We start from the raw sequence: 144,179 nt of genomic DNA, 5'->3' as shown, positions 1-144,179 counted from the left end.
CGCCTACCCCTTGGTTCCAGTCCTCTTCGTTCCCTCTAGGTATCTACAATCTTCCTAATTTAGAAAAAATAGAGAAGCGCAGACCCACAGGACATAGTACCGTCCTGTAAGGATGGTACTTCGCAAATGACACTCCAGCTGCTGCATTTCCCATAGAAATGCATTAGCTGAATGTTCATTGGCTGATAGAGGCGAGCCTCCGCTTCTCAGCCATTGAGTGTTTCCCACCATTGACTTCAATGGCGGGAACCAAGAGTTTACTAAAGTGCATTCCCACCACTGAAGTCAAGTACCAGTATGCTGGGAGGCTTGCTGAGACCTCTAGTTCTGCTGTAAAGGACTATATTATTTTAACTATTTTTTACACTATCAACTCGACACCCACAGCTCAGGGTTGCTGGGGATAGATCCTGGCAATCAGCTCTGCCTGGGGTGCCCTGGAGCTGATAGCCAGCTTTTCTCCTTTTATTGGGAGATCCCCACCTCCCCAGGGATCCCCATCCTAGACTGACAATCATGGGTTGCTGAATGCTTTTGACCAGGGGACCCCGTGAAGTGGCTGTGGCATTACACTCCCGCTAGAAAGAGCCTCCTACTCATTTTGTCCCCCATATTTTCACAACCAGGACCCAGTACTGGTTGTGTTTCTGGGGGCGGGGAGTTGTATGTTTTCCATGGGAAAACATCTGGATGCGGTTTCACCCATTGCAAGTTGTGAAATGCGAGTAACATGCGAGTTTGCATGTTCTTACACCCTATTACATGTGCCAGTTGTAATAAAATGTGAGTTTAGCGCTAAACTTGCATTTTATTATAACTCTCACCCTATTACATTTAGCCCCATATGACAATCAATATCCCTGATCTAACATAAATGTTATATTAATCACAATGCTATGTTAGGAATATGCCCACATTTCTATTCAATTTATATAGGTCTTTACTCATGCAGCTGTGAAAATCCCTTTATCACAGTCCATAGCGCTCCTCACTGCTTTGTTTCAGTCACAAAAGGGTTTACTGTGGAGAAATCTCAGATTTCTCCAGTGGTGCCCGTTATTAGTATAAATAAGGCTTCCCCATACAATAGTATGGGGAAATCGATTCAGAGTAGAATGGAAATCTCAGCTTTCTGTTTCACTCCTCTAAAAAATGTTGCCATCTGTGGATAGCCTAAAGCTGCATACACACGTAAAGATTTTCTGTCCAACAATCCAACTAGTTGATTGGTTGAAATGAAAATCTGGTAAGGTATGAAAGCAAATGTCAATCGGCAATTTGCTCCCAAACGCCGGAAAATGGACAAAAACTGTTGTTTGAACAAATTGTTCAGATCAAACATTTAACAACCTTGTCTGACGATCATTTTCATCTGTTTTCTGGCATTTAGAAGCAAATTGCTGATTATCATTTACTCCCATACGTTACCAGATTTTCATTCCAACCAATCAACTAGTTGGATGGTTGGACAGAAAATCTTTACGTGTGTATACAGCTTTAAGGGCCTTGATGCGGGAGAAGAGCAGTAAGGAGTACTATCCTCCTGCTCTGTTAGCCAGGGCTGCTCCGCTTCATCTCTGAACTCTGCTGTAGTGGACTATAGCTGTAGCGAGGCAACTAACCATGGCATCAGTCTACACTGCGCATACGCAATATCAATTATGGATCGCAATCGCTTTCATTCACAGTGATCAGTGCATCGCTGGAACCTGGCTTGACCACTTTGGAACGCTGAAGGGTATGTCTGAATCTTCACAAAAAAGATTTTCACCAGGTAAAGTAGCAAGCTCTGTGAAAAGATTTCACATTGGTATGTGAATTCTTTATGAAAAGAAACCATAGTGTTTGTCAATAGGAGTTTTGTGGAAGCGCATTTCACAGTTTCACAGCTCTTATGGTGCTCTGAGCCGTTACACACTGGCCACGATGGATCACGCGGCCCTGTCTCTGTTGCCTGGCAGCCGGGGCGCTTTCTCCCTGCTGTTTCCCCTTACAGCCCGGCAGTTGCAGCATGTTTCACAAATTAGTGGGCTTGTCTCAACGTACATGCTGATTGGGTGCCTGCTTAGGTAAAGGCAGTGAGGACTTCATTGCCAGTTGTAGCATCCCTGCCCTGCATTGAAGCAGGGCTGCCATGCTTTTACCTTTATCTTCTGATCCTTTGGTACCTCCTAGTTTTAGCCTGTGTTGTGTCTACTAGCAAAATTCAGCTTGTCTTTGTGTACCTCACTTTTCCTCTGGAATTCCACCCTGTTGGTCTGTCAGCAGTGTTCAGCTACTTCAGTATCTGGCAGCAATCGGCACTCCTGCATTACTCCTGACTGCAGTGTACCTCAGTCTGCCAGCATTTCTCACTGCAGCACCAGTATTTCTGCATTACATCTGACTCAGATACCCTGCTGCTTGTTAACTACGCCAGCCTTATTCCCTGCGGCTACCCTTTTTCCATCAGCTCCAACTATCTAAAGTTCTGGCGGCATCCAAGTACTGTGAGAGTATCTATCTCTATGGGAAAACGGCGGCTGTTATATGTGGAGCACTCTATAGTAGATTTTCGGAGTTAAATGTTGGGTGTGCCATAACTTGGTAAATATCCCTTGTAATAGCTGAAGATTAAGGGCCTCAGCTAGGGGTTTATTTATTAAGGTTAGAAAAGCCTTTCTCTGGCATCTTCACCAGATTTGGGGCTTTTCTCCCATTTAACTGATCAAAAGGTTAACATTGGGGAAATTAGGTATTTTACTGGTGCTCATCTATTTAGAACCACTTACCGCCGCAACTAGACCTCTATTGGGAGGGAGGCATAACTCAAATGATCAAACAATGAAAGCTTTCAAACAGAATAGTCAACCAATTAGTGCAACATGGTATTAACAGCAGCGGATTTGTGCAGCAGGATAACACTGGATGGAATTGGTGTTGGGCGATTTCTCCTACGTTATAGACAATACACTGAGTCATAGTGTATAAGGTTTTAAATGTGTTGCGCAGTTGTTTGGTGCTGGTGGCGGTTAGTCCACATGTGATATAGCTTAATCAGATCTTAGGTTTACTCAATAAGTAGCATACGACACAGCAATATAGCAGGTGTATAAACAATAGTGCTGATGCAGCTTGGAGCATTATGGTACCACTGGGCATTGTAATGTGCTGGGCGTCTTGGTGGTATGTGCCCCCTTGAAAGATAGCTCTATTCCCCTCTAATATAGCTCTGGTAGTACAGTGTACTTGTGGGCTCCTATTAGGCACTGCAGGTTGCTGTCATAGGAGAGTCTCAGAGGTGTATTCATTAACGGAGAATGCCAGTGAGAAAAGGCGCACAAACAAGGCACACATGTGCAATAGCGCATGTTGAAGGTCAGTCCGCCTGCTAAGCTTCGGCAAGGCCCAAGTTACCTGTTTAGCACTATGGATGGAGGAAGCGCATTAGCACTCCTCATCCAACACATGGAACCTTTGGAAGTCAGCACTGATGATAAAAAGAGTGGTAATCCACAGGATCCACATGGTGTTGGCAATAAGTTATCAACCAGGTACCGCTGTTGTCTGTCTGATGGCGGACTCGCTTCATGACAGTGCGGTTATAAAAGTCCTGTAGAAATAATGCCTCACCTCTGGAGCCACCTCTGTCTGGGACAATTGCATTTTGAGGATCCAGAAATCCTTGAACAAGGGTTTCTTTTAGAAACAGGTGTTAAAGTGCTGCCACTGATGGGGCAAGGCCAGGTGCTGCTCGTCATTAGGCCATCAGGAGGACAATCAGGTCTTCTAGGGGTCCGGACTCTATCAAAATTTGTGAATCTCCCTCACATCCCGGGAGAGTAGGTAAGCACGGCTGGGTTTTGATGTTCCTTCAAAAAGAGCTCCTGATTGGTAAACTGTGGCTCTACTAAAAAATGTATCATTACGATAAGAAATTAAATGAATTATTACTTTGTGACAACTCTTGATAAATATTCCTCTTAGGCCCATATTCAATTTGAAATCAGCGAAAACGGGACCCGGCGAAATGCAAACAGGCGAAAAGTGCTGTCATTTTTGAGGAAATCAGCCTGACACCCCTCAAAAGATGCTCTGACATGGGGGGTTCACTATGAGTACCCCCGAATAGCCCTGCTAAAAGTATTTGGTGTCTTTAAATGTATTTAAATTTTTTTTGGGGGAAATAAGTATTCCCAGCAAATTTGGGGTACATGAAAATGGGTGTAAGCATATTTTAAAATGTCTAAAGTCAAGCATCAAAAAGCGTCAAAAACGCACCTTCAGCAAGTACCTGCAATCAAAAATACACCTCCCCCTTACTTACAGACTCCCCCAAAGGCTATTTCGCTTTGAATTTGTACCCCCACTTTGATTTTTCCGCCCACTTTTTCAAAGTGCATTTTCGTGGTGTCCTTTGTGTTTTTGTTTGCATTTTTTGATGCAGTTAGTGTCAGGGGGGGTGTCCAAAGGGTGCGGGGTGGTTCCCGCAACATTGCACCCCAAAATCCCAATTCTGCACTTTTTTCCGCCGGGTATACATAGGCAAAACTTTTTCGCCTATTACATTGCATTGTGTTATCGCGCCGGTGAAAAGATGCTACAATTGAATATGGGGATAAGTTGAAACCCGTGAAAATTACATCATCTGTATCGCTGAAACTGATTTTTTTACTTCTAATTGCATACGGCCTTAGGCCCACATTCAATTAGCAGCGAAAAGTCTGTTGCCGGACTTTTTGCTGTCAACGCTGGTTTCAGGTGCAAAAAAGTATCGCGAACGTCCCCGCGTATCCCGTATTTAATTTGAAATCAACGAAAGCGGGACCCGGCGAAACGCAAACAGGCGAAACGTGCTGTCAGTTTTGGGGAAATCAGCCTGACACCCCACAAAAGATGCTCTGACATGGGAGGTTCACTATGAGTACCCCTAAATAGCCCTGCTAAAGGTTTTTGGTGTATTTAAATGGTCTCCATAGGCGCTATTTATCGTCTTTGAGCAAGTGGTGAAGAATAGTATTTTACTATTTTTTTGGGGGAAAATAAGTATTACCATCAAATTTGGGGTACATGAAAATGGGTGCAAGCATATTTTAAAATGTCTAAAGTCAAGCATTAAAAAGCGCCAAATAAGCACCTTCAGCAAGTACCTGCAATCAAAAATACACCTCCCCCTTACTTACAGACTCCCCCAAAGGCTATTTTGCTAGTTTTTGAATTTGTACCCCCACTTTGATTTTTTTGCCCACTTTTTCAAAGTGCCTTTTTGGGGTGTCCTTTGTGGGTTGTTTTGCTTTTTTTGACGCAGTTAGCATCGGGGGGGTGTCCAAAGGGTGCAGGGTGGTTTCTGCAACATTGCACCCCAAAGCCCCAATTCTGCACTTTTTTCCGCTGGGTATTGCTACAATTGAATACGAGGATAAGTTAAAACTGGCGACAGTTACATCATCGGCAAAGAGTATCGCCAAACCTGACTTTTTGCTTCTAATTTAATACGGCCCTAAAGAGTTAGAGATAGGAGCAAAGCAAAGAAAAAGCTAATTAGAATTGGGAGGGGCATACCCTAGCTCAGTGGTCTCCAGCCTGCAGCTCGCGAGCTACCGGTAGCTCGCAGTCATAATTTTGGTAGGTCACCTAGCTGCAGTACTGCTGAGTAATGCTGAGTAAACTAGGAGGAAGTGACCTATGACGCGTGCTGCCCCATGGTGTCGACGCCATGGGTGGAGCCACAGGGAAGCACGTCAGGTTATTGCCACAGCCTCTACAGCAATCACCTGACGTGCTTCCCTGTGGTTACACCCACGGCGTCTATGCTACGGCGGAGCGAGTGACTCCCGCCCAGCCCTGCCTATACAGTATATTTTGCTCCTCTACTGCACGTACATCCTTGGAGCCGTAATTCACAGTGAAATGTTTCTGTGCTTACATTTTATTTACAAACTACAACAATATCACTGTAGTAATTAAATGTATTGTTGTTTTCTATTAAATATATTTTTTAAATGACCGTCAATTGTTCGGTTATTAGCCAGATTTTTTTTCTACATTTTTAGTAGCTCTTACTAAAGTAGCTCCCCCCCCCATTAAGGTTGGCGACCACTGCCCTAGCTCAACTCTAAGTTGCACTGTAAAAAATAAAGCTGCCCGGTATTTTGTCCTTGTGAAAATTTGTTTTGCATCTAACTTAAAATGAGGTTATAAATCTTTTTTCTTCCAGCCACAGGGGGTGATCTTGTGTTCTATGTAGGGACCTTAAACTGAACATGTTGCCACAGAATTTTCACTTTAGTTCATCAACATATTGATACAGTGATCAACTCACTCAACCTCTTTAATCTTCTCTTCTGTAGTGTAAATAAATGTACCTCATAAATTAGATTTCCCATATCCTTTATTAATTTACTTGCCCTACTTTTCGCTCCTATTCTATGACATCCTGTTTGTAAACTAGCTTAGAAAACTGAATTGCATATTCAAATACACCAGTGCTTTATAAAGGGAAAGAGCCGAGAGTAACATTGCTCCTGATTTGGATCAGAACATGGATTATTACTGTCCCACTCAATATTTCCACTGCTCCAATAGCATACCATGCTCACATAGGAAAGGACTGCCTCCTGCAACAGTCAGGACCTTGTCAAATGTAATCATCCAAAAATATTTAAATCCTCCTTACCCCCAAGCAGTGAAATTATGAGCTTCAGAAAACTGGAACAGCTCAGCTGCCTAAGGAACATCAAGCAGTGTATAATATTTACTACTAGCTCCACTTATTTGCATAATAGATGTGCAGTATTGCTAGGGGGTCAATACAACAAAACTTGGTCTGGAATCCTGTCTCTAAATCTTTAACTAACAACCTGTACAATCACTGTGGCCGCCATTTATTAATGATCGCAATTGCAATGCGATCTGGGCATGACATTACCGCCCATGATCGCATTGCAACATGAGATCCTATCGCCGGAATGTGCCATCCGACACTTGCAGGAACAGGGGCTCAGAAAGGAGCCTGTCCCTGCGATGTGCCCAGAGAGCTGTAGGGAGGGGAGGGTTACAGAGGAAAATAATAGCACTTAGCTATTCAATTGATTATACAGATGAGCTAATATGTGAAATTTTTTTTTTAAACTTAGCTCTTATTTTTTTTCTAAAATGTTAGGGGACTGGGATAATTGACAAGTGCTAAAGAAAAGAATGGATAACAGTCAAATAAACAGGTTGGGCAAGTTATGGGAGGACCAGGACAATAGCAGTAGAGCAGAGGTTAGGTTGTAGGATAGTTATTGATCTTTTTAACTCTGACCCTTTAATACCCCTTTTTGAATATGACAAAGCAGTGAAGCGCAGGGGCATCTTAAGAGAGGAGGGGGCCTGTGTGCACAGCCCGTGCGGGCCCCCTCCTCTCTCCCTGGCGGTCGGCAGCCGACTGACGTGGCATTAGTAGACTCCGCAGCAGCCATTTTCCGGTGTTCTGAGCAGTGCTGACACTCGACGCAGGACCACGGACAGGTGAGTTTAAACTAATATGGGTGCAGGGTGGGCCCCCTGGACCCCGCACACACTGCACCCATTATAGATACGCCACTGAGTGAAGGGCTCTGTTTTCTGAAGTGCTTTGTAAAGCAGGGCTCTTCGCTCCTGCATGATAGACCCTAGTATAACTTGTGTGATATATTTTGGATCTCAAGATAAGAAACAATTGGAAATAAATAAATTGAGAATGGTGCACTGCTCCATTCCACCTAACAAGTTACAACAAATCCAGCAGGGTTTCCTTACTATAACTAGGCATTTAGTGGGTGACATTAAAATAGCTGATCGTTTTTATCTTTAATCACAAAGAAGAAAACAACATGCCATAAAATTGACAGTACATCCAAATTTAAACAAGCTTCAAAGCAGTGTGTTTTCATCAACACGAAAATATTACTGATACTTTTCAGAAAATGCATGTAGCCATAGGGATCATTGTGCCTTATAACAAATTTAGACAGAATTATACTAATGATCCCATTTGAATGTATTGTGATGACACAGGGGTATTTAGCTTGGTAGAGGGGTGAATTTGTGCAGTGTCTAAGGTGCTCAATCAGGATCTTTTAGGTAAATAAACAATATTGGTGCTTTACTTTCAGCATATTCAGGTGCAACACAAATGAACAGAAAACAATAAATGCCTAGTCCCTTTTCGGGGCAACTAACTAACTTCTTTGCCTCTAACTATAATTGTGCAGCTAATCTGCAAACACAGGGCCTGATTCAGAGCCGGATGCAATCAGCCGTTCGCTCGTACGCTTTCGATTGTTTTAAACCACGCATGCATCCGGTTCTCATTGCGCATGTGCGGCCGGATCATTGCGGTAATTTTTCATTCGCTCGTATACACAGCGAACAGGAAGTGACCTATGTAATTTGATTGACAGAATGTTCCGTTTATGGGTGGTAACGGGGGTGGAGATGAGAAAACGCAGGCGTGGCAAGCCGTTTTTTGGGCGTACATGTATTATCTTGTGCGAACGTCCAATTTGGACGGTCTTTTGGATACGTCACTGTGTGATCCAGTTTCCATTATGACTGCTCGTTCAGCTTGTGGTAGGTTATTGGATCTCGCAAAGACGATGGTCTCTTCGTAGCTCCCTTAGCGAATCGATGTTTTGCTATTCTCCTTTACAAGGCACAAGACCAATCGCCAAATAATTGGATCACTTGCGAGAAGGTGATTTTCAATGGCCGTGATTTATTAGCTAAATTTGGAACGCATGTTGTGTTCTTATTTGTTTGTGTTTTGTAATCACAGCAATCACAAAATAAATGTTTAAAAATTTATTGCATATATTTTGCTCCTGTCTGTGGCTTTAGCATACCATTTTGCATTATTTTGTAACCTATATTGCGTATATTTTGCACATCTCCTGTCTGTGGCGTTAGCGTACCATTTAGCGTTATTTTGTAACCTCTATTGCATATATTTTGCTCATCTCCTGTCTGTGGCATTAGCGTACATTTTAATTTTCTTTGAAAATCCTAGAATAACAACATCATCTGTGTAGTGCATGCATTCTTTATATTTTTGCCTTAGCCTGTCTTTATTTTGTGTTAATTTTTACATTATTTTTATGGTAAATCTAATTCGTAGATTTACTTCAAGATGTCACTGCCTAACCCTGTAAGATTCTTCTTAATGTGTAAAAAAGATAAGTATATTTTCTCATTGTTAAATGTTGGAAAAATAACTACATTATCTAACATTTCAGATTGATGTTGGGCGAATTATAGTGGCGATGGTCCACGACCCCGACCAACCTGAACATCCTCCTAGGCGTAGGCATCATAGGCGTGCAAGGCCCCAGATATTTAGAACACGTGTCACAGTTTTTGGAATGCCTGATGATGTGGTTTTACGGCGTTACCGCCTACCACCCTAAATCATCCTAGACACTCTTTCATTAATAGAGAGTGATCTTGAAAGGCAAATTAACAATCCAACAGCAATACCACCACTTACGCAGTTAACGTCGGTGTTACAGTTTTGCGCCTCAGGATCCTTTCAGACCACAGTTGGGATCGTTGCTGGCATTTCCCAATCCTCCTTTTCAAGGATCCTGAGGGCAGTAATGGATGCACTCTTTAAGCACCTCCATCATTTTATTAATATGCCATTGGATATAGGGTCCCTTAATGTGGTGAAGCAGAAATTTTTTGAAATTGCAGGCTTCCCACACATCATAGGGGTTGTGGACGGCACTCACATACCACTTCAGCCTCCAGCAGCACTGGAGGCAATATTTAGGAACTGCAAACATTTCCATTCAATGAATGTAATGGTGGTATGTGATGCCTCCCTCCAGATCCTGTCCCTGAATGCCAAATTTCCAGGAAGTGCACATGATTCATTTGTCATCCGGCAATCAGGGCTTTGGCACAAATTAAACAACCTACAAGCTGGTGATGCGTGGCTTCTGGGTAAGTGGTACCCCAAATATTTAAATCAAACACTGTTGACTTAGAAATGGTACTGAATGTTCTTTTATTTTCACAGGAGACAGTGGTTACTCTTGCACGCCCTGGCTGCTCACTCCTTATTTGGTTCCTACACAAGGGCCACAAAGTCAATAAAATTCCGCACTTACTGCCACCAGGCAGGTGGTGGAGCATTGTATTGGCCTTTTAAAAGGCCGATTTCGATGCCTCCACCGCTCTGGTGGTGACCTCATGTATTTGCCGGCTATGGTTTCCAAAATTGTGGTCCTGTGTGGGATATTTCACAACATCGCCATAAAGAGTTGTGTCCCAATGCAGCCAGAGGATGCCTTGCCTGAGGATGGCTCCCCCGAGGTTGGTCGGAGGAGAGTGTCAGGGGGGCCATACGTGATGAGGTAGTTACACGCTTTTTCAGGTATTTGATTTTCCTTTTTTATTCATTTGTTGACACTGGGAATAATGAAAATTATGTGTGTTTACTATCCTATGTTTTGAATTTTAACCTTTTATTTTTGCAAAATCCAAACAACAACCTGCTTACTTCCTGAAATTGATCGCCTGTGACAATAATGACTCACAAATGACCTTTACACCTGGACAAATGTGTTTCTTACCTGATTTGGGACAACATGTTGGCATGCACCATCTTCAACCAGTTCTTGATATTTTTTTTCAACTATTTGTGTGTATTTTTTTTGTATTGTGAGATTATGTGTAATAAACAAATTTTATATTTAATCATTTTTTTTTAACATGAAAAACCAGCAAATGGACAGTACCTTTTAAATTAATTTCCAAGTGTTTTTATTTATTTATTTTTTTTAAACAAAATAACAATTAACAACATGTTTGCATAGTTTGCCCAACCTTTTTTCCTCTTTATTTTCCTACTTTGGGAGTTGCATTGATAATTTTTAATAAATTAAATAACTACATAAGGGTATTTTAGCGAAACATTATGGAGTTAATGTCAATTGTTCCAATTAGTTGAATGACAAAATATGTCTTTAAATTCTTGGAAACCACTCTTTGTTTTTTTAAGATACATTTTTAAAGAATGATTACTCCAAAAATTTAGTCTGGCACATTGTTTGCATTTTCATATGCAAATTCAAAAAACCCAAATGTAAAAAAACAAAAAACAAACACATTGATTGACCTTGTGAGCTAATGTTTGAGTCAATAAATGAGATTTGTTTAAATAAACACCTTTTATTAACAAAATCATAAAAAAACATATCAATGGCGCAAAAATACTATTAAATGGTCCCTTGACACCAGCAGCTGGACCAAATGGCCCCTCATCTCCATAATATGGGCCAAAATCTCCTTATCCCGCCTCCTTGGGTCTGTTGAAAGAAAAACATTATGATTTACAAATAAAAATAGTTAACATACCATGCTTTTTTGTGCAAAAATATAGTGGTAACATGAATTTGCCTAAATTACCAATTGGCACAAAAAAACAACTTAACAAAACATGAAAATGAGAATAGTGGGTTGAACAATCACTTTGGCATCTTAAATAATCCTTACACAATTTGTATATTGATTTTAGACAACAAATTTTAAAAAGCACAATGAAACTTGTATTTGGCTCTGGCATATGTGGTTATTGTAAAGTTTATTTTGGTATGAAACATGAATAAATTTGGCCAAAATTAGGGAAACAAACTCAAAAAAACTTAAAACAAAAAAAATAATCCCCCCCAAAAAAACATTTTAAATGTTAAATTTGGGATGAAATTTTACAAAAATTAGCACCCAAAAGAAAAAAAAAAAGATGCTTTCACCCAAAAAAAAAAAAATTGGACTGCCCTTAGATTGTAAGCAGGGATACCACAGTGTATGCATACATATAGGGCACATTTTAACAAAATAATTGCAAACATGAAACACAAAATACCTGCAGCTTCAGGGCGAGGTTGGCCCAGATCCTCTTTCTCTAAAGAGGTGGGCCAGTGGATGGCCGAACAAGGTGGGGAAATGTCCGGTGGGGATAAAGGGGAGGGAGTGGAATCAGGAGTGGGTGCATCAGGGGAGGGTGTGGGAATGTGGATGGGTAGGACAGGGGAGGGAGGAGTTATTTGGATTTGGGGAGCAGGAGAGGGAGGGGAAATAGGGATGTCCAGGTCAGGGGAGGGTGGAGAAATTTGGGAGGAGTGGGCAGGGGAGGAGATGGTGGGAGTTGGGGAGAGGGGTCGGGCAGGCCTCCGACTCCGTCTATGGATCCGCTCCTCACCTAAATGATGTATAGTTTGTAATATTAGCAAATATGTATACCAAAAAACATTTAAAATGTAAAACATTAACCCTAAAGAAAATAATAATTAAAAATCAACAACATAACAAGGTCTCATTTAGCCCGAAAAAAATGCATACTGCACACATGCACACGCATTAATGCAAATTTACATTAGCAAAGACAAAAAGTAACAACAGATTGTCATAGATATATAAACATTCAAATATCCACTTACGCCGACGGATCCTCATCCGAAGATGCGCAAGCAGGTGTGGGGACCGGCGGCGTAAATCAGACCACTGGCGCTCTAATTGGCCGATGGTCCTCCGAAAGCCCAATGCCCGCAGTTGCGCCGCACCTCCGCGTACGCCCGTCGCTTGTGTAGGTTGGTGACGGAGGGCGGCATGTCAGTTATACGCCGATCCAGTACTTTAGTGAGCACCAGCAGCTCACGCCATGTAAAAGCACTGGCTCTCATGATGGCAATGTTTTTTTTTTTACACAAATCAGTTTTATTACAGGGACCCCTAAATTTTGATTGGCTAATGTGCTTTCATAAATAACATGAAGAATTCTATTGGTTAATGTGTGAGTCATGTGAACAACCCCTAAAAATATATTGTGACTTAGGATTGGCTTGCTGCATTTGGATGCGTTAGCAACAAGCCGGAAATAAAACAATTTCTAAATTATAAACCAAAATAAAAGCTATTAAAAAACCAAACAAACAGCCTTTGGATTTAAAAAAAAGAAGTTTGCCGTTAAAAGCGGACAGATTCTACGGACCAAAATGAACACAAAACAAACAATAAAGTTTATTGACATTCAAAAAAGAAACAAGATTGAAAACATTCGACCAACAATTAAGTAAATTAAGGTAATGATTGGCACCAATCGATTCACGGATGTTTGACGAACGAGAAACAAGGCAATCGACAAATGACAGGTCTACTTCCGGTCGTACTTGTACGAGCGAACACTTCATCAAAAAATGAGTAGTCCGCTCGCTATTTCGGACGCTCATTAGCTAGAGGAGGGGTTGTGGAAATATGGGGCGGAAGACTCGCTACGAGCGACCACACGTGCGAGCGCTTGGTTTGACATTTGGACGGTCATACCTACTGCGGGTGAACGGCTGATTGCATCCGGCTCTGAATCAGGCCCTCAGTCTCTTAAAGTCCCAGTCCTGTCTCTGACAGGTATCATAGGCTCCGGCCTGGCTTTCGCTGCCACAGTTGCTTACAGATACAGCCTCACACCCTGGTCTGCTTGCAGTCTCACACTCTGCTCCCGGCAGAGTAGCATACAGAGTCTTTGGAGTTTTTTAGGGTTCTCCCTAACTCCTGTAGGTCTGAACCAGGCTTCCTAGCCACCAGTGGCTTCCCAGCCCACACTGAACTCCAACTATAGTCCCACCTGGACTGGACACACAGGCCCCAGCTTGTCCTTACTGCAGAGTCTTGCAGACTGGCCCTGGTGATACTGCTACAGTATATATCTCAGTTTTCTTGTAAATACATACAGTATAATATATATATATATATATATATATATATATATATATATATGTCAGGTCTGTAAATATTGGGACATTGACAGAATTTTCAGATTTTCGCCTCTATTCACCACCACAATGGTTTTGAAATGAAACAAACAAGATGTGCTTTAACTGCAGACTTTCAGATTTAATTTGAGGGTAATTACATCCAAATCGGGTGAACGGTGTAGGAATTACAACAGTTTCAATATGTGCCTCCCACTTTTTAAGGGGCCAAAAGTAATGGGACTATCAACTCAAAAGCTATTTCATGGACAGGTGTGGGCTATTCCCTCGTTATTTCATTATCAATTCAGCAGGTAAAAGGTCTGGAGTTGATTCTAGGTGTGACATTTGCATTTGGAATCAGTTGCTGTCGACTCTCAATATGAGATCCATCAGTGAAGCAAGCCATCATTAGGCTGAAAAATCAAAACAAACCAATCAGAGAGATAGCAAAAACATTAGGTGTGGCCAAATCAACTGTTTGGAACATTCTTAAAAAGAAAGAATGCACCGGAGAGCTCAGCAACACCAAAAGACCCGGAAGACCACGGAAAACAACTGTGGTGGATGACAAAAGAATTATTTCCCTGGTGAAGAAAAACCCCTTCACAACAGTTGGCCAAATCAAGAACACTCTCCAGGAGGTAGATGTATATGTGTCAAAGTCAACAATCAAGAGAAGACTTCACAAGAGCGAATATAGAGAGTTCACCACAAGATGTAAACCATTGGTGAGCCACAAAAACAGGAAGACCAGATTAGAGTTTGCCAAACAACATCTAAAAAAGCCATTACAGTTCTGGAACAACATCCTATGGACAGATGAGACAAAGATCAACTTGTACCAGAGTGATGGGAAGAAAAGAGTATAGAGAAGGAAAGGAACTACTCATGATCCAAAACATACCACCTCATCATTGAAGCATGCTGGTGGTAGTGTCATGGCGTGGGCTTGTATGGCTGCCAATGGAACTGGTTCCCTTGTATTTATTGATGATGTGACTGCTGACAAAAGCAGTAGAATGAATTCTGAAGCGTTTCGGGCAATATTATATGCTCATATTCAGTCAAATGCTTCAGAACTCATTGGACGGCGCTTCACAGTGCAGATGGACAATGACCCGAAGCATACTGCAAAAGCAAGAGGATTGGCAAGTATGCATTAGAAACTATTGGGACCAGAGGAGATGTAGCTCATGCTTGCCTATTTTTGAAAAAGCATATCATGAAGATTGTGAAAGCAATACTTATAAGGGTATGCAGTCAGAAAACCAGCTGCCTTAATACCAACAGCCGGCTTCCCGGCTGCTTTATCGCGGCGTGGGATAAATGACCAGCATCTATATCTAGACACCTGTCATTTACCTGACGCCGTGAGCAGACAGCCAGCACGGGGGCCGGTTAGGTTTAGGGCACCCAGGGGGGACTTAGGGTTAGGCACCCCCCCGGAAGGGTTAGGGTTAGGCTAGGGGAAGGGGAGGTCAGGGTTAGGCACCCCCCCCGGGGGACTTAGGTTTAGGCAGCGGGGAAGGGGGGTTAGGGTTAGGCACTTGGGGGGGAGGTTAGGGTTAGGCACCCTTAAGGAGGGTTAGGGTTAGGGGGTTAGGTTAGTTTATACTTTCCTTAGGGACGATCGGGATTTCCAGCACTGTCGGGCTTCCGCTGCCAGGCTCTGCTGATGTGTCGGGCTGCCGCTGCTGGGAATCGAACTGCCGGCCATGCGGCAGCCGGATTCCATACCGATTCCCCTATGAGCGCATGTTAAAGTGGATGTGTACTGCTACATCTGGGTGGCTGGACATAAAATTGTTTTACATCTAAATGTGAATGAGCCCCAAAGCAGCTAGTAAGCATTACGTGTTGATGAAAACACACTGATACTTTAAAAAAAATATAATTGTGCCTTATAACCAATGCAGGGAAATTATACTAGTATACCCATTAGTACATATCTCTGTTTTTTATTTTATATAACATCTGAATAATTGGGGTAAAGTGCACTCAGGGAGATTATTAAGGTGCGTTCACATGGTACGATCAGTCAGTGATAACGATATCACTGGCTGATCATCCTGCACCTTCCCTGTGTGCTGGATGATCGTGATCGTTCAACCAGCACACCACCAACCCACCAACGACGGTCCAGCGGCCCGCAATCAACGATCAATGATCGTGGGCAGGGCAGCCATCAGGGGGGAACTGCCGGGACTGGAGTCCCGGGCCCAGAGAGTGGCAGAATGGGAGGGGCCCCGCGCCCGCTCCTACCCCCGATGCACAGCCCTCAATATGTCCCACTCCACACCCTTCCAATGGGCCGATTCCCCTCTTCAAAGACCATTACCGCAATGGGGCAGAGCCAATGCTGTAAGCCCGCCCCCATACAACCGCGAATTGCGGCATTGCCGAGGGGGCGGGGTCTAATGATGCGAGGTGCCTGGCCCCGGCCCCATTACCGTTAGCATTCTGACCTGTTGTTGCATTAGTGAGTAATAAGTACAGTATCATATGTATGTGTTTTAGCATACCTCCCAACTGTCCCGCTTCCAGCGGGACAGTGCCATTTTTCGGCATCTGTTTTCTTCTGTACGGAAAGACTGGGGGCTGCCCAGCATCTCGGAGAGTGCTGGGCACGCCCCAGAAGTGACGAAGACAGGGGAAGCCGCAAGGCCCCGTCCCATTTTCCGTTGGCTCTGCCACTTTTTGGGTGCGCCACACCCCCTTTTCGGGTGCGCCACACCCCCTTTTCGGGTTTCCCATTTGGAATTGTTGGGAGGTATGGTTTTAGCATGTGTATGTATGTGTCTGTATGTATGTATGTGTTAGACTGTTTATATGTGTGTGTATATATGTGTTAGTGTGTATATTTTATTATTATTATAATTTATTTATATGGCGCCACAAGTGTTCCGAAGCGCCTTACGAAGTACATAGACAAATAAGTAACCATTGACTTACAATACAATACAATACAATTGTCACAAACCCGGGCTGACTCGCAGATACAACAATCTGGATCAGCTGGTTGTGATGCCGGCGCACCGCTGTCACTTACAAAAATACACAGTTCTTCTGCCACCATGCAGACTGTTCTCCGGAGGTCTGCGATCTCCCAACAGATTAATAATAAATCACATTCAACTGACACACAAATATGTAGCATGGGCCTATCCAGGCACGCAAGTTCAATAAGAATCGCGGAGAATATGCTAGATTAAATGTGTTTAATCCAAAAAATATTTTCAAGGCTTAGTTACAAAAATATTAATAAAATGACAAACAGATTATAATGCAAATATTCTCTTGCAAAATAAAAGGGAGAAATAATTCAGAGTCCCTAAGACAACTTACACTAAAGTTCTTAGCACTGCTGATGGGGTGGGGGATCTCACCCACAGGAATATCCTGATGCACTCCCAGACCTGACTGTCTGAACCCCAAGGAGTGGACATTGAATGTTGGATGGTATTCTCTTTGTATACATCCCTAATTCTTTGTTCATACTTAACAGGGTCTCCCAATCAGGTCAGCAGGGTTTGAGATTGATAGATTTCCAATACAGGGTTACCTGGCCAAACTAGCAGGGTCCCTGCTTTAAAGATAAGTGATGGTATAACTCACTCTTCAACTTCCCCCTTCTAGACTTATAGTAAATACCAGAATCCTTATCTTAGCCTCTATAATAGTCTTTTGAAGTAGGGCACTGAAGTAACAGGAGGTCTGGTTCTGGGATTATGATATAGGACACTGACTTCAGGGTTCATAAAAAGGGAGAGTTGTTCACACATGGCCTCATACTATGAGGGATATACATCATTTGGTTACCTGAAAGCCATTCACTTGCTAATTCCAGCCCTTTCTGACCTGGACAGCAAATAGCAATGGACATACCATGTTTATACAGTCTATAGAGCTAAAGGACACACAGTTATATAACACTCCTCAAATCACAGGACATAGATCATTATCACCCCTCTTCCTGGAATGCCTATCTTCAAAAGAGGTGGGGTAATACCTCAGCCCTTCTAGACACACAGTTCCATTAAAGGACTTCACAGTTCACAAAATATTATTTCTGGCGATTATTCTTGTGATTAATCGTCACACGCCCCCCTGAAGTTGGACACAGGAGAGACAGTGATCCACCTATCACATTCTCTCCTGTGACCCCCAATACCATGTTACCTCATTGCAGTACCCATGTGCCTCTTTAGCAGCAGCTGCTAAATTTACCAAGAGGTCAGGTTTCTGATCATTTTCATTTATGTGACACATGGCTATTACACAAGTTTCCATGTCATGCCAAGCTCTGAGGAAATTACTGTGGTACACAGTCTTGCTCTTCCATCCCTCCCCTGCTGCCAACACATAATTGACATCTTGGAGATGTGGCACTATTAGCTGGGGACTTTCCCAGGCAGCCTGTAGCTTGGTCAGCTGCATAGGGCTCAGCAACAGGGCCCTTGTGGCCCAACTCAAAGGTGCCCTCCCTCATGCTGCAGTCATACCAGAGCTTTTGTTTCACCTGCGCAGGGTTCAGGTCATTCTGCGCCATTCCCCCTAGGGACTGTAACTCCTCCCTGGACGTCACCATGTACGACACCACTGACATGTCAGGGGGAATCAATTTACCTTCCCACTCTTCCTTAACCAAATCTAAGGGGCTGCACACTCTGCACCCATATAGGAGTCCAGAGGGTGAGAAGCCAGAGTGTTCCTGCGGCATCTCGCGGTATGCAAAGAGGCGACATGGCAGGAACCCCTCCTGGTCTCTTCCCTGAGACTCCACGAAAGTCCTAAGTATTTGGTTTAAGGTGATAGAGTGGGATTCAGAATGGGAGTATTCAGCGGTACCTAACATAGACACCACCTTCTCATCAACCTTAGGGGTAGACCCTGAAGCTATAGCCTCCCCCATGTCTGGTTGTGGGTGACGGATACCACCTTCTACCCTGTGCCTTGAGTACGGCACCTCACTCATGCCTTCTGGGCAGTCCTGGGCCTCCAGCTCATCTGACCTGGTCTGAATCACTGATGGTTCAGGTAGGAAGTACTTCCCTTTATCACTCTGCCCTGGCTCCATCTCCTTACACAGTATCTGGGAGTGATCATTGTCAATCTCTAGCTCCCTGAGACCTACAACAGGAAAGGGAACTTTTGCAACCTCAATGTCAGTCATTGGAGACAAAGTACAATCAGACACCACGTTTTAAAAAAATTGATCACCAGCCTGCACTTCTAATTCAAGAGGTAGGATGCTTAGCAGTGCCAGCTGTGACTTTGACGCACCCTACTCCCTCACAGGATCATCTAATGCATTGCTATCCAGCATTCCTGTCAGGTCCTTATCAAACAGCCAAGTGGGGGTGTATGGATTGTGACTGGGTCAGTTTGCTGTTCAGCTTTGATAGCATCCCTCTGGAATACCTGGTCATTGTGAGGAGTTAGGGCAGCAGCTGACCTGTGTACAAGGAGGGAGGGGGGATAAGGGGGATTAACCTCTATTGAGCTGGTTTCCACACCTGCAAGGGTTAACTCACAGCCCCTCTATGCTGCTGTGGGACGGGTCATTACTGTAAATGAAGGGGTTACATTGGACTCACTGTTGCATACAGTATTAACCTCAAATACTGATAAGGGAACAGTTATCAAATCATTTGCTAACCCCCTATCACACATATTTGCAATGTAACACGTTTCTGCCTGCCTAGATTCTGCACTGGGAATCTGCAAAGGGTTAGTTTCTGGGACAGACAGATCAGCAGTAATTTTGTCATCACATACTGTTATACCCAAATTACACTGGTCATCATAATTCACCTGGGGAAAAACAGGGTTAGCTTGTATTATGATCGCAGCATTATCAACATCAGCAATGACATCATCCTCACATGTCTCTGTCACCTTCCAAAATGCAAAAGGAAAATCTGAACATTTCAGGTAGCAAATTCTGGGCGTCCTGTGGTGGTACGCTGCTAGTACCATCAGCTTTCCTCAGCAGCGTGAACTTGGCCTCCGGATGCAATAATTCAGCAGAATACTCCACGTTGACTGTAGCTGGTGATGGCATCTTTTCCTTGCGGGCCACCTCTGTAGGCTGGGTGGCTGCTTCTCTAGCTTGTGTAATAAGCTGTTGCAGGCGGTGCCTTTCAGCATCCACCCAGCAACACTGGTCTTGCCAAAATGGGGTATGGAGTTTCCTCCAATCACATGCTCCTTGAAAAGCGCATTCAAAACTCTCCTCTAGACACTGCAGCTGGTATGCAAGACTCATCTTTGGGCCCGGAGAAATAGTATTCATGCGATAATCGCTAAACGCATGGCTGGGTCTTCCTGTGCAGATATTAGCTGCTTGATTATCTCACTGCGATTATTGCTGTGGCAGGAGACACCTTGCAGCTCACATTCTTCAATTAGCTCTGCTATACTCATCGTGGGCAATGGATCATCTGGATCTGGTACAACATGCTCACTCTGATCCCGTGGTGCTGACTGGGTTCTTAGCTCAGGTTCCAACTCAAGGAAATTCTCTGGGTGAGTGACATGTAAGTCTCTAGCGGCAGGCTGATACTGTAACCCAGCCAGGTCCAGCTGGTATAAGCGCTCTGCTTGGCATTCTGCAGCTTCACATTCTGCAACCTCCCGGGCAGCTTCCTTGTCTGCCTCACGTTCCGCTGCTTCCCGTTCTGCAACCTCCCGGGCAGCTTCCCTAGCAGCAGCAGCACGTTCCTCTGCTTCCCTGGCTTGGGACTGATGCATTAGCTGCATTTGCTGCAGGAGCAAGGCAAAGTCCTTTTTCCCCAAAACTTTGCGGGCATTTTCCAAGAACTTGTAAATGGCCATATCGTCACTGGAACTAGCAAAGGTATCCGACCTTTCCCTAGTATCGGTGGTAATATCCAGTGTCAGAGGATTTCTCCAAGCAAAGTTTGCCTCAGTGTTATCCTTTCCAGCATCCTGGCCCTTATCTGCCTCTAGGAGTGCTTGGATCAGCTGATCTTTGCTCTTGTTGGTGCCGACAATCCCTCTGTCTTTACATAGGTCACAAAGCTCATCCTTCTTTAGATGCTTGTACCCAGCGGCCATCTCGGATCTCACTTCTTGCCAAATAAAAATAGAAAAGAAAAACCAAGAGAAGGGGGGGGGACAGAAAGTATTTGCAACTGTATGTCTTTTACTATATTATAAGCCTTGAGCATTCTCTCCGGTCAATTAGAATGCTGATCCTATCCAGAATCACACAACTAATTGACTTAAGTTCTTATAAAAATAAAAATGATTATCCCACCGCTTGCCACCAATTTGTCACGAACCCGGGCTGACTCGCAGATACAACAATCTGGATCAGCTGGTTGTGATGCCGGCGCACCGCGGTCACTTACCAAAATACACGGTTCTTCTGCCACCACGCAGACTGTTCTCCGGAGGTCTGCGATCTCCCAACAGATTAATAATAAATCACATTCAACTGACACACAAATATGTAGCATGGGCCTATCCAGGCATGCAAGTTCAATAAGAATCACGGAGAATATGCTAGATTAAATGTGTTTAATCCAAAAAATATTTTCAAGGCTTAGTTACAAAAATATTAATAAAATGACAAACAGATTATAATGCAAATATTCTCTTACAAAATAAAAGGGAGAAATAATTCAGAGTCCCTAAGACAATTTACACTAAAGTTCTTAGCACTGCTGATGGGGTGGGGGATCTCACCCACAGGAATATCCTGATGCACTCCCAGACCTGACTGTCTGAACCCCAAGGAGTGGACATTGAATGTTGGATGGTATTCTCTTTTTATACATCCCTAATTTTTTGTTCATACTTAACAGGGTCTCCCAATCAGGTCAGCAGGGTTTGAGATTGATAGATTTCCAATACAGGGTTACCTGGCCAAACTAGCAGGGTCCCTGCTTTAAAGATAAGTGATGGTATAACTCACTCTTCAACTTCCCCCTTCTAGACTTATAGTAAATACCAGAATCCTTATCTTAGCCTCTATAATAGTCTTTTGAAGTAGGGCACTGAAGTAACAGGAGGTCTGGTTCTGGGATTATGATATAGGACACTGACTTCAGGGTTCATAAAAAGGGAGAGTTGTTCACACATGGCCTCACACTGTGAGGGATATACATCATTTGGTTACCTGAAAGCCATTCACTTGCTAATTCTAGCCCTTTCTGACCTGCACAGCAAATAGCAATGGACATACCATGTTTATACAGTCTATAGAGCTAAAGGACACACAGTTATATAACACTCCTCAAATCACAGGACATAGATCATTATCACCCCTCTTCCTGGAATGCCTATCTTCAAAAGAGGTGGGGTAATACTTCAGCCCTTCTAGACACACACAGTTCCATTAAAGGACTTCATAGTTCACAAAATATTATTTCTGGCGATTATTCTTGTGATTAATCGTCACAACAATACAATACAGGACATGGATAAACATTGCTATATTAGCTACCTTTTTAGGCCCGCATAAGCAGCCAAGTGTTAGTTGCCCTAGTGGGGAGTAAGAGATAAATTAAATTACAGTATGGAGAAGCACAAGAGGGTAGAGGGCCCTGCTTGAAAGAGCTTACATTCTTTAAGGGAGGGGAAGACAAACAGGAGTGACACAGAATGCGGTAGGCGGGGAGAAAGGAAGATGTAGCAGCAAGTTAGGATGAGAGCTGGAAGGCTTTAATGAAGTAGTGGGTCTTAAGAGCTCATTTGAAAGATTGTAGAGAAGTGCAGAGTCTGATGGGGAGAGGGAGGGAGTTCCAAAGGTGAGGAGCAGCATGGGCAAAATCTTGGAGGTGGGAGTGGGAGGAAGTAATCAATTGGAATGAAAGGCGGTGTGTATTAAGTGAATGAAGAGGGCGGACAGAAGAGTGAAGGGAGATGAGATCAGAGATGCAAATGGGAGAGGAATGGGTGAGGGCTTTGTAAGTGAGTGTGAGAGCCTTGAATTGGGTTCTGAAAGGGAATGGGAGCCAGTGGAGAGCTTGCAAAAGAGGGGAGGCAGATGTAGAGCATTTGGAGAGGAAGATGAGCCAAGCAGCAGCATTGAGCACAGACTGGAGAGGAGAGAAATGGGATTTGGGGAGGCCAGCTAGGAGAAAGTTACAGTAGTCCAATCTGGACATGACCAGTGAATGTACAAGGGTTTTGGTAGCTTCCTGGGTGAGAAAGGGTCTGATTTTGGAAATATTCTTGAGATGGAAATGACAGGACTGCGAGAGGTTCTGAATGTGTGGTTTGAAGGAGAGGGAAGAGTCCAGGATGACTCCAAGACAATGCACTTTGGGACTAGATGAGATAGTTATGCCATGTATTAATAAAGAAATAGTGGGACATGATGTTATGTGGGAGGGTGGGAAGACTATAAGCTCAGTCTTAGACATATTAAGTTTGAGAAATTGCTGGGACATCCAGGAAGAGATAGCAGAGAGACAGAGATACGAGTCAGTAGAGAGGGGGTAAGATCAGATGAGGAAAGGTAGATCTGAGTATCATCAGCATAGAGATGATAATGGAGGTCAAAAGAGCTGATGAGTTTACCTAGAAAAGATGTATAGAGAAAGAATAGGAGATGTCCAAGAACAGAACCTTGGGGAACACCTACTGTAAGAAGCTGTGAGGGGGAGGAGTCTTCATGAGAGGAAACAGAGAAGGAATGGTCAGAGAGGTAGGAGGACAGCCAGGAGAGAGCAGTGTCATGTAGACCAAGGGAGTGAAGGATATGCAGCAGTAGAGGGTGGTCCACAGTGTCAAAAGCAGCAGAGAGGTCAAGGAGAATGAGCAGGGAGTAGTGGCCCTTGGATTTGGCAGCAAGGAGGTCATTGCTGACTTTTGAGAGGGCAGTTTCAGTGGAGTGGAGAGAACGGAAGCCAGACTGAAAAGGGTCAAGGAGGGAGTGGGAGGAAAGAAATGTGGTGAGGTGGTTGTAAACAATACGCTCAAGGAGTTTGGAGGCAAAAGGGTGGAGAGAGATTGGTCGGTAGTTAGAGAGAATGTTAGGATCAAGGTTAGGTTTTTTAAGAATGGGGGAGACAAGGGCATGCTTGAATGCAGATGGAACAGTGCCAGAAGAGAGGGAGAGATTAAGGAGGTGGGCAAGATGGGAGCAGGCAGAAGGAGAGAGGTAGCGGAGGAGGTGGGAGGGGATAGGGTCGAGGGGAGAGGTAGAAGGGAGGGAGGACTGGATAAGGGCCTTAACTTCATCTCCAGTCACAGGGGAGAAGAATGTCAGAGTCAGTAAATTGGATGGGGAGGGGTGATCCGGGAAAGGAGGAGGTGGAGAGCTGCGGGACTGGTTGGATATGATGTCCTGATGTATGGAATCAATTTTAGATGTGAAATAGGTAGCAAAGTCAGTGGCAGAGAGCAAGGAGGGGAGACGAGGAGGAGGTGGGCAGAGGAGGGAATTGAAGGTTGAAAAGAGACGCTGGGGATTTGAGGACAGGGAGGAGATGAGATTCTTGAAATATAACTGTTTAGAGAGGGAAAGGGCAGCACTGTAGGATGACAGCATGAATTTGAAATGGAGACAATCTGTCTGAGAGCGTGATCTTCTCCACTGTCGCTCGGTGGTTCGTGAACATTTTTGCAGGTATCTGGTGCATTTGGAATGCCAGGGTTGAGGTGTGGATTTGCAAGGGTGAGTAGTGATCACCGGAGCAAGAGTCAAGAGCAGAAGTAAGAAGTAAGGGAGGCATTGTATAGGGAAGCAGCTTGTTCAGCGCAGGAGAAAGAGAGGATAGGGGAGAGAAGTGAGTCAAGTAGGGAAGAAAAGACAGCAGTGTCGATAGCTTCAATGTTACGCTTAGTGATGGTGGCTTTCGGAGGTAGAGGAGGGGAAGGAGAGAGGGATAGGTTAAAAGAGAGGAGGTGATGGTCAGAGAGGGGGAATGGGGAATTGGAGTAGGCAGAAATATCACAACAGTGAGTGAATACCAGATCAAGCAAATGCCCACTCGCATGGGAGGATGAGGAGGTCCATTGGGAGAGTCCAAATGAGGAAATGAGGGTGTGTAGTTTGTAGGCAGCAGATTCTGTGGGGATATCAATAGGAATATTGAAGGATAATAGAGGGAAGGTCTGAGGAGAGAAAGTGAGTGAGCCAGGAAGCGAAGTTGTCAAGGAACTTGGAGGGAGGGCCAGGGGGACCATAGATGACAGCTACTCTGAGGTTTACTGGTTGGAAGAGGCGTATAGCATGAACTTCAAATGTGGAGAATGTAAGGGATGGTTCTGATGGTATATTTTGGTATGAGTAACCAGGGGATAAAAGGACCCCAACACCACCACCATGGCGACCCTCAGGCCTTGGGGTGTGGGAGAAGGTGAGGCCCCCATAAGAGATAGCTGCAGGAGAAGTGGTGTCAGAGGGTAAAATCCAGGTTTCAGTAATGGCAAGGAGATTCAGGGAGTTGGAGATGAAAAGGTCATGGGTGGGGGCCAGTTTGTTACAGACTGATCTGGCATTCCAGAGGGCACAGGATAGAGTTACAGAGTTAATAGGAGAGATGTGAATGAGATTATCAGGGTTGCAATAGCGTGGAGATGAGAATACTTTGATGAATAGAGTGTAGGGATCATGCGTGCTCCTGTGCTAGGAGGGGACCCTGTAGGAAGTGGGCAGGGAGGGAAGTTACGGAGACGTGGATGAAAGTGGGGCAAAGTGACAGGGAGATAAGTAAGGGCAGAACAAAAGATTAGTTAGAAACTGAGTGAAGTGAGGAGTTGAAGACAACATGGTCATGGTAAGGATGAGGTAAAGTGTTAGCACAACAAAAATATATTATAGAGTTTTGAAAAAGTGGAGATAAGATGGGAGCAGAAATTGAATATTAGAGTAGAGAGTAGTAGTAGCTAGATGTTGTAAGACTAGGCCAAAGAGCTAAGGTAAAAAGACATTATTAGAGAGTTAAGTTGACATTAACAGTATTCTGTAAGATTATCTGTTAAGCACAGAGGCAGCACAAATAGTAGCAAGTGATGGCCAAAGTTTTTGTAGCAACCAGAGGGCCTGATTCAGACCTGCTCGCAAGCGCATAGCACTCGCAAGTGGGTCGATGGTGGCCTAGTGCGCACGCGCGAGCCCTGAAGCGAGCGCAAAAAGCACTCGCTCCGTGGCTCACTCACAACAAAATGGACGGCTGTCGGTGGCTTCACAAACGAAGGCGTTCCCAAGCGAACGCCTGCCGTTTGTGGGCGGCCCCACTGACATCACCAGTGATGTCTCTGAGATAGCGGCCAGGAGGCCGCAACTAAAAAAAACAGCGCCCGCCCCGATTCAGAGCGAGCGCTCGCTTTTTGCGAGCGCCTCTGAATCAGGCCCAGAGTTCAGTGTTGAAAGTCCAGGTTATGCAGTCAGCAGGAATTTGTAGCAGTATGATTTTGAAATCACCTTTGTTGATGGTTTTTCTCTAAATATAGATTAGGTTTTTAGAAGTGCAGATTGGTTGTTTACCTTCTGTTCAACGCCGGTCTAACGCCAGTATTAATCTTAAAATGTACTTCTGAATAGTGCACTTCTGAATGGGGCAAATCCAGCCAGGGTATTCCAGCCTACTAATAACCAATGTGTAGGAGACCTGCATTTTAAATTACTGATTACCTACAAGCCCAGCACCCTCCCACTAATACAGCTAGCAATAAACTGAGTAAAACAAACACACAGCACATACCACTAGGCTAATAACAGGCTCAATGAGCTAACTAACAAAGAAACTAAAAACATCAAACTAATATACTATGCAGTGATATGTAAAATAACATTGCTTATCAGCAAAAGTCTGAGACTTGTAGTCCGTTACCTAAGTTCTCAGGCTGGCCAATATATATTCAGTATAGCAATATGTGTATGTATGTGTTAGACTGTATATATGTGTGTATATATGTGTCAGTGTGTATATGTGTATGTATGTTAGTGTGTATATATGTGTATGCACAGTATGTGTTAATGTGTATACAATATGTGTATGTATGTTAGTGTGTATATATGTGCTAGTGTGTGTATACTTTATATGTGTTAGTGTGTATATGTGTGTCATAATATATACATATTTGCTATATTTGCTATACACTGTATACTTTATATAGCTACATATATATATATATATACATATATATGTGTATGTATGTTTAATAAACACACATATATATATTAGGGGTGTGCACCGGCCACTTTTCGTGTTTTGTGTTTTGGTTTTGGATCTGGATCTTTCTTAGTGTTTTGGATCTGGATTGGTTTTGCCAAAACCACCCTTCCGTGTTTTGGGTTCTGGGTTTTGTGTTTTGGATCTGTATTTTTTTGAAAAAAAGCATAAAAACAGCTAAAATCACAGAATTTGTAGGTTTTTCTGCTCCTATGCTATTATTAACCTCAATAACCTTAATTTCCACTCATTTCCAGTCTATTCTGAATACCTCACACCTCACAATAGTGTTTTTATGTCCAAAAGGTTGCACCGAGGTAGCTGGATGACTATGCTAAGCGACACGAGTGGGCGGCACAAACACGTGACCCATCTAGGCGTGAAACTGCAGTGGCAGACAGGATGGCATTGAAAAACTAGGCCCCAAACTGTACATAATGCAAAGAAAAAAAAGAGGTGCAAGATGGAATTGTCCTTGGGCCCTCCCACCCACCCTTATGTTGTATAAACAGGACATGCACACTTTAACAAACCAATCATTTCAGCGCCAGGGTCTGCCACACAACTGTGGCTGAAATGATTGGTTCGTTTGGGCCCCCACAAAACAAGCTGGCAATTAATCTGTCCCTGCACAAACTGGCTCTACGGAGGCAAGATGTCATCCTCATCCTCCTCATCCACCGATTCCTCACCCTCTTCAGTGTGTACATCCTCATCCTCACAGAGTATTAATTCGTCCCTGCTGGAACCACAGGTCCCTCTGTACGTTCTGGAGGCTGGTCTCCCTGGAAGAGTTGATAATTCATTTTATGAACATCATCTTCTCCACATTTTGTGGAAGCAACCTCCTACGCCTTTCGCTGACAAGGTTCCCGGCTGCACTAAACACTCTTTCGGAGTACACACTGGAGGGGGGGCAACTCAGGTAAAATAGAGCCAGTTTGTACAGGGACCTCCAAATTGCTTCTTTTACCTGCCAGTACAGGTACGGACTGTCTGACATGCCTACTTGGATGCTGTCACCGATGTAATCCTTTAACAGACAGACGCACGCTTGTCGCTGCTGATTTGAGGATTCAAGTGCGGCTACAGCCCACACAATTCACAAAGACAGAAAAAAAAAAAGAATATTTTTATTGTTTGTGGAGCACACTTTGAGGGTGTCACCACCCTTTAACAGACAGACGCACGCTTGTCGCTGCTGCTTTAAGGATGCAGGTGCGGCTACAGCCCACACATTTCACAAAGACCGAAAAAAAAAGAACAATATTTTAATTGTTTGTGTAGCACACTTTGAGGGTGTCACCACCCTTTAACAGACAGACGCACGCTTGTCGCTGCTGCTTTAAGGATGCAGGTGCGGCTACAGCCCACACAATTCACAAAGACAGAAAAAAGAAGAATATTTTTATTGTTTGTGTAGCACACTTTGAGGGTGTCACCACCCTTTAACAGACAGACGCACGCTTGTCGCTGCTGCTTTGAGGATGCAAGTGCGGCTACATCGCACACAAGTCACAAACACATTAAAAAAATAGTTTTTTATTTTTTGGAGCACTTTGAGAGTTACACCACCCTTTAACAGACAGACGCACGCTTGTCGCTGCTACTTTAAGGATGCAGGTGCGGCTACAGCCCACACATTTCACAAAGACCGAAAAAAAAAGAACAATATTTTAATTGTTTGTGTAGAACACTTTGAGGGTGTCACCACCCTTTAACAGACAGACGCACGCTTGTCGCTGCTGCTTTAAGGATGCAGGTGCGGCTACAGCCCACACAATTCACAAAGAGAAAAAAGAAGAAGAATATTTTTATTGTTTGTGTAGCACACTTTGAGGGTGTCACCACCCTTTAACAGACAGACGCACGCTTGTCGCTGCTGCTTTGAGGATGCAAGTGTGGCTACATCGCACACAAGTCACAAACACATTAAAAATTTTTTTTTATTTTTTGGAGCACTTTGAGAGTTACAACACCCTTTAACAGACAGACGCACGCTTGTCGCTGCTGCTTTGAGGATGCAAGTGCGGCTACAGCCCACACAATTCACAAAGACAGAAAAAAAAAGAACAATATTTTAATTGTTTGTGTAGCACACTTTGAGGGTGTCACCACCCTTTAACAGACAGACGCACGCTTGTCGCTGCTGCTTTAAGGATGCAGGTGCGGCTACAGCCCACACATTTCACAAAGACAGAAAAAAAAGAACAATATTTTAATTGTTTGTGTAGCACACTTTGAGGGTGTCACCACCCTTTAACAGACAGATGCACGCTTGTCGCTGCTGCTTTGAGGATGCAGGTGGAATCTAGATGGGATTTGGAACCGAGGACACACTACCTCCATCAATTGTCTAAATCCCACTGCACTAATGTCGGATACCGGACGCACGTCTAACACCAACATAGCAGTCAAGGCCTCAGTTATACGTTTTGCTTCAGGATGACTGCTGTCGTACTTCATCCTCATCGCTAGGGACTGTTGGAGGGTCAATTGTTTAGTAAAAGTAGTGATGTTCCTACTTCCTCTCTGGGATGATGAACAACTGCTTGAATGCAGATGGAACAGTGCCAGAAGAGAGGGAGAGATTAAGGAGGTGGGCAAGATGGGAGCAGGCAGAAGGAGAGAGGTAGCGGAGGAGGTGGGAGGGGATAGGGTCGAGGGGAGAGGTAGAAGGGAGGGAGGACTGGATAAGGGCCTTAACTTCATCTCCAGTCACAGGGGAGAAGAATGTCAGAGTCAGTAAATTGGATGGGGAGGGGTGATCCGGGAAAGGAGGAGGTGGAGAGCTGCGGGACTGGTTGGATATGATGTCCTGATGTATGGAATCAATTTTAGATGTGAAATAGGTAGCAAAGTCAGTGGCAGAGAGCAAGGAGGGGAGACGAGGAGGAGGTGGGCAGAGGAGGGAATTGAAGGTTGAAAAGAGACGCTGGGGATTTGAGGACAGGGAGGAGATGAGATTCTTGAAATATAACTGTTTAGAGAGGGAAAGGGCAGCACTGTAGGATGACAGCATGAATTTGAAATGGAGACAATCTGTCTGAGAGCGTGATCTTCTCCACTGTCGCTCGGTGGTTCGTGAACATTTTTGCAGGTATCTGGTGCATTTGGAATGCCAGGGTTGAGGTGTGGATTTGCAAGGGTGAGTAGTGATCACCGGAGCAAGAGTCAAGAGCAGAAGTAAGAAGTAAGGGAGGCATTGTATAGGGAAGCAGCTTGTTCAGCGCAGGAGAAAGAGAGGATAGGGGAGAGAAGTGAGTCAAGTAGGGAAGAAAAGACAGCAGTGTCGATAGCTTCAATGTTACGCTTAGTGATGGTGGCTTTCGGAGGTAGAGGAGGGGAAGGAGAGAGGGATAGGTTAAAAGAGAGGAGGTGATGGTCAGAGAGGGGGAATGGGGAATTGGAGTAGGCAGAAATATCACAACAGTGAGTGAATACCAGATCAAGCAAATGCCCACTCGCATGGGAGGATGAGGAGGTCCATTGGGAGAGTCCAAATGAGGAAATGAGGGTGTGTAGTTTGTAGGCAGCAGATTCTGTGGGGATATCAATAGGAATATTGAAGGATAATAGAGGGAAGGTCTGAGGAGAGAAAGTGAGTGAGCCAGGAAGCGAAGTTGTCAAGGAACTTGGAGGGAGGGCCAGGGGGACGGTAGATGACAGCTACTCTGAGGTTTACTGGTTGGAAGAGGCGTATAGCATGAACTTCAAATGTGGAGAATGTAAGGGATGGTTCTGATGGTATATTTTGGTATGAGTAACCAGGGGATAAAAGGACCCCAACACCACCACCATGGCGACCCTCAGGCCTGGGGGTGTGGGAGAAGGTGAGGCCCCCATAAGAGATAGCTGCAGGAGAAGTGGTGTCAGAGGGTAAAATCCAGGTTTCAGTAATGGCAAGGAGATTCAGGGAGTTGGAGATGAAAAGGTCATGGGTGGGGGCCAGTTTGTTACAGACTGATCTGGCATTCCAGAGGGCACAGGATAGAGTTACAGAGTTAATAGGAGAGATGTGAATGAGATTATCAGGGTTGCAATAGCGTGGAGATGAGAATACTTTGATGAATAGAGTGTAGGGATCATGCGTGCTCCTGTGCTAGGAGGGGACCCTGTAGGAAGTGGGCAGGGAGGGAAGTTACGGAGACGTGGATGAAAGTGGGGCAAAGTGACAGGGAGATAAGTAAGGGCAGAACAAAAGATTAGTTAGAAACTGAGTGAAGTGAGGAGTTGAAGACAACATGGTCATGGTAAGGATGAGGTAAAGTGTTAGCACAACAAAAATATATTATAGAGTTTTGAAAAAGTGGAGATAAGATGGGAGCAGAAATTGAATATTAGAGTAGAGAGTAGTAGTAGCTAGATGTTGTAAGACTAGGCCAAAGAGCTAAGGTAAAAAGACATTATTAGAGAGTTAAGCTGACATTAACAGTATTCTGTAAGATTATCTGTTAAGCACAGAGGCAGCACAAATAGTAGCAAGTGATGGCCAAAGTTTTTGTAGCAACCAGAGGGCCTGATTCAGACCTGCTCGCAAACGCATAGCACTCGCAAGTGGGTCGATGGTGGCCTAGTGCGCACGCGCGAGCCCTGAAGCGAGCGCAAAAAGCACTCGCTCCGTGGCTCACTCACAACAAAATGGACGGCTGTCGGTGGCTTCACAAACGAAGGCGTTCCCAAGCGAACGCCTGCCGTTTGTGGGCGGCCCCACTGACATCACCAGTGATGTCTCTGAGATAGCGGCCAGGAGGCCGCAACTAAAAAAAACAGCGCCCGCCCCGATTCAGAGCGAGCGCTCGCTTTTTGCGAGCGCCTCTGAATCAGGCCCAGAGTTCAGTGTTGAAAGTCCAGGTTATGCAGTCAGCAGGAATTTGTAGCAGTATGATTTTGAAATCACCTTTGTTGATGGTTTTTCTCTAAATATAGATTAGGTTTTTAGAAGTGCAGATTGGTTGTTTACCTTCTGTTCAACGCCGGTCTAACGCCAGTATTAATCTTAAAATGTACTTCTGAATAGTGCACTTCTGAATGGGGCAAATCCAGCCAGGGTATTCCAGCCTACTAATAACCAATGTGTAGGAGACCTGCATTTTAAATTACTGATTACCTACAAGCCCAGCACCCTCCCACTAATACAGCTAGCAATAAACTGAGTAAAACAAACACACAGCACATACCACTAGGCTAATAACAGGCTCAATGAGCTAACTAACAAAGAAACTAAAAACATCAAACTAATATACTATGCAGTGATATGTAAAATAACATTGCTTATCAGCAAAAGTCTGAGACTTGTAGTCCGTTACCTAAGTTCTCAGGCTGGCCAATATATATTCAGTATAGCAATATGTGTATGTATGTGTTAGACTGTATATATGTGTGTATATATGTGTCAGTGTGTATATGTGTATGTATGTTAGTGTGTATATATGTGTATGCACAGTATGTGTTAATGTGTATACAATATGTGTATGTATGTTAGTGTGTATATATGTGCTAGTGTGTGTATACTTTATATGTGTTAGTGTGTATATGTGTGTCATAATATATACATATTTGCTATATTTGCTATACACTGTATACATTATATAGCTACATATATATATATATATATATATATACATATATATGTGTATGTATGTTTAATAAACACACATATATATTAGGGGTGTGCACCGGCCACTATTCGTGTTTTGTGTTTTGGTTTTGGATCTGGATCTTTCTTCGTGTTTTGGATCTGGATTGGCTTTGCCAAAACCACCCTTCCGTGTTTTGGGTTCTGGGTTTTGTGTTTTGGATCTGTATTTTTTTTTAAAAAAGCATAAAAACAGCTAAAATCACAGAATTTGTAGGTTTTTCTGCTCCTATGCTATTATTAACCTCAATAACCTTAATTTCCACTCATTTCCAGTCTATTCTGAACACCTCACACCTCACAATAGTGTTTTTATGTCCAAAAGGTTGCACCGAGGTAGCTGGATGACTATGCTAAGCGACACGAGTGGGCGGCACAAACACGTGACCCATCTAGGCGTGAAACTGCAGTGGCAGACAGGATGGCAGTTTGAAAAACTAGGCCCCAAACTGTACATAATGCAAAGAAAAAAAAGAGGTGCAAGATGGAATTGTCCTTGGGCCCTCCCACCCACCCTTATGTTGTATAAACAGGACATGCACACTTTAACAAACCAATCATTTCAGCGCCAGGGTCTGCCACGCAACTGTGGCTTAAATGATTGGTTCGTTTGGGCCCCCACAAAACAAGCTGGCAATTAATGTGTCCCTGCACAAACTGGCTCTATGGAGGCAAGATGTCATCCTCATCCTCCTCATCCACCGATTCCTCACCCTCTTCAGTGTGTACATCCTCATCCTCACAAAGTATTAACTCGTCCCCACTTGAATCCACCACCACAGGTCCCTCTGTACCTTCTGGAGGCTGGTCTCCCTGGAAGAGCTGATAATTCATTTTGATGAACATCATCTTCTCCACATTCTGTGGAAGCAACCTCCTACGCCTTTCGCTGACAAGGTTCCCGGCTGCACTAAACACTCTTTCGGAGTACACACTGGAGGGGGGGCAACTCAGGTAAAATAGAGCCAGTTTGTACAGGGGCCTCCAAATTGCCTCTTTTTCCTGCCAGTACAGGTATGGACTGTCTGCCATGCCTACTTGGATGCTGTCACCGATGTAATCCTCCACCATTCTGTCAATGGTGACAGTATCATATGCAGTGACAGTAGACATGTCAGAAATTGTTGCCAGGTCCTTCAGTCCGGACCAGATGTCCAAACTTGGTCCTGCCTGCCCTGCATCACCGCCAGCGGGTTGCTTAGGATACCTAAGTTTTTTCCTGGCAGCCCCAGTTGCAGGAGAAAATGAAGAAGGAGCCGTTGACGTGTCACGTTCCGCTTCAGCTGACAGTGTGTTCACCAGCAGGTCTTTGCACCTCTGCAGGCTTGTGTCGGCCGGAAAGAGAGACACCACATAGGCTTTAAACCTAGGATCGAGCACGGTGGCCAAAACGTAGTGGTCTGATTTCAACAGATTGACCACCCTGGAATCCTGGCAAAGCGAATGAAGGGCTTCATCCACAAGTCCCACATGCCGAGCGGAATCGCTCCGTCTTAGCTCCTCCTTCACTTTCTCCAGCTGCTTCTGCAAAAGCCTGATGAGGGGAATGACCTGACTCAAGCTGGCAGTGTCTGAACTGACTTCACGTGTGGCAAGTTCGAAGGGCTGGAGAACCTTGCACAACACGGAAATCATTCTCCACTGCGCTTGAGTCAGGTGCATACCCCCTCCTTTGCCTATGTCATAGGTGGATGTATAGGCTTGTATGGCCTTTTGCTGCTCCTCCATCCTCTGAAGCATATAGAGGGTTGAGTTCCACCGCGTCACAACCTCTTGCTTCAGGTGATGGCGGGGCAGGTTCAAGAGTGTTTGCTGGCGCTCCAGTCTTCGGCACGCAGTCGCTGAATGGCGAAAGTGGCCAGAAATTTTTCGGGCCACCCAAAGCATCTCCTGCACGCCCCTGTCGCTTTTCAGAAAATTCTGCACCACCAAGTTTATTGTGTGAGCAAAACATGGAACGTGCTGGAATTTGCCCAGATGTAATGCCCGCACAATATTGGTGGCGTTGTCAGATATCACAAATCCCCAGGAGAGTCTAAGTGGGGTAAGCCACTGGGCGATGATTTCCCTCAGTTTCTCTAAGAGGTTGTCGGTGGTGTGCCTCTTACTGAAACCGGTGATACACAGCGTAGCCTGCCTTGTAACGAGCTGGCATTTCTGAGATGCTGCTGCCGGTGACGCTGCTGCTGTTGCTGCGTAAGGTGATACATCTACCCAGTGGGCTGTCACAGTCATATAGTCCTTAGTCTGCCCTGTTCCACTTGTCCACATGTCCGTGGTTAAGTGGACATTGTGTACAACGGCATTTTTCAGGACACTGAGGACACTTTTTCTGACGTTTCTGTACAGTCTCGGTATCGCCTGCCTAGTGAAGTGGAATCTAGACGGGATTTGGAACTGGGGACACACTACCTCCATCAATTGTCTAAATCCCACTGCACTAATGGCGAATACCGGACGCACGTCTAACACCAACATAGCAGTCAAGGCCTCAGTTATACGTTTTGCTTCAGGATGACTGCTGTCGTACTTCATCCTCCTCGCTAAGGACTGTTGGAGGGTCAATTGTTTAGTAAAAGTAGTGGTGTTCCTACTTCCTCTCTGGGATGATGAACGACTCCCAGCAGCAGCAACAGCAGCAGCGGCAGCAGTAGGCGTAGCAATGCAGGATCCTCCAGAGGAATCCCGGATAGGAGAGTCAGTCATGCCAGTGACATGGCCTGCAGGACTACTTCCGATCCTGACTAAGGAGGAAATTGACGAGGAGGGAGTTGACGGTGTGGTTTGCAGGCGCTTGGATACAACAGGACAATGGGATTTAGGTGTCCCTGGACTGCTTACGGTCTTAGCCAAAGTTTCTGAACTTGACAGTAACTTTTTATGAACGCGCTGCAGGTGCCGTATAAGGGAGGATGTTCCTAGGTGGTTGACGTCCCTACCCCTACTTATTTCACCTTTACATATGGTACATATGGCAAGACAGTTGTTGTCCGGATTTGGATAGAAATATTGCCAGACCAAAGAGGTGGAATGTTTGGTCTTCTGCCCAGGCATGACCGTGATGGGCTTTTTCATCCCACGGACAACAACTGTCTCCCCCGGAGCCTGATTTAAACAAACCACATCACCATCAGAATCCTCCTCGCCAACTTCCTCCTCAGCGCCAGCTACACCAGTATCCTCATCCTGTTGTACTTCAACAGTGACATCTTCAATTTGCATATCAGCAAGTGGACTGTGGGTGCTCCTTTCAGCACTTGCAGGGGGCGTGCAAATGGTGGAAAGAGCCACCTCTTCCCGTCCAGTGCTGGGAAGGTCAGGCATCGCAACCACCACCACACTTGGACTCTCCTTGGGGATTTGTGATATCTTCTTAGAAAGCACAGTTCTTCGCTGTGCTTTTGCCAGCTTAACTCTTTTGATTTTTTTAGTGGGAGGAGGGCTTCCATCGTCATGTGAAGCTGAACCACTAGTCATGAACATACTAGGGATCGACCTTAGCCGTTCCTTGCCACTCCGTGTCGTAAATGGCATATTGGCAAGTTTACGTTTCTCTTCAGCTGATTTAAATGTCTTTTTCAAGGTCATTTTCCTGAACTTTGCCATTTGGGATTGTATGTGCCCTCTACTATGACATTGGGCATCGGCCTTGGCAGACGACGTTGATGGCATGTTATCGTCTATGTCATGACTAGTGGCAGCAGCTTCAGCACTAGGAGGAAGTGGTTCTTGATCTTTCTCTATTTTATTTTTATCGGAGAAAGTTTGGTCCTCCATTTATGTTATATCGATTTGATATATACGTGCGGCTAAACACAGAAAATAATTTTTTTTTTGGTTTGGACTGGAGTGTACTTTGGGGGTTACAGCACCCTTTAACGGTCAAGCCAGCCGGCCCTTTACTTATGACACAGGCGCACGCTTGGCACTACTTTGTTGATGCACGTGCGGCTACTGCGCACACAATTCACAAACACAGAAAATAATTTTTTTTTGGTTTGGACTGGAGTGTACTTTGGGGGTTACAGAACCCTTTAACGGTCAAGCCAGCCGGCCCTTTACTTAAGACACAGGCGCACGCTTGGCACTACTTTGTTGATGCACGTGCAGCTGCTGCGCACACAATTCACAAACACAGAAAATAATTTTTTTTTGGTTTGGACTGGAGTGTACTTTCGGGGGTTACAGCACCCTTTAACGGTCTAGCCAGCCGGCCCTTTACTTATGACACAGGCGCACGCTTGGCACTACTTTGTTGATGCACGTGCGGCTACTGCGCACACAATTCACAAACACAGAAAATAATTTTTTTTTTGGTTTGGACTGGAGTGTACTTTGGGGGTTACAGCACCCTTTAATGGTCAAGCCAGCCGGCCCTTTACTTATGACACAGGCGCACGCTTGGCACTACTTTGTTGATGCACGTGCGGCTACTGCGCACACAATTCACAAACACAGAAAATAATTTTTTTTTGGTTTGGACTGGAGTGTACTTTGGGGGTTACAGCACCCTTTAACGGTCAAGCCAGCCAGCCCTTTACTTATGACACAGGCGCACGCTTGGCACTACTTTGTTGATGCACGTGCGGCTACTGCGCACACAATTCACAAACACAGAAAATAATTTTTTTTTTGGTTTGGACTGGACTGTACTTTCGGGGGTTACAGCACCCTTTAACGGTCAAGCCAGCCGGCCCTTTACTTATGACACAGGCGCACACTTGGCACTAATTTGTTGATGCACGTGCGGCTACTGCGCACACAATTCACAAACACAGAAAATAATTTTTTTTTTGGTTTGGACTGGAGTGTACTTTGGGGGTTACAGCACCCTTTAACGGTCAAGCCAGCCGGCCCTTTACTTATGACACAGGCGCACGCTTGGCACTACTTTGTTGATGCACGTGCGGCTACTGCGCACACAATTCACAAACACAGAAAATAATTTTTTTTTTGGTTTGGACTGGAGTGTACTTTCGGGGGTTACAGCACCCTTAACGGTCAAGCCAGCCGGCCCTTTACTTATGACACAGGCGCACGCTTGGCACTACTTTGTTGATGCACGTGCGGCTACTGCGCACACAATTCACAAACACAGAAAATAATTTTTTTTTTGGTTTGGACTGGAGTGTACTTTCGGGGGTTACAGCACCCTTAACGGTCAAGCCAGCCGGCTCTTTACTTATGACACAGGCGCACGCTTGGCACTACTTTGTTGATGCACGTGCGGCTACTGCGCACACAATTCACAAACACAGAAAATAATTTTTTTTTTGGTTTGGACTGGAGTGTGCTTTGGGGGTTACAGCACCCTTTAACGGTCAAGCCAGCCGGCCCTTTTCTTATGACACAGGCGCACGCTTGGCACTACTTTGTTGATGCACGTGCGGCTACTGCGCACACAATTCACAAACACAGAAAATAATTTTTTTTTTGTTTGGACTGGAGTGTACTTTGGGGGTTACAGCACCCTTTAACGGTCAAGCCAGCCGGCCCTTTACTTATGACACAGGCGCACGCTTGGCACTACTTTGTTGATGCACGTGCGTCTACTGCGCACACAATTCACAAACACAGAAAATATATTATTTTTTTAGCACTTGGGGGGAGCACCCCTGATGGACAGAGCACCCCCTGGACAACACTACAGCACCTCTTTAGGACTGGGACACTGCACAGGACTTTGGAGTGGACACAGCCCCTATGGAGAACTGACTGCACAACACAGTCCAGCCAGCCCCTATGGACTTTGAAGTAGTGGACACAGCCCCTATTAACAACAGCAGCACAGCACAACACAGCCAGCCCCTATGGACTTTGAAGTAGTGGACAACAGCAGCACTACACTACACTACACTACACAGCCCTAACTCCCACCCTCCCTCTTCACTGTCCACAGCCGAGTGAGAAAATGGCGCCGACGTGGGTACCTTATATAGGATCCAAAACCCGCGAGACTCGGAAGGCGGGATGATGACGTTTTGCCTCGATTTCAGATCCGAGTCAGGCGGGAAAAGTCGAGCCTGACTCGGATCGGACTCGGATCGGGGGGGCTCGTGGGGGTTCGGATTTCAGAAATCCGAACCCGCTCACCCCTAATATATATATTAGGGGTGTGCACCGGCCACTTTTCGTGTTTTGTGTTTTGGTTTTGGATCTGGATCTTTCTTAGTGTTTTGGATCTGGATTGGTTTTGCCAAAACCACCCTTCCGTGTTTTGGGTTCTGGGTTTTGTGTTTTGGATCTGTATTTTTTTGAAAAAAAGCATAAAAACAGCTAAAATCACAGAATTTGTAGGTTTTTCTGCTCCTATGCTATTATTAACCTCAATAACCTTAATTTCCACTCATTTCCAGTCTATTCTGAATACCTCACACCTCACAATAGTGTTTTTATGTCCAAAAGGTTGCACCGAGGTAGCTGGATGACTATGCTAAGCGACACGAGTGGGCGGCACAAACACGTGACCCATCTAGGCGTGAAACTGCAGTGGCAGACAGGATGGCATTGAAAAACTAGGCCCCAAACTGTACATAATGCAAAGAAAAAAAAGAGGTGCAAGATGGAATTGTCCTTGGGCCCTCCCACCCACCCTTATGTTGTATAAACAGGACATGCACACTTTAACAAACCAATCATTTCAGCGCCAGGGTCTGCCACACAACTGTGGCTGAAATGATTGGTTCGTTTGGGCCCCCACAAAACAAGCTGGCAATTAATCTGTCCCTGCACAAACTGGCTCTACGGAGGCAAGATGTCATCCTCATCCTCCTCATCCACCGATTCCTCACCCTCTTCAGTGTGTACATCCTCATCCTCACAGAGTATTAATTCGTCCCTGCTGGAACCACAGGTCCCTCTGTACGTTCTGGAGGCTGGTCTCCCTGGAAGAGTTGATAATTCATTTTATGAACATCATCTTCTCCACATTTTGTGGAAGCAACCTCCTACGCCTTTCGCTGACAAGGTTCCCGGCTGCACTAAACACTCTTTTGGAGTACACACTGGAGGGGGGGCAACTCAGATAAAATAGAGCCAGTTTGTACAGGGACCTCCAAATTGCTTCTTTTTCCTGCCAGTACAGGTACGGACTGTCTGACATGCCTACTTGGATGCTGTCACCGATGTAATCCTTTAACAGACAGACGCACGCTTGTCGCTGCTGCTTTGAGGATTCAAGTGCCGCTACAGCCCACACAATTCACAAAGACAGAAAAAAAAAAGAATATTTTTATTGTTTGTGGAGCACACTTTGAGGGTTACACCACCCTTTAACAGACAGACGCACGCTTGTCGCTGCTGCTTTGAGGATGCAAGTGCGGCTACAGCCCACACAATTCACAAAGACAGAAAAAAGAAGAAGAATATTTTTATTGTTTGTGTAGCACACTTTGAGGGTGTCACCACCCTTTAACAGACAGACGCATGCTTGTCGCTGCTGCTTTAAGGATGCAGGTGCGGCTACAGCCCACACATTTCACAAAGACCGAAAAAAAAAGAACAATATTTTAATTGTTTGTGTAGCACACTTTGAGGGTGTCACCACCCTTTAACAGACAGACGCACGCTTGTCGCTGCTGCTTTAAGGATGCAGGTGCGGCTACAGCCCACACAATTCACAAAGACAGAAAAAAGAAGAATATTTTTATTGTTTGTGTAGCACACTTTGAGGGTGTCACCACCCTTTAACAGACAGACGCACGCTTGTCGCTGCTGCTTTGAGGATGCAAGTGCGACTACATCGCACACAAGTCACAAACACATTAAAAAAATAGTTTTTTATTTTTTGGAGCACTTTGAGAGTTACACCACCCTTTAACAGACAGACGCACGCTTGTCGCTGCTACTTTAAGGATGCAGGTGCGGCTACAGCCCACACATTTCACAAAGACCGAAAAAAAAAGAACAATATTTTAATTGTTTGTGTAGAACACTTTGAGGGTGTCACCACCCTTTAACAGACAGACGCACGCTTGTCGCTGCTGCTTTAAGGATGCAGGTGCGGCTACAGCCCACACAATTCACAAAGAGAAAAAAGAAGAAGAATATTTTTATTGTTTGTGTAGCACACTTTGAGGGTGTCACCACCCTTTAACAGACAGATGCACGCTTGTCGCTGCTGCTTTGAGGATGCAAGTGCGGCTACATCGCACACAAGTCACAAACACATTAAAAAAATAGTTTTTTATTTTTTGGAGCACTTTGAGAGATACACCACCCTTTAACAGACAGACGCACGCTTGTCGCTGCTGCTTTAAGGATGCAGGTGCGGCTACAGCCCACACATTTCACAAAGACCGAAAAAAAAAGAAGAATATTTTAATTGTTTGTGTAGCACACTGTGAGGGTGTCACCACCCTTTAACAGACAGACGCACGCTTGTCGCTGCTGCTTTAAGGATGCAGGTGCGGCTACAGCCCACACAATTCACAAAGACAGAAAAAAGAAGAAGAATATTTTTATTGTTTGTGTAGCACACTTTGAGGGTGTCACCACCCTTTAACAGACAGACACACGCTTGTCGCTGCTGCTTTGAGGATGCAAGTGTGGCTACATCGCACACAAGTCAAAAACACATTAAAAAATTTTTTTGATTTTTTGGATCACTTTGAGAGTTACAACACCCTTTAACAGACAGACGCACGCTTGTCGCTGCTGCTTTGAGGATGCAAGTGCGGCTACAGCCCACACAATTCACAAAGACAGAAAAAAAAAGAACAATATTTTAATTGTTTGTGTAGCACACTTTGAGGGTGTCACCACCCTTTAGCAGACAGACGCACGTTTGTCGCTGCTGCTTTAAGGATGCAGGTGTGGCTACAGCCCACACATTTCACAAAGACAGGAAAAAAAAGAACAATATTTTAATTGTTTGTGTAGCACACTTTGAGGGTGTCACCACCCTTTAACAGACAGACGCACGCTTGTCGCTGCTGCTTTGAGGATGCAGGTGGAATCTAGATGGGATTTGGAACCAAGGACACACTACCTCCATCAATTGTCTAAATCCCACTGCACTAATGTCGGATACCGGACGCACGTCTAACACCAACATAGCAGTCAAGGCCTCAGTTATACGTTTTGCTTCAGGATGACTGCTGTCGTACTTCATCCTCATCGCTAGGGACTGTTGGAGGGTCAATTGTTTAGTAAAAGTAGTGATGTTCCTACTTCCTCTCTGGGATGATGAACAACTCCCAGCAGCAGTAACAGCACTAGGAGGAAGTGGTTCTTGATCTTTCCCTATTTTATTTTTATCGGAGAAAGTTTGGTCCTCCATTTATGTTATATTGATATATAATATACGTGCGGCTAAAGCGCACACAAACACAGAAAATATTTTTTTATTTTTGCTGGAGAGTAGTGCACTTTGTGGGTTACACCACCCTTTAAGAAATGAGCCAGCCGGCTCTTTACTTATGGGACACAGGCGCACGCTTGGCGCTGCTCCTTTGTTGATGCACGTGCAGCCACAGTGCACACAAGTCACAAACACAGAAAATATATATTTTTTTGGTTTGGAGTGTACTTTGGGGGTTACAGAACCCTTTAACGGTCAAGCCAGCCGGCCCTTTACTTATGACACAGGCGCACGCTTGGCACTACTTTGTTGATGCACGTGCGGCTACTGCGCACACAATTCACAAACACAGAAAATAATTTTTTTTTTGGTTTGGACTGGAGTGTACTTTCGGGGGTTACAGCACGCTTAACGGTCAAGCCAGCCGGCCCTTTACTTATGACACAGGCGCACGCTTGGCACTACTTTGTTGATGCACGTGCGGCTACTGCGCACACAATTCACAAACACAGAAAATAATTTTTTTTTTGGTTTGGACTGGAGTGTACTTTCGGGGGTTACAGCACCCTTTAACGGTCAAGCCAGCCGGCCCTTTTCTTATGACACAGGCGCACGCTTGGCACTACTTTGTTGATGCACGTGCGGCTACTGCGCACACAATTCACAAACACAGAAAATATATTATTTTTTTAGCACTTGGGGGGAGCACCCCTGATGGACAGAGCACCCCCTGGACAACACTACAGCACCCCTTTAGGACTGGGACACTGCACAGGACTTTGGAGTGGACACAGCCCCTATGGAGAACTGACTGCACAACACAGTCCAGCCAGCCCCTATGGACTTTGAAGTAGTGGACACAGCCCCTATTAACAACAGCAGCACAGCACAACACAGCCAGCCCCTATGGACTTTGAAGTAGTGGACAACAGCAGCACTACACTACACTACACTACACAGCCCTAACTCCCACCCTCCCTCTTCACTGTCCACAGCCGAGTGAGAAAATGGCGCCGACGCGGGTACCTTATATAGGATCCAAAACCCGCGAGACTCGGAAGGCGGGATGATGACGTTTTGCCTCGATTTCAGATCCGAGTCAGGCGGGAAAAGTCGAGCCTGATTCGGATCGGACTCGGATCGGGGGGGCTCGGGGGGGTTCGGATTTCAGAAATCCGAACCCGCTCACCCCTAATATATATATATATATTAGGGGTGTGCACCGGCCACTTTTCGTGTTTTGTGTTTTGGTTTTGGATCTGGATCTTTCTTCGTGTTTTGGATCTGGATTGGTTTTGCCAAAACCACCCTTCCGTGTTTTGGGTTCTGGGTTTTGTGTTTTGGATCTGTATTTTTTTTTAAAAAAGCATAAAAACAGCTAAAATCACAGAATTTGTGTGTTTTTCTGCTCCTATGCTATTATTAACCTCAATAAACTTAATTTCCACTCATTTCCAGTCTATTCTGAACACCTCACACCTCACAATAGTGTTTTTATATCCAAAAGGTTGCACCGAGGTAGCTGGATGACTATGCTAAGAGATACGAGTGGGCGGCACAAACACGTGGTCCATCTAGGAGTTACACTGCAGTGGCATACAGGATGGCAGTTTGAAAAACTAGGCCCCAAACAGTACATAATTCAAATAAAAAAAAGAGGTGCAAGATGGAATTGTCCTTGGGCCCTCCCACCCACCCTTATGTTGTATAAACAGGACATGCACACTTTAACAAACCAATCATTTCAGCGCCAGGGTCTGCCACACAACTGTGGCTGAAATGATTGGTTCGTTTGGGCCCCCACAAAACAAGCTGGCAATTAATCTGTCCCTGCACAAACTGGCTCTACGGAGGCAAGATGTCGTCCTCATCCTCCTCATCCACCGATTCCTCACCCTCTTCAGTGTTGTGTACATCCTCATCCTCACAGAGTGTTAATTCGTCCCTGCTGGAATCCACAACCACAGGTCCCTCTGTACGTTCTGGAGGCTGGTCTTCCTGGAAGAGTTGATAATTCATTTTATGAACATCATCTTCTCCACATTTTGTGGAAGCAACCTCCTACGCCTTTCGCTGACAAGGTTCCCGGCTGCACTAAACACTCTTTCGGAGTACACACTGGAGGGGGGGCAACTCAGATAAAATAGAGCCAGTTTGTACAGGGACCTCCAAATTGCTTCTTTTTCCTGCCAGTACAGGTACGGACTGTCTGACATGCCTACTTGGATGCTGTCACCGATGTAATCCTTTAACAGACAGAAGCACGCTTGTCGCTGCTGCTTTAAGGATGCAGGTGCGGCTACAGCCCACACATTTCACAAAGACAGAAAAAAAAGAAGAATTTTTTTATTGTTTGTGGAGCGCACTTTGAGGTTTACACCACCCTTTAACAGACAGACGCACGCTTGTCGCTGCTGCTTTGAGGACAGTATCATATGCAGTGACAGTAGACTTGTCAGAAATTGTTGGCACGTCCTTCAGTCCGGACCAGATGTCCAAACCGGCCCTTGACTTATGACACAGGCGCACGCTTGGCACTACTTTGTTGATGCATGTGCGGCTACTGCGCACACAATTCACAAACACAGAAAATATTTTTTTATTTGGTTTGGACTGGAGTGTACTTTGGGGGTTACAGCACCCTTTAACGGTCAAGCCAGCCGGCCCTTTACTTATGACACAGGTGCACGCTTGGCACTACTTTGTTGATGCACGTGCGGCTACTGCGCACACAATTCACAAACACAGAAAATATTTTTTTATTTGGTTTGGACTGGAGTGTACTTTGGGGGTTACAGCACCCTTTAACGGTCAAGCCAGCCGGCCCTTTACTTATGACACAGGCGACCGCTTGGCACTAATTTGTTGATGCACGTGCGGCTACTGCGCACACAATTCACAAACACAGAACATATTTTGTTATTTGGTTTGGAGTGTACTTTGGGGGTTAGAGCACACTTTAACGGTCAAGCCAGCTGGCCCTTTACTTATGACACAGGCGCACGCTTGGCACTACTTTGTTGATGCACATGCGGCTACTGCGCACACAATTCACAAACACAGAAAATATTTAGTTATTTGGTTTGGAGTGTACTTTGGGGGTTACAGCACCCTTTAACGGTCAAGCCAGCCGGCCCTTTACTTATGACACAGGCGCACGCTTGGCACTACTTTGTTGATGCACGTGCGGCTACTGCGCACACAATTCACAAACACAGAAAATATTTTTTTATTTGGTTTGGACTGGAGTGTACTTTGGGGGTTACAGCACCCTTTAACGGTCATGCCAGCCGGCCCTTTACTTATGACACAGGCGCACGCTTGGCACTACTTTGTTGATGCACGTGCGGCTACTGCGCACACAATTCACAAACACAGAAAATATTTTTTTATTTGGTTTGGACTGGAGTGTACTTTGGGGATTACAGCACCCTTTAACGGTCAAGCCAGCCGGCCCTTTACTTATGACACAGGCGCACGCTTGGCACTACTTTGTTGATGCACGTGCGGCTACTGCGCACACAAGTCAGAAACACAGAAAATATTTTGTTATTTGGTTTGGAGTGTACTTTGGGGGTTACAACACCCTTTAACGGTCAAGCCAGCCGGCCCTTTACTTATGACACAGGCGCACGCTTGGCACTACTTTGTTGATGCACGTGCTGCTACTGCGCACACAATTCACAAACACAGAAAATATTTTGTTATTTGGTTTGGAGTGTACTTTGGGGGTTACAGCACCCTTTAACGGTCAAGCCAGCTGGCCCTTTACTTATGAAACAGGCGCACGCTTGGCACTACTTTGTTGATGCACGTGCGGCTACTGCGCACACAATTCACAAACACAGAAAATCATTTGTTATTTGGTTTGGAGTGTACTTTGGGGGTTACAGCACCCTTTAACGGTCATGCCAGCCGGCCCTTTACTTATGACACAGGCACACGCTTGGCACTACTTTGTTGATGCACGTGCGGCTACTGCGCACACAATTCCCAAACACAGAAAATATTTTTTTATTTGGTTTGGACTGGAGTGTACTTTGGGGGTTACAGCACCCTTTAATGGTCAAGCCAGCCGGCCCTTTACTTATGACACAGGCGCACGCTTGGCACTACTTTGTTGATGCACGTGCGGCTACTGCGCACACAATTCACAAACACAGAAAATATTTTGTTATTTGGTTTGGAGTGTACTTTGGGGGTTACAGCACCCTTTAACGGTCAAGCCAGCCGGCCCTTTATTTATGACACAGGCGCACGCTTGGCACTACTTTGTTGATGCACGTGCGGCTACTGCGCACACAATTCACAAACACAGAAAATATTTTGTTATTTGGTTTTGGACTGGAGTGTACTTTGGGGGTTACAGCACCCTTTAACGGTCAAGCCAGCCGGCCCTTTACTTATGACACAGGCGCACGCTTGGCACTACTTTGTTAATGCACGTGCGGCTACTGCGCACACAATTCACAAACACAGAAAATATTTTGTTATTTGGTTTGGACTGGAGTGTACTTTGGGGGTTACAGCACCCTTTAACGGTCAAGCCAGCCGGCCCTTTACTTATGACACAGGCGCCCGCTTGGCACTAATTTGTTGATGCACGTGCGGCTACTGCGCACACAATTCACAAACACAGAAAATATTTTGTTTGGTTTGGAGTGTACTTTGGGGGTTACAGCACCCTTTAATGGTCAAGCCAGCCTGCCCTTTACTTATGACACAGGCACACGCTTGGCACTACTTTGTTGATGCACGTGCGGCTACTGCGCACACAATTCACAAACACAGAAAATATTTTGTTATTTGGTTTGGAGTGTACTTTGGGGGTTACAGCACCCTTTAACGGTCAAGCCAGCCGGCCCTTTACTTATGACACAGGCACACGCTTGGCACTACTTTGTTGATGCACGTGCGGCTACTGCGCACACAATTCACAAACACAGAAAAAATATTTTTTTTTTTAGCACTTAGGGGGAGCACCCCTGATGGACAGAGCACCCCCTGGACAACACTACAGCACCCCTTTAGGACTGGGACACTGCACAGGACTTTGGAGTGGACACAGCCCCTATGGACAACTGACTGCACAACACAGTCCAGCCAGCCCCTATGGACTTTGAAGTAGTGGACACAGCCCCTATTAACAACAGCAGCACAGCACAAGACAGCCAGCCCCTATGGACTTTGAAGTAGTGGACACTGCCCCTATGGACAACAGCAGCACAGCACAGCACAGCACAACACTACTCTGCACTACACTACACTACACTACACAGCCCAGCCAGCCCTAACTCCCACCCTCCCTCTTCACTGTCCACAGCCGAGTGAGAAAATGGCGCCGACGCGGGTACCTTATATAGGATCCAAAACCCTCCAGACTCGGAAGGCGGGATGATGACGTTTTGCCTCGATTTCAGAATCCGAGTCAGGCGGGAAAAGTCGAGCCTGACTCAGATCTTTCTCGGATCGGGGGGGCTCGGGGGGGGTGCGGATTTCAGAAATCCGAACCCGCTAACCCCTAATTAAAATATATAAATACTAGAGATGAGCGCGTTCGGTTCTCAGAGAACCGAGGCCACCCAAATTTAGCATAACCGAGTCGAATCCAAGCAGGCTCGGAGGTTCCCGCCTTACTCGGTTCTCGAAACCGAGGCAAAACCATAGAGACGGAAATCTATGGTCAATGTAGTATATAAGGGACCATGTGACAGATGCCATTTCCACTCTGGCTATGTAAAGTGAACAGGGAGGGTGGGTAGTGTAGGGCTGGGAGAGGTACTGGTGCTATCTGCTGTGTCCTGGGTTAGTGACTGCTGATCCAAAACAAAAACAATACAAGTGTCACTGTCTTATATATTTTTTCTTCTGTTTGTGCGTGGGTGTTAGGCTTAACCACATTAGCGCACAAGATCCAGCGACTACAGTACAGTCGTGTTCAATAAAAAAAAAAAAATACAAGTGTCACTGTCTTATATATTTTTTCTTCTGTTTGTGCGTGGGTGTTAGGCTTAACCACATTAGCGCAAAAGATCCAGCGACTACAGTTGTGTTCAATAAAAAAAAAACAATTAAAGGGTCATATTTTTTTCTTGTTTGTGTGGGTGGGTTTTCGGCTTAACCCCATTAGTGGACAAGATCCAGCCAGCAACGCAAGTTGCAACATTGTGCTGACAGACTCCAGTCGTGATCAATCGTTACTCTGGGGCCAAGTTCTTCTGGTGCTGACAAAAAATATAAATCATTATTTGTCGTTTTTTCTAATATTTTTGTGTGTGTGCACGACTGCACGTGAGTTAATTTTGTAACCGCACCTTGGCTACACTATTGGTGATTGTGACACTGCTTCTAAACTGCAGAAAAAATATGGAGGGCTGTAACATGACAGGAGAGCAAGGCCAAGAGCCACATGTTGTAGCTGTTGGCAGCAGTGCAAGGCCGTCAACTTCCTCGACCTCTAGGAAGGCCCATGCCCCAGGGCTTAAGTCACGCCATCGAAATGGTAAAGCAGGTTTTACTGAAATTAAGAAAAAAAATTGAAAGGATATTTGACTTTAGATAAACAAAAAATTGGCTATATGCCATTGACTACACGTAGTGGCAAGGAAAGGATAAGGCCTTGGCCTTCTTACTTTATGAAGAAGACTGCTGAGCCCTTCTGCTTGTAGTAGTAGTGGTGGTGGTCCAATTAAAAATGTGAAAGTTAAGACAGCTCAGGAAAAACCAACTGTGTGCCCTGAGAAATCGAAATCACAAATCCTCGAGGAGAGTGCAAGTGTGTCCACGGTTGCCATGTGTGAGCCCGACCTAAATACTAGTGTATTGGAGGATCCTCCAAGTTCCAACATTTGTGTGCCCTCTTTAAATGTGGGGTAGGGCAGTCAACATCTTGCACATGTAGTCATTGAGAATGCTCCTGTGTAATTGCACATGGAGGAGGAAGATATTCTGGTGGATGAAAGTGCTAAGGATGATGAGGATGTTGATGATGAAGATGTTGGTGTTGGTGATGAGGATGTTGATGCCGAGGATGTCCTTTGTGTAAGTAAGGCAACAGCTGTTGCCCATGGTTTGAAAAAGCCAAAGCCCATTGTTGTCATGCCGGGACAAAAAACAAAAAAATCTACTTCTCACATGTGGAATTATTTCCATCCCAATCCGGACAGCAGTTGTCAAGCCATATGTGCCAGTTTCCATGCAAGAGTGAGTAGAGGGAGGGACCTAAACCACCTAGGAACCTCCTCCTTGTTACGTCGCTTGGAGCGCATTCATCAAATATCAAAGTGTACGGTGCCAAGTTCCAAAACTCAAAACGTAACAACAAGTCCAGTGTCACCTACCTGCTCCCTCTCTGTGAGATCCAAGTGCCTTCGATCTTCAACACCAACACCTGCATCATCAACATCCTCATTCGTCATCAGGAGTAGTCCTGCTGCATCCAATGTTGGTATTCCAAACATGATTGACTCCTCTCCTATCCGTGATACCTCAGAAGGATCCTTGATGAGTAAGCCTGTTGCTGCTGTTGCTGTCAGTGGATCTTCATCCCAGAAGGGGACCAGGAGGAAGACTACTAGTAGCGTATTCTCCAAAAAGCAATTAACTGTTAAATAATTGTTTGCAAGGGCAATCAAGTATGACAGCAATCACACAGTTGCACAGCGGATTACTGACACCATAACAGCTATGCTGGTATTAGATGTGTATCCAGTATCCGCCATTACTGCAGTTGGTTTTCAACAGTTAATTCAGGTCCTGTGTTCTCGCTACCAGATCCCTTCTAGATTCCACTTTGCTAGAAGAGCAATTCCAAATCTGTACAAGGACATTAAAAAAACCTTATTAATGTCCTCAGAAATGCCATTGTACCCATTGTCCACTTGACCACTGATATGTGGACAAGTGGGACAGGGCAATCTAAGGATTACATGACTGTGACAGCCCACTGGGTAGGTGTATTGCCTACAACAGCAGCAGCAACATCTCCCAAAAGACAGCTGATACAGAGGTAGGCTAGTCTTTGTATAACTGGTTTCACTAAGAGGCATACTGCTGAGAACCTCTTAGAAAAACTCAGGGAAATCACTGCTAAATGGTTTACCTCACTTGGACTCTCCTCGGGATTTGTGATTTCGGACAATGCCACCAATATTGTGAGAGCATTACATCTGGGTGAATTCCAACACGTCTCATGTTTTGCTCACACAGTTTGGTGGTACATTTTTTAAAAAATGACAGGGGGCGTGCAGGAGATGCTCTCCATGGCGCGCAAAATATCTGGATATTTTAGACGTTCGGTGACCGCTTGTCGAAGATTGCATGACTAGCAGGTATTGTTTAATTTGCCATTCCATCAGCTGAAGCAAGAGGTAGTAACTCAGTGGAATTCTACTCTCTATATGCTTCAGCGGATAGAGGAACAGCAAAAGGCCATCCAGGCCTATACAGCGGACTATGACATAGGCTGTGGAGGGGGAATGCACCTTACTCAAGCGCAGTGGAGAATAATTTCAGTGTTGTGCAAAGTTCTCAAACCCTTTGAACTTGCCACACATGAAGTTAGTTCAGACACTGCCAGCTTGAGTCAGATCATTCTCCTGATCAGACTTTTGCAAAAACAGCTGGAGAAACTGAAGGAGGAGCTGAAATGGAGTGATTGCGCAAAGTATGTCAGACTGGTGGATCAAGCCCTTGAATCACTTCACCAGGATCCAAGAGTTGTCAATCTGTTGAAATCTGAAAAATATATTTTGGCCACCATTCTGGATTTTAGGTTTAAGTCCTAACTTTTGATTTTTTTTTTAAAAGTCCAAAATCTAAAACTATGCAAAGAGCTGTTGGTCAAAAAATTGTCAGCTGCAGCCACATGTGAAATGCCTTCATCTCCTCCTTCAGTTTCAGCAGCTGCCAGGAAAAAACTAAATTTTCCTTACAGAATGCCTGCTGGTCATGCAGATCAGTCACCAAAAAATGACATCTGGTCGGGCCTGAGAGAACTGCCTACTAGTGACATGTCTTCTACCGTGACTATGTGTGATACGGTCTCCATTCACAGAATGGTGGAGGACTATTTCAGAGATAACATCCTAATAGACATGTCAGACAGTCCCTTTCAGTACTGGCAGGAAAAAAGGCAATTTGGAGTCCCATACAAAAACTGGCTTTGCATTACTTAAGTTGCCCACCTTCCAGTGTATATACCAAAAGAGTTTTCAGTGCAGCTGGCAACTTTGTCAGTGATCGGCATAGGAGGTTACTTCCTCAAAATGTGGAAAAGATTATGTTCATTAAAATTAATTACAAATTCCACGAGGAAGACCTCGACCAACAATTACATCATCTATGGTGGAATCCAGTGGGGATGAATTGATATTGTGTGAAGAAGAGGATGTACACACTGATGGGGAGGATGAGGATGATGATAACTTGTAATGTATAGCCAGTTTGTGTATGGGATTATTTTCTTTTCCATGTCCAAAGCTCATTGGCAATTTGTTTTATGGGGGTCCAAACAAGCCAATCATTTCAGCCACAATTGGCAGTCCTTGTTGCTGAAATGATTGGTTTGTTAAACTGTCCTGTTGCATATACAACATAAGGGTGGGTGGGAAAGCCCAAGGACTATTCCATCTTGCACCTTTTTCCATTCCATTACGTGCTGATTGGGGCATTTTAAATTAATGTTATGGTTGGTTTAGGAACCAATGATTTTTTTAAATTAATTTATGATTAATTTAACAGCCAGGAGCTGCAACAAATGAATTGTATTTTAATTAATTTATGATCAATTTAACAGCCAGGGGATGCAACCAGTGAATTGTTTTTTAATTAATTTGTTATCAATTTAACAGTCAGGGGCTGCAACCAATGAATTGTTTTTTAATTAATTTATTATCAATTTTACACCTGGCTGTCACTGTCATTGGTGTAGCTGCGCAGGGGTGCTGTGCTCCTGTGTGTCGAGGGGCTGTTGCCGAAAATAATAAATAAATTTTTTTTTTATGTGCGTGTCAGCCACACCTGTCATCGGCATAGCTGCACATGGGTGCTGTGCTGCTGTCTGGCAAGGGGCTGCATGAATATTGCAATGAAAACTTTTTTTTAAAGTTATTTGGTTACAAAAAGTTTATTTTGTTTTAATCTTAAACATAGCAGAAATGTTATCCTAACAGCTTATAAAGTTATATGCTCTAAAAAACGAAAGCCTATATTTATAATATTTGTAAAAATCTAAAGCCTAATTCTGCCAAAAGAGAGACTGACAAAGGTGGGTGTTATAGATAGCCAAGGATTATTTTACAAGCAAAGGATTCATCTGTCCGGAATCTGTCTGGGAATTCATGGATCGTATTTGGCCTGAATGCACTAAGACATCAAATGATTCTGTCACTGTGTTCTGTAGCGCACTAGTTTATTCCTACCTGAATGGCAAACTGAAATACGAAATAGTAAGCACAGACAACATGGAGGCCTTTGTTATTCCGCTGCCTGCTTGCCAACCAGTACCTCCCAGACTACACCCACTTGGGGGACCAGGTCTTGATAATGACTATCCCCATCTGTTGCTAGACCTTCTTCCAAACCATCCACGCTGGACTTACTGTCCACAAAGGGTAAGCAGGGTACAGAAAGAGGAGCTAGATGTCCCCAATGACATTTTTTTTCTTCTATCATAGATGATGTGGACAGAATAAGAGCTTCAAATGTTGGACTTGGAACAGGGGCTCCCACCTATTTGGCTTCCATCCAGAGAACAAAGCTCTGTTCCTCAGGAACTGTCTATGCCTGAGCTGATAGGTAGGTAGTCTCTGTCTGTTGGTAAACACCCTTCAGGAGATGGAAACCCAGAATAACAAAAACTATAATTAATGTGTCCACTGATATAACCAGCCTGATCCCTTAAAAGCAACATACCCCATATCGCCAACTCATAACATGACACCCAGTTTGCAGCCTCCTCTTCCTTATGACACTAATTCAGTTGCCATGGTCGCTCCAGTCCGTGAATAAGTGGACAGTGGGAACAATGGCAATTTGAAGGCCACTAACTAACTCTGGGGGTCATTCAGACCCACTCGCGAGCGGCAGTACGCTCGCAAGTGGGTCGATGTTCCCCACTGCGTATGCGCACGACGGAGGGAGCTTCGTCGTGCACATGCGCGAAACCCGGCGAGCGAAGGACTTTCCATCGCTCCGGGTCTCACACCAAAGGGGGCGTGCTGTCGATGTAGATTGACAGCACGCCCCCTTTGGTGGGCGTTCCGGGGGTGTGCCTGCCAGACGGAGGCGTTCCTATGGGAACACCTACTGTCTGAAGCCGGCCCCACTGACATCACTAGTGATGTCAGTGGGAGTGATTTTGGCTCTGATAGAGCCAAAATCACTCCTGGCCTTGCTGTTGAGAAACCCGACCACAGGGTTTCACTCGCAAGTCCGATGGTTGCGATGGTCAAGACCATTGCGACCATCTTGTTGGACGCTCGTATATGCTGTGGGTGGTGACCCACAGCTATACGAGCATCCAGGAGGATGCTCCATTTTAATGGAGGTGGGCCCTGATTCAGAGCGAGCGCTCTGGTCAGAGCGTCCGGCTCTGAATCAGGGCCACTGTTTTTTTTAATGTCCCTTTACAGGTTGGAAAAATTCTGTTACAGAACAGAAGATTTATTTTTGGAAAGCACACTTCCTGGTCCTCTTCTGGGATGAAAAAAAAAATGCCAGCAAGCAGGCATGGCGCAGCCGCACAGCGTAATACTTAAACCTTAGGTCAGAAATGTTGCATTTGCTGCTCAGTTCTGCTTGTTCACAATATATGGACAGTGGGAACAACGGCAGTTTGAACTATGTTTTTTTTAATGTCCCTCTACAGGTTTGGAAATGCCAGTTTATGGAAGTTTTGCAAAGCTTTAGTTAAGTCATTTGTTTATTTATTATTGGAAAGCACACTTCCTGGTCCCCTTGTGAGCTGTGAGGTGGTCAAAATTGACTGGAAACGAGTGGAAATAAATGTTATTGAGGTTATTAATACTGTAGGAACAAAAAAGGCCCATTTTATGTGATTTTAGCTCTTTTTTTATATTTTTTTAGAAAAAATCCAGATCCAAAACCAAAACATGAAAACAAAACACGGAGGTGAGGTTTGGCAAAACCAATCCAGATCCAAAACCAGGGGAGATCCAGATCCAAAACCAAAACAAGGGGTCGGCGCACATCTCTAATAAATACACTCTGGATGAAGAAATCCTGCAGTGAGAGTTCCAAAATACCTGGATATGTTTAAACAACAGATATCCAGTGAGGGGAGATGGAGCCTATTAAGAAATTAATTCCAGCTCACTGAATCTAGCTGAACAGACAGTAGCAGAGTAAAGCAGCAATGAGGGGGAGGAGGTACAACGCTGGAGTCAGAGGGATGCATATGACAGCAGACATGAGCGCTGACCAGGGTACCGGGCCAGAGAGTCTGGACTCCAGCATCAAACCGTTTGTCATGTTCTGGCTATGGTGGTCCTCTGTAGAAGTATTGGAAGACGTGGAACCAGGTTGAAAAGAGAATTGGTGGCGAGAGGCCTGGATATATGAAATAGATATGTGTGTGGTCTGGTGCGCTCTTAAACTGCAAGCTAATAATAGGATGGTTTCTCATAAAATATTGAGATTCCTGTGTTAATCTCGATCCTAATGCTTCCTTGAATACATGTGGCTTTAGTATGCCACTTTGACTCAAATAGTAAATATAAAATGATGAACTACCCCTACACAGCAATCGAAGACTGTCATCAATCCGGCTGCTACGCGACGGGACCCCCCGAGGACATCCAACATCTTTGACAGGACCCGGTGAGCTACTGCACGGAGGCAATACAGGTCAAAGGACCCATCTTTGTAAACACCAACACGGAGGTAGAAGGTGACTTTCTTGCACAAACATTTGGGGAATTAACCTGCTAACCTTTCCTCAGAAAGGAGCCATGAGGTGACAAGCAGACTTGGACATTATCTTAAGACACCTCATTGTTGTGAACCATTCATGGTAAAGGACTCTTTGCCCACATATTTCATTGCACAATCTACATCATTGTTGTTAAATTATATTATATCATCAATCCATGTCACTATCGTCTGCAGTGTTCATATGGTCCATGTAGAGACATTGCATTGGATATTCACTACTGCACTGTATATTATGTATATGGTTTTTATTTACCCATCATTCAGGTTTCAATTGTAATTATATAATTTATGTATATAGGGACACTGGTTTATGTCTGTCTAATATACAACCCTGTCATTTTTACATGAACATGCTATAAGCATATACAGTTCTATGTTGAACACCTTTTACTTTTACCAGTACTATTGTATGTACTACATATCCTTTAAGTAATATTTTATAAATACCCTTTTTAGATACCGTAAATAAAACCATTTATCCTACTTGGGCCTGGATATATGCCTTCCTCATCCACAAGTGGAGGATGTTGAATAGACCTAACCAAAGGCGCAGAGTATAACTTAGTGGGAGGTGTTCACCAGTGACCCTCCAAGCGGGATTTGGGTTTAAGCTGCACCCAGCAAGCAGGTCGCGGCCCTTTGGTCAGGTATCCGGCACAAGTGGGAAATGGAAGAACACTATTACAGGGAAAGCACAGGAGAATGATACTGGAAGTTTTTCACTTGGGGGATGTGCTGGGTACACACCCTGTTGATCCAGACGCAGGGCTGGCACAGGAGAATGGTACTAGGAGATTGTACTTAGATGATGAACTAAGTACACACACTGTGACTTCAGATGCAGAACTGGCACAGGAGGATGACACTAGGAGATTGAACTTGGATGACGTACTGAGTACATACACTATGGTTCCAGACACAGACTGTCACAGGAGGATGACACTTCGGAAATAGCACTCGGGTAAGGTACTGAGTACACACCCACATGGTGGGTAAACACTAGGGCGCCTAGTCATCATCACCTGCAATTGTGAAAATTAAGTTATCGTGCCATTCATCAAGACGGTAAAGCAGGAGATATCACAGATGTCTCCTACTTACCTTCCTCTCGCAAAATGGCCCACTCTCCCCATACACTAATATGCGGACAGTATTCATAAAGCTCCAAAAATATAATATTTTCGGTGCTTGACTGCTGGAGCATTCACCATCTTTAGATGGCGAATGCTCCTGCTCCGGCATCGCAACCCATTCGTTCCCTATGAGAAGAATGTCGGGGTTGTGAAGAGGGATACTTTTGGATCCCTCCTCCTCTGTCCGACTCCTTTCACCAGACGTCGGGGCTCTTGTGCGCATGTGTGACCTGTAGGTCACGCATGTGCACTCCTGTCACTGCTCCGACAGGGGACGGGGGCAGTTGATTTCGCATCAGCTGTCACCATGCCGGAGCTATGATAAATTGCTCCGGCAGCCGCGGCGAGTAAGGATCGTAATTATTGGGGTACGTTCAGACCCCGATAATTAACATGATAAATAGGCCCCTAGGATAGTATCGCTGGAAGAAAGGAGCTTGGAACTTGAAACGCTGCAACAGCTAGTATACACTGGAAGTAACAACGTTGTACAGGCAACTTCCTGCTGTCTAGAGCCCGGCTAAATACCCTAAGGTTGCAGTCCATTGGAGGATAGTGTCAGCTGACAGCAACCAATGCTGCTGTTGGGTAAAGGGCTAATCAGGTGATGTAGACTGTCCATGACGGTGACCGCAGGAACCAAATCACGGAGCGAGCACATGGATGTCCTAGCAGACCCTAGGTATAATCCTCAGCGTGTCACTCGTCACCGCAACTGGCGCCTGACTGCTCGAGAGGTCAGGGGATGCCGGCGCTGAGGTATGTAACAGCCAATCCTAGGCCACAACCTGACACCATTGCTGTCTCCTTGCTGTGTAACGTCGCCGGACTTCAGATACCGATCCAGACGGATTGTAGCATGGAGTGTCTGTGCACTGGTAAGTGAATATAAAAAGGAGGCAGGGTACAATGGCATGGTTCAAGGGTGACTGGGATTCCAGTGGAAACAGGTAGATACTGTAAAGTCCTTAACACGTTTCTCAGACACAAAGCTGACTTTTTCAAAAAGAATGATCAGTATATAATACTGGTTCTCAAACCGGGAGCCGCAGGACAGACACAACACCTCTTCATTGATATCCCTTATCTGTACTTCAACAGTATCATCACTACTCCTGCGGTCATGGATAGTGGCCTGACCATGGACACCCACATGGCTTCTAGACACATTAGAATTCCTAAGCATCTCAGTATTAATAGGCTCATTATTATGCTTAGGCAGATCAGCATTAGCAGGCACATTAGCATTTCAAGGCATATCAGCATCTATAGGCAGAGTATCATGGTTGGTTAAATCATGAATCATAGGCACATTAGCATGGGCAGGAACATCAGCATTAGTATGCACAGTATGAGCAGTAGTGTTATGTGGAACCAACTTTTGTCCTACCAAAACTGCACGAGTAAGCCAATCTGTGAGATCCCTCCTATTTTGTTTCTGGGTTTTAGAGGACTTTACCAGAGACAAAAACAAATCCTGGGCAAAGAAAAAATATCTCTCCAAGTGTCACTGTGGGTATCTGGGCAGGCACCTGTTACTTAGGCAAGACAGGAGCCCAAATGTAAGGCCAATCATGACCTACTAACACAGTGGCTGATGACCACAGACACACACTCACATGCAATTTGGAAGTCTTTTCTCTGATAATCAAAGGGACCATAGCTGTAGGACAGGCCTGAACATCCCTGTGCACACAGCAGATGCAAACGAGCACATGGGGTAACACTCTGTGGAAAGCATGTGCTTTGTACAGGGTAGTAGCAGAGTGAGAGTCCACCAATCCCTTAACAAGTCTGTCTCCCACTTGTACAAGTAAATGTATAAAAGGACAGGGCAGGTTTCAGACACACCAAGAGGGCAAAGTGGTCCAAGATGACAGCCTTCACTCAGTCGTAAACCTTTGCATCCTCTGGAGAGCGGTCTTGGGCCTCCTCCTTTAACAGCTGGATGATCCATATGGAATCGGTATGAAAGACAGACAGTCGGGATCCTGGCGGTCAGAATCCTGACGTCTGGATACCGACAGGGTTAACATACCAACACTTGTTGGTTGGTGTGCTAACCCTCCCCCTCTCCCTACCCTAACCCTCCTGCCAGGATGCCGAACGCATACCATCCATATAGGACAGTAATCTTTGGACCAGGCATGAAAGGTAGCAAACCTTTCAAAAGTGGTGTGGAAAGCCTGCACATTATCCTTGACCTGCATATTAGGAAGTATTGGACCATCACAACTGCTTCAGCGACAATTCTGCCCCGGTCAATTTCCATACGGAGAACTGATCTTTCCTAATGAAAGTCCTGCTACTTGGAACCGGACCCTCCACCTGATACTACTTCTAACACAAAACTTGTATAGGGTAGAGTCAGACGACCACCTGAGACTGAAGTGCTTCAAAACAATTAGGCTTTTATTCCAATGAAAAGGTATAGCGAGTGCAATAGCTCCTTACACAGGAGTACAAACAGCAATTCAGGAACACAGTAATACAGCATCACAGGAGAACAGCAACATGGTCGGTCAGGGTATGCTACATTCAGTACACAAAGGGGTGCCAAAGGTTCACACCCTCCTATCTCTCCCCTGGATTTCCCATACAATCACGTTTATACTGTATACTATAACTCCTCTTAATTGAAGACAGGGTGTGGTTCTTTCCGTAACCACAGAGGGTTAACACTTTCTTCAAATGTGGGACAATTCCACCCTGCCACATTACACCTTGCCTCATCTCTGGGAACCACCTCTCACTCAAAACTTCAATGTCCACTAGCAACAACCATCTGTTATACTTGGGCCTAAGTATATTGGACCTTTTAAGATTACACAGAAACACAGAGCAATGTGTTAAGGTGCACTAATCGAAAATATGTAACTTTTATTAGTCAGAACTTGCAGTGGCGGCTCCAAGGGTGGGGCTGCAGTACAGTCCAAAATTCAAATAGGGGAACCACACCAACTGCCAGTGAGTCCCAGCCATCTATGTTTGGAAGCATTTGGAATGGCAGTTGTGTGCTCCCCTATTTGAATTTTGGACTGCGCTGCAGCCCCACCTCTGGAGCGGCCACTGACAAGTGAATAAAATGTACATATAGGCAGTAAAATATAGATATTGGGGCTTTCGTAAACGGGTGCCTGATTCAGCAGTGCATGCAAGTGTGCAGATTGCAGATTCTCGATCATAGGCAATCTGCATGTGCGCATGACCCATTCTGTGCATATGCGGAATGGGTCCTGCAAGATCGCATGCAGACCCCTTTGCTTGATTGACTGACAGAGGCGTTTACGGGGCAGTGCTGGGGAGGGCATGGCCTGTGTTCCCAGAAATGGGGGCATGTTGCTCCTGTTTTTCGGGAGTTGCAAGGCCAGGATCTGCTTCCATTGACCAGATTCATCCAACATCATAATGCAGGGATCAAAGATGCAGCAGGAGGTGTCAGACACCTCCTGCTGCATTTGCATTTTAGCAAGGATGGAATTGCAAAGCTGCCTGTATGTGGCTTTGCAATTCTGTCCACTGCTGAATCAGGCCCAGGGTGCGATCTGGTGCCCCTGCGGGCACTCCTGCGAGTCATCCCGTATTTATAAAGTAGCAATCATTTTAAAGGCAAAACCAGCCTTTGAGATATTACTGTAGATAAGTATATTCATACAACATCACTATAGATAATTATAACAGGCATTCATTGTATGACATTCGCAGTGTTAGACCATTAATTTTTAATCACATATTCATATATTTTTAAACTGCCTATATATTCATTTTATTATTATTTTTAACACATTAGTTATGCATTTTTAATGTGACTAATAAAAATTATATTTTATTTATACATTGGGATTTGTTTCACCTTAACACTACCTTTCTCTGTGTTTCTGTGTATACTTTTGTAGTTGGTTGCAGACATCCACTAAAATAATTACATTTTAGCTACATTTTGCATTGAGGGTATCAATATGTGATTGACCGATTTCCTTTTTCTCTAACTTTTTAAGATTAGCAAGAAGTTAAATTTGGCCTTCTTTCAGCTGAGTTTGCCACAATCAATAAAGATTCCCTGGACCCTTCACAGTGCTTTGATCAAGATGATGTATCATTCTAGGGTGTTTTGGGCCAGGATCAGTGAGATCATCTTCAATCTTAGTAAACGTTGTCTCAAAAAGATTATGGACGTTGGAATGTGTTTGGACCTGAAGATAGGTTATGGGTTCCAGTATAGAATCTACATGTGCACCTGCTTAAGAAAGAGCCTTGGTATTTGGTTCACTTGAAACTCCCTCAAAGAATGGGGCATGTGATGATTTGCAGTGGATGCCACAATATTCAGGCCACTGCTAGGCCTAGGCAGCAGGTGCTGGAATCATTCAGCCATTTATTTTTCTGCTTTCCTGGCTCCTCTGCAATTTGCTGGCAATGACTTAATTTCTGCTGCAGGGAACAGCACAGTGGCTTAGTTCTTTGATCGTGTATTTCAGAGGCTGAACCTCAAGACTCTCTTCTATTGATTCCACAGGCTTTTTAAGGCTCCTGGGCTGGCAATAGTTTAATCTGACCCAGTTTGTTGATGGTGTGATATTTTTTTGTAATCTTACCCTCTTGTCATCTGGATTCTGCTTATTTCCTGTCCTGACCATAGTCTGTTACTGGACCTACTCTTACCCACTTCCTGTCCTTATCCTGGATTCTTTATTGGACCTTTCCTTAAATGCTGCCTGTCCCTGACCTCAGATTGTTACTGGAAGTGCTCTGCATCACTGCTGGCTCCTGTAATCTGCCTGTCTGTATGTGATTTCTGGTATAAAGATGCAAAGACTTCATCTTTTATTAAGCAAATTATGTAACATATTATGCAATGCGCAAATAATTTTAGGAAGTGACAAAAGGACATTTTAAAGGCTTGGCTGCTGATTCTGCATTGCACGCAGTGGCTGCATTTACTGGCAGCTGCAGAAGCCTAATTTGCTACCTTATGCTATTGCAAGATTCCATAGAGGTAATGCAAAAGCCCATGCATCTGTATCCTCTTTTCACTCCCGACTTTTAATCCATGCAGAAAAAAAAATAAACCTTATTAATAATAATTAGAGATGTGCGCCGACCCTGGTTTGGTTTTAATTTTGGATCTGGATCTCCCCTTGTTTTGGATCTGGATTGGTTTTGCCAAAACCTCATTGGATCTGGATTTTTTCTTCAAAAATTTAAAAACCAGCTAAAATCACATAAAATTGCCCTTTTTTTGTTCCTACAGTATTAATAACCTCAATAACATTTATTTCCACTCATTTCCAGTCAATTTTGATCACTTCACAGCTCACAAGGTGACCAGGAAGCATGCTTTCCAAAATAAATAAACAATTGACTTAAATAATGCAAATCTTCTATAAAGGCATTTCCCAACCTGTAGAGGGACATAAGTTAGTTAGTGGCCTTCAAACTGCCGTTGTTCCCACTGTCCACATAACCATATGAGATATATTGCGAACAAGCGGAATAGAGCAGCAAATGCAACATTTCAGACCTAAGGTTTAAGTATTACGTTGTGTCTTTCTTGAGCACCATGCCTGCTTGCTGGGAGTTGATTTTTTCATCCTAGAAGGGGACAAGCGTGCTTTTCAAAAATAAATAAACAATTGACTTAAATAATCCTTTGCAAACCTTCTGTTCTGTAACGGAATTTTCCAACCTGTACAGGGACATTAAAAAATACAGAGTTAGTTAGTGGCCTTCAAATTGCCATTGTTCCCACTGTCCACTTCTTAGATATGTGAATGTTAGAATGTGGAAGGCCAAAAATTGGGTGGACCACACATGGCTGATTGATCAACCATAGCGACTGAATTAGTGTCATAAGGAAGAGGAGGCTACAAACTGGGTGTCATGTTATGAGTTGGCCATATGGGGTATGTTGCTGTTAAGGTATCCAGCTGGTTATCAGTGGACACATTATTATAGTTGTTGTTATTCTGGGTTGCCATCTCCTGAAGGGTGTTTACCAACAGACAGAGACTAACTACCTATCAGCTCAGGCATAGACACTTCTTGAGGAACAGAGCTCTTTTCTCTGGAGGGAAGCCAAATAGGTGGGAGCCCCTGTACTTCCAACATCTGAAGCTCTTATCTCTCCACATCATCTATGATAGAAGAAAAAAAATGTTATTGGGGACAACTAGCTCCTCTTTCTGTACCCTGCTAACCCTTTTTGGACAGGAAGTCCAGCATGGATGGTTTGGAAGAAGAAGGCCTAGCAACAGATGGGGATGGTCTTTATCAAGACCTGGTCTCCCCAGTGGGTGTAGTCTGGGAGGTATTGGTTGGCATGCAGGCAGCGGAATAACAAAGGCCTCCATGTTGTCTGTGCTTACTATTCCATATTTCAGTTTGTGATTCAGGTACGAATAAAGTGGGCTGTAGAACACAGAATCACTGGATGTCTTAGTGCATTCAGGCCAAATATGATCCATGAATTCCCAGACAGATTAATCCTTTGCTTGTAATAATCTTTGGTAATTCCTGGCAAAGGTGGGTGTTATAGCCAGCCACTTTGAAGGCTGTAACTTTGAACTGCTTTATAGAAAACATGTGAATGAAACCTTTCCACACTGCAGAACATAATGGAGAAATCCCTTGAAGTTCAGCACCTAGAGCATCTTTTTTTCATGTTCTCTGAGGCCTCTCCTGACTGTGAAGAAAGATTCTCCACACTGTAGTCTTCCATTGTGACATTTTAATGGTGATTTCAATGTTGTCTATTGGCTGAGATTTATCTCATCTGAGGCTTGGGTTTTCCCCATGCAAATGAGACCATTCACATCCAGAAGGTGACTCTTATGTTTAGCCATGGTGTCAGTCTTTCCTTTGGCAGAATTAGGCTTTATTTTGTTACAAAAATAGGCTTTAGTTTTTTAGAGCATATAACTTTATAAGCTGTTAGGATAACATTTCTGGTATGTTTAAGATTAAAAAGAAAAACTTTTTGTAACCAAATAACTTAAAAAAAAAGTTTTCATTGCAATATTCATGCAGCCTCTTGACAGACAGCAGCACAGCACCCCTGTGCAGCTATGCTGATGACAGGTGTGGCTGACACACACACAAAAAAATTGTTTATTTATTATTTTTCACAGCAGCCTCTCAACAGACAGGAGCACAGCACCCCTGCACAGCTACACCGATGACAGTGACAGCCAGGTGTAAAATTGATCATAAATGAATTAAAAAACAATTCATTGGGTGCAGCCCCTGGCAGTTAAATTGATCATAAATTAATTAAAAAACAATTCATTGGGTGCAGCCCCTGGCTGTTAAATTGATCATAAATGAATTTAAAAACAATTCATTGGTTCCTAAACCAACCATAACATTAATTTAAAATGTCAGGCAGCAATGCCCCAACCAACACATAATGGAAGGGAAAAAGGTGCAAGATGGAATAGTCCTTGGGCCCTCCCACCCACCCCTATGTTGTATACGATACAGGACAGTTTAACAAGCCAATCATTTCAGTGACAAGGACTGCCAATTGTGGCAGAAATGATTGTTTTGTTTGGACGCCCCAGAAAACAAACTGATCCCATACACAAACTGGCTTTACATTACAAGTTGTCCTCATCCTCATCCTCACCATCTCCATCAGTGTGTACATCCTCTCCTTCACACAATATTAGTTCGTCCCCTCTGGAATCCACCATAGGCGCCTCTGTAATTTTTTGGTATAATTGTTGGTAGAGGTCTTCCTCGTGGAATTTGTAATTCATGTTAATGAACATCATCTTTTCCACATTTTGAGGAAGTAACCTCCTCCGCCGATCACTGACAAGGTTGCCAGCTGCACTGAAAACTCTTTCAGAGTACACATTGGAGGGTGGGCAACTTAAGTAATGCAAAGCCAGTTTGTGTATGGGACTCCAAATTGCCTCTTTTTCCTGCCAGTACTGAAAGGGACTGTCTGACATGTCTATTAGGATGTTATCTCTGAAACAGTCCTCCACCATTCTGTGAATGGAAACTGTATCACACATAGTCACGGTAGAAGACATGTCACTAGTAGGCAGTTCTCTCAGGCCCGACCAGATGTCATTTTTTTGGTGAACGATCTGCATGACCAGCAGGCATTTTGTAAGGAAAATTGAGTTTTTTCCTCGCAGCTGTTGAAACTGAAGGAGATGAAGGCAGTTCACATGCAGCTGCGGCTGCAGCTGGCAATTTTTTGACCAACAGCTCTTTGCATAGTTTTAGATTTTGGTCTGTTGGAAAAAAACTTACAAGGTAGGACTTAAACCTAGGATCCAGAATGGGGCCAAAATATATTTCTCAGATTTCAATAGAATAATGGCTCTTGGATCCTGGTGAAGTGAATCAAGGGCTTGATCCACCAGTCCGACAAACTTTGCACAATTGCTCCATTTCAGGTCCTCCTTCAGTTTCTCCAGCTGTTTTTGCAAAAGTCTGATGAGGGGATGTTAACTTCATGTGTGGAAAATTCAAAGGGCTTGAGAACCTTGCACAACATGGAAATTAATCTCCACTGTGCTTGAGTAAGGTGCATTCCCCCTCCATGGCCTATGTCATAGTCCATTGTATAGGCCTGGATGGCCCTTTGCTGTTCCTCCATCTGCTGAAGCATATAGAGGGTAGAATTCCACTGAGTTACTACCTCTTGCTTCAGCTGATGGAAGGGCAAATTTAACAGTACCTGCTGGTCATGCAATCTTCAACAAGCGGTCACCGAATGTCTAAAGTGTCCGGATATTTTGCGGGCCACCGAGAGCATCTCCTGTATGACCGTGTCACTTTTTAAAAAATGTTACACCAGCAAATTAATTGTGTGAGCAAAACATGGGACATGTTGGAATTCGCCCACATGTAATGCTCTAACAATATTGGTGGCATTGTCCGAAATCACAAATCCCGAGGAGAGTCCAAGTAGGGTAAGTCATTTAGCAATGATTTCCCTGAGTTTTTCTAAGAGGTTCTCAGTGGTATGCTTCTTAGTGAAACCAGTTATACAAAGAGTAGCCTGCCTCTGTATCAGCTGTCTTTTGGGAGATGTTGCTGCTGCTGCTGTTGTAGGCAATATACCTACCCAGTGGATTGTCACAGTCATGTAATCCTTAGTTTGCCCTGTCCCACTTGTCCACATAGGTTTTTTTTAATGTCCTTTACAGACTTGGAATTGCTGTTCTAGCAAAGTGGAATCTGGAAGGGATCTGGTAGCGAGGACACTGTTGAAAACAGTTGAAAACCCATTGCAGTAATGATGGATACTGGACACACATCTAATACCAGCATAGCTGTTATGGTGTCAGTAATCTGCTGTGCAAATGGGTGATTGCTGTCATACTTGTTTGCCCTTGCAAATGATTGTTTGACAGTAAATTGTTTTTTGGAGGATACACTACAAGTAGTCTTCTTCCTGGTCCCCTTCTGGGATGAAGATCCACTGACAGCAACAGCAGCAGCAACAGGCGTAGTCATCAAGGATCCTTCTGAGGAATCACGGATAGGAGAGGAGTTAATCATGCTTTGAATACCTACATTGGATGCAGCAGGACTACTTCCGATGACGAATGAAGATGTTGATGATGCAGGTGTTGGTGTTGGAGATTGAAGGCACTTGGATCTCACAGAGAGGGAGCAGTTAGGTGACACAGGACTTGTTACGTTTTGAGTTTTGGAACTTGGCGACATACACTTTGATATTTGATGAATGCGCTCCAAGTGACGTAACAAGGAGGAGGTTCCTAGGTGGTTTAGGTCCCTCTCTCTACTCACTCTTGCATGGCAACGGGCACATATGGCTTGACAACTGTTGTCCGGATCAGGATGGAAATAATTCCACACTTGAGAAGTAGATTTTTTTGTCTTTAGTCCCGGCATGACAACAATGGGATTTGGCTTTTTCAAACCATGGGCAACAGCTGTTGCCTTATTTACACAAAGGACATCCTCGGGATCAACATTCTCACCACCAACATCTTCATCATCAACATCCTCATCATTCTTAGCACCTTCAACTACCAAAAAATCCTCCTCCTCCATGTGCAATTTCACAGAAGCATCCTCTATGACTACATCTGCAAGATGTTGACTGCCCTTCCCAACATTTACATAGGGCACACAAATGTTGGAACTTGGAGGATCCTCCAGTACACTAGTATTTAGGTCGGGCTCACACATGGCAACTGCGGACACACTTGCACTCTCCTCGGGGATTTGTGATTTCGATTTCTCAGGGCACACAGTTGGTTTTCCCTGAGCTGTCTTAACAACTTTTAATTGGACCACTACTACAAGCAGAAGGGCTCATCAGTCTTCTTCATAAAGTAAAAAGGCCAAGGCCTTTTCCTTTCCTTTCCACTTCGTGTAGTGAATGGCATATTGCCAATTTTTTGTTTATCTAAAGTCAAATATCCTTTACATTTTTTTTCTTAACTTCAGTAAAACTTGCTTTACCATTTCGATGGCGTGACTTAAGCCCTGGGGCATGGGCCTTCCTAGAGGATGAGGAAGTTGACGGCATTGCACTGCTGGCGGAAGCTACAACAGGTGGTTCTTGGCCTTGCTCTCCTGTCATGTGACAGCCCTCCTTATTTTCTGAAGTCTTGACACAGTGTCACAATCACCAATGGTGTAGCCAAGTTGCAGTTAAAAAATTCACACACGTGTAGTCATGCGCGCACACAAAAATATTAGAAAAAAAGACAAATGATGATTTATATTTTTTGTCAGCTCCAGAAAAACTTGGGCCCAGAGCACCAATTGATCACGACTGGAGTCGGGCAGCACAAGGCTGTTGCAACGTGCGTTGCTGGCTGGCTCTTGTGCGTTCCTGCAGTTAAGCCTAACACCCACGAGCACACACAGAAGAAAAAAATATAAGACACTTTTATTGTTTTTTTTTTGGAGCAAGACAGTAGTCGGGCAGCACAAGATTGTTGCAATGTGCGTTGCTGGCTGGCTCTTTTCCGCTACTGCGGTTAAGCCTAACACCCACGAGCACACACAGAAGATTATACTACATACTACATTGATCATAGAGTCGAAGGCTCGCGATCTACGAGATTTCAGACTCTATCGTTTTGCCTCGGTTTCGAGATCCGAGTAAGGAGGGAAACTCCAAGCCTGCTTGGATCCGACTCAGTTATGCTAAATTCGGGTGGGTTCGGAACTCTGTAATCCGAACCTGCTCATCTCTAATAATAATAGCTTGTTCTGTATGGCCTGTTTGCTTCTAATCAATACAGTGCAGCTTTGCACTCATTGGACAGAGCTTGGGAAAGCCACTTTGTATTAGTTAGAAGTAATTACACACCATATGGGTTACTACCTGAACTAATTCTCTTGAAACAAAATGAGTGTTTTTGGAATGGTGCTTTGAAACAGGATTTTTGTGAAAATGAAAGCGATTAGAAGAAATGTTATACCAAATCACTGAGAATTCAATGTATTAGGGCAGTGGCGTCCCTCCACTACGCTGACTAGTATAGCGTTTAAAGCCTAAAAAGGGCGTGGCCTCAGCATAAGGGGGTGTGGCCACGCATCCCGAACTCCCCGTTTTAGTCTCTCCGGGGGTACCGGAGGTGCGGACTGCCCTCGGGGACCAGTGTATTTGCAGTGCCGGCTCTCTCACTGTGTCAGTAGCTGAGTGCTGCACGTAAAGCTACAGTGCAGCACCCGGCTCCTGTCACTGAGTGGGAGTCGGCACTTTGGTGTCACCTATCGGCGGGTGACACCTGGGTGCAGCACCTTTGTGACGCCACTGTATTATGGTAATTGTTTTATCTGCATATTGCACCAAAACATTTTATTTCTGAGTGTGTGCACTCTGTAAAAAAGATAAGCTACTGATGTCTGCCATTTGTATTTATTACATAATGTATACCTGAGTGACTCAGCAATTAACTACTTAGAAATTACTTTTTTTTACTGATATCAATTTATAACAAATGATGGCAAAGCATCTATTTTTAGCATTACAGTAGCAGCACGGTTTTGTTTTTAAAGATTGTCAGTAGCTAGATGAGAATGAATTCACCACCCCTGATTCTTTTGAAGTATAAGCTCCCCACTCCCTTCTAGTTGTTATGTAAGCCTCTTGCACAATTGATGATGTTCTATGTTTGGCACTTACACATTACAGTTTATCCTCTTCAGAGCGCGCTACTGTCACAGCAATAACAGCAGCGCTAGTGCACCCAGCAGCCTCCTCTGTGAAAAAGCTCAAAGAACACTGAACTCACACAATAACGGAGTCACATTTTTTATCAACAGTGGTGCTTTTATTCTAACACAAGGCCCTCTTATTGTGACAACAAAGCGCCATTTTATTATTGTTTTTCCCATGAACCAGGCCCTCATCTATTTTAGGTATCTTAAGGAATATTCCTGTAGTGATGTCAAAGTTTGCTGGAATTTATTATTGGAAAGCCTGGAATGATTTGTGCTTGGATTGCTTCACTCAGATCTTCCAATTTAGGGACATCTCCATCCAGATCTGACAAAGACAAAAACAACAACTGTAGCTGAATGACATGACAGAGAGCAAGACAGTATAAACAAAATGACACAACAGAACAGAGACACTTCCATTGCAAACCATCAGTAAAATATGTCTTACACATAAGCAATGGATTTTTTTTAGAATATATATTGTATTTTAATAGCCTTATTAAATTATATATTGCATTGGTGTCAAATACACAACTAAAAGTAATTATTTTATTTTAATATACTCTATAAATACCTTATGGAAAATGAAATAAAAAAAATGTAATTAACATTTTAATCATGTTTTAATTAAATATCTACACATAGTAATTATATTGTATTTTCCTTTAAAACCTGAAAATTATACAGTTTTGACACACAGGGAGACAAAGAAGAAGATGAAAAGAAAAAAGTATTCAGCTTAAAAACACGGAAAGAAAATGAGAAAAACCAATGAAAAAAAAATCACAGAAAATTTGACAAAAGATATTTCTTTGCATGAGTGGAAAAAAATCACCAATTTAATAGATTACTTCCCATTGATAAGTTTTGGAGGGCTAAATGTGAAAAACAAATCCTGTGGGGCTATTTTGCAAATACAACCCTCATACTGATATTGAGTTAGACGGATCTCAGGGCCTGATTCAGACCCGGACAAAAGCGCTGAGCGCTCGCAACCGGGTCGATGGTGGCCCACAGCGCATGTGCACAACGGAGCCGGCTCCGTCGTGCGCATGCGCGAGACCCGGCTAGTGACGGGCACTCCGTCGCTCGGGGTCTCGCAAAAAAAGGGGGCGAGCTGTCGATATTGAGTGACAGCTCGCCCCCTTTGGTGGGTGGGCAAGGGGGGTGGCTTCACAAACGGAGGCGTTCCCATGAGAACGCCTGTCGTTTGGGGGCAGCCCCACTGACATCACAATGTCATTGGAGAGATTCCGGCTCTGTTAGAGCCGAAATCTCTCTGGGTCTTGTGGCCACGAGACCCTACCACAAGGGTCTCGTCGCAAGGCCGATGGTCGCGATAGTCTTGACCATCGCGACCATCATCATGGCCGCTCGCTGTAGCTGTGGGTGGTCACCCACAGCTATGCGAGCGGTCAGGAGGCAGTTATAAAAAAAAAAAACCCGGCCCTGATTCACAGCGAGCGCTCTGTCAGAGCGACCGCATCTGAATCAGGCCCTCTGTGCACAAGCGCAAATGGTGAGTTTTGCATACAGTGCATGCGCAGATGTGTTTTTACGCATGTTTGTTTATGTCAGTCCTATTTTGAGATGTACGGAACTTGGCCGGATCTGTCTCTCCATGAAATTGGGCCTTTCAGGAAGGAAACTACGTGGCTACTATGCGAGAGCACGGAATCGCCCTGTCTTGAGGGAGTGTCAAGGGAGATTTGGGGACATGTATAAAAAGCTCAGTGCAACTCTGAATCATGCATACAGGGAAGGGGAGCCTGCTTCTGACAGATATCTTGCCCCTAGCATGTGGCTGGTGCAAGTGCTGATACTGATTAAGACGACTGTAGCAACTGGTGTAAAATCAATGGGCAGCACAGGTTTCTGCTTGCAGACGCACTAACCCCTGCATTAGCCCTACAGATTCTCACACTAGCATAAGGTAGAATAACTGGATTCCGTGGCTCCCCGCAGCTACAGCTACTTTGCATGCCACTTAGAATCAAGCCCATTATCTGTAATTATTTGTTAAACACACTCCCTAGTAGAGGGTATATAGAACTAACCTTTCCTACTATGTTTGGATGACCAACTGTATTGAGTCTTCTGTCTATGGCTCCCTCCCTCCTGCCAACCAGCAAAAATCAGTTCATATCCATAGAGGGTTTCCAGAAATAGGGGGGAATTCAATTACTTGCGGTAAAATACAGCAAGATAATGGACTCCTTGGGCTATTCAATTAGCCCCAAAGCCTGGCCCCCTAGCAGCTATTATCGAGGTTTTTCTCGGGACCTTTGCAGGTTCAGAACTCCCCCCCCCCAATAAATAGCATGTTTTCATGATGCCAGCATTAAAAACATATAGGTACGTGAACTTATCACAGATTCTATGTGTTTTCGCCCCGAAAAATGTATATTTTTTTGGGTGCAAAAAATGGGGGCTAATTGAATAGCACAAATGTCAGCTTGAAGTACATAAGTTTATATAAATGTAACCATAAACCTTTACTCACCAATTCCCATAACTTTAAGACTGCCACTCCTTGAGAGCCAGTGGCTACATGCAAATTACATTTACATTAATTAAGTTTCCAAACATGTAATTACATGGAGTACACAATATGCATAACTATTTTACTCTATAATGTATTAAGTTAAATAGAAAAAAAACATAAAAATATATAGTTTTCAGCCTGCGCTTCAAGACTGTAAAATGCAGAGGTTGCCATTTCAGAGTTGAAAGGATCTATCAGTGCATTGTAGCTGGGTATATATTTAGAACTGAACAAAGGAAGGGTATTAGGGGTAAATTTACTAAGATTCAAGTTTGGTTGAGTTTTTTTTTTTATCTCGATTTGCACCGCCGAATCTCGGGTGATTTTCCCGTTTTTAAACTCACAAAAGTTACTAAGAAGTGACCCCCGGTGATAGGGTCTCCTGGCATTACACCCCGATCGGTTTGGGTCCGGTGCTGGTTTTAAATATAGGGTGACCCCTATGCAAGTTTTTCTCCCCTATATTTAAAACCAGCACTGGCCCTGCAGCCAGGTGCTAGTTCCTAAATTACGGGGGAACCCTACTCGTTTTGTTCCCTGTATTTTGTGGAACCAGGACTGGCTGAGCAGTCTGGGACTGGTTATGGCTTTTGGGGGGGACCCTATGTCATTTAAAAAAAAACAAAAAAAAAACATTATACATTAACTACACATGCAGAAACATACACAAATAACAATGATCTGTGTATGTTTCTGGCAAACTTGCAGATCAGGAGGGTGAGTGTTTAAAACTTCAATTTCTCTCCGAGTTTGCTCTAATCTCACCCGAGATTGAAATCTCGAATCTTAGTAAATTTGCAAACTGCATCTTTTTCATGGTGAGAAGATTCGAGTTTGCAATCTCACCTGAGTTTTACAAATGTGAGATTAAAAAGAACTCTCTACCAAACTCCCCCGAGTTTGCCTCTAGTAAATTTGCCAGATGAAAAACATGCCTGAACTCACCTGAGATTATCATCTCGACCAAACTCGAATCTTAGTAAATTTACCCCTTCAATTGCCAGCGAAAAGCCGTTATTGGTGATACTTTTTAGCTGATTATGTAATTTTCGCCGCTTTTATTCAATTGTTCTTACTTTTCGCTGGTGCGAAAAGTCAGTCCATTCGGACCTGCGAAAAGTATCACCTATGAATAGGCGGCAAGAAAAAGTGCAGACTTGGGGTTTTGGTTACAAACTTTCAAAATCCACCATGCACCCCTTCAACAGTCCTCCAAAGGTATTGCGTGTCAAAATTTTTTTAAAAGTACCACAGGACACCCCAAAAAACTATATTTGTTTTGGGGGTGAAAAAAACAAAAGTTGGGGGACTAATCTATAAACTAGCTAAATAGACTCAGTGGGGGTCCCCAAGTATGCGCCAGGTGTTTTTAGTTTGCAGGTGGTTGCGGCAGGTGGATTTTTCAAGTTTTTTAAAAGTTCACATTAACCACTTAAAAATATGTTTGCACCCATTTTCAGGCACCCCAAATTTGATGGGACTACTTATTTTTTTTTTTTAAATTGCTAAATCCTATTCTTCACCACTTTTTCACAGACGCAAATAGCAGCTAATCAGACCATTTAAACACCCCAAATACCTGCAGCAGGGCTATTTGGGGGTTTCCATAGTGAACCCCATGTCAGAGCATCTTTTGGGGGGTGTCAGCCTGATTTCCCCAAAAATGACAGCATTTTTCGCTCATTTCCTTTTCGCCGGGTCCTGTTTTCGCCAATTTCGAATTGAATACAAGGATACGCGGGGACAAGCGCGATACATTTTCACTCTGAAAAGCGATGATGACGGCGAAAAGTCTGGCAACTGACTTTTCACTCCTAATTGATTATGGCCCTTAGACTGAAGCAAGACAGAAAGAAAACAATAGTAACAACAATACTGGGTATTAACTAGGGGTGAGCGGGTTCGGATTTCTGAAATCCGAACCCCCCCGAGCCCCCCCGATCCGAGTCCGATCCGAGTCAGGCTCGACTTTTCCCGCCTGACTCGGATCTGAAATCGAGGTAAAACGTCATCATCCCGCCTTCCGAGTCTCGCGGGTTTTGGATCCTATATAAGGTACCCGCGTCGGCGCCATTTTCTCACTCGGCTGTGGACAGTGAAGAGGGAGGGTGGGAGTTAGGGCTGGCTGGGCTGTGTAGTGTAGTGTAGTGTAGTGCAGAGTAGTGTTGTGCTGTGCTGTGCTGCGCTGTGCTGCTGTTGTCCACTACTTCAAAGTCCATAGGGGCTGGCTGTGTTGTGCTGTGCTGCTGTTGTTAATAGGGGCTGTGTCCACGACTTCAAAAGTCCATAGGGGCTGGCTGGACTGTGTTGTGCAGTCAGTTCTCCAAAGGGGCTGTGTCCACTCCAAAGTCCTGTGCAGTGTCCCAGTCCTAAAGGGGTGCTGTAGTGTTGTCCACGGGGTGCTCTGTCCATCAGGGGTGCTCCCCCCAAGTGCTAAAAAAATAATATATTTTCTTTGTTTGTGAATTGTGTGCGCAGTAGCCGCACGTGCATCAACAAAGTAGTGCCAAGCGTGCGCCTGTGTCATAAGTAAAGGGCCGGCTGGCTTGACCGTTAAAGGGTGCTGTAACCCCCAAAGTACACTCCAGTCCAAACTAAAAAAAAAATTATTTTCTGTGTTTGTGAATTGTGTGCGCAGTAGCCGCACGTGCATCAACAAAGTAGTGCCAAGCGTGCGCCTGTGTCATAAGTAAAGGGCTGGCTGGCTTGACCGTTAAGGGTGCTGTAACCCCCGAAAGTACACTCCAGTCCAAACCAAAAAAAAATTATTTTCTGTGTTTGTGAATTGTGTGCGCAGTAGCCGCACGTGCATCAACAAAGTAGTGCCAAGCGTGCGCCTGTGTCATAAGTAAAGGGCCGGCTAGCTTGACCGTTAAAGGGTGCTGTAACCCCCAAAGTACACTCCAGTCCAAACCAAAAAAAAAATATTTTCTGTGTTTGTGGATTGTGTGCGCAGTAGCCGCACGTGCATCAACAAAGTAGTGCCAAGCGTGCGCCTGTGTCATAAGTCAAGGGCCGGCTGGCTTGACCGTTAAAGGGTGCTGTAACCCCCAAAGTACACTCCAGTCCAAACTAAAAAAAAAATTATTTTCTGTGTTTGTGAATTGGGTGCGCAGTAGCCGCACGTGCATCAACAAAGTAGTGCCAAGCGTGCGCCTGTGTTATAAGTAAAGGGCCGGCTGGCTTGACCGTTAAAGGGTGCTGTAACCCCCAAAGTACACTCCAGTCCAAACTAAAAAAAAAATTATTTTCTGTGTTTGTGAATTGGGTGCGCAGTAGCCGCACGTGCATCAACAAAGTAGTGCCAAGCGTGCGCCTGTGTCATAAGTAAAGGGCCGGCTGGCTTGACCGTTAAAGGGTGCTGTAACCCCCAAAGTACACTCCAGTCCAAACTAAAAAAAAATTATTTTCTGTGTTTGTGAATTGGGTGCGCAGTAGCCGCACGTGCATCAACAAAGTAGTGCCAAGCGTGCGCCTGTGTCATAAGTAAAGGGCCGGCTGGCTTGACCGTTAAAGGGTGCTGTAACCCCCAAAGTACACTCCAGTCCAAACTAAAAAAAAAATTATTTTCTGTGTTTGTGAATTGTGTGCGCAGTAGCCGCACGTGCATCAAAAAGTAGTGCCAAGCGTGCGCCTGTGTCATAAGTAAAGGGCCGGCTGGCTTGACCGTTAAAGGGTGCTGTAACCCCCAAAGTACACTCCAGTCCAAACTAAAAAAAAAATTATTTTCTGTGTTTGTGAATTGTGTGCGCAGTAGCCGCACGTGCATCAACAAAGTAGTGCCAAGCGTGCGCCTGTGTCATAAGTAAAGGGCCGGCTGGCTTGACCGTTAAAGGGTGCTGTAACCCCCAAAGTACACTCCAGTCCAAACTAAAAAAAAAATTATTTTCTGTGTTTGTGAATTGTGTGCGCAGTAGCCGCACGTGCATCAACAAAGTAGTGCCAAGCGTGCGCCTGTGTCATAAGTAAAGGGCTGGCTGGCTTGACCGTTAAGGGTGCTGTAACCCCCGAAAGTACACTCCAGTCCAAACCAAAAAAAAAATTATTTTCTGTGTTTGTGAATTGTGTGCGCAGTAGCCGCACGTGCATCATCAAAGTAGTGCCAAGCATGCGCCTGTGTCATAAGTAAAGGGCCGGCTGGCTTGACCGTTAAGGGTGCTGTAACCCCCAAAGTACACTCCAGTCCAAACCAAAAAAAAATATATTTTCTGTGTTTGTGACTTGTGTGCACTGTGTCTGCACGTGCATCAACAAAGGAGCAGCGCGAAGCGTGCGCCTGTGTCCCATAAGTAAAGAGCCGGCTGGCTCATTTCTTAAAGGGTGGTGTAACCCACAAAGTGCACTACTCTCCAGCAAAAATAAAAAAATATTTTCTGTGTTTGTGTGTGCTTTAGCCGCACGTATATATCAATATAACATAAATGGAGGACCAAACTTTCTCCGATAAAAATAAAATAGGGAAAGATCAAGAACCACTTCCTCCTAGTGCTGTTGCTGCTGCTGGGAGTTGTTCATCATCCCAGAGAGGAAGTAGGAACATCACTACTTTTACTAAACAATTGACCCTCCAACAGTCCCTAGCGATGAGGATGAAGTACGACAGCAGTCATCCTGAAGCAAAACGTATAACTGAGGCCTTGACTGCTATGTTGGTGTTAGACGTGCGTCCGGTATCCGCCATTAGTGCAGTGGGATTTAGACAATTGATGGAGGTAGTGTGTCCCCGGTTCCAAATCCCGTCTAGATTCCACCTGCATCCTCAAAGCAGCAGCGACAAGCGTGCGTCTGTCTGTTAAAGGGTGGTGACACCCTCAAAGTGTGCTACACAAACAATAAAAATATTGTTCTTTTTTTTTCTGTCTTTGTGAAATGTGTGGGCTGTAGCCGCACCTGCATCCTCAAAGCAGCAGCGACAAGCGTGCATCTGTCTGTTAAAGGGTGGTGACACCCTCAAAGTGTGCTACACAAACAATAAAAATATTGTTCTTTTTTTTTCTGTCTTTGTGAAATGTGTGGGCTGTAGCCGCACCTGCATCCTCAAATCAGCAGCGACAAGCGTGCGTCTGTCTGTTAAAGGGTGGTGACACCCTCAAAGTGTGCTACACAAACAATAAAAATATTCTTCTTTTTTCTGTCTTTGTGAATTGTGTGTGCTGTAGCCGCACTTGCATCCTCAAAGCAGCAGCGACAAGCGTGCGTCTGTCTGTTAAAGGGTGGTGTAACCCTCAAAGTGCTCCAAAAAATAAAAAACTATTTTTTTTAAGTGTTTGTGACTTGTGTGCGATGTAGCCGCACGTGCATCAACATAGTAGCAGCGCTAAGCGTGCGCCTGTGTCATAAGTCAAGGGCTGGTTTGGACATCTGGTCTGGACTGAAGGACGTGCCAACAATTTCTGACAAGTCTACTGTCACTGCATATGATATTGTCCTCAAAGCAGCAGCGACAAGCGTGCGTCTGTCTGTTAAAGGGTGGTGACACCCTCAAAGTGTGCTACACAAACAATAAAAATATTGTTCTTTTTTTTCTGTCTTTGTGAATTGTGTGGGCTGTAGCCGCACTTGCATCCTCAAAGCAGCAGCGACAAGCGTGCGTCTGTCTGTTAAAGGGTGGTGTAACCCTCAAAGTGCTCCAAAAATAAAAAACTATTTTTTTAATGTGTTTGTGACTTGTGTGCGATGTAGCCGCACGTGCATCAACATAGTAGCAGCGCCAAGCGTGCGCCTGTGTCATAAGTCAAGGCTGGTTTGGACATCTGGTCCGGACTGAAGGACGTGCCAACAATTTCTGACAAGTCTACTGTCACTGCATATGATACTGTCCTCAAAGCAGCAGCGACAAGCGTGCGTCTGTCTGTTAAAGGGTGGTGACACCCTCAAAGTGTGCTACACAAACAATAAAAATATTGTTCTTTTTTTTTCTGTCTTTGTGAATTGTATGGGCTGTAGCCGCACTTGCATCCTCAAAGCAGCAGCGACAAGCGTGCGTCTGTCTGTTAAAGGGTGGTGTAACTCTCAAAGTGCTCCAAAAAATAAAAAACAATTTTTTTAATGTGTTTGTGACTTGTGTGCGATGTAGCCGCACTTGCATCCTCAAAGCAGCAGCGACAAGCGTGCGTCTGTCTGTTAAAGGGTGGTGACACCCTAAAAGTGTGCTACACAAACAATAAAAATATTCTTCTTCTTTTTTCTGTCTTTGTGAATTGTGTGGGCTGTAGCCGCACCTGCATCCTTAAAGCAGCAGCGACAAGCGTGCGTCTGTCTGTTAAAGGGTGGTGACACCCTCAAAGTGTGCTACACAAACAATTAAAATATTGTTCTTTTTTTTTCGGTCTTTGTGAAATGTGTGGGCTGTAGCCGCACCTGCATCCTTAAAGCAGCAGCGACAAGCGTGCGTCTGTCTGTTAAAGGGTGGTGTAACCCTCAAAGTGTGCTACACAAACAATAAAAATATTCTTCTTCTTTTTTCTGTCTTTGTGAATTGTGTGGGCTGTAGCCGCACTTGCATCCTCAAAGCAGCAGCGACAAGCGTGCGTCTGTCTGTTAAAGGGTTTTGTAACCCTCAAAGTGCGCTCCACAAACAATAAAAATATTCTTCTTTTTTTTTCTGTCTTTGTGAATTGTGTGGGCTGTAGCCGCACTTGCATCCTCAAAGCAGCAGCGACAAGCGTGCGTCTGTCTGTTAAAGGATTACATCGGTGACAGCATCCAAGTAGGCATGTCAGACAGTCCGTACCTGTACTGGCAGGAAAAAGAAGCAATTTGGAGGTCCCTGTACAAACTGGCTCTATTTTACCTGAGTTGCCCCCCCTCCAGTGTGTACTCCGAAAGAGTGTTTAGTGCAGCCGGGAACCTTGTCAGCGAAAGGTTGCTTCCACAAAATGTGGAGAAGATGATGTTCATAAAATGAATTATCAACTCTTCCAGGGAGACCAGCCTCCAGAACGTACAGAGGGACCTGTGGTTCCAGCGGGGACGAATTAATACTCTGTGAGGATGAGGATGTACACACTGAAGAGGGTGAGGAATCGGTGGATGAGGAGGATGAGGATGACATCTTGCCTCCGTAGAGTCAGTTTGTGCAGGGACAGATTAATTGCCAGCTTGTTTTGTGGGGGCCCAAACGAACCAATCATTTCAGCCACAGTTGTGTGGCAGACCCTGGCGCTGAAATGATTGGTTTGTTAGTGTGCATGTCCTGTTTATACAACATAAGGGTGGGTGGGAGGGCCCAAGGACAATTCCATCTTGCACCTCTTTTTTTTCTTTGCATTATGTACAGTTTGGGGCCTAGTTTTTCAAACTGCCATTCTGTCTGCCACTGCAGTTTCACGCCTAGATGGGTCACGTGTTTGTGCCGCCCACTCGTGTCGCTTAGCATAGTCATCCAGCTACCTCGGTGCAACCTTTTGGACATAAAAACACTATTGTGAGGTGTGAGGTGTTCAGAATAGACTGGAAATGAGTGGAAATTAAGGTTATTGAGGTTAATAATAGCATAGGAGCAGAAAAACCTACAAATTCTGTGATTTTAGCTGTTTTTATGCTTTTTTTCAAAAAAATACAGATCCAAAACACAAAACCCAGAACCCAAAACACGGAAGGGTGTTTTTGGCAAAACCAATCCAGATCCAAAACACGAAGAAAGATCCAGATCCAAAACCAAAACACAAAACACGAAAAGTGGCCGGTGCACACCCCTAGTATTAACAGACCGTCAAAGCTCAGGCCTTGTTTTATAGGAGAAAGGTAGTTTCATACATGAGATTAAGGGCCTGATTCAGAGCCGTTCGCTATTTGCGGTTGTTCGTTCAAAAACAAGGGGTGGCTATTCAAATGATCCGTTCGCAAATTGCAGTCTGTTCACACCTCTAAGTCTGAACGAGCGAGCAAAACATACGCTCGTTTATTTGATAAAAACGCCCCCTGGCCGCTCGCACCATACGTCATGTCCGCTATTTATTAGATTAATCGAGTACATCGTACAGCGTATGAACTGCTCGCTATTCTTGTGGTTGGTTTTTTCAACCGCTATTTTGCGAGCAGTTCTGAGTTAAAAAAAACCAAGTGACGTGGTCAATGATGCTGCTGTATTAATTATGCACTCCCTTAAAACGCCCGTTTTGACCTTTAAGCACGCCTGCGTTCGAATTCCACTCCCCCGTTTTCAAACACCTTCCCCTGTTACCACCCACATACGCCTCATTCTGTCACTCCAAATAGCAGGCACTCGCTATATAGCGTACAAACGATTTTCGGCCGCACTGACTGGTTTGCGCATGCGTACTAAAAACCGTACGCATGCGCAGATGTGCGAACATCGCTCGGAACGAGCGTACGGCCGCTAGCGAGCGGCTCTGAATGAGGGCCAAAGTGCCATACAGTGCACACTGGTCCAGACAGATTGTAATGGGAAAAAGTGCTTAGTGGGGTCATATGATAAAGTTGGTTTTGGGGTGAGAGGGTTGTTTGTGTGAATTGTGTAGAGGGGTGGTAATCATATAGAAAAGCCAGTGGGCGTTAAGAAGATAGTTTTGGAAATTTTCCCTAAAGATATGAGTTTTTAACAACGCTTGAAGATTTGGAGACTACTGTAGTGGGACGTTTTGTTGTACAAGTGACGAATTCCACAGGAAAAATTGTCCTGTAATCTTATTGGGCCAAGTCCTAAACGTGAATGAGAAGCACAGGGCAGAGTGGAGAGGTCAAGTTTAGTGCTGTATCTATAATGGGTGCTGAGTATGAGGTGCACACAGGCCCCTGGGTCCAAGGGGTCCAAACCCTGCACCCATATAGTATGCTCACCTCTCTGGAGTCCCTCATTGGCATTGCACAAATCACTGGGAAAAAGGCACAGCAACCATTTTGCCAGAGTCTACTCATCTGCACTGACCACGCGAGAGAAGCGTTGCCTGCACATAGACTGCGCACAAGCCACCACCTCTCTTAAGTCGCCTCTGGACAAGTTGCAAGATATTTAAAATATTTTATTTAAAATTCTGTAAAACGTGTGCAACCAAGAAGAATGTTTTCAAATGAATATTAAACTAGCAGCAACATTTACAATAGATTATCGGATCATAGGATCAAGGTTTCTAATGCATAGCAATGTTTCACATTATTAATATAAATGCAGGATTCATGTTTTTATTATTTTAACATTAATGCAAAAAAACTGGTTTAAGAAAAAAAACTGTTTAAACCAAATTTTTTTTTTAAACTTTTTTTTTTTCCAACCCTGACAATTTGTGTGTTTTACACACACAAAGTCCAGCTCAGCAAATTTCCCAGATAGTGGAAGTAGGGAACATTGAAAGGATATTGACAGTGATTGCTGGATTTCCATGCTGTCCTGAATCAGTCTGATATGTATGTGCGATATGTATGATAAGGGTGTGCCAGGAATTGGTGATATATCACCAGCTACTAGAAGCAGATGGAGAAAAAGACAGAATAGATCTTTGCAAGATTTATAAGCTCTTATTTATATTACAGTTAAAATACAGTTAAAATATGAAGATTTTAGAAATGTTCATAACTGTTAATTGAGGAATTGAGTAAAGGCCCCCATACATCAGAGATTGATTGCAGCAATCGTGCAATTTGCAATCGATTGTGTATAAAAATATTTCCCTTTTTCAATCGATTGTGGCAATTCTGCAATCTGCAATCGATTGAAAAAGGAAAAGATTTTTATACACAATCGATTGCAAATTGCACGATTGCTGCAATCAATCTCTGATGTATGGGGGCCTTAAGAAGGGGGCAAGTAAATATTATCAATTAACTTAAGAATCTCACCCAAGTGCTTGTGGAGAAAGTGCATTGATGAATTGGCCATGATCTTCAGACACTGATGTGGATCCATTGTTCCTAGTGGGCCTCCAATTTTATTTGCCAGGTACCCAGTAAGGAAGGCAAAATCTGTTTGACTCTGATGGACACAGCCCCTAATGGACAGAGAAAGCAGCCAAATAAATTGAACAACTAATCATTTAGTTACAACGATTATTCCAGCATTGCAAGCACTACATAAATATATTCCCAATTCAATCATGATTTCGTGCTCTTAAATGCTATACAAATAGTATCCCATAAATTGTCCATCTTAATATAAACCCTTATAGGGTTGCAAACCACAATAAGTCATTAATGGGTGAAAAGGAGATTTAGGGCGTCATTGTTAGCATTTCAACACCATTGCAATGGCGGCCAGCATCACTAAAGCAGGGCATACACGGCCAGATAAAATGCCTGTCAGACCGACAGACATTTTATCTGGCAGCCTGCCAGCCGCAGATGTCCGCGGCATACACTGTGAGATTTCTCACAGTGTATTAGCCCGACATCTGCGCTCCGCCCCCGGGGGAGGAGACATTTCCCTGTTCCTTTCATGGGAAGGAACACAGGAAATGTATGTCTGTCAGCCGCGGCTGGGCATACACTGCCCTCTTAAATATTGTGTTGGACGGCATGCTGGAGAAGCCAGTATGCCCGACTGAGCAATATTTAACCCTCGGTCGGCTGCACACACATCCGCGCATATCGGGCGGATCGCCCGATAATTGTAGTGGGTATGGCCAGCTTTACAATTCACCACTAATTGAAATCAACCCCATAATGTTTAAATGAGCTTTGTGTGGTAACGATCTTTCAATGTTTAATGAAGAAAGTGATCTGCAGATACAACATCTACAAGGAATGAACAGAGGGCCTGATTCAGAGGCGCTCGCAAAAAGCGAGCGCTCGCTCTGAATCAGGGCGGGCCCTGTTTTTTTTAGTTGCGGCCTCCTGGCCGTTCGCATAGCTGTGGGTGACCACCCACAGCTATTGTGAGTGGCCAGGATGATGGTTGTGATGGTCAAGACCATCGCGACCATCCGGCTTGCAACGAGACCCTTGTGGTAGGGTGTCGTAGCCGCAAGCCACCGAGAGCTTCTGGCTCTAATAGAGCCGGAAGCTCTCTCACTGACATCACTGGTGATGTCAGTGGGGCCGCCCACAAACGGCAGGCGTTCGCTTGGGAACGCCTCCGTTTGTGAAGCCACCCCCTGGCCACGCCTTCAAAACGGGACGAGCTGTCAATCAACATAGACAGCCGCCCCTTTTGTAGTGAGCCATGGAGCGAGTGCTTTTTGCGCTCGCTCCGGGGCTCACGATTGCGCACTGGGCCACCATCGACCCGCTTGCAAGCACTATGCACTTGCGAGCGGGTCTCAATCAGGCCCAGAATCTCTATTTTGGGCTTCAGTTTACAAGCCGTAATGTGGTATGGTAACCATACAAGGAACAGATAAACTCTTATATTAAATTTATGGTCATGGCAGCAATGACTTTGTAGGGATATCAGGGTATTGACTCTTATGGAAAAACCCCAATAAAAATACAAAAATCCCTTAGGTGTTGCCAGTAACCTAAACCAGATTCCATGCAACCTTACAACTTACATAAATCCACTTCCGTCCAATGGTTAAAGGCATTTCTTATAGTTACAGAACTTGGAGGTTTAAAGGTTTAACATACAAATAGGAAAATAAAGTTTTCTGTTAACCACTTAACTGACGAATTTTGTTTCCAAAAACCGCTCCAAAATTGTCGTTTTTTTTTATAACTGAATTAGGTCAAGAACATCTTTTTAAGACTTATCCAACACGATTATATTATTATTTTTTTTTTAAACATAGTATACCATAAAAATAGCAAAATGAATGGAATACTGTAGTGATGGTTATTGACAGCTGCACCATTGATTATAGCCCCAACCGATGTCAAGGAAACATTGATGAATGCGCTTTTAAAAAATCGCTGATTATCTGTCGATGGTGCTCCCATCGATAAAAATAATCGCTTAATTTGGACATTAGCCACCGATGTTTTATTAACATCGGTTCTGGCTGCCATCGATGGTACAGTATCGGTGACCAGCAGCAATGACTTGTTATCGATCATTGATAGTTTTGCAAGCCATCGATGGTCAGTGGCCATCTTTCGTATACTGTATAGTATACCAGCCCTAATCGGAGGCCCTGTATCGAGTCTTGATCGATACAGGACCGCCATAATCACAACAAAATTGCCTATAACACCAATATAAAAAAATAAAAATAAACATTGTTAAAAAAAAATTATATATATAAATGTAATTTTACAGGCTGTGTTTGAAGGATGACAGTTAGGAGCTGATTGGTTGGTACTTTATCTCTCCGCAAGCTATGATAAATTTCCTCCTATGACTGTCGAGATGAATAGTTAGTTTGTTCTACTGCAAAACATGATTCCGGTGAAATTTCACAGTGATTTTGCTCATTTTTAGGTTTCTTTTCCTTTCACCCTAACTAACTGTACATTGGTGACTACTTAGCCCTGTACTGTTAAAATGACAGTAGAATGTGGTGTCAAAGCTATTTTGAAGGTGTGGACGCTATGTGCTGCTTCCTTGTTTGGAAAATAAATCCGGTGAAGACCCTGCAGTCCAGCAAAAGGCAGTCCCAGGGTAGTGCAGAAGAGACTTGCCTACCACTATTGGATCCATGTAAGCAGGATCTCATGGAAGCAGCATTATTAGATAAAGTATACCCAGAATCTCTAGTGCTGGGACCCATCAAACAAACCAGGATATACACAAAATGAAAAAAATAAATGAATAAAAATACAAAGCTTACATTATGCACTCTATAACAGCCACAACATTTATACAAATCTAACTATAATTGGTATTGTAATACTAAGGAGATCCGACCATTTACAGTCTCAGATAAAAAAGTATTTAATTTTTTACTCTAATTTTCTCTATTTTTCCCTATAAACGAACTCAGAAAACATATTTATTTGAATATGCTACCTAAAGAAGGTCCGATCTGTTACTTTATTTATATAAATAAAAAATCCTAAATAAATGATAAACACATAAAAATGTACGTGCTTGGCTTGGTCATGGATGGGAAGGAAAGCCACTGGTCATGAAGGGAATAGGAAAACACTACTGCTAAAGATTTGATTTATAGCACTAATATTTCTACTTACAGTACTGTTAGGTATTTCAACTCTGCCCCTAAGGAATTCAGTCTCTTTATTTTCTGAACAGTTTCGTTTGTCTGGAAGTTTTCGGTGTTAATGGATAATATTGGTTTCTGTATGTTAGGATAACAAGTATCTTCCAGAGGAGATATCCAGGCATCCAAAACCACTGCACACCTGGGAGACAGGAAGAAATTAGAAGGAAAGACTTATTGTGAGGAACATGGGAAGACTGTAACGGGAGCAGAGAGGGCCGGCGTGTGACATGAGGTTATAGAATACAGTTTATTGTAAACACTTACCTGAAAATATCATCTTTTACCAGGCTAAGCAAGGCAGTTGCTCCCCCAAATGAATGGCCCATAACAGCTACCCTGCTGAAGTCTATCTTGTCCTAGGATACAAAGAAGATGACAAAAAAATAAAATGAAGATACCTGCTCAATAACAATGTCTGTACAGATTGCATAAAAACCACTAGAGTAAATATTTCTTCCATCCTACAGTACAAACTAATGTTTTTTTGAATATACAATAACAAATCAGGACAGGAAATATGACCCCCGAAAAAAATCCCCCATAAGATAGAGGTATAGTGAGGATGTTACAGCATGATTTATTTGTGTCTACTCCACACTGCTCCAGATGTGTTCAAGACAAGCATTCCAATTATATTCCAAGACTACATTTTACTTTAATACCTGCATCCAGATACATTGGGGCTGATATATAGTTCTATAGTAAGCAGGGGTGTCTTAACAGCAGTGTGGGCCCTGGGCAAAGCAATGCACCGGGGCCCCTACCCACCCATTCACTGGAAAAAAATGTAAATGTAATGTGTGAGGGTCTCTCCTCAATGCACTATAAAAGTATCCGCACAGCATCTTCACTGCACTGTGATAGCAGCTCTCATCCACTCAGTATAGTAAAAGGATATATATATATATATATATTACTGTATTTTCAGTATGATATGCACTATGCATGCGCATTACTACCTACAGTACTGTGTATATGCTGCCCAGAACACTGATATGACTCAGCCACCGTATAGTACACAAGAAAGCCTGTGGCCGGAATTGGTGCCATCTAGTCTGGTATTTATTGCACTTTTTCTTTGTTTTATTGGGAGATCATGTAACATCCCAAACCCTAATGAAGGACGCAATGCCCAGTCAGACCCTGTCGCGGAAAACAGGCTCTTACCTGCCGGGTCAGGAGTCGCGGGGACAGAGACAGTGGCTGGCCTGGCAGAGGAGTCTCCTGAGTCCTGAGGCTGAGACCGGGATGACGGATCCTCCAGTCCCGCACCAGACTACGTGGCAGGTGGTGGCAGCGGCTGAGCAGCACACATAGAAGGAGCCAGCAGCAGCTCTCAAGGCAGGCAACGCCCAAACTACCTGGCCAGAGCTGTTGCGGCTCACGAATCAACCAGTCAGCAGTCGTCTCTCACACTCAGAGAGACTCTGTTTGACTGGCGGATGTAGTGAAACGGTGTAACTGAGGTGACAGGAGAGCACTCATCAACCGCGGGCGGGGGCCGGGGGTCGCTCGTCACCGGGGGGAGGAGGATTGGAATACAAGGCTTTCAAAAATAACAAACATTTACCAACTGGCCGCGGCTGCACGGAGCTGGCGGGCCCCTTGAAGCTTCGGGCCCTTGGGCAACTGCTCAACAAGCCCAATGGAAGAGACAGCCCTGATAGTAAGACCAGCGAAGTTGTGTCTCATAGTCTCAACCATACTTACCTACTTTTGAAAAAGCATTTCGGGCAGATTGTGAAAGCAGCACCTATGAGTGTGGCGGTAACGTGGGCGTGTCCTGCTACATCTGAGAGGTGTGTCATAATATTGATTTACATCCAAATGTAAATGAGTCCCAAGGCAATTAGTAAAATCCACTTGTTGATGAAAATACCCTGATACGTTTCAGAAAATACATGTAACCATAGGGATCATTGTCCTTATACCCAATGCAGGGAAATTATACTAATGATCCCATCTGAACAGGGGCATATCTATAATGGATGCAGGGTGTGCAGTGCAAACGGGCCCCGGGTCCAGGGGTGGCCCACACCGCACACAGTACTAATGCACCCATATTATGTAAAACTTACCTCTCCGAGGTCCAGCATCGGGTCTACCAGAGCTGCTCAAATCACAGAAAATGGCCGCCGTTGCCATTTTTCTGGTGTTTTGCACATTCGCCATTTCCCCGGCGATCTGCACATGCGCAATAGACTCCGGGAACACTCTAGTGAGTGAGAGGTGGGAGCCCATGATGGGGGATGCACACGGGTCCTCTCCTCTCTAAAGACCCTCCTGCATCTGAATGTATATTTATCTTTTTCTTTTATATAACAGCTGCATAATTTGGTTAAATGCAATGAGGGAGATTGCTAGCCTCTTCAGGAAGTCAGGGGGATTGCTGCTATTTCATGGAGTCTCCCTGAAGCTTATATGTACATGAACAAAAAAACAGCGCACAGACGTAGTACAAACAATAGAAGATTTTTTTTTCCACTTTTTTAAATTTGCAGTTCAGCGACACTACTTGCAGTCACAGCAGTAATATGTAGGTGAACAATAACACACTGGGGGACAGCGCACAGACAACAATAGAAGAATTTTTTTTTCTACTTTCATTTGCAGCTCAGCTCACAATGAATGGAGAGACACAGCGCTTATATATGTAGGTGAACAAATGCAGTGGGGGACAGCGCACACAGGTTGTATAAATAAAATATATATATTTTAAACTTATTCATTTTTATTTTTCCGCAAATGACAACTGCGGAGTCTCACTGCTTATATCGCTGTAGGGTTTGGCCTGCGGAGTCACACTGCAGCACCACTTTCTGGCAGTTAGACTAGTAATAATACTATAATAATTCCTGCACTATAAAAATAATGTACAATGATTTGCTATATCTAGCTCAGACAATATTAACAGTGTTTAACACTAAGGGGACTGGAGTGAATACAGCACAGTAGCAGCCACTGGAGGTGGAGAGAATGGACACAGTATAGCAGCCACTGGCTGGAATCGATATGAAATAACGACGGAGGGGATGCCGTCAGTCAGTACACTGACAGCGGCATCCCGGTGGTTGAAATCCCGACAGGGGAACGGTAAGTAATGTTACCCTATCCTATTTACACCTGTATCCTCCTTTCCTGCACCCTAATACTAACCCTTCCTACCGCGCACCCTAACCCTCCCGGTAAGTGCCTAACCCTAACCTTCCCCTTTTAGGGCCTAACCCTAACACCCCCCCCCCCCGGTGGTGCCTGAACCTAACCTACCCTGCCCAGAGCCTAACCCTAACCTCCCCCCTGCCCTATCTTACCCCGGGGCGCCTAAACCTAGTACCCCCTCCCCCTGTGGCTGATATTCACCCTTCAGCTGTGTCCTTAGGATCAGGATGCCTTTTCCTTTTCGATCCCGACGTCGGCATCCCGAGTCATGTCAGGATTTCGGCGCCGGTGTTGTCTCGGCATTCGGGATTCCGGTGACAGGGGTTCCTGCAGCCGGCATCCCACTTCTCGGGATCCTCACCGCATCCCCACTGGACACAGGGACTGGAGTGGACACAGCACAGCTACAGCCACTGGAGGTGGAGAAGATGGACACAGCCCAGCAGCCAATGGACACGTTAGCAATGAGTCTGTGTGACATTTTGGTCCAAATGTAAAAGGGTGTCAGTTTTAGTAACAGTACAAACTCGCACCCCACATTTTTTAAAGGTGCAAGTTTGTGCTGTAACTCGCAAATTCAATAGCCTGCGAACTTTTCAGCTCGAGGCTACTGTATTTGCGAGTTTAGGCGAGTTTTTTCTTATGTAAACTAACACCTTTTAATGCGAGTAGCATTATACAGAAGCCATCACAGATCAGTGAGATCCGTGATGGCTTCTGTGTGTGTTTAATAAAAAAATGACGTGCACCCCCTCCCCAAAAGCATAACCAGCCCCGGGCATTCTAAAAACTGTCCTGGTTCTAAAAATACAGGGGCCAAAATGCGTAGGGGGCTCCTGTATATTAAGAACCAGCACAGGGCTTTGTTGAGCTGGTCCGGGTTTTTTAAAATCAGGGGACAAAACGAGTAGGAGTCCACTGAAAATTCCAAAACCAGCACCAAACTCTTTCTAGCGGGGGGATAATACCACAGCCAGGGAAAACCTTTCACCGGCTTCTCCGGCCAAAGCATTACCCCTGACCACTAGTCAGCCGAGGCCGGAAATCCCAGGGGAGTTGGGGACCCCCCAATAAAGGGGTTCCCGTCTCCAGGGCACCCCAGGCCTAGACTAATAGCCCGGGGCTATCCCCGGCACCCTAGGGCGGTGGGTGCTGGGTTGATAGTGTTAGTGTTTTGTATAAATTAAAGGGTTAAGTATTGTCTTTAGGTGTAGAACCACACATACTAGCAAGCCTCCCCCGCATGCTGGTATTTGGAGAACCACAAATACCAGCATGTAGGGCATTATGGGCCCACTGGCACTTGTAGTTACACAACTAAAGAAATACGTAAAAAAACAAAAACATACCTGCACACTCACACTCACACATACTCACCTAGTATCCAAAGTAATCCATAGGGGTACCTGAAATAAAAATCCATACTCACCTCTCCTATGCATAATTCACGTCCGCTTCATTCCCTGTAGGCATCTAAAGGGTTAAAATATCAAACCGGAAAAAAAACATACCATGCCGGACTGAGCAAAGGTATGTGTGTGTACACATACCTTTGCTCCACGTAAATGACCGGGGCACACATGTGCCCCGTCATTGAAGGGGCCGCCAGCCAATCAGCGGGCATCTCCATCGGAGCAGCTCGCTGATTGACTGAATGCGTTCAGCCTCTGTTCCCCATAGACTTCAATGGTGAGAACTCACCATTGAAGTCTATGCTGGGTATCGCAACATTGTAACCACAAGGTTAATTGAGTTTAATCTTGTGGTTACATCATTGATACAATGTTGCAATATTGTATCAATGATATAACCACAAGATTAAACTCAATTAAACTTGAGGCTACGATGTTGCCACAACATGAAAACATCTGGATGCGAGTTTGAGAATGGAGATTTTTAGTAACACTTAAAAAATGTGAGTTCTTTTGAACTGACACCCTATTACATTGGAGAGCACAAAACTTGCAATTTACCAAAACTGACACCCTATTACATAGAATCCAAAACCCGTGAGAATCCGACACTGGGATGATGACGTTTTGCCTCGATTTGGAATCTGAGCAAGGCAAGGACACTCAAACCACCGCTCGGATTCTCTGGGATCAAGGAAGTTCATGTGGGCTCAGTTTCAGAAAGCTGAGCCCATACATCTCTATTGAAAACATGCAGAGACGTCCCTGCAATGTGTAAAAGTAAAAATGTTGTAAAGTAAAGTGATTGGAAAAGAAAAGAAAGTAACAAAAGGAATGTATAGCAATAAAATAGTATCACTCATGTACATACTGCAAGAATGCAGTGCACTCCTGATAATAGCACCAATGTGCAGGATATTGAAGGAGATCTAGTCAGTATCCTGGCATGCGAGATGCCGACGGCCGAAATACTGGTGCCGAAATCCCAGACAGCGTCGGGATCCCGGCACCAGAATCCCTGAGGTAAGTATTGGAGGTTAGGGGGAGGAATATAGTGCGGGGAGGTTAGGTTTAGACACTCGCGGAGAGGTTAGGTTTAGGGTGTGGGGAGGGAGTGTTAGGTTTAGGGTGCGGGGAGGGGGAGGTTAGGTTTAGGCACTAGGGGAGAGGTTAGGGTTATGCATTGGGGAAGGAAGATTAGGGTAAGTGGTAAGGGTTAGACTTACCGTGTGCCTTACGGGGTGTCAGGATTCTGACTGTCGGGATGCCGCTGTCGGTATTCTGACCAGCGGCATCCTGACCGCCGGGATCTCATACCCAACCCTATTGAACTGGTTGAGTATTAAATCCCGGCAGTTGGGATGCCTGCTGTCAAAATGCTGACAGCGGCATCCCGATGATGGGAATCCCGACAAGGGTCGGGTAAGTATGTTAACCCTAACAGCTAAGGGCACTCCAGCTTACCTATGATTGGAATGCCGTCTGTCGGGATTCCGAAGTCGGTCTGTGGGCTGCGTCAGGATTTAGCCACCTATGTTAAATCCCGGGTCGGGATTCCGATGCCGGGATTTCAACAGATGGAATTCTGGGCCTGATTCAGAGCCGCTCGTAAGCGGCCGCTCGTTCGTTCTGACCGATGTTCGCACATCTGCGCATGCGTACGGATTGTAATACGCATGCGCGAACCAGTCAGTGCGGCCAAAAATCGTTTGTTCGCTATATAGCGAATGCCTGCTACTTTGAGTGACAGAAGGAGGCGTATGTGGGTGGTAACAGGGGAAGGTGCTTGAAAACGGGGAGAGGAGAACAGAACGCAGGCGTGCTTAAAGGTCAAAACGGACGTTTTAAGGGAGTGCATAATTAATCCAGTAGCGTCATTGACCACGTCACTTGTTTTTTTTTAACTCAGAACTGCTCGCAAAATAGCGGTTGAAAAACCAACCACAAGAATAGCGAGCAGTTCATACGCTGTACGATGTACTCGATTAATGTAATAAATAGCGGACATGACGTATGGTGCGAGCGGCAAGGGGGCATTTTTTTCAAACTTACAACCGCAAGTTTTGCTCGCTCGTTCAGACTTAGAGGCATGAACAGACCGCAAAGTGCGAACGATTCATTTGAATAGCCACCCCTTTTTATAAAACGAACGACCGCAAATAGCAAGCGGCTCTGAATCAGGCCCTCTGTCCATATGTATTTTAACTATATCCCTTTACAACAAGTCTGACCAGCCGCAAAAACTGCAAGTCTCCACGCATGCAGAGAGCTTTCATGCAGCTAATTTATGCACGCCCATAAAACGCCGTTCAAACAGACAGATGCCTGCGTTTTGCTGACTACTCCCAAACGCTGACAGCCTGTCACTCACTTTACAATGGATTCATCTGCGCGTCCATAATCGCAATGCGATCTCTGCGCACGCACAGTGCAGCTTATACTCATGCCTGATAGCAGTTGCTCGATCTGCATCTGTAATCGCCATTGTGTACGCTGCTGAATCAGGTCCCCAGTTCACTAATGCAGGCCTGATTCAGATATGTACGCTAATCCAAACACAGCTGCGATCCCACATGCATCTGCTGTGCGAAAATAAGCAAATGTCACAGATGCTGGTATACGTATTGAGACGCCTACCAGGACAATTGCAAATCCAAGCAACTGCGTACACATATGAAGCTGCCATTACAGATCATTCGATTATCTGCCATCTGAGTAGCCCTATGGTCGCCAAGAAAGGCAGCCCAAACTGAGATGTTGGAACCACTTTATCTGCGTACAGTTGCGACATGTCTGAGTTTTTACAGCCACTACCTGTAACCACGACCCAAATGGTCCCTGAATATCAACTACTTTGCAAAGAAATCCTCACTGCATGAGGCATCGCTAAGGTACCTTGGCACGTGCGCAGTGCGACTGTGACGCATATGCAGTCGACCGATAATCACTCCATAAATAACAGTAAATCAATAAGGCCCATACAGTACTTAGGATGGAATACATACGAGATGCCGACGGTCAGAAAACGGTTTAACTCTCCCCCTCTCCCTGTCCTAACCCTAACTCTCCCTCCCCGGGGCCTGAACCTAACCTCCACCCCTAGTGCCTAAACCTAACCTCCTCTTCCCCCCAGCTTAAACATAGCCCTCTGCCCTAAGTGCGTAACCTTAACCCCTAACCCTCCTTCTAACCCCAGTACTTACCTTCGGGATCCAGGCGGTCGGGAAGCCGGCACCAGTATTCTGACTTGTGTCAGAATTCAGCCGTCTGAATTCTGACCGCTGGAATCCCAGCGGTCGGGATATTGACTGCATCCTCTTAGGATTAGTATATTTTTATTGCACAGGAATTGGTATAAATTTGTACATTAAGACACATATTTTAAGAAGAGTTGCTTGGCACAGCAAAGTCTGTGGTGTGCCAAATGGGGCTATTTGACTCAATATGAGGATAGGTGTATGCGGACACATTTGTACAGGGTGGCATACTCTTGCTTCATACATGGTACTTTTTTCCTAGCTATAGAGGTATTATACCCCAAAATATCATACATTGCGCTGGATGGGTATGAAAATTGAATGACGTATTAGGTATATTTTCTGAAGTATTGCAAAAATGGACTTACGGACCTCTTATAAAGTCCCTTACATGCACATGAGCTCATGTCTCCGGGTGAGAAGGTATCATTTCTGCCCATGTGCTTTATTTTGTGTGGATACTTTACATTGTTTTATTCATGTCATATTTACACAGTCTTGGAATTTCCAAGAGACTTTAAAATTTGGGGGAGTCTCCGACTTGTCTGGTGCTTTATGGGCGAAGTGGGAGGGGGCAAGGGTCCTGATGATCCAATTTACTATGAATTAGGTCATCATGGCCTCACCTCCAGCAAAATTCTGTCAAAAACAACGTCAATACATCACCGGGAGGGGCCGTGATGATGCAATTTGCTATGTCACGCTACCAACCTGCCCACCTGGACCTCTCTCTCCCAAAGAGGAACTTGCCAATGTCGGCAAGTATGATTTATGTTATATTAAATTACGATGGAACCAATTAGCACTTTTAATTCTTTATTTATTTATTCATTTTTAGCAAGGATTTACTATTTATAGGTCCAAATAAGAAACGGGAACCATTACTACCTTCTGAGGTAAAACTGGCAATCTTGGTTGAAGAGAAGTTCAAAAACAAGTGGCAGCCTGCAGAGGCTGGAAATGGAAATGTCAGATAATATTGCTAACCATTAAAAAAAAACGTGGGAGTTATTCATATAATGTGGGAGTTGATGGCATAAGGTGTGGCTATTTAATATGGGTCTAAATTCTATTAAATGTGGATGGTATTAATATAATGTGGGAATGATCAGGTCTATTAATATTTTTTAGGAGCTAGTAATGCAATGTCAGTCTTTGTATTAAAAGTGGGATATAAAAAAATTAACTATGGACTAGTTAAAAGAAAGGAGGCCTATTTATTAAAGTGGGAGTTATTACTTAATATCGGACTAGTTTGGGGGAGGGAAGCCTTGAGTGTTGACCCTAGGACATTCTATATATTTACTACCCATCTGTTTTTCAGACAACATCCAGGATCTACCCACGCAACAACAGATCTTAAGAAGCCAGAAGCAGCATGTAGTCAAGGCTAAAAGAACAGGTAGGTGAGAGCAGTTCTGTCTGTAAACTGATTCACTTGCACTCTACACAAAGTTCCTCCCACACAGAGTAGCAGAGGTGGGAGCTGCTATGTAGACTCTGACAGACACTGCGACAGTATGGAACCTTGGATGAGGGCTTGATTGCACATGACACAAGGGGAATCTGTGTGCATTAGTAGTGCTTAGCTTTTCCAACAAACATGACCTGCAGTCTGGCTTCCTTGTTTTAATTGCAGGAGTGAAGAATGGAGAGAAAGATTTGGGACAAAAAGAGAATGGGGAGAGCATATGACATTCATGTCCTCACCAGTCTCCTCTTGTCACTTATGTTCCCTCTCCATTCTCTCCTTACCATACCTGGGTAACCTAAGCACTACTGCACACAAGTCAACTAAAATCAATAGATGTACTAAATAACGTAAATATTGAAAAATTTTTGTAAAAATTTACTGTCTCAGTGAAATACTGTGAAGCGTAATACATTCAAAATAATATTTATGCATTAGTTTATATTTCACTCGCTGTAACATTATATCAAATAAACTTTATATAAATGAGCCAGTTCAGTGGCTATGAGAGTCAATTGGAAAACTAAATAAAGTATATATCAGTTAATATATTTGAATGAGCACTTTTATTTGTTAGCATTCTGTGCTAAAATGAAGGCAGACAGTTGTCATGTAAAGATCACAGAGATGATCATGTTAGAGAGCTGAGTATCTGAAAATAGATAGTGCAGGAAAATAACATATTACGCCTTCAGAAACAGGGTGTAGTGTTTCCTGCCACAACGTTCTCACCAACGGTCTGAAATGTCCTGGCACAGCTGGAACAGTAGGTCTTAAGCAAATACTATAATGACACAGTACAGCAACAGCAATCTATAGAATCTATAGACTCTGAACTTCAGAGGACACAGTCAGGTCATCGACAGAACATTTCCCTTGTAAATGCCTCCAAGCCCAACAGGCTTGTTCTAGGCCAATAGCTACAATTACAGTAACAGTGCTACATATATGCATCCAAAAAGATGAATATACACAAAATGAAAGCTGAACCTCTATCAGATTAATGCGTTAAACCTTGGAGAGAGATAAAGAGACATAAATTGGATGGAGAAAAAGTACCAACCTATCAGCTCTGAACTGTCATTTTTCAAACACAGACTGATTGGTTGGTACTTCATCTCCATACACTTTATCTCTCTGCAAGGCTTAATACATAGATCCTTAATTGTACAATTTAATGATTACCTGCAATATGGAGGAAAGTTCATGTACTGCAAAACATTCATTTGGCAAGATGTGTACAAGTATAATTCTGTAACAAAAGCTTTTATTACTAGACCTTGAAAGACCTCCTGTGGCTTTCATATAGTATTGCAGGGTCCTCTACATAGTTTTTATTTAGTATTTTAGTTAGGCCATAAGCCTTATGGGGATGCAGTTAATATTCCCACAACCGGGATGCCGACTGCCGAAATCTCGGCCACGAGATGCTAATCACCAAGACCGGAACCGGAATCCCAACATGACTGGGGATCCCAATCGTAAGGACACTGAGGCAACGCAAGTTTCAGCTGTGGGTCTTAGAGTTAGCAGCCTGCCCTGCATGGTGGGAATGCTGGCCATGCCACAGAAAAGCAGGGGGCAGCCAAACAGAGGAGCAGCAGCAGGTAAGTGTTGGCGGGTAGGACGGACGGACGCGGACAGACACTGGGGCTGAGGGCTGGTGACTTGGGACTTATGCTGTGGGCTGGGACTGGTGGCTGGGGCTTGATTCTGAGCACTGGGGCTGGGGAGTGGGGACTGATGCTGGGGATGGTGGCTGAGGACTGGAGCTGGTGGCTTGGGACTCATGCTGTGGGCTGGGACTGGTGGCTGGGGACTTATGCTGTTGGCTGGGGCTTGATTCTGAGAACTGGGGCTGGTGGCTGGGGAGTGGAGACTGATGCTGAGGACTGGGGCTGGTGGCTTGGGACTCATGCTGTGGGCTGGGACTGGTGGCTGGGGACTTATGCTGGGGCTTGATTCTGAGAACCGGTGGCTGGGGAGTGGGGACTGATGCTGAGGGCTGGTGGCTGGGTACTGATGCTGAGGACTGGGGCTGAGAGACACGCACTAGGGCAGAGAGGGAATGAGTCTGAGAGACACACTGTGTCCTGGGGGAATGGGGCAGAGAGACACGCACTGGGGCAGTGAGATGTGCACTGGGATGGAGAGGTGCAGTGGGGGTGCACAGGGATGGAGAGGTGCAGTAGGGCTTGGAGAGAAGTAGGGGGTCCTGGGGATGGAGATACAAGAGGGCCTGGTTATGGAGAGACATGAAGGCCTGGAGATGAAGAGACACAGGGAGCCTGGAGAACCACAGGGATCCTGGAAAGCCACAGGGGTACCTGGGGATGGAGAGATGTAGGGGGTCTGGAGTAATACAGGGAGGCCTGGAGAGACACAGAAATTGTTTGATCAGGGAAATTCACATTTTGCCCTGCACAAAGCATTCTGTTACTATATATTAACTGGTTATGATGATGACATTGGTTAAGTTTCTATGTAAACAGATATCTTCTAGTCAATGTGATCTTCTACATGAATAGTGAATACCGGTTGAAGGCTCTGCCCAGTGAGGCTCAAACTCCTCAGAGGTTCCCCGTTGCAGAGAAACCACCATATAGGTTAGAAAAGACTTTCAAACTGACTGGCCTGTACCTAGTGCAGAGGGATGGGGTCCCCCAAAAAGAGTGCTTCATTGACCCTGCTCCCCTCAGTGGCTTGCAAAAGCCCCTCCAGGCCCTAAGAGGAGGGAGTATTCTGCCCTCCTCCACAGACCCCACCCTCTCAACATACCCACCTCCATTAGGGCTGCTTCCATAAATTTCCCGGGCTGGTTTTCCACCCCAATCCACCCCTGTTTGTGCCTAACTCTAAACCCTCCAGTGGTGCCTAATCCTCCCCCCTAGGGCTGCCTAACCCGCTAAGGGTGCCCTGGACTTACCTCATTAGGGCTGGCGTCCTTCGGCGTTCCAGAGTTGGGATTAAGGAGGCGTTGGTGTTTTGGTGGAGTCCTCCGTTCTTCTTTATCCATACTACTTCTCTTGGAAAACTAACAAGCTCCTTTGTATTTCAGTTTACTTCTATGTAAATGCCAAACAAATGTACCTATACTCTCCAGAACTTTGATTACCCGTGTTGGCCCTCATTACTAAATGTCTTTCTACTATTTCATCTTTTGATGTCCTCTTGCCACCTCAAAACCAATCTTTGTAAAAATGTTCCTATTATCCTTTTCACCATTAAATATACTGTACTACTAACAGCTCAATTTCTTTTGACAACACAACATAAAACCCTATGCTCAAACTCACTACTTTCATTCAATTCTTTGCTGTAGCTAAGAAACATCTCCAGAATATGCGGATATTTCACACAAGTTATCAGGGCCGTAGCTAGGGTAGTGCGGCCGGTGCCATGGCACAGGGCACCACAGGTCAGGGGGCGCTGTTTGGGCCTGTCAAATCTCTGTTTATTATCATTCTCACTTGTAGCTTCCTCTTACTTCATCCCCAGCATCATCTGGCCTCCCCTATCTCTTCCCTGGCCCTTCCCCATGAGGCCATTCCCCTTTTTTGGGTGTATTATGTCCCTTTGAAAAATGAGGGGGGCGCCAATGCTCTTTCTGGCACAGGGCACCAAAAAGTCTAGTTACGGCTCTGCAAGTTATACATATATACATATACATATATACATAGTCCCTCACATTATCTATTAGCCACATGCGCACATCAGACTGTCACTCTGCAAGCTATTTTGAATGCTCCAGCATGCCTTGCAGCCAAATGATCTAGCATACTGTGGCTTGTATCTTTACAACAGCAGGAGAGCCAGAGGCTGCCTACCTCTGCCCACTATACAACATCTTATATTAATTTGTAACCTCCCCCCCCAGAAAATAATCCTCCTACGGTCATGGAACTATTCTGTACAGTAATTAATATATACTATATATCTATACTATTTTATAGAAGTACTGTATATATAATCCAGATACTACACAATTTGTATTAGTCTGTAAAAAGAAGAATTTATTCCCAAATGTAATTTGGGGCTTAGGTAATAGAATTAGGTACCTTGAGATCATCTAGGTTGAAGTCTGAGCACATATTAGACACTGTATGTCCTATGTCTATATCCTGTAGAATCCGCACTGCTCTGACACACTCATTTGCTCTTTGATGGACCTAGAGCAGAATTGTAAATGGTTGTAGATGAATTAGCAGAGCTTTCAGAGTACATTTAGTTATGTTCTAGGCACACAAAAAATCATCAGGGCAAATGATATCACAAAAAGGTAACAAATGTTTTACCAAACACAAGTTGTTGAAATTATGTACTGATATATTTAAACAAATTTAATACATTTTATGAAAGCAGATAAGGGAAAATCATGCATATATGTTCTATGTTCTTAACAGCACAGCAAAATCACCATAAAGACAGTTTAATCAATGTACTGTAGGTAAAGAAGACATGCACAATATTCAATGAATGAAACTTAAATCTTTAGTGAATGAGTTAGGGTATTAGAAGGGCAAACAGTCTTTTATTCACAAGAATTACACAGAATATCTTCAGAAGGAAATATGGAAATGTGTGGATGACCACTTTACCCTTGTAGAAGATGGAGATAAGAGACACAAAGGTGAGCATGGTCACTTCTGAATCCCTTAGAGCAGGTGGTTACTTTCCAACAGGGCCGTAGCTAGGGTAGTGCGGCTGGTGCCATGGCACAGGGCATCACAGGTCAGGGGGCGCAGTTTGGGCCTGTCAAAGTCTGTTTATTATCATTCTTGCTAGTAGCTTCCTCTTATTTCATCCCCAGCATCTCCTGGCCTGTTCTATCTCTTCCCTGGCCCTTCCCCATGAAGCCATGGCCCTTTTTTGGATGCATTATGTCCCTTTGAAAAATGAGAGGGGTGCTAATGCTCTTTCTGGCACAGGGCACCAAAAAATCTAGTTACGGCTCTGCTTTCCAAGAATGATGAGCAAGTGCAATATGCCTTAAAGATCCAAAGGTCTATAAGGGCTTCAGGACTAAGGAGACTATGTACTAAGCCTTGGAGAGAGATAAAGGGGACGGAGATAAAGTACCAACCAATCAGCTCCTGTCACTTTACAGGTTGTATTTGAAAAATGTCAGTTAGTAGAATTAGTAGCTGATTGGTTGGTACTTTATCTCCGTCCCCTTTATCTCTCTCCAAGGCTTAATACCCTTATGGGCCTGATTCAGAGATGGATTCAGTTCCAAAATTCTTGTAGTTGAGCGATGTTTTGCTACTGCGCACATGCAAAAAGGCCTGAAAACTCTTATTGCGCACACACAAACTAATGTGAATCACTAATACTTGAGAAGGGGTTTGCGATCTCTGGGCCACAATTCAGACCCGCTCGTGAGCGCTATGTGCTCGCGAGCGGGTCGATGTTTGGCCACTGCGCATTCGCACGCCGGCTCCGACTTGCGCATGCGCGAGACCCGGCTAGCGACGGGCGCTCCGTCGCTCCGGGTCTCGCACCAAAAGGGGGTGGCTGCTGATTTTGATCGACAGCTCGCACCGTTTTGGAGGCATGGCGTGGGGGTGGCTTCACAAACGGAGGCGTTCCTATGCGAACGCCTGCCGTTTGTGGGCGGCCCAACTGACATCACCAGTGACGTCAGTGGGAGAGCTTCCGGCTATGTTAGAGCCAGAAGTGTCCGGCTCTGAATCAGGGCCACTGTGCATTCCAGGGTGGAGACTGAGAGGTGACCTAAAGTGATCGCAAATAGGGACGGTTCATGGGCGTGTTATAGGAATGTCCCAAAGGTGTCTGAGAACGCTGCTCCATTCCTAACCACAAATCCAATGCTTCAGAGGCCATGTTTATTTGGATTAGAGGAGATCCTAGGCTACCGCAAATGTCGATGGTAAGACCAGTGTTGCGACAATGATTGTGTGTTACGATCTGCATCGCAAATGCACAGACTATGCAGCCTGATACTGGGTATCTCACCGCTTATGTACTCCATCACACTGTCCTGCACAAAAGGAAAGCTGCGATTAGCATTTGCATATTCCCACAACCGCTATTACGACAGAGGCTTTGGCGCGGCTGCATTACCACTCAGGCCCCAAGTTTAGACCCCAGGGAGGAACAAGTTGGCAGAACATAGAGTTACAAAAAACCACCTCATGACCCTTGGGTCTAAGACCACGTCAAGACTATCTTGCAAATACTGTACACTAGAAGGCGAGAAAGCTTGAAGCTATTAGATTTCTACTGTTAGAGAATGCACCAATAGATATTGGTGATCCAGACTTGTGGTACAGTCTGGATGACACTGGTTTTCAGGTGTGCAAGATTTTCTGAATCATTCTAAAAAAATATTTTCTGTAGCAAAATTAAGGTCCTAATAGCCATGCTGATCCAGAGAATAGACTGGGTTTTGGTGAAGGAAAGATTCTAAGAATAGCAGATCTGTACCTCCCATGGTCCTGGGTCAGTATTGAGACAACCATCTGCAGCCATCAAAATCACAGGTAACCCATTTGCCTTGATCTTCTGCATCACTCTAACATATACAGTAATTAGTAGGAAGTGGTTTGAGACAACAGAGCAATCTATTGCCTCCAACTAGCTCATGGTCTGTTCTGCCTCTGCTAGTTTAGTGCCACCCACATGTGTTACCATGGTAATGTTGTTGGACTGACTTGATCTCCTTTAACTCTCATAAGGCAAGTCCCTGAAGGCCAAAAATATAGCTTAACTCTAAAAAGTTAATAGCCAAGTGTGCTTATTGAGGTGACCATAGTTCATGAATACATACATTTTGGATGAATCTCAATTCTCTCTGGAAAATTTACATTGGTCCCCTCTTAGGAAGGCGATGAGTTTCTAACCACCAGATGGAGAGATCACTTTCTGATAGGAGATAGCACCAGAGTCTGAGACAGTTGGTGAGAAGATACAAATATTCATATGACTCCCCTAGATGGCCTAAATGGAATAGCCTCTACAGTGCAGACAGTAATTCAAATTATCCTCATGAAAAGTTAAACAGAGACCAAGGACTACACCAGGAGGGAACTGACTAGACCCTGGAAAGCCTGAATCATGATGAGTGGAAGAAAAATAAGAGAGGACTTGGAATTTTCCAAATGTGCTGCTTCAGGTCTGGAAGGAACTATAATTAGCAGATTTGTTGAGGTAACAAAGAATAATGATCCCTAATCAAGGAAGAAGAGTTGCCAGAGCAGCCAACACCGGTATCTGAATGGTAAGTCTACACTAAAATGGTAGACAGTCAATAGGTCGACACCAGAACGTTGACAGGGTTGTCAACAGTGACTTAAGTTTACAGGGTAAAAGGTCGACATTCAAATGGATGACACATAAAAAGTCAACACACTTTTCATGATTTTTAGGGTTAGGGGTTAGGTTTAGGGTTAAGCTAGGCAGAGCCCAGCTGGGTTCTGTTAAGGATTCTAACTGGAATGGCTAGCAATCATTGACCGTCTGAGTGTTGGAGGCAGGCCAGTAGTTTACCATTACTGCTGGTACTTACACTGTAGTTCCTTTGTATCTGGCATTGCAGATGGCAGAAAGAGAAAAGTCTGCCTACAACTGACACAGGATGCAGAGGTGATCATTGAGGAAGTGATATTATGGGACTTTAGCAAATGAAAGTTCAGAGCCAGGTAACCTGTGATAATCTGTCACATGAATAATGTCATGGGGCTTGCTGGAGATGAAAGATGCACTCCCAGCAATCCATTCTTGACCACAAACAGCAGAAGACAATGCTGGTTACTGAAAAAAATGTGTGGCAAAAATTGCCATTGAGCATGAGCACTAAGCACACCTTACCCCATTGTGCACTACATAGAGCGTCAGAGAGAGAGCATAACATCTGATCAGCATAACAAAATCACTGACTGTGAAGCCCAAATAAATTATCTTCCAACAATACAGTATTCTATTCCAAGAAAGAAGTGAGATGCAGTTCCAATCGTGCTCTAGTTTAAGAAAGTGTAATCAGCTGTGTAGAAAATAAAATGATACAAAACAATACTGAGATTAGGCTTTGACTCTCCTAACAAGAGGGATTAAGGGGTCTATTTACTAAGCCTTGGATGGAGATAATATGAACAGAGATAAAGTACCAGCCAATCAGCTCCTAACTGCCTTGTCACACGCTGTGTGTAAAAAATGACAGTTAGGAGCTGGTTGGCTGGTACTTTATCTCTGTTCACTTTATCTCCATCCAAAGTTTAGTAAATAGGCCCCTAAATGGGCTAGGAGGAGCCTGAACTTTTCTAGGTATAGGACCTTAGTGGCAAATGCAGGATGTCTAGAGAGAGTTTTTCAAATGCATGATTTTAGTGAGTGTGGCCAGTCCATGAAGTGGGCGTAATTATTACTTATCCAGCTTTAATACTGCTCAGCCTTATGCATTGTCCCTGACCTTCCTTGTAACTACAAAAATGCAGCAAATCTGTTAACTAATTAAAGGGGGCTTACCATACTGCAGATTACATACAACTATCTCTCTCCAGCATCTTTATCTCAGTCACTTCAATACATAACCTCACCTGCTGAGCCACCATCTTCACTCCTCTACTCACTTAGTAGGGACTGAGGGCCTGATTCTGAGCCGGACGCTATTTGCGGACGCTCGTTCTAAAAAAGGGTCCGGAAATTTAAATTGAGTGCTCGCTCTTTGCGGTGTGTTGACACCTCTATGTCTGACAGAGTATTCGAAAAATGCACTCGCTATTTTGTAAAGACGCCCCTTTGCCGTTCGCATCACACGTCATCTCCGGTATTTATTAGATTAATCGGGAACATCGAAAGGCATCTGAACTGCGCGCAGTGGTTGTGGTAGGATTTTCTTACCGCTATCACTGCGAGCAGTTCAGGCTAAAAGACAACAAAGTGACGTGGTCGATGACGCTCCTTTACTAATTATGCACTCCCATTAAACGCCCTTTTGACCGTTAGGCACGCCTGCGTTCGGATCTCTACTCCCCCGTTTTCAAGCACCTTCCCCTGTTACCACCCACAAACGGTACATTCTGTCAATCAAATTAGCAGCCCCTCGCTGTTTTACGAGCGCACGATCTCCAACCGCAATGACTGGTTTGCGCATGCGCATTACGACCCATACGCATGCGCAGTTGTGCGAACATCACTCAGAGTGAACGAGCGGCCGCTTATGAGCGGCTCTGAATCAGGCCCTGAGCTCAATGTTTTGCACAGACACTTCATTATCCACTAATAGACAATCTGTTTTGTCTGTGGTTCTGAATCACAACATTTAACTGGGTGGACAGGGTATGTAGATGACAGATTATGGCGGTCCATGTACACTGTTTGGAAGTGGTTTAGTAGCTAATTCAATGTCTGGGGAAAGATTACTAATAATACAGAGAGTTGGCATAGCACAAGAGTCTGCTGTACCTGATAGTTTCGGAGATAAAACACTTTCATTCCTGCTTCCAATTTTTTAAATGGGATCCAGACCTCCTTCGGGGGTATGCCAGCCTCTCCTGAGGGTACTTCTGAAAAATGGTACGTAGCACAGGCTGAGCCATCCCTATGATATGATCATAATATACATGGTACAGACCCCTCTTTCAGAAATTAAATATCATATTAAAGCATATCTAAAATTCAGCCTAATCTTCATGATAGTTGAACCTTTTATGAGAGGGGTTGGGTACGGAATGCCAGCACTCAGGATCCTGGTGGTCAGCATCCCGACGTCAGCATCCCAATAGGGTTGAAATACCAACAACAGCCGGTAAGTACCCTAACTAATTACCCTAGTCCCTAACCCTCCCCCACTACTAGTGCCTAACCGTAACCCTTTCCCTATTGCCTAACCCTAAACCTCCCCCTAGCCTTATTACTTACCGTTGGGATGCCAGCGCCGGGGTTCTGATACCTGTAGGTGTCGGGATTCCGGCACCAACATTCTAAGCGCCGGCATCCTGACTGTTGGGATATTGACTGTATACTTACTACAAATAGCTATAAATTGTCTGATGTAGTATGACTGTTCTGGACAAGCAATACAATTACTGAAAACAAGACCTTCTCTAAGTAAGACTTTATTATCATTTTAAGTGAAAAGAAAGAGGAAGATGTGAAAATATGTCTGTCACTGAATTGGAAGCTACATGGAACCTTTGATGGATGTCTTATGTTAAAGTATAGGACACTTGGATGGCTGTTAGAACCCACTAAAGATGGAATTGTAAAAGCCTGCAGTGTTTATTCATCTCCATGACAATACAAATGTTATACTTAATTATTTTGCACAGGAAATAAAAGTTTAGCTACTGTTTAGCCCTCCTATCAGGCTGGTGCTCCTACTTAATACAGTCCGTATCGGTAAACTATGATCTGTGTACTCTGTTTGTCACACCACAATGCAGAATGTTATGTAGAATGCATGACAGAAATAGGAGTGTGGTTTCCAATTTTGTATATAAAAGTCCACATAGGCAGTTTGTGTGTGTGTGTAAGTTTACCAAGCAGTAATTGGACAGTTACTCATCCAGTAGAGTAACTTCAGGGAATGTAGATAGTTAGTCCTCTCAGGATCATCCACTATTAATAGGGAAGTTTAAGATGATACTATTAAATAGTACAAGGTTGTTAGGATTTGTAAGAGATTATCCTAATCTCCCTGTAAATATGTCCAGCTATTGATGATTCTTTTAGTGATCAAATCCAGCCTAAATATGTTTATAATGTGAACAGTTAAGTTGTCGAGAGACATGTTGAGTTTTTTAGCAAGTTTTTAATTGCCGATGTACCTGTCTTTTCCATAGTGCAGGGATGGGGAACCTTATTTCTGCTGAGGGCCATTTTGATATATATAACATTATTTGCGGGCCCGATGCTGGCCACGTCCCCTCTGTGTGACATAACACTGCGGCGGGGCCACAATCGCCGGTGATTACAGCAATGCCTGGAGCATCCTGAGGATGCTCCGGGGAGCTGTAAGGGCAGCTGTGTGACCACCTGAAGCTTCCTAAGGACACTCCAGGTGACACTACTGCATAGATTCTGGCTGCAGGGTGCCATTCTAGGCACATTGCTAGCCAGATGAGGCTAGCAGAAAAAAGCTCAGAGGGCCAGACCAAATTACGAGGTTCCCCATCCCTGCCATAGGGTATGTCTATCAAACTCTCCAAACAGTGCATAACAGGTAACGGGTTTCAATTACTCTGTATCAAACATTGGTCTATGGGGGTCATTCAGACCCACTCGTGAGCGGCAGTACGCTCGCAAGTGGGTCGATGTTCCCCACTGCGCATGCGCACGATGTAGGGAGCTCCGTCGTGCGCATGCGCGAGACCCGGACTGCGACAGCCAAGCTGTCGCTCCGGGTCTCGAACCAAAGGGGGCGTGCTGTCGATGTTGATTGACAGCACGCCCCCTTTGGTGGGCGTGCCGGGGGCGTGCCTGCCAGCCGTAGGCGTTCCCATGGGAACGCCTACCGTCTGAAGCCGGCCCCACTGACATCACTAGTGATGTCAGTGGGAGTGATTTTGGCTCTGATAGAGCCAAAATCACTCCAGGGCTTGTGGCTGGGAGACCCTACCGCAGGGTCTCCGTCGCAAGTCCGATGGTCACGATGGTGAAGACCATCGCGACCATCTTTTTGGACGCTCGTATATGCTGTGGGTGGTGACCCACAGCTATACGGGCATCCAGGAGGACGCTCCATTTTAATGGAGGAGGGCCCTGATTCAGAGCGAGCGCTCTGGTCAGAGCGTCCGGCTCTGAATCAGGCCCTATATCAGCAGCAGGAATGACATCCTGCTAAAAAGAATACAGAATTGTTACACCATATGTGATAATAACACTGAACTGCTATGTTGTTTATTGGATACATACTGAGAGAACTATGAGGGAAAAACAAAGACTGTGCTCAAAATCCTTTAAAACACTTTCTATTTTTTCCCTTCACATATTCTTCTTTATATGTGTTTAATAATTATTTAGCTAAAAATCAAATAAAATTCCTACATAGGATTTGAATAAAAATATTTTTATTTTATCAAAACAAATCTGATAATATTAAAATATTACAAATGTCTAATATATAAGGCTTTAATGGATAATTATCTGACATAGTGGATTAGGTCGGACTTTAGAGAACTAATTACCCCTCTCCTTTTTATGCATACCTAATACTTTTTATTTACTTCTATTTAAATAGATCTGAGTCCACCTTCATAAAAAGTTGCTTTCCTTTCTGCTTTTTCTTGTCCCTTTTAAAAGTCACGCAGGTGTTTACACTTGCCCATATTTTCTGCATTCAAGCATTTAAACTGTCTTCTATGAGTACCTAATGTCAGCTTATGTCGATGTTTCGAAACAGTTGACATCATTCAATCATATACTGTAGGTGTAGTCATAATGTCATAGCTCACCATGTATTTGATATATATACATATATATATATATATATATATATATATATATATACATATATGTGTGCGTGTCTATATTTATGCGGGTGTATGTATATATATATATATATATATATATACACATACATACACACACACACTGCAGCTCATTAATTTCAATACACCTCCAGATTCATTGATTTCTCTCTTTCTCTGTAAAGGATGAACTTAGGGCCTGATTCAGACCCGGTCGCAAGCGCTGAGCGCTCGCAACCGGGTCGATGGTGGCCCAGAGCGCATGCGCACGATGGAGCCGGCTCCGTCGTGCGCATGCGCGAGACCCGGATAGTGACGGGCAATCCGTCGCTCCGGGTCTCGAACCAAAGGGGGCGTGCTGTCGATGTTGAGTGACAGCACGCCCCCTTTGGTGGGCAGGCCGGAGGGGTGGCTGCCCAAACGGAGGCGCTCCCATGTGAACGTGTGATGTCAGTGGGAGAGATTTTGGCTCTGTTAGAGCCGAAATTTCTCTGGGGCTTGCGGCAATGAGACAAGGGTCTCATCGCAAGCCCGATTGTCGTGATGGTCAAGACCATCGCGACCATCATCATGGGCGCTCGCTATAGCTGTGGGTGGTCACCCACAGCTATGTGATCGGCCAGGAGGCCACTCTAAACAAAAAATAGCCCGGCCCTGATTCAGAGCGAGTGCTCTGTCAGAGCGTCCGGCTCTGAATCAGGGCCTTAATACGTGTGTTTTGCACAGAAAAGAGGCTACCTGCTGTGGCGGGATGCAATAGGGAAACCGACTGACGTAAGCCTGACAGCCGGTTTCCCGACTGCTTTATCCCGGCGTGGGTTAAATGACAGGCGCCTATATCATTTTCCCGATGCCGGGAGACAGGCAGGTTTAGCGCACCCGGGGGGACTTAGAGTTAGGCACGCCCCCCGGGAGGGTTAGGGTTAGGCTAGGGGGAGGGAGGTTTAGGGTTAGGCACCCCCGGGGAAGAGGTTAGGGTTAGGCACCCCTCCAGTGGACTTATATTTAGGCAGCCGGGAAGGGGGGGTTAGGGTTAGGCACTTACAGGGGGGATTAGGGTTAGGCACTTGGGGGGGAGGTTAGGGTTAGGCACCCCTAAGGCGAGTTAGGGTTAGGGGGGTTAGGTTAGGTTAGTATATACTTACCTGAGGACGATCGGGATTTCCAGGGCTGTTGGGCTGCCGCTGCCGGGATCTGTCCATCTGTCGGGCTGCCGCTGCTGGGAATCCGGCGGTATTTCATACCGATTCCGCTGTGTCACGTGGGTGTAGAATTTGTGGCAAAGCCACACCCCCTAACCAAGAGGCCACAACCTTAACTGTGAGGTTACACCCCCTAATTTCAGGCACATGGCTGTGCTGTATGTAATGATCCCTCTTCCTGAGGTAAAGACGTAGAGAGGTATGCTAACAGCTGGGTAATGTTTGATCCCTAAAAATAAATAAATTAGGCCAGGTCATGAGGTGATCATATCGATATAAAAATGCTGTTGACATATGCAGTGGAAGAATTCTGGTGTGCAACATAATGTATTCTTATACTGTGAACTCTTGTAAAAATGTGTAAAGTGTTCTCGTAAATGTCTCCCAGGAAGGAGTTATCAATCGAAAAGTGATCTGCCATGATCACTTTTAGAAATACAGGGCATAGTTTGCATGAAATTGCTTGCCTGAAGAATGTTCCTCTTGTTGGCGTGCAGTGTACCCTCAAAAGTTATGCCATAAGCAACAGTGTACGTGATCACTCATGACCTGGAAAACGCGTGACCACAAAACAGAAGGACAAATGAATCAGCATGTGCTCCAAATGTGACAGATTCCAAACAGCTTGTCAAATCCATGCAGATCTGATGGAAAGGAAGAAGAAAAGTCTATCAATTGTTACCGTCAAATGCCGTCTTGTAGCTGGTGGCTTGAAGGGATGTGTTGCAGCCTGAAAACTATTGCTTAGGCCCATAAATAAAAATCACAAGAGCTGGACCACTAGTCAGTGGAAGAGGGTTCTTTTCAAAGATGAATTGAAGTTTGAGGTGTATGTATCCAAGAGGTACAGGTTCGTTCGTCATGCGATAGGTGAACACGTGCTTCCTGCTTGCATTCAGCTGACAGTCAGGCATGGAGGAGGTTCCATTTTGGTCGGGGATGTTTTGGAGGTGGTGCAATCTGTGACTTCGTAAAAATCGAAGGATTCACAGACTCCAAATGCTACCACAGCATCCTCGTACACCATGCCATCCCTTTCAGCACCCGCCTTATTAATTGTGATTTCACACTACAGCAAGATAACGACCCAAGACATATCTCCAGTCTTTGCAAAAAGTATGTTCAGTCAAAACAATGACAACAGGCTCTGAAGATCACGGTTTGGCCACCCAAGAGTCTTGATCACAATCCTTTGGGACCATCGGCACAGGTGTGTTCGAGATGTGCAAGTAATGAGAAAAACATCACTTTTGGGATTTGAACAAGACAAGTGGGCTGCAATCAGAGCTGAAAGTTTAGACAATTTGACCAACAGAACACCCCACGTTTGCACTGCTGTGATTGCTGCTAAGGGTGGATAATTTGATGAGAGATAAATTTAAGGAAATCAAACTCAATTATTTGTAAACAATATGCATGAGTACAAAACATGTTTATTTGCCAAAATAAATAAATATTCATCACAAACTAGCTGCTTTTGTTCATTACTTTTCGAAAAATTTATAATTTGGGTGATGGTGTATTGAAATAAATGAACTGTAGTGTATATATTATATATATATATTATTATAACCAGTTATTTATATAGCGCACACATATTCCTCAGCGCTTTACAGAGAATATTTGTCCATTCACATCAGTCCCTGCCCCAGTGGAGCTTACAATCTATGGCCCTCATTCAGAGCCGTTCGCTATTTGCGGTCGTTCGTTCAAAAACAAGGGGTGGCTATTCAAATGATCCGTTCGCAAATTGCAGTCTGTTCACACCTCTAAGTCTGAACGAGCGAGCAAAACATACGCTCGTTTATTTGTTAAAAACGCCCCCTGGCCGCTCGCACCATACGTCATGTCCGCTATTTATTAGATTAATCGAGTACATCGAGCAGCGTATGAACTGCTCGCTATTCTTGTGGTTGGTGTTTGCTACCACAAATTTGCGAGCAGTTCTGGCTATAAAATAACCCAGTGACGTGGTCAATGACGCTGCTGTATTAATTATGCACACCCATAATACGCCCGTTTTGACCTTTAAGCACGCCTGCGTTCGGATCTCCACTCCCCATTTTCAAGCACCTTCCCCTGTTACCACCCACATACGCCTCATTCTGTCACTCAAAATAGCAGGCACTCGCTATATAGCGTACAAACGATTTTTGGCCGCACTGACTGGTCCGCGCATGCGTACTAAAAACCGTACGCATGCGCAGATGTGCAAACATCGCTCGGAACGAGCGTACTGCCGCTAACGAGCGGCTCTGAATGAGGGCCTATGTTCCCTATCACATGCACACACACACTTGACCATCGCGACCATCGGGCTTGAGATGAGACCCTTGTTGTAGGGTCTCGTCTGCCGCAAGCCCTGGAGTGCTTTTGGCTCTATCAGATCCAAAAGCACTCCTACTGACATCACTAGTGATGTCAGTGGGGCCGGCCCCAGACGGTAGGCGTTCCCATGGGCAGCCACCCCCCCGGCCCGCCCCTGTCCGGCTCCTTCCGCGAGACGTCGGGACCCTTGTGCACGTGTGACTTGCAGGTGACGCGTGCACACTCGTGTCACTGAAAAGATGCACTACTACGAAAGGAGCAATGAAGCCGCACGCGAAGACAGCTGATATTCCGATAAGCTGTCTCCACACCTGAGAAATTATGAATTGCTCTGGCGCTTGCAGCGAGTTAGTATGTTAATTATCATGATCCGTTCAGACCCCGATAATTAACATAATACATAGATCCCTTAGAGGACAACACAAAAAAGGGTATAAGCTATCACATGATTAATGCTTACTCACCTGTGTTCTACAGCAGCCACTACAAAGCCATAAGATGCCAGCTCCATAAAGAGGGATGAGTATATTGTTCTGTGGAAAGAACATGACAGTGGTGCATGACAACCAAACATTGGCAACAGGAAAACAGCTTTTGCATTTCTTCCAGAGGGGACATGATCAAACAGTGTGAACTTAGCACAAGTAAGGAAATATAAGTTTAGAGAATTATTTTATACTACAGCTATTCCCCCATCAAACAGGACACATGACCAGATGTCGTGACCATCTAATCAGCTGCCATTGACAAAAACATCAGACGTGCTCGATTAAAATTCTGATGCTCAGCTGTAAAGATAAAGTAAGTACATTGGCCCTCATTCAGACCCACTCGCAAGTGGGTCGATGGTCCCCACTGCGCATGCGCACGACGGAGGGAGCTCCGTCGTGCGCATGCGCGAGACCCAACGAGCGAAGGACTTTCCTTCGCTCGGAGTGTCTCATCAAAGGGGGCGTGCTGTCGATGGTGACTGACAGTACGCCCCCTTTGGTGGGCGTGCCGGGGGCGTGCCTGCCAGACGTAGGCGTTCCCAAGGGAACGCCTACCGTCTGAAGCCGGCCCCACTGACATCACTAGTGATGTCAGTGGGAGTGATTTTGGCTCTGATAGAGCCAAAATCACTCCTGGCCTTGCGGTTGAAAAACCCAACCGCAGGCTTTTGCTCGCAGTTTCGATGGTCGCGATGGTCAAGACCATCGCGACCATCATCCTGCACGCTCGTATATGCTGTGGGTGGTGACCCACAGCTATACGAGCGTCCAGGAGGACGCTCCATATTAATGGAGGTGGGCCCTGATTCAGAGCGAGCGCTCTGGTCAGAGCGTCCGGCTCTGAATCAGGGCCATAGTCTTCTGCTGAACCCTTAAGCTGAAAAGAGTACATATTATTCTGCTAAACCGTGGAGCATTTCTTTAACCTTTTTTAACTTTTGATTGAAAGTATTTGTAACCCTATGATTATTTATAGGATCTAGATTATATTGTTATCTGCAATATGTGTGCCTCCACCCAGATAATTAAAGGTTGTCTGGGAAACCTGACTCCACTATATGGGTATTACACTTGTACTTATGCGATTAGTGTGTATGCACTATCAGTGAGTAGATATGAGATAGACCCAAAGCTTACAACTGTACAATTGTTACCACCCGACTCCGTTCTTCTTTTCTTTACAGGTGTTCACTTTCCAGTAACTTCTCAGCGCATATAAGCTTGGTAAATATAACTCAACAATAACATAAACTTTTATGTAATTTTTTATACATAGCACACTAGATAACTTATACCAGTGATAAACATGCACAATACAATGTCATATGGTATCTATTAGTATGGCTATCACCACACAAACATATAGGGTCCTTTTCCTCTTTTCACACCCAATGAATAGGATGTATATAAAGTCTTCCCTTTATTGTGTCCCTCCTGTGGTGTTCTTATGGGAACAAAGAAATATATATATATTAAGTCTCGGAATTGTTCCAATTAACTGCAATACAGTCTCGAATGAATAATTATAAATTCCAAGCAAACTTGTTCCAGAACCTGTGGGTTCTATGGTAAATTCTTTTCCTGTAACCAATAATTCCCTCCTGTGGTTTGTAGTATAGAGCCAAAGTAGCTGGCTATGTGCTCTTTTATTACTTCTACAGGTACAGGCTGTTAGGGTATTCTATAGAATTCTAGCAGGAGCAGTCCCTAAGTACAAGGCTGATAGATTTGGTATTTAACCAAATTACTGCAGTCTCAGGGACAAATATCTTAACCAGCTATGCACCCTTTTATAGTTCCTTCCTTGTGTAGCTGTAAGATGGATTATCTCTGTAATAGTCAGTTTCATATATAAAGGATTTTCCTCAGTTAAATCCTAATAGGAGTTACATTAGCTTGAATGGCAGACTACTAAATGTGCCTTGCCTTATTTATCCTTAAAGCTAGAAAATCACACTGTACTGCTGTTATAATCGTTGAGTGAGTGTGTAATGATGATCTACTCACATAGCCGCTTCAGTGCTGTTCTTTTCGCCTTTGACTCTCATTGAGCAACTGTAACTCATGAATGCTGCTGCTGCTGCTGTACACTGACACATCAGAGCCCCGCCCCCGGCTCTGATTGGTTGCCGGCAAATCCCTTACCCCCGGCCTGTGGAGCGCTCCAATACTTTCTCCTGCCGCCTCTCAGAGCGGCTAGCAGTGGTGGGAGGTCCTCCTGACCCTCCCCCGTCTTCCGGCGCCGGACTTCTCCCGCCCGCGATAGCGGTGATAGCGACTGTCCTTGGCTCCTCTACAGGCGCCCCTCACTGGCCCCGCTTCCGCTGACCAGAACTCCCAGCTCCGAGCTCCTACAGGTCAGTGTGGTGCGGTCACTGGAGGGGGGAACAGCAGTCTGGCCCTGGGCGCTAGCGCAGGACTTATATAGCTAACTCGCGCCGCGCGACCTATCTCCCTTCCCGCTCACAGCGCGAGCTCCCTCTCCTCCTCGCGCTGCTTCCAGCAGCTTCTGCTCCTCGCGCTCCCTGTTTCTCTTCAGCCCTGCATGTATAAACAATCCTACACTGCCCCTGCTTTGGCTCTATCCAACCCCTCACAATCTGAGCAACACTTATTCACAGCACCAAATACAAGTCCTACAATACAATATCATCAGTACATAGTCTACCCCCATATATATATATTTATATATACACATACACAGATATATATATATATATACATACATATATATATATATATATATACACAGACATGTAATAGGCATAAATAAAAACATCAAGGTGCCAGACAGCACTCTCAATGCATCTATTGGGTATTAAATCCCAACAGGTACTTAGCCCATTATACTAGGGCTACAATATCTCCCCCTGATAATCTATGTAGATCCACTGAAAAGATTATCAACTTTTATACTATTGCTAGTAACTATTATTATCGATTATTTACCCCCTGCTGTCCCAGAATACCCAAAGTAAGGCCAATTAAGAACTATGCTGGGGTGTATTATTCTAGTTACTTTTCTAGGTTCTCCCAGACTATCATATGTCAAAATCAGGGGTGGCTTTATTTCCCTTCTGGGCCTTGTGCCACTTTCAAATATTTCCACATCCCCTTCTTCATGAACAGAGCAGCTTTCTTGTAAGCTTTCCTCATCTTTTTCCATAGGAAATTCATTACTAATTTTACACTTATTTGTACTATCCTCTACACTCCCGACTCTTTCTGGCGGAATCTCAGGTAAGTATTCTATTTGAGGGGGGTTTTCCATATAGAAGTATCCATGTCTCTCATTTTCCATCTCTTGTTCTTCAGTATCACTTAGTTCCAAGTGGCTTATTTTTTGTTTTATTGTCTTCTCTTTTGGTTTTCTTTTAGAAGCCACTACACCTGAAGGTTGAAAGTTATCCAGTCGAATTTCATCTCCAATAGGAAGCAAGTGTTGCCTATGGTAAGTATATGTTTTATTAGAGCCATCTTCCGGTATAATTTTGTACACCGGCAAATCTGAAAACTTTTCCGCCACTACATAGGGTTCCTCCTTCCACCAGTTGGCTATCTTAAATTTCCTAGGTACCCCTAATTGCCTGAGGAGTACCCTGTCTCCAGGAGCTAGTTCCTGATTGCGGACCCTTTGATCATATATGGTCTTATTCTTTTGTGCAAGCTTGTTGGCTGTTCTGTTAGCTAATTCAAAGGCTGTTCGTAATTCACTCCTAAGATTCTCTACATACTTGGTGTGGGAAATGGGTGATTTGGGATTTGTATTGATTCCCATGCACACATCAATAGGAAGTTTAGCTTCCCTCCCAAACATTAAAAAGTAGGGTGATAACCCTGTAGATTCGTTTTTTGTGCAATTATAGGCATGTACCAGTTTATTTATGTACTGTCTCCACTTACTCTTATCCAACGGATTTAATGTGCCCAACATATTTAGCAACGTACGGTTAAACCGCTCGGGTTGGGGGTCTCCCTGGGGGTGGTAAGGTGTGGTCCTAGATTTTTTTATGCCACAAATGTTGCAGAGCTCCTTGATCAACCTGCTCTCAAAGTCTCTTCCTTGATCCGAGTGTAACCTATTTGGAAGGCCATAATGTACAAAATATCTATCCCATAAAGTGTTGGCCACGGTAAGAGCCTTTTGGTTAGGGGTCACGTAGGCTTGTGCGTATCGAGTGAAATGGTCTCTTACCACCAACACATTGCACTTTTTTCCAGCATCAACTTCCAGTGTTAGATAATCAACACATACTAGATCCATTGGGCCAGCACTTTGGATATGTCCCAGTGGGGCTGCTCGATTAGGTAAAGTTTTTCGTAGGACGCAATTCCCGCATGACTTACAGTAATTTTCGACTTCCGCTCTCATGTTTGGCCAGTAGAACCTATCCGCTACTAACCCATAGGTTTTATCCATTCCTAGATGGCCATGGTCATCGTGCAGGGCATGCATCACTATCTTCCTATATTTATATGGTAGCACTATTTGAAACTTCTTGCTTTTTCCCATCTTAGAACCAATTCTGTATAGGAGTCCATTTTTTATTAATAATTTATTTCTTTGCTTACGCAACAATTGAGCTTCTCGGGATGTTTTGGAAGAATTAGTAGAAATAGCGACATGGTGGTTCAATTCTTCATACAAGGGTCCTATCTCAGAATCTTTCAATTGTTCCCTTTGTAATTTTCCATGATCCACCTTGGGTATTCCCTCTAACTCATCTACACTCAACCAACAATATGAGAGAGGCAGGACTTTATCAGATGCCCCCAAACTGCTAACCATTTCTTGGCAGTTTTCAATGTCCATTCTCATGTGGTGGCACATTCCCTTGACATCCCCAGCAGGCACTTCTATCCATTCTTCTTTTTGTTCTTCAGCCACTTGATTTGGGATTCGGGACAAAGAGTCAGCATCCGTGTTATTAACTCCAGGCCGGTATTTCAGTTTAAAGTCGTAGAGAGCCAATGCAGATAACCACCTATGTCCCGTGGCATCCAGTCGGGCAGTGGTTTGAATGTAAGTTAACGGATTATTATCCGTGTGTACTACAAAGGACGCACCATAGAGATAGTCGTGGAATTTGTCTACAATACACCATTTAAGTGCTAAAAATTCGAGTTTGTGAGCGGGGTACCTTTTCTCACTGGGTGACAATCCTCGACTTACAAATGACACTGGCCTTAACTGATCTTGTTGGGTCTGATATAATACCCCCCCTATCCCTTCTAGGGAGGCGTCCGTATGTAAAGTGTAGGGTAGCAGGGGGTCAGCATAGGCCAATACTGGTGCCTCTGTTAGACAGGTTTTAAGATTTACAAATGAATCTTCACATTCTTGGGTCCACCTGCTCCCAAATGGCTCATTAGGATGGTGATATATTTTGAGCTCTTGCGGAGATTTCTTTGGAGATTTACCTGCAGGTGGGTACCCTTTAGTCAGGTCGGTCAGGGGTTTAGCTATTTTAGAATAATTAGGCACAAACCGGCGGTAGAACCCGCAAAATCCCAAAAATGAACGCAGTTCTTTCAGTTTTGTGGGAATGGGCCATTTATTGACAGCTTCAACTTTGGAAGGGTCTGTGGCTATTCCATGCCGGCTGACGATGTGGCCCAAATATTTCACGGATTCCTGACACAGTCGACATTTGTCTAATGACAGCTTTAGTCCTCCTTCTTCCAGTCGATCAAGGACTTTCAATAACCTCTTGTTATGTTCTTCGAGTGTGTTTCCAAATATTATTATATCATCTAGATAAACTATGGCTTCCCTATAGTTCATGTCTCCCATGATCCGATCCATTGTTCTTTGAAAAGTGGCGGGAGCTCCCTTGATACCCTGGGGCATCATTAAGAATTCAAAGAAACCGAGGGGGCATATAAATGCGGTTTTCTCCCTATCTGTTGGGTACATGGGTATTTGGTAGAACCCACTTCGAAGGTCCAACACAGAGAACCAAGCACTCCCTTGTAAGCAATCTAGGGCCTCGTCAATCCTTGGCACCACATATTGGTCTGGCACCGTCCTCTGATTTAACGTCCTGTAGTCAACGCACATGCGGACATCACCATTCTTCTTCCGTGCGATCACAATCGGAGAGGCATATGGGCTTCGTGACTCTATTATTATTTGGTTCTCTAGCAACCCCTTTAAATGTAATCTGACATCATCAAAATCTGCAGGCGGAATTCGGCGGGAACGTTCTCGGAAAGGTGTTTCATCCGTCATCTTTATTTGATGTTCTGCCCCTTTGGCTACTCCCAAGTCCCATTCCCCTAGAGAGAAAACTGATTTTCGTCTTTCTAACTCAAGTATTAAATATTCCATATCTTGAAAGGAAATATCGCTATTTCGGAAACACTCAGCAAACCCCCTCTGTACATCACATCCTACACCTCCCACCCCTGTCTGCACGTTCCATGTGTTAACTGAAGGTGTGGTCTCATTTTTTTGACACCATTCAGCAAGCATGTGGTATATGTTGGTGTTAGTTCCAATTATAATGGGAAGTTCACTTCTCCCCCCTGGAATTTCTGGGCATATAAGAGCAATAAAAGGTATCTGAACTTCTTGGCCATCAGCACTTATCACTTCCAATATTGCTTGCACATACCCTAGATAAGGGTACTTTTCTGTACTTAACCCCCAAATAACAAGCCCGGTTAGAGGCTGTATGGAGACTTCACACAAATGTTCACGATACCATGATTCAAATATTATAGAAACCTGTGAGCCACTGTCTAATAATACATTACATGGGCTCCCATTCACCTTTGCAGACACAATTGGGGTGGGTCCCAATAAACCTTCTGGTAGAGCGCCATTCCACCAAGTGTTCCCCATAGCGCATATACTAATTTCTAGGGGGCCTGTGAGGGGGTCACAGACCTCCCCCGTCCGTTTCCCGGCTCCCTGAGGTCTCTACCTTGTTCAGGGTTTTCATGAAAATTGTCATCATGTACAACATTCAGGGGGCATTCATATGACAAATGTCCCCTTCTCCCGCATCTATAGCACCCCCTATTTATAGGCCTGACTCCTCGGCCTATTCCTCTACTGGAAGTGATAGGAGTATTCACTCCTTGCCGTGTGGTATTGGCACTTTGGGACGCGATGAACCTATCTATTTTGGCGTTCTGCTCCTCCATCATTTTAAGTATTTTTTCCTCAAAAGACGTAGGTTCTACGGCAGGTACTACCACTTTTACTTTTTTCACAGTGTTTTCCCGCAATTCTATCATAGTTTCCTCCAGCTTGACATCTTTCATCAGTTCATTAAATGTCGGGGGTGGTTTCCGTATCTCTGAACACCTAATTTTTTGGGCAACAGGGTCGGATGTTAAAGCACCCCTCAGTAACTGCCTCATTCTACTTTCATCAACATCTTCTTTTTTTATCCCATCCTTCTCCACTATTTTATATAGAAGTTTGTCCAATCTAAATAAATATGTACTTAATTTCTCCCTTGGCTCCTGGAATGTATGATGGAGCCTAGAGATTAAGTCTCCTACATCTTCCAGTGTCCCGTACGCATAGTCTAATGCTTCCAAATAAATATCTAATGTGGCATCAGGGTTGCTCCTTCTAGTAGCCTGGATGACCCCCATGGCAGGTCCCCTCAAGCTTTCGACTACCCTTTGTTTTTTTATGGGATCAGGGCATTTCCACTCTTCAGTCTGCTGCACTGCCGCCTCTTTCCATGCATCATATTGTTCTTCCCCAGCAGGTACTGGTTGTATACCAGAAAAAATTCTTAATCTCCTGTAGCTTCCCTCGTAATGCCATCTCTCTAATTGAGTGACTACTCGTTCCATAATGTTTTCAAACTGACTCCCACATTTTTCCTCACTATTATCCGGGTCTCCTCTACTCTCTCCCCCATTACTTTCTTTAGTAGAGCTAACTTTTTGTGTCGGCAGACCGGTATTCTCCGCTTCTCTTGTTCTTGGCCATATTATGCTCCATCTCCTCCCTGTATTGTAATCTGCAATCATCATTACAGGGATCAGGTTAGGGTCTAACTCCCTTTCCGTTTCTATAAGCATGGCGCATACCAGCCCTAATTCTCCTCTCCATTTATCCACTATTTGAGGTTGTATTATCCCACATAATGTTCTAACTTGCTTAATTACGTAGTCATCTGTGAATTCTGAGAAATTTCCTCCCACTGCAAAACACCTTTTTGGGTCTACCCCTTTACTCTCACACCATAAATACAGTTCATCCCCACTAAAACATTCCATTTTTTTCTTTTACTGCTTACTAGGTAACCCTCGAATCTCAGCAGTACGCCTCCAAATGTAACCCTATGATTATTTATAGGATCTAGATTATATTGTTATCTGCAATATGTGTGCCTCCACCCAGATAATTAAAGGTTGTCTGGGAAACCTGACTCCACTATATGGGTATTACACTTGTACTTATGCGATTAGTGTGTATGCACTATCAGTGAGTAGATATGAGATAGACCCAAAGCTTACAACTGTACAATTGTTACCACCCGACTCTGTTCTTCTTTTCTTTACAGGTGTTCACTTTCCAGTAACTTCTCAGCGCATATAAGCTTGGTAAATATAACTCAACAATAACATAAACTTTTATGTAATTTTTTATACATAGCACACTAGATAACTTATACCAGTGATAAACATGCACAATACAATGTCATATGGTATCTATTAGTATGGCTATCACCACACAAACATATAGGGTCCTTTTCCTCTTTTCACACCCAATGAATAGGATGTATATAAAGTCTTCCCTTTATTGTGTCCCTCCTGTGGTGTTCTTATGGGAACAAAGAAATCTATATATATTAAGTCTCGGAATTGTTCCAATTAACTGCAATACAGTCTCGAATGAATAATTATAAATTCCAAGCAAACTTGTTCCAGAACCTGTGGGTTCTATGGTAAATTCTTTTCCTGTAACCAATAATTCCCTCCTGTGGTTTGTAGTATAGAGCCAAAGTAGCTGGCTATGTGCTCTTTTATTACTTCTACAGGTACAGGCTGTTAGGGTATTCTATAGAATTCTAGCAGGAGCAGTCCCTAAGTACAAGGCTGATAGATTTGGTATTTAACCAAATTACTGCAGTCTCAGGGACAAATATCTTAACCAGCTATGCACCCTTTTATAGTTCCTTCCTTGTGTAGCTGTAAGATGGATTATCTCCGTAATAGTCAGTTTCATATATAAAGGATTTTCCTCAGTTAAATCCTAATAGGAGTTACATTAGCTTGAATGGCAGACTACTAAATGTGCCTTGCCTTATTTATCCTTAAAGCTAGAAAATCACACTGTACTGCTGTTATAATCGTTGAGTGAGTGTGTAATGATGATCTACTCACATAGCCGCTTCAGTGCTGTTCTTTTCGCCTTTGACTCTCATTGAGCAACTGTAACTCATGAATGCTGCTGCTGCTGCTGTACACTGACACATCAGAGCCCCGCCCCCGGCTCTGATTGGTTGCCGGCAAATCCCTTACCCCCGGCCTGTGGAGCGCTCCAATACTTTCTCCTGCCGCCTCTCAGAGCGGCTAGCAGTGGTGGGAGGTCCTCCTGACCCTCCCCCGTCTTCCGGCGCCGGACTTCTCCCGCCCGCGATAGCGGTGATAGCGACTGTCCTTGGCTCCTCTACAGGCGCCCCTCACTGGCCCCGCTTCCGCTGACCAGAACTCCCAGCTCCGAGCTCCTGCAGGTCAGTGTGGTGCGGTCACTGGAGGGGGGAACAGCAGTCTGGCCCTGGGCGCTAGCGCAGGACTTATATAGCTAACTCGCGCCGCGCGACCTATCTCCCTTCCCGCTCACAGCGCGAGCTCCCTCTCCTCCTCGCGCTGCTTCCAGCAGCTTCTGCTCCTCGCGCTCCCTGTTTCTCTTCAGCCCTGCATGTATAAACAATCCTACACTGCCCCTGCTTTGGCTCTATCCAACCCCTCACAATCTGAGCAACACTTATTCACAGCACCAAATACAAGTCCTACAATACAATATCATCAGTACATAGTCTACCCCCATATATATATATTTATATATACACATACACAGATATATATATATATATACATACATATATATATATATATATATATACACAGACATGTAATAGGCATAAATAAAAACATCAAGGTGCCAGACAGCACTCTCAATGCATCTATTGGGTATTAAATCCCAACAGGTACTTAGCCCATTATACTAGGGCTACATATTACTGATGACAGTTTGTTTGCCAAAATACTGAACACTAGTAATGCATTATTTGCTTATTCAGTGCAAAATATAAAATGCACAATAATTGAATAAGTAAATGGGTAGAGGTGAAATGCTGCTGCACTTATATCTTCAGGTAGTTATTAGTCATGGTTCTCTGCTCACCTGCAAGACCCAAGCCCATGAGAGTAGATGATAAGCGGCCTCCGTTGTTTGCCAGATATAAACTTTCCATTCCAGGTTACAGAAATTTTTGGGGAACCTAGTAACAATGATATATTCTTACTAAAGTGGTGTTTATTTAAAGTACTACAATGTTATGATAATAATCATTTCAGACTATAATGTACTGTATGTTGTCATATATTTTATGTATTTAATAATGAACCTGTCCATGTACTACAGTGATGAAACAATTCTAAGACCTAATATGAGTCTCGCTAGCACTTACATGATGGCCTATCTACCTGTCTACTACTGTGTGTGTGGACAACCCCAGGCCAATGTTGGTGGTATTAACTAATGCATTTCGCCATGGTGCGTGACTTTCTCACTGGGTTCTGTCTCCACAATGCTTTACAGTACTTATTATTGACTCATTCTATATCCCTACTGTTGTCCATATCTAGTATGTCATTTATTATATCATCCACCACATGCTATTCCATTTATTATTATTTAATCTACTAACTATTGGTACACCCATAGGGTCTGATCAGGGCCGAAACTAGGATTTTTGGCACCTGGGGCAAGACAGTAATTTGGCGCCCCCCTGGTAATTCCCCTATTGTAATGCCCTCTGCAGCAGTGCCCCTATAGTAATGCCCCCTTCAGCAGTGCACCTATAGTAATGCCCCCTGAGGTAATGCCCATGTAGTAGTGCCCATATAGTAATACCTCTGTAGTAGTGACCATATGGTAATGCACCCATAGTAATGCCACCGTAGTGCCTATAAAGTAGGGATGTGCAGGCTCAGATAGGTTCCACAAAAGTCCAGGAATGATGATGTTCGTCCATGTAAGATGACGTTTAGCCTCTTTCTGAGTTCCGTTTTTTTGGAGGGAAAAATCCGAACTCAACGTGCAAACTCGATCCGAGCCTGCACATCCCTACTATAAAGTAATGCCCTTGTAGTAGTGCCCATATGGTAATGCCCCTTTAGTATTGCCCATATAGTAATGCCCCAATAGTAATGCCCCTGCAGTGGTGCTCGTATAGTAATGGCCCTGTAGTAGTGCCCATATAGTAATACCTCTGTAGTAGTGCCCATATTGTAATGCCCATGTAGTAGTGCCCATAAGTTAATGCCCCTGTAGTAGTGCCCATATGGTAATGCCCCTGTAGTGCCGCTTACAGAAAAAAACAAAAAACATTACTTACTTTAAATCCCGCTCCGACATCCGCTGCCGTCTGGTCCGCCCGTCTGCTCCTCGGAACTATAGGAGAGACGTCATGATGTCTCTCTCATAGTGCCCGTGGGGAGAGCCGGAAGCTGGAGTTCAGGAGAGGACTCCAGCCACCGGCTACCGTGGCGCTGCAGGGAAGCAGCCGGGTGCCCACTGGTAATAAAATGTCAGTGGATATCCGGCTTGGAGCCTCCCTGCAGCACCGGGCTGGAGGACACTGGCGGTGGGTGCACCTCCAGCCCCCCACTAGTTGCGGCCCTGGCCTGATTCAGGTTGAATCGCAAGGCTGCGGATACACGCAACCTATCAATGTTTGTGTTCTGTGCATGAATATGCATCACAGTGAGCGTGTGTAAGCCAGCTACTGCGATCAGGTATGCAAATGCAGCGGACACGCAGCAGCACAAAGAAATGAATGACAGGAAGCACCGTTTGGGGGAGGAGAGGGGGGGTGGTCAAAGGAATGCAGGTGTGCCTGTGCGTTTGAATGCCGTTACAGTGGCGTGCATAATTAAGCCCCTGTGATGGCATAGGCAGCCAGAGGTCTAGATGGCGACAGGAGGTTTCGCAGTTTGTGAGTCAGGGTCAGCTCAACCACAACTGTGTGTATGGGTCTGATGTTACCGATGTTTTCGCTGACTTGCGGATGTATGTAATGGGAAGTGGGCGGCTTTATTCAGTGGTTGGGAATTTTGATATAGAGCTGCGATTGCACTGCGATCGCATTCATTTGCATATTTTCGCAGCGAGCGGGTGCGTGTGATTGCAGACTTGCGAACCAACCTGAATCAGGCCCATAGTTCGCTTTTACATCTTTTTTTTAAATTCTGTCACATCCATTTATTCTGATACAACATACCTATGTGCAGGGCCGTAGCTAGGGTAGTGCGGCCAGTGCCATCGCACAGGGCACCACAGGTCAGGGGGCGCTGTTTGGGCCTGTCAAATTCTGTTTATTATCATTCTTGCTTGTAGCTTCCTCTTATTTCATCCCCGGCATCTCCTGGCCTCCCCTATCTCTTCCCTGGAGTTCCCCATGAGGCCATGGCCCTTTTTTGGGTGCATTATGTCCCTTTGAAAAATGAGGGGGGCGCCAATGCTCTTTCTGGCACAGGGCACCAAAAAGTCTAGTTACGGCTCTACCTATGTGTCATACCACATGCACATTACCCACTGTAATACCCCTTCCCATCTACTTTACACATATTTCAACAAACCCTCTTATCTTTTTCTTCTATATGTATCTCTTGCTACAACTTATACAACATCAGAAAAAGAGATGTACGATATTAAATTCCAAAATGAAACAAATAAAAAAATATCATTAGCTGTCCCTTCACTAAACGCAATCCAGAGCACAGGCGAGCTTCCCTACACAAGACACCAGCCTAGACCTTTCTGTGGTGTTAGTTATGCTAATCATTGGAATCGTTGTCTTCAGCGCCACCTGCTGGTATGACTGTTATTCTTATCTGACAGTGACTGCTGTAATTTAATCTACTGTACATAGTTCAATGTACATTGTAACATAATAAGAACGTATTTGTATCTCACTAACCTCTGCTATGAAAATAAAACTACACTTCAGCCTTTTATTGAATTGAAATAGAGAGAAACAATTACCCAATATCAGGGAAGCTCCAAGCCGGGATACTATGCTGCTGCTATCCCAGCCTCGGGTGGCCAGCAAACCAGCGAGGTACTCAGGACGTGGAGACCAGAGAACATTCTGCTGCTGGGCAGGTGATGATGGGCTGCAGGGGTAAAACAGGCGGAAGAAACTACCCTGTGTGCAAGATGCAATGAGAAGTTCAGAATGTTACAAACAGATATATTATATTACAGCCTGTGCAGATATCAGCACAAGCTCACATGCTGCTGGTCTGATAGATCATCACCTCTTTCCCGGAGCCCACCATGACGTCTGTGCAGCCCACTCGCCATGGTCCTGATGTAGCAGCAGGTATGTTTAGTGACACTAGACCCCTCATGTGTGTGGCCGGGTTGCTGCTGCTGCTGCTGCCTAGTCCGAATACACTGGGACATGTCACAGAAACGTAGCAAAGTCCAAAAGGAAATGCTGATAACAGATTCTTTTTTTTCTTGAGTGGAGTAGAGGGATGGACTTCGTCTGTGTGCCATACACTACACTACAGTGTAGCTCTGCCAGCTAGCACCACATAATGGGGCTGCCACGGAACAGCATATCCAGGGGTGGACTCAGGGGTCAGTGCCCCTAGCCCCACGCCCCCTCCAATTTATTATTTTCGCTATTTGTTTTCAAATACCTATTTTAGTGATTGCCAGTATCACATCATGATAAAACAGGCCATAAGCTATTACTTTTATTGGATTTCTAATTATGGTCACATATTTTGTATTTTTTTTAAGATACATTTTATTAGATTTTCAGAGTGTACAGTACACAAGAACAAACTTGTTCACAGAATCACATAATGATACAATATTATTAAAGAAAATAAGTAAAAACAATACATATATAACATATACTGAGCATAAAACCAGAACTTGAAAGCGGTATATATAACAATAATTATATGAGGAGGGAACGTCAGCTGACACCTTACAAAACAGTCAAGAGGATGGAAATCATCTTCTAAATAGATAAAAAATTATATGTAATAAAAAAGGTTTCAGTATGAAATGCTCATTCAATGTGGTCTTTTCTAACCACGTGTACTCACAAACCTATTGGAGAACAGAAACGAGTTCTTGGAAAATAGAAAAATAAAAAATTAAAGGAAGAAAAATACAATACTTCAATGTGACAAGACAAGACAAGGGTTTACGAGGGAAAAAATACATGAGGTAAATCTAAGGAAGGGGAGAAGTGTGTAAATGTGTTAAATGAGAAAGGGGGGTAAAAGGTAAAGAATAGAAGAAAATTAATTAAAGGACTAGAACTATCAGTATTTATACAAAAAATAAAAGGATATTAATAAAGATATTAATAAAGCCTGGGACATTGGGGTATTCCAATATTGTAGGTAGAATAGAACCTAAGTTGAGATTTACGTTTGATCCACTGGAAAAAGGAATCCATAAGTAGGAAGGAATAGATATTCAGCAAAAAAACTGTCTAACTTATTGCTAATTTAGCAAAAAGTACCAGTTAGTCGGTTCATAGATTTTGTATATTTTGGTCTGAGTAAATTCATCTAAACTTTCAATATAAAGACCCCACCTCCGATGGAATCGTTCTATTCCGGAGTGAATATCAGGGATAGTTGATCTTTTGTCGAAATATAGCAGCTGGAGCATTTTTTGATGGACTTCAGCCAGAGAGGGTGATGAACATGATTTATGGTCACATATTTACAAAAAAGGACAGTTTAATGGGCTTCGTTATTGCTTTAAAAATTTGCTTTCAAAACATTTTGGACTGACAGTAATAAAACAAACATGATTTCCGCTCCACCACTGAGCTCCAGTAATATGTGTCTTTGTAAGAGGGGTAAGGGGTGGACTGATGTGTGCGCCTGCTGCCGTGCAGGTGTCGCACTACACTTACCTCTCGCACCCTGTGGCTCTGACCATCAGGCCGCCAAGGTAGTAATACTGACGGTCCTGGTCTCTCTGGTACAACACAGCCGGGACTCTCTACCCTGTAAGACAGGTCGGACACACTGAGCCTCTAGAAGGGACCTTGGTGCCACAATTATGGACTAATGAACAGACCTTACGGGGACTAGAAGATGGTCATCATTGGCACTTTTGGCCTCAGACTGGTTACACCCATGTGCCAGGCACCAGGGTGCAAACCCGAACGGAAACGCCCGAGGAGGGAAAGAGGGGGTAGAGGGGATAACACACAATAAGAATCGCAACACACAAACACCGGGTATGCTCTTGTCCCCTTGATGGGCGGTGGTCCTGGTCAGAACCCGTGCAAGAGAGCACAGCAACCTAGCGCCGCACGAGAGCTAAACCTGCGGCCTAGCACCGAATGAGCACAATACCTACAGTCTATTGCCGTATCAAAGCAATACCTGCGGCCTACTGCCGTCTGAGAATATATCCGCGGCCTAGCGCTGAATGAGAACAATGCCTATGGCCTGGCGCCATACCAAAGCAATACCTGCGGCCTACTGTCGTCTGAGAATATAGATGCGGCCTAGCGCCAAACGGTGGTGATACAGTAGGTACAATGATGCACAACAGCCTAACAAAGGACTACAATGGCTTCGGGCTAACGCCGGACGGTGGTGGTACAGTGTGGACAATGGCGCAACCTTCTAAAATAACGTGACCAGATAAGGCAAGATATAGTCTTATATATAATTTATAAGTGCACTGGAAATTGAAAGAAACGTCCTTCTTCAGTGTTCAAAACAACACCAAATCCAACAGGTAAATCCCTCGTGGATCACATGTAATAAAAGAGAAGAATCGCAATATAGCGTAATACAATTTAATCACATAAAAAAATATAACACATATCTAAAACATGAATCCTTCACCAACATAAGAGAAGCGTACCAGAGATGGCGGTGTATAATACACACTTATTTGCATATGAGCCAATAAATCCAAAAGTTTCCCAGGAAGAACCTGGAATTACATTATAATAATAAATAATAATAATAATACTAAATATCCCAACAGCCGGAAGTTGTGCTCACATACCTTCGAATTTCACACGAAGATCTAACTAAAACCAGGAAGTGTATTACTCGCCTTTGATCTTGAGGCATGGAACGCATAATCACCCCATGTCCGGAAGTCGCACTCGCGCACCTCTGCCCGGAAATCCCCCTTTTTTCTCTCATCAGTCTGCTTTCCAACCCTCTGCTTCTTTCCCCCACTTCTCCTGTCCCTCCACTCTCAACCACCTCCCTCCATGGCCTTGTTACCCCACCACTAAGCCCCATTCCCTCCTGGTTATGTCTGTCACCTCCAGGGCTGCCAAGAGAAATTCTGGGCCCGGGTACTGCAACATCCTGTGGGACCACATCATGTATGGTTGCACCCATTTGTGAGTGGGTCTAGCATGTGAGATGCACCCACTCACAGGAGCATGGCATAGCACCTAGCAGCTGGGACTAAAGTAGTCACCACTGTATTAGGATGGCGGGACAGTCCCATAATAGCTGCATTTTTTGTCAGGCTGTAGATAGACGCTAAAAATGTAACACACAACAATTAAAGTGCTTCTACTTTACTTTGTACATCTCTCATGTAAATAACACAAACAATCTATTTTCTGTCATAGAGATAGATGTGTGAAGGACTTAATTTTTACATAACATCAGGTCATCTTATACACACACATTCCGCAGCACATATCCTAACCCACTGCTCCATGCTCCATGCTCCTTCCTCACTAATTACCCCATCTGTGTCGCCCCTGTCTGTCTGCCCTTCCCCTTTAGAATGTAAGCTCTCATGAGCAGGGCCCTCATCCCTCATGTGCTTCTCCTCCCCCCTACTTATAGTATAATTTACTCCTAACTCCCCACAATGGCACCTAACACCTGGTTGCTCATGTCCTGCTGCTTGTGTTATGCAGCTATGTTTATAACCATGTCCTTGTCCTGCATTGTTTTGTGTTACTATTAACTGTTTTTCTTGTGTGCTCATTTATGTACTGTATAAAGTGCTGCAGAACCTTTGCGGCGCCATATAAATAAAGTGTGGATTAAAGTTGTTAAATGTTTAAAAATGCTAGTAAAGAACAGTGCTGCTAATGTAGGAGCACAGCTCCAAAAGTGATATATAAAGGAGAGGTGTGTGAGTAGTGGGTGCAGGAATTAGTTATTAAACAAATGATTAAAGTGGATAGATGTGACACAATTGGAAAAGGCAATACAAATTGAATTTATGTAGTATGAGGACAAAATTACAATGTACCCGAGCTGATCCAGTCCGAAGTGTTCTGATCAACAACGATCAATCAACAAGAGCAGTACACAGATAGGGAAGTATTTGCAGTGTCCAAGCAGCGAGTGCAGTAAGTAGTTACCTGGATACGCATACAGCAGAAGATGGTGATTTTGTTAATTCACATAAGTATGTTGCTTGTTGTTGTTCAGAAAGTGTTCTGGTTTTGAGTTTCTTTTCCCTCAGTTTCCCTCCAGTTTAACTCCGGCGTAACTCTGACTTAGTTATCAAATTGTAATTACACTTATAATCTGAACACAGACTATGGCAGCCACTGGCTATGCAGCCTGAGTGAGCAGTAATATCTAAAGTTACAAACATGTGTCTCTGTGCTCACTGATTGGGACCCCACCCCAAAAGCTCAAACACACACTAAATTGGGATGCAATAAAGATAAACAATTTGTGAGAAGGGGGAGGCCAACACAGATTCACAATACATTCCTAACTTCCTTTAGATAAATTGCTCTTTGTATAGCAATAGTTGTAATTTACCGAGTATACATTTTTCAAAACTGTGCTCAGGTAATCAATAAAACAGCATCTGATGGGAGCAGTAGTTGTAACTTACCTGTGGAATGCAGAGAAGAAGTCACATCAGTCTTTGCATGGTGCGCATATGACTAATAAGATCTGCGGCGTAACTCCGACTTAGTTATCAAATTGTAATTACACTTATAATCTGAACACTTTGAATCTTAACACAGACTATGGCAGCCACTGGCTATGCAGCCTGAGTGAGCAGTAATAAGTAGTAGCCGGTTATTTGAGTAGATAGAGATTCCGATGTGTATTAAAGGTGATTTCCGGGATACAATTTCTGTAAAAAGGTAAACAGGAAGTGACATCCCGCTGTTGGAATATGCGTTCCAGGAGGGAAGCACTTTTACATTATGTATTATTCATTTATTGCCGACAAGTCAGAGTGATTCACCACTTGTAATTTTTGAAAAGGTATAATATGATGTTTTTTAATGTCAAAATGTATGTAACCATTTAGCTCCTCCTCCTCTGCTTACCTATCAGAGGTGTGTGAGGGGTATTTAAAGATCATTTTAGCACCAACCAAATACACCTTGAAAAAGACTCCAAAAAGGAGTTGAAACGCGTTGGTGACAGGGATACAGCACCAGAGGACTGTCATCTTGGTGAGGAATACACACCTAGGAGCTGCAATTCCAGGTTCTTCCCGGGAAACTTTGGGATTTATTGGCACATATGAAAATAGGTGTGCATTATACACCGCCATCTCTGGTACGCTTCTCTTATGTTGGTGAAGGATTCATGTTTTAGATATGTGTTATATTTTCTTATGTAATTAAATTATACTACGCTATATTGCGATTCTTCTCTTTTTTTACATGTGATCCACGTGGGATTTAACTGTTGGATTTGGTGTTATTTTGAAAACTGAAGAAGGACGTTTCTTTCAATTTCCAGTGAACTTATAAATTATATATAAGACTATGTCCCTCATTCAGAGGCGGTTGGAGGTTGCAAGCGGTCGCTCAGAAACTGGGCGACCGCTTGCATCCTGACCGGCCGCCTCTGTTTCGGTCGTTAGGCTGTGGGTTTACACCCACAGCTCTAACGACTGCTAGGGTGATGGTCGTGATGGTCATAGACCATCGCGACCATCGGGGCTCTCCGACGAGACCCTATGGTAGGGTCTCACTTGTCGTAAGCCCCGGAGAGCTTCTGGCTCTGTCAGAGCCGGAAGCTCTCCACTGACATCACTAGTGATGTCAGTGGGGCCTCCCTCAAACAGTAGGCGTTCCCATGGGAATGCCTCCGTTTGGGCTGCCACCCCCCCGGCCCGCCTTCCAAATGGGGCAAGCTGTCAATCAACATTGACAGCTCGCCCCCTTTGGAAAGAGACCCGCTACGACCGGCGCTGTCGGTCGTAGCGAGTCTCACGCATGCGCACGAAGGAGCCGGCTCCCTCATGCGCATGCGCACTGGACAAACATCGAGGTGGGCGTGCGGTCGTAGACCGCACGGCCGCCTCTGAATGAAGCCCTATATCTTGCCTTATCTGGTCACGTTATTTTAGAAGGTTGCGCCATTGTCCACATCAATATTTGTTTATCACTGTTTCAGAGGTGTTGTATGACCACCTCAGTGGATTGAAGTGCAGCATCCGTTTATTGAAGCTCAGGTTCCAACTTTGTTATTTTAAGGTGGTGGTACAGTGGGTACAATGATGCACAACAGCCTAACAAAATAAGCAAAAGAGGCCTCACTGAGGGCTTACCTGATCCGCTGACCTGCGTCCTGGACTCCTCCCAGCTATGATCCATCTGTTCCGGTAATTACCACACACCTCTCCTCACCGTGCCGCACGCAGGGGTTTAAATAACCTGCCCGTCACGTCACCTTATGATGATGCACCACACCACGTGGGCACGCCCAACAACGTGGGGTCCGGTCCTCATCGGCAACTTTGTGGGAGGAGGGGCACTTTGCCCTGGACCTCCCACACTCTCCCCCTCATTTCCTTTTGTGGTACCCACCGGGTGGCACGACTACTAGAAGTCGGGGTCCACAAACCGGGGTGGTGGCACTCCCAGGGTCAACCTCATGGACCTCCGGACTGGAGAATTGGGGTATGGAGTGGCTAGTTTGGCCGATGGTGGGCTGCCCTGGGGTCTGGCCTGTGGCGTTCCTGATGCCTGTGCTTCCGGTAGGGGTGGTTCAGTTCTGGCCGGCTCCTCTGCGGCGACAGGAGGGTTGGGCATGCGAGAAGGGGCTGGGTATACCCACCAGGTGAACAGGGGGGTGGCTCCATGCCCTGCCCATCCGGCTCCATGTTGCTGCCCCGCTCCATGTGGCTCCAGCTCGATGCAGGGTGCAGGTGTGACCACTATCATCCACAGCACACACCTCATAGAACGGGATATTGGGAGAAACTTGTCACTGCACGATGTAGGGCAGCACCTTCCATCGCGGACTGGGACGGGCTCACCCACGGCCCCCCCGGGCTGGGGGTTCCTGGAGGTTCTGATGTTGCGCTCTGCCACCTCCCCTGCCGTCCTCAGCCATCACCTTTGCTCTTCGATCCACCCACTATGGGTCAACTCATCTTCCCCCTGCGGTAGAGATAGGTCAAGCTCCTGCAGTTCCCTCACTGGCCTACCAAACAGTAGGAAGTAGGGTGAAGCACCCGTAGTCCGGTGTACTCGGTTGTTGTACATCCACACCAGTTCTTGAATGAATTCTGGCCAATAGCATTTCTTTTTAGCTTCCAGGGTTCTTAACATCTGTAACAGAGTCCAATTGAACCATTCACAGGCCCCATTCCCCTGGGGATGGTAGGGTGTGGTCTTGGATTTTTGCAGGCTGTAGGTCTGGCAGAGTCATTCCATCACAAGGCTCTGGAAACATGCTCCTTGATCTGAGTGGATGCGCTCAGGGCAGCCATACCTTCAGATGAAGTGCTCTACAATGGCCTTGGCGGCTGCTTCCACTGTCTGGTTACGGGTGGGCACCACGCGGTAAACTTGGTGAAGTGATCACCAGGGCATAGTGGTAACTGCTCATCGACTCCCCTATCAGCACATAGTCCACCATCAACAGCTCCAAGGCTCCTTGTCTGGATGGTCTCGCTCTCTCTGTTTGGTGGTTTTGGTGACCCCGCATGTGCATGCCCAACACACGTCCTCTACCAACCCTTGTAGCCCTGGGAAGAAGTACTGACAGCATATCCACTGAAGGGTCTTGGCCACCCTAAGGTGGGCCCCCTCCTTGTGGGCCTCCACTACCAAGCCTCGGGCCAGGCCTTCCAGGAGTATGACCTGCCGGACTTTGCGAAGTTCTTGTTCCAGGTAGGTGTGTCGGCACAACACCCCGCCCTGGACTGTCAACCAATCCCGTTGGTGAAGCACCCTCTGGCCCATCCCACTGAGTCTGCTCTCGCGGGCAGAGGGCCAATGTCTTTGTTCTTTCCAGCCGTGGATGGCTCTAAGGTCTGGGTCTTGATTCTGCTGCACAGCCCACTCAGAGGTGATTCTCTGCAGCTGGAGGCCGAAACTGGTGGCTTCCAGGGGTCTGGGAGGTGGCCTAACCTTGGTAAGATCAGCGATTTCCAGCCCTTCCTGGTCTTTGGCGGATGGGCCCTTGGGCGCCTCCATGGGAAAACGGGACAGGGCGTCGGCATAAGTACTGTACTTCTCCAGATAATACTTGATCTTGGGGGAAAATTTTGCCAGATGGGCAACCCAACGCTGCTCCACAGCCCCCAACTTGGCCATGTCCAGGTGCGCCAGAGGGTTGTTATCTGTAATGACCTCAAACTCTGCCACGGTCAAGTACTCAGCAAAATTCTTCATTACTGCCCACACCACAGCCAACAGCTTGAGTTTAAAGGAGCTGTAGTGTTCAGGGTTCCTCTCGGAGTCCCGCAGACTCGGCACCCATAGGCAATCACCTGTTCCTGCCCTCACTGGATCTGGGAGAGGACTGTCCCCAGTCCTTTGTGACTGCCATCGATGTAGACCAAGAAGGGTTTTTCAAAGTCAGTGTAGGCGAGTACCGAGGCTTAGATGAGGGTGTCTTTCAGCTGGTTGCAGGAGTCATCTTGGGCACAGCCCCACACCACCATCCTCTTCCATGCATCCATCGCCACACCTCTTAGCAGCTCATGCAGGGGTCCGGGTATCTTAGCAAAGCCCCAGCGATAATAGCCGACTAGCCCAAGAATGGCTCGTACCTCCATCATGGTGGTGGGTTTCTTCCATCCCTGAATTGTGGCAAGCTTGATGGGTGTAGATTCCACCACATCTTGGGATACTACGTGTCCCAAGTACTCAAGGATGGGTTGGAGAAGGTGGCACTTCCTTGGCTTCACCTTGAGCCCATACTGCTCCAGCCTCTGTAGTACCTGGTCAAGCCTCCGGAAATCCTCGTCCAGTGTTGGGGCAAACACGATGATATCGTCCAGATAGATCAAGATCGAGTCAAAGTTTAGGTCCCCCAGACAATGTTCCATGAGCCATTGCAAGATAGCTGGCACATTGGAGAGTCCAAAGGGCATCCAGCAGAAATTGAATAGGCCCATGGTGGTGATAAAGTCAGTCTTCGCTTGGTCCCTTTCAGCCACTGGCACTTGCCAATAGCCGCTGGCCAGGTCCAGGGTGGAAAAGAAGCTAGACTTTCCTAGGGCTGCCAATGATTCTTCGATGCGGGGTAGAGGGAATACATCCCATATGGTCCAGTTGTTCAACTTCCGATAGTCCACGAAGAAGCATAGGGCCCCATCCTTTTTCTTAAACAGGACAATCGGAGCTGCCCACGGGCTTTTGCTCTCTTTGATGATGTGGTTATCCAGCATCTGGCGGATCATGGCCTTTACCTCCTGATACAGCTTTGGTGGAATGGGTCAGTATTGCTCCCGGATGGGTGGCTTGTCCCCGGTGTTGATCTCGTGTTCCAACGCCTGGGTGTAGCTGAAGTCCTCCTCACTGCGTGAGAACACCTGTTGTCACCTCCACAGTAGCCATTCGAGCTTCTTGACATCAGCTGGGCTGAGCTCTCCCAGGGGCACATCCATTTGTTCAAGTATTATTCACCTGTTCCAGTCTTCAGTGGGCTCTTCTCACTCTTCCACCGTCACTGCCAGCATCCATGGTTTCTGCACCTCTGGCTCCAGGAGGACGTTTCGCCCTGACTCAATGCCACCCTCAGGCACAGCTTCCACCTGTGCTAAGATGGTCCTGGGGGGGATCCGGGAAGGGGAGTCCCCCAGGTTACAGATGCAGATGGGCACCACCCCATGCCTGACTACTGCCAAAGCCAGAGCCATGATCAATTCGGCATCAGTCCGACCAAACCAGCAGGGCTATATCATGACTTCCCTTCCCTCCAGGGGCCGTTGTGCCCGCATGGGCACGTCCACGACCACTTGCCTGGTGGGAATCCTCACCCGTTAGTTACGGATGGTCTTGATACGTCCCAGGGGGCCTGTGTTAGCGGCTGGAGATGGTCCCTCGCACAGCGGCATTATCCTTTGCAGGGCCTGCTGCATGGGCTTCTGCACCCCTAGGTGTCTCCAATACCTGGGGCCTTTCTCCAGGACTAGGGCTTGGTCCAAGCAATGGAGTATATTCATCCCCAAGATGACAGGCCCATGCTTCAAGTCTGTCCCCGCGACAACCATGATGCCTTTCTTTCCCAGGCACTGGGCGTATATTTCCACCTTGACCCAAAACACACCCAGGATTGGAATTGGGAGGTTGTTTGAGGCCATGAGGGTTACCCAATCTCCCATATTTGTCCACTGCAGGTGGGCATAGTTCTCCTGGAAGCATCGCTGGGACATGGATGACACTTGGGAACCGGTATCCAGGAGACAGCACTGACTTTTTCCAGCCAGCTGGGCTATTAATGTGGGGCACTCTCCAATGAGATCCGATGAGTGGGTAATGTCCACTCATCCATCTCCCCTCCTCACAGTTTGGCCCGCAACCACAAGGGACGTTAGTTTAAAGGTCTTCAGCAGCTGTCCCGGCTGGGTCATACCTCTGGACATTCGCAGGCAAAATGGCCAGGTTGATCGCACTCCCAGCAGACTGGACCACTGGTGTCCCATCAGCATGTTACTTTCGTCTCCCAGCACCTGGACAGGTCTCGCTTGAGGGGCTTTCAACATGGGGCTTCTGCCCACTCTTAATCAGCATGGGTCTCTGCCCCGGCCTGACGGTCCTCTGCCTGCTCCACTCGCTCCCTTAGCTGGGATACTTCCTGCTGGGCCAGCAGGAGTGCATTGGTCAATTCTTTGATGCAACTCTCCAGTGGGTTGAGGGGTGGTTTGGGGGTGCAGGGCTCTGGGTGTGTCAGTTGGAGAGACATGGAGCAGGAACCAAACTCCTCATCCTGATCTTTGGCCAATGCCTTCTCCAGCACCTTCTGGAACAGAAGACGGGGGTCCCCTTCAATCCTGTCCTGGAAGTGGTGGCATAGGGGCCTACTCCTCAGACCTGCCACATATAGGTCTCTGTAAGACCAAGTCTGGGTTTCTGGCCAGCCAGTCAGCATCCTGCTGAGCCTGTATCCATTCTGCGCAATGTTGGAGGGTGTTAGCAAATTGGGAGATCGACTCACGCTGGTTCCGAGCGAATATCCGTTTCTTCTGGAGGTTGGTCAGTGTGGACCAGTCCCTGTAAGTGGCATTCAAGATTTTGAACACCCCCTTGAGGTCCTTCCTCTGCCCGAGGGGGCGGTTGGTGATGGATTGTTTTGTTTCCCCCAGGAGGACCTGCAGCGCCAGGTCTACATGTACCATCGCGGAGAGATGATACAGATGGATTGCCTACTCCAGTTCCATGTTCTGTCCATCAAAACTTCTGGAAGAGTTGAACGATTGGCTCCGATGGCCGCGGTGACCCGAGGGTCAAAAATTGGGTTGACCGTCCCAGATGGGTGCTCTTCGGTCGGAGGGGCGGAGGTTTGTTCTGTCATTCTCGCTGGGGATCCTCCGGCTTGCATTCAGATCCTGCCAGCTACGCCAAATGTAAGAGGGGCAAGGGGTGGTCTATTATGTGTGCCTGCTGCTGTGCAGGTGCGGCGGGACACTTACCTCTCGCACCCCGTGGCTCTCACCTTCAGGCCGCCAAGGTGCTCCTACTGACATTCCTGGTATCACTGGTACGACACAGCCGGGACGGTCTACCCTGTAAGATAGGTTAGACACACTGAGCCTCTAGAAGGGACATTGGTGCCATAATTATGGACTATCGGACAGACCTTACAGGGACTAGAAGATGGTCACCTTGGCACTTTTGGCCTCAGACTGGTTACAATAGCATGCCATGCACTAGGGTGCAACCCGAAAGGAAACAACCGAGGAGGGTAAGAGGGGGTAGAGGGGATAACACACACAACAATAATCACAACACACGAACACACATGGCGCTCACCGGGTATGCTCTTGTCCCCTAGATGGGCAGGTGGTCCTGGTCAGAACCCCTGCAAGAGAGCACAGCAGCCTAGTGCCGAGTGAGAGCAATATCTATGGCTTAGCACCGAATGAGCACAATACCTACGGCCTAGCGCCATATCAAAGCAATACTATGAGATCATGATTCCCGATCGCAGTGACTGGCTCGCGCATGTGCACTGCGACTTATACACATGCGCAGTTTGTGAAAATCGTCCAGCTATGAATGAACGCAGCCTTGCGAAATGGGTCTGAATTGCCCCCAGTGATTGTTATCAGACTTACTGGTGTCTAACGCTGGAAACACACTGATACCACTTTTCCACTGCTGCAGTAATTTATTTTATTGCTGGGTCTCCCTGGTAGTGGCTCAGTGAAAAAGGGTCCCTGAAAAATAACCTGGGTCAAGTGACCTGGGAATCCAACCCGGGTAGCTACCAGGGTTGGACCCCGGATGGACCTGGGTAATGGTGCAGTGTATGGCGTGACACGGGTTATCTGACCTGGGTCATGCCTAAAATTATCTGATTGGTGGCTGACCCAAGAATAACCTGGATCAAAGGTCCAGTGTAAACGGGGCCTGACCTGGGTTGAAACCATGTCTGAAAACCCAGGTCAGACCTGGGTTATTGGTGGAAAATGGGTATGATGGATATATTGCCTGTTCAATGGAATGGGCGTTATATCTATAGGGCATCGCTGGGTTTGCACAGCAGATATGTCTGTGAATGATATCAGTCACAGACATATCCAGTCTGCTGTGCAGCACAGCAGATGGCCGATATATCTGAAAGACATATCTGTCATCCACTGGTGTGTGCGAGCAACCTGCCGATCGCCTGTACACATGCTGCAATGACCTGGCAGTGATTGACAGCACCACTGGCCAGGCAATTTACATAATGCCCACCCATTTGAGCTGCCAATCCCAGCACATCGTACAGATGATTGTTAAGTGTGTATACACTTACCAATCGTCAGATAAGTCGGGGGGTCGGCTGGCCGACCAGTCGACCTAGTGTGTACCCAGCTTTACTCTTATACAACATTGAGTGTAATTTAATAATAACTTGTTTGCTTATATTAATTATTGTATCTCTCCTGTTAACTATGCCTCCCTTCTGGTGAACAGATGTATAACATATAATACCTTATTAAAGCACATTGGAATATTCTGGCACTATACAAATAAATGCAAATCATTTACTAATTGACATCATAGAGTTTGGAGAAGGATATAAGCTGTATAGAGTGCTATGCTTTTTTGCTCGGAAAAGTTCTTTGAGGTAGATTCAATTACACATGAGCAGGGTTGCCGAGAGGGGGGGTGCGGGTACTAATTGCCCAGGCCCGGGCTTGCTGAAGGGGCCCGGCGGGAGCCCGGGTCCGGCATTCTTCCCCCCCTCTTACATCACAGCAGCTGTGTGCTGGGCTGCACTGGGAGACTGCACGCGGCTTCTAAGAAGCATACACAGCAGTCTCCTATGCCTGTGGGGGGAGCGATCAAGCTGATCGTGCCCTCACTTATTATGCGCTGGACTGAGGGGGTTCACTGCACCACCCTTGCCAGCAAAACTTTTATTTACCTTATGGGGCATGACCACACCTCCCACTGGGTGTAGTAGGTATATCCCAACAGCGGCAAGCCCGGCAAGGGTGAAAATCCTGATCGTCCCTAAGGTAAGTATCGCTAACCTAATTCCCCCCCTAACCCTCCCTTAGGGGAGCCTAACCCTAACCTCCCCCCAAGTGCCTAACCCTAATGCCCCCTCTAAGTGCCTAAACCTAACCCCCCCTTCACCGCCGCCTAAACCTAAGTCCCCCGGGGGGATGCCTAACCCTAACATCCCCATGGGGGTGCCTAACCCTAACCTCCCTTCCCCTAGCCTTACCCTAACCTCCGGGGGGGGGGGTGCTTAACCCTAAGTCCCCCCCAGGAGCCCTAAACCTAACCGTCCCCCCCCGCAGCTGTCCATGCCCGACATCACTTCGATCGAGATGCCGGGAGTCGGTCTTCTGGCATCTGGTTAATGACAGGCGTCTAGATTTAGACGCCTCTCATTAGTAGCACGCCGGGATTAGAACGTCTGGAAGCCGGCGGTCGGGATTTAGACTGCCGGCTTCCAAACTACATCCCCTCCCACTATTAGGCCACCACCATTTATTTGCTTGATGCGGTTAATTGATTCTGCTCGCACCTCCAAAGGCTGCAAGCAAAATCAGTCTTCTGGGGTTCATATGAAGCAGCCAATACAGATCCTGGCAGATTGCATTCTTAATTGGATCTACCACATTTGACTTGTACAATTTGATCTTGGTATTGAGACCAGATTTACTGTTAATATTTTGTGGTCTGTTTAAAACCATCATACACCACTGGTGGTTGAGTGCTCCAAACCACCATCAGTTTAACCCAACCACTTTCGGTTTGCATACATTTTTTTTTTTTCCTAAAAAATATTATTTTCTTGGAAGTTTTCTATTAGCTATATTAAAACACACATTATAAAAGCCCTGGCACATCCACATTGAGGTTGACATGGTTGCGGAAGCTAGGTTACTGGGGTCACAAGTGTTGGTGTGTGTTTAATGAGTATTTCCTCAGTATTTACTGCAAATTACAACTGAGTAGTAATGTTTTATTCATTTCTGTCTTGCTCATTTTATGTCAGTGTGCATTACAGTTAATTGCTAAATACAACTCATGGTTTATGTACAAATATATTTAATATCCATTAATAATTATATAACATGTAGAATATAAAGTTAAAAAAGCCTTCGATCAAAAGGACATAAATTTATTGTAGACATCATATTTTTCAACAATAACTGCAAAATCAACTCACACGGATGAATATCCAATTTAATATTGTTATTAGAGCAGCTGACTTGATGCAAATGTATCACTAGAAAAAATATTCCAGCAAACCTACAAATGTCACTGATAGGCATGCACTTGCGTTGGCCCAGAACTTGTAAATGGGACCTTGGGAAGGTGTATAGTCACTTGCTGCTGTGTTGCTTGTCGTGTAGGACAGAAGAAATGACTTGACTGCAGCTCCACTTCCAGCTATTCTCCTCATCAGTACTGACCTTAGCTCACTGCAAACTTACATTCCCCGCACTTGTCAGTGCTAAAGGGTACTCACATAAGTCCAGAGATGTGCCGCTTGCGGCTGGTCACCGTAAAATGCAATTACGGCGGCTGCTCCATCATTGCTGTGCCCTATTTGTGAGCAAAATAAGATGCAGTAGCCTGCAAAGTTCTTTTTCACCTGCTCTAAAGCAGATGCATAACTTGGCCACCTTAGCCTTGATGTGGAATGCAAAGGCCGCTGTAAAGATAAACAAATTAAGGCTGAGGTGGCTATACTGTGCGTTTGCATTTGGAGCAGCTGATATATTACTTTGCCGGCCTTTGCACTCCGCATGCAAGGAAACTGTTTAAGAAATCAATTAAGGTAATGGACATGGCTAAAGACCATCCCTCATTCACTGCAAGGAAACTGTTTAAGAAATCAATTAATCAATTAAGGTAATGGACAAGCCTACATATGGGCTACATTTAAGCACATGAGGCATCCCTGACGAAGCCCAGAGGGGTGAAACCGGTTGGATAATGTGATACTGTTATGGTTGGAGTCTGTGAATTACCTGACTCAGGTGTTGATGTGGATTCAGTGGAGACCGTCTTAACTGGAACCATGGTTGAGGTAAATAGCTCTATTTGCAAAAGAATTGTATAGCAGTGAGAACTGCCTTTTATTGATAAATGACAGGAACAGGAAACTTGTAACGTTGGAGTGTAACCAGTAGAAGACTTGGAGGTACCGGACCAGGACCGGCAGGAAGACTTGCTGAACTGGACAGGATATCAGTAGGTGACTTGGAGGAACCGGACCGGGACCGGCAGGAAGACTTGCTGAACTGGACAGGATATAAGTAGGTGACTTGGAGGAACCGGACTGGGACTGGCAGGAAGATTAGCTGAATAGACTGAAGGAAAGAGTCTTCCAATAATCGCTGAACCTGGAAAAGAAACTGTAGACTTGAAACTTAAGTGAACTGGTACTGGATCTCTGGACAGGAGTAACAAGGTTTGAACTTGAAGTATTTGGAACTTGACTCTGGGCTGGAATAATGTGGATCAGACTGAAGAACTTGGACTTGGACTCTGGACTGGAGTAACGTGGACTGAGCTGGTGAACTTGGAACTTGACTCCGGACTGGAGTAATGAGAATTGAACTGGTGAACTTGGAACTTGACTCTGGACTGGAGTAATGAGAATTGACCTGGTGAGCTTGGAACTTGACTCCAGACTGGAGCAATGTGAATTGAACTGATGAACTTGGAACTTGACTCTGGACTGGAGCAATGTGAATTGAACTGATGTACTTGGAACTTGACTCCGGACTGGAGTAGTGTGAATTGACTTGGAATATCACTCCGGACTGGTGTATTGTGAAATGGACTTGGAATATCACTCCGGACTGGAGTATCGTGGAATGGACTTGAAATATCACTCCGGACTGGAGTATTGTGAAATCGACTTGGAATATCACTCCGGACTGGAGTATCATGGAATGGACTTGGAAAATCACTCCGGACTGGAGTATCGTGGAATGGACTTGGAATATCACTCCAGACTGGAGTATTGTGAAATGGACTTGGAATATCACTCCGGACTGGAGTATCGTGGAATGGACTTGTAATATCACTCCGGACTGGAGTATCGTGGAATGGACTTGGAATATCACTCTGGACTGGAGTATTGTGGAATGGACTTGGAATATCACTCCAGACTGGAGTATCGTGGAATGGACTTGGAAATCACTCTGTACTGGAGTATCATGGAATGGACTTTGAATATCACTCCAGACTGGAGTATCGTTTGCTGTGCTGGGAAGCACTGGTAACACACAGGGAACTCAGGATCATAAGTCATGCAACAGCAATGGACATTATGCACTGGCCTGGGAACTAGTAGGATTTCTGGATGCTCCAGGTATATTCGTGTAGCAGGATTACTGATAGAACTAGTCTGGGAACCTGCAGGATTTCCGGACGTGCCAGGTATAGCTATCAGCTGGATTGCTGAATGAACTGATCAGGAACCAGCAGGATTTCCAGACACACCAGGTATAGCAATCAGCAGGAGCCTGGAATACACTTGTACATGGACGAAGCACAAACAATACACCATGAGAAGTAACAAGATGTTCAGGCACTGTGTGCTATCAGAGGAGGATTTATATACACTGGGTCCAGCAGGAATTGGTGGATACGATCGGGTGGGCTGGTAGTATAACTCTGAATGGTGGAGGGCACAATATGCAGGGAGAGCAATCATCTCTGCAGGACTGAGAGTCAGACATACACCTACGATCCTAATTAAGGCTAGCAGTGTTCACAGACAGGAAAGGATCCAGGTGAATAATCAATGTGGAGAGGAGGGCTCAGTCCAAATGCATAAACAGAAGTGTTGCAGCAAGCATGATCAGGAGAGATCTCCCAGGCGAAGCACACATACAGATGCATGGGACAGCCGACAGGGGTAAGTCTCAAAACAAAAAGAGAAAAACTAGCCAGGGTTGTGACAGTACCACCCTCTTTATGGGTGGACTCCGGACACCCAAATAAATACATAAGAGAAAACAAAAAATATACACCAGAAAAACTTTCTTCCAACATGAAATTCTAGGAGCTCCAAACACAGGGACACCATATCGCTTGAAAACATCTCTTCAGACATTTTCATCCTCAGAGTAAGTAGACCATTCTTCCTCACTACAGGTGGAACCTTCATCACCTAGGAAGTCTTTAGTAATCCCAAAATGAGGACACTCTTCTGGGAATGGAGTACACAAAAACTTGGTATGAGAAGTTGTAGGACCGGCATTATTTAGCTGGTATCTTGGGGTGGAAAGATGATCGTCTCCCCCGGAAAGCCGTAGCTCTCACGGGCAACTCCTGAGGAAATACGTGACTGGGAAGGACAGGGTCAAATGTCAGATGGTTTTTCAGGGAACGGAGAATTATCGTGTGTATGATTGAACTCGGATTCTGAGTCAGTATCTAAAAGTAAAATGGAAGGCTTAGTAGGACTTGAAAACTGATAGTACTCCTGGGAGGAAGTATGTGAAACATGACCACTTTTGATGGTGTTAGATGGTTGGTTCCAAAAGGTTCCTCGAGACTTCTTCTACCGGAGCGATTGATTCTGTACCTTACAAGCGGCATATTGGAGCCTAACCTCAGAGGGTGTCACTGAAAACTTTGTCAGAGTCTTTATTTTGGGAGGTACAGTCATACAAAGGGGACAAGGAGGTGTGTGCACATCTCATATTCAGGGATGCCGATTCTATCATGTTGCTTTCCTTGGATACTTGGAGTTCAGCACAATGGCCCTTGGAAACTTGACCTTGTTCGGATTTCAGGGAAGTGGAGCATTCAACAGAGGATGATTCCTTGGTAGAACCAACATACTGCTTGTATAGAATTTTGGAACTGGGAACTTCGCTAGAATGAAAATAGTCAATAGAATTTTGTTTCACAGGCTTAGGACAAAATTCTTCACTAACAGCTTCACTGAATATAAAGACTTTCAGAAATTTATTTAGAAGCATTGGATCACTAGACTCGAAGATAGGATTAACCCAGTCCAATGCCTTACCTCTAAAGGACATGAAAAGGAACTTAACCATGTTGGTAGGGGTAATACCACAAGTTGGATCTGTTTCCATGATGGCAGAGTATTGTTTCAATAATACGTAGTATTGCAAAAAGTCCCCATCAAAATAAATGCATGCTGGAGTATCCGACAAACTCTGTGTGTTCGAGGATTGTGGAGCGCATTCATTTGCAGGGCTGAAGGAAACTTGAGGATGCTCCGATTGATGGGGGCTTGAAATAACTGAAGCTGACAGATGTTCGGTATTTGGACCAATTGATGGAACTGGAAGGAGTCCAGAGGAGCTAGAGACAGTAGGATCAACAACCAAAGCTGAAAACAGACTACTGAGATTGTCGTCCACTGGAACCATATTTTCAGGAGATGCTGAACAGGAACCATGATCAGAATTAGTAGTACAAGACACTCCTCCCTGTGGACTGGAATCTGAAACCCGCTCCTGGGGTACAAGACTTGAGACCCTATGTTGGGGAATAGCACTATGAACCCTATCCAGGGGTGAGACACTTGAATTCCCCTCCTGGGGTATAACACTGGGAACCCCATCCTGGGGAAAGATACTTGGACCCCCGTCCTGGGGTAGGATACTTGAAATCTCTTTCAAGGGGATAGCACTTGAAGCTCCATCCTGGAGTGAAGCACTTGAATTCCCCTCCTGGGGAATAGCACTAGGAATCCCATCCTGGGGTATGAGACTTGTTACTGTCGAATTGCAAAGGGAACAGTCTTTAATAAAGTGGTCAGAACCCCCACAATAGAGACAGCTGTAAATGTTTGCGCCGCTGGCGTTCAGCCACAGAGTGCTTGGGGCACAGGTAACTTTGACGTCTCACATTACTTGGTATGGTAGGATCTTTGGTTCTTAGGGATTCCAAGGCAGAGGTTTTAGTTGAGTCTGGGTTAGTACTAAGAAATTCAGGAATGATCCGAAAAATTTTGAGGAGTAGAGCTTGTAGCTGTTCTAGCAGTTGACGGAAGGTAGTTAGGGGTTCAGGTATGATTAGTCAGAAATTGCAGAAACTGTAGCACTTGATGCTGTTCCACCTCCTGTGAATCCAAGCGAGCGAGCAGGTTACGGAAAGCAGTTGGTACAGTATTATATGCTTGATCTGCCACCATCGTTAGGCCTGAACATACTGTCACAGTTGGAGTCTGAGAATTACCTGACTCACGTGTTGAAGTGGATTCAGTGGAGACTGGCTTGACTGGAACCATGGTTGAGGTAAATAGCTCTATTTGCAAAAGAATTGTATAGCAGTGAGAACTGCCTTTTATTGATAAATGACAGGAACAGGAAACTTGTAACGTTGGAGTGTTACCAGTAGAAGACTTGGAGGTACCGGACCGGGACCGGCAGGAAGACTTGCTGAACTGGACAGGATATCAGTAGGTGACTTGGAGGAACCGGACTGGGACCGGCAGGAAGACTTGCTGAACTGGACAGGATATCAGTAGGTGACTTGGAGGAACCAAATAGACTGAAGGAAAGAGTCTTCCAATAATCGCTGAACCTGGAAAAGAAACTGTAGACTTGAAACTTAAGTGAACTGGTACTGGATCTCTGGACAGGATTAAAGAGGTTTGAACTTGATGGATTTGGAACTTGACTCTGGGCTGGAATAATGTGGATCGGACTGAAGAACTTGGACTTGGACTCCGGACTGGAGTAACGTGGACTGAGCTGATGAACTTGGAACTTGACTCCCGACTAGAGTAATGAGAATTGAACTGGTGAACTTGGAACTTGACTCCGGACTGGAGTAATGAGAAATGAACTGGTGAGCTTGGAACTTGACTCTGGACTGGAGCAATGTAAATTGAACTGATGAACTTGGAACTTGACTCCGGACTGGAGTAGTGTGAATTGACTTGGAATATCACTCCGGACTGGAGTATCGTGGAATGGACTTGGAATATCACTCCGGACTTGAGTATCTTGGAATATCACTCTGGACTGGAGTATCATGGAATGGACTTGGAATATCACTCCGGACTGGAGTATCGTGGAATGGACTTGGAATATCACTCCAGACTGGAGTATCGTGGAATAGACTTGGAATATCACTCCGGACTGGAGTATCGTTCGCTGTGCTGGGAAGCACTGGTAACACACAGGGAACTCAGGATCATAAGTCATGCAACAGCAATGGACATTATGCACTGGCCTGGGAACTAGTAGGATTTCTGGATGCTCCAGGTATATTCGTGTAGCAGGATTACTGATAAAACTAGTCTGTGAACCAGCAGAATTTCCGGACACACCAGGTATAGCTATCGGCCGGATTGCCAAATGAACTGATCAGGAACCAGTAGGATTTCCGGACGCGCCAGGTATAGCAATCAGCAGGAGCCTGGAATACACTTGTATACGGATGAAGCACAAACAATACACCATAAGAAGTAACGAGATGTTCAGGCACTGAGTACTATCAGAGGAGGATGTATATACCCTGGGTCCATCAGGAATTAGTGGATACAATCAGGTGGGCTGGTAGTAGCACTCTGAATGGTGGAGGGCACAATATGCTAGTCAGACCTACAACTGCAATCCCAATCAAGGCTAGCAGTGTTCACAGACAGG

The 144,179-nt window shown here is 44.9% G+C and overlaps 1 protein-coding gene across 1 annotated transcript; it reads right to left on the bottom strand.

Annotated features, from left to right (window-relative positions):
* Positions 1-68,229: 68,229 nt before the first annotated feature.
* LOC148511566 (platelet-activating factor acetylhydrolase 2, cytoplasmic-like) lies at positions 68,230-123,064 on the bottom strand. Its single transcript, XM_088442153.1, has 10 exons — positions 122,972-123,064; positions 122,697-122,859; positions 119,832-119,928; positions 109,424-109,492; positions 102,425-102,560; positions 97,060-97,170; positions 83,967-84,058; positions 83,671-83,841; positions 80,449-80,597; positions 68,230-68,430 (listed from the first exon to the last, which is right to left on the bottom strand). The coding sequence occupies exons 1-10, from the start codon at positions 123,062-123,064 to the stop codon at positions 68,333-68,335; spliced, it is 1,179 nt and encodes a 392-aa protein (XP_088298279.1). The 3' UTR covers positions 68,230-68,332.
* Between the last annotated feature and the right edge of the window lie 21,115 nt (positions 123,065-144,179).

The sequence above is a fragment of the Taudactylus pleione genome, unplaced genomic scaffold (assembly GCF_031769625.1).
Source record: "Taudactylus pleione unplaced genomic scaffold, aTauple2 ptg000305l, whole genome shotgun sequence".
Lineage (NCBI taxonomy): Eukaryota > Metazoa > Chordata > Amphibia > Anura > Myobatrachidae > Taudactylus > Taudactylus pleione.
Note: the sequence above shows the minus strand (reverse complement) of the source record. Positions and strands in the feature narration are given on the sequence as shown.

Coding starts and splice junctions, on each gene's coding strand:
- LOC148511566 (XM_088442153.1), bottom strand. CDS start 123,064: ATGAGGGGTCTAGTGTCACTAAACATACCTGCTGCTACATCAGGACCA. Junction 122,860..122,971: donor TGGTGGGCTCCGGGAAAGAG/GTGATGATCTAT, acceptor TCTTGCACACAG/GGTAGTTTCTTCCGCCTGTT. Junction 68,431..80,448: donor CTTTCTCCACAAGCACTTGG/GTGAGATTCTTA, acceptor TGTCTTTGTCAG/ATCTGGATGGAGATGTCCCT.